General features: G+C 37.2%; 1 protein-coding gene across 4 annotated transcripts; it reads left to right on the forward strand.

Moving 5' to 3' along the window:
* The first annotated feature begins 1,020 nt into the window (after positions 1 to 1,020).
* On the forward strand, positions 1,021 to 121,189 carry LOC134794177 (leucine zipper putative tumor suppressor 2 homolog). 4 transcript variants are annotated; one of them, XM_063765900.1, is made up of 6 exons: positions 1,021 to 1,118; positions 107,180 to 107,327; positions 108,227 to 108,344; positions 118,910 to 119,020; positions 119,509 to 119,725; positions 120,235 to 121,189. In XM_063765900.1, the coding sequence occupies exons 1-6, from the start codon at positions 1,044 to 1,046 to the stop codon at positions 120,934 to 120,936; spliced, it is 1,371 nt and encodes a 456-aa protein (XP_063621970.1). In that variant the 5' UTR covers positions 1,021 to 1,043; the 3' UTR covers positions 120,937 to 121,189. The 4 variants fall into 4 exon arrangements, with proteins under 4 accessions (XP_063621970.1, XP_063621971.1, XP_063621973.1 ...); XM_063765901.1 differs by having other exon boundaries at positions 107,180 to 107,306; XM_063765903.1 differs by lacking the exon at positions 1,021 to 1,118 and adding an exon at positions 55,075 to 55,317 and having other exon boundaries at positions 107,180 to 107,306.
* The last annotated feature ends 919 nt before the right edge of the window (positions 121,190 to 122,108 follow it).

Genomic DNA, 122,108 nt, shown 5'->3' on the forward strand with positions numbered 1-122,108 from the left:
GTATTAATGTCACTTATTTTTATTTAAGTATTTTTCCATCTGACAGTTTCCATTTGACAGGAACAAAATGAACGAATGAACGAATGATTTTGGCATAAAGTAGTCGCAAACCTGAAACAATGTGTGCACACGGCGACCACACTTTATGTCACTTTGTGTCATGTGTCGACCCTTCCCCATTTCTGGTAACTGTGTCGACACGGCGACGACTCTGCGACTGGAATTGTGACCGAAACAGACGGTGTCGACACAAGATGTGTCAACACCGCGTCGTAACGGCGACTGGAAATGGTTGTATGGGTAGTTTTCAAATTATTCAAAACCAATTTGAAACGTATCGAATAGGTATGCGGTACCATTTACACTGTATTATGCTAACTAGATGCATCAACTAGTTATCTTAGTACCTACTATATGTGTTAAGGCCTTTTTATTGCATGCAAAATATTATGATATTTACTAGCACACTGTCGGCCAGATTCGAACAATACTTATAACATGTCACAGAGATACGATACCGATCTGTCAGTATCAAAAGTGACATTTCTTCAACCATAAACGTCACTTTTGACACTGACAGATTGGTTCGTATCGCTGTGACATCTTATTAAGCATTGTTGAATTGGGCCGTGTATAACTTCTTAAGATTGCTTGTAACCGCATGCGTTAACAGCAAGAATACTGACACTGAAAATAAGATTTTTTGAGGTTAATATAATATTATTCTCTTTATTTATTTTCTTCCTTAGGTTATTTACAATATGAATATAAAAGTAAAATACAAAAGCATATACATAAACAATACTAAATGCATATAAACAGTGTAAACACATTATCGAAAACCTAACCAAGGTGATAGTTAGCAGCGTGGCAGGGCCCAAGCTCAGGACCGCAGAGAGAGGACCGACGACGGACTATCCGCGCCGTGTCCAAGTCTTCCGCCTTCTGCATCTGATCCTTGAACCGGCCCCCTAGCGAGAGTCTCTATGAAATGGTCCTCCCTAATAATGCATGTTTGTTTTGTTTCAGCATGGTGTTGTGAGATGGGCCCTCAGCGGTCGGGCTCTCCTGAGCCGCCGCCGCCGGCTATCCAGCCCTGCAGCGGCTTCCTCGGAAACGTACGTATTTGCCACATATATTATAAACTTGGTAAAGATCAGTTTTCTAAGGATAGCGTTGCCGTCATATAGCGGCCGTCTCCATACTAAATAATACGGCTAAATATGGATGTCGTAGTATTTGAATGGAGACGGCCGCTATATGACGGCACCGCTATCCCCGGAAACCAGAGCATTATGGGTTATTATTTACTTTAACGTGACTTCATCGTGCAGACACCATCCACACTCACCCACAGTGAAACCAGTCATTAGTAAATGTACCTAAGCGCCTAATAATATCGCCAGTTGGAAAACCGAATATCGATAGTGTTGTATGTCGACCGAGTCACATTCCTAGTGTGACAAACGTTCAAATCGATAAAACAAGACCAAGTCCGGTTGGTTCGAAAAGCTCGCTCAGCTCAGCTAGACGAAGCTAGAAGATGTTCAGGTCAACTTTAGCCTGTCTTCTCCGAGACCACGGGGACAATGAGTCCACGAATAGTCGGAGGTAATTTTAAACTTAATTATACGGGATTAAGTCCTGTTGTGTAAATAATAATACCACTTAAGATTCTGCGCTTCCGTTCCGATAGATATTACACGGTGGCTAAAAAATAACTGCATTCCCGTTGCCAGGGAGATTTTGGGATTATACTGAGCAACGTTTACTATGGGACCAACCTCGAAATCGAGAATAAATATTACCCTCCCATAAAAAATGGACCAGCCAAAATTTATGAAACAGCCAAATTTTTTTTTCGCGATTTCGGGGTTGGCCCCATAGTAAAAGTTGCTCAGTATAATCCCAAAACCTCCAGTTATTTTATAGCCATCCTGTATGTAAGCCAAAAAAGTCGTGGGTGTAACTGCTACCTATCATTCCGTAAACAGAAGATTATAAAATCCAAAACTCTTAATCCGACGAAAGTAGCTCGCTCCTTCCATCCATTATAACCCCATAAATTATATCCACATCCAATAATGCCATATGAATATAAAGGAGGCCTTATCTCGGCATCGCCAAACCGAGCAATTATATGTTTATGTGTGTTAGTCGCATAAAACGTGAAATATGCGTGTCGCGTCCGCGACGGCCGCCACTTGTGCCGTGTTGTGGTCGAGTGTTGAATTAGACATTTGTACACTGCCTGGCTAGAGTAAAGAATGCCTTTACGAACTGGGGTGGTGAAAATGGTTTTTATTGGTCAGAAGGTTATTATAATTATTCCGTTGGCCGATGACGAGTAATGTACAAAATCTATTTGCACACATAAGCATTGCAATTCAGCGCGGTAATGCTGCCAGCGTCTACGGCACCTTGCCGAGGGGCGATTTTTTTATTGTAGTTTAGGTTTGTATTTTTATTAATTTAGTATAATTTTAGTTTATAAGTTTTTATACAACATCTATATTTATTTAGAAACAGCCGAAACAGGTGACATACTTATCTCATTTATTAGATTTACATCTGTGGAACAACTATAGGTAAAAGGCAATAATCATAACAGACTTCCCATAGTCTACACTTCGTCTAAACTAACTTTGCACAGACTTGAATTAAACAAAGTGAGAGAGTGTTATTATAAACGTCATATTTTCGTAGAAATTAGACATTAACGATGACATTTTATCATTGCAATTCCTTCCCAAAAACACTTTGCCATGCATCAGAGTTAGTTTGCTTCGACTCTATCGATGGCGACATTGGCGACGCACGACTGTGGATGACAAGATTAAATATCAGTAACTAATTAACATATCTATGTCGGCATTTCTTAGGTTGCCCAAATATTGTCGTTACAAGCAACATTGATCGGATAATATCGTGGGTGGTTTTCGCGGGCACGTTCCATTTTACCAGTTTAGCAAATATTACCATAACATTAATAGATCCGTTGTACGCAAATTTTCATTAGTATTTGGTGCGTTACGATTTATATTGATTTTCTTAATAAATTCTATAAATATTCTTATGTAGTCAATGGGCTACCTACAAACTTGAAGTTATATATTTTCCGCATTATTTAAATTATTTCCGACACGACTTTGTTGTATAATAACAATGATTTAGTAGGTAATACTTACTGATTCAGTAATATCAGTGATAAAAATAATGAAAGTCGTGTTGAATAATTTCAAGGTTTGGTCACCAAACTTCATCATTATCTAATGAAATGTCTTGAAATTTGTGTTCTGTTTTACAAATAGAGATATTCTATAGGTCTTCAAATGTATCTGCTCGTGTTCAAATGTATCTGCAGCCAACTCATAGTTTTAAAATAGAGACACACCTATCCTTTTTAATTAAGCTATTAGGGAAAGTTAGATAATTTTGACACGAAGTCTCATCCGCTACTTTTGGTTCAGACTTTAGCTAGGTACATGTCTACTGTCTACTAACTACTACGGCTAAATATTACTGTTCATATGTAATTGAAGACTTATTACACACCACACACACACCCACAGCCTCCTGAGCGTAGTAGAGAGGAGATGGGACTGTGGCCTAATCAGGCACTGGTCCTCGCTTCACTTAGGTTTAGGTACGTATATAGTTGTTTAAGTATTTTCTTGTTACTAACAATAAACTATGGACACTTATAAGTCTGAAATAAATGTTTTTTTTTTATTATGTTTAACTGTTGCCAATTAAGAAACGTTAACATTACCGTCGCGGGTGTTAAATTAAGCAGTAACGGTGCGAGAGGAAAGTGTACTATAAATCAAACGGTATCGGACGCGTTAATAAGGTGATCAATGGCTTGTTTAAGGAAATCTTTCATCTGCTCTTAATACGGAAATAAAGATTTACTGGGACATGTTGAGCAATTCTTAAGCTGCATCCACAACGCAGTTTTGTGGAGCAACACTGCAACACGGTAACAATTAGGTAACTTACCCAGATACAACTTATTATTGCACAGTGATGTTTATTTATGTGTTGCATTAAATATCAAATATATCAACACATTATAATATATTCAATATTGTATAACAAGAATATTTTAGGTTGAAGTGGTTAACGCTGTCATCACTTAAGGATGACTCACGCTAGACCGGGCCGTGTCCGAGCCGAGGCGTCCGACATGTCATTTTCTATGACGGCTGATCGGTGATCACGTGGTGCTTTTCATAGAAAACGAAGCGCCGGAAGCTCCGGCTCGGTCTAGCGTGAGTGATCCTTTATTCTCGTAAATTCTCTGTCGTCGTATATTCCGTTATAATTATGTCTTACTTAAGACCGATTCAGTTTCATCGTCATTAACTACGGTACGATAAAGTAAGATTGTTACTGAGCGATTTGCATAGATTACTGTACCGCTTAAATTAAGGACACCTTAGTTATCTGAACTTTCTTCTAACAATCATGTATTCTAGTCTTATTGTTGTTTGCACATTACACCTACCTTAATACTTTAGTATAATTTAGTATTATCGTCCATTAAATACGCTACGGTAAAGTAACATTGTTGCTGAGCGATTTGCTTAGATTACGGTGCCGCCAAAATAAGGGGTTGACAGCTCGTAAATCTATCGAGCACAATTTGCCGTAATAATGGTGCTCGGTGCTCGGGCAGCTGCGCCGTGGTTCCTGACCATAGACAATTTGGTATACGATGATGCACTTTTCTGACCAATCTCGTACAGATTAAAAAGTCCCCAAGAAAGAAAAAGTCTCAACACAAGAAAGATAGAAGAGAACCTTGTGGAACTCCAGGATTTAGTCGTACGCTAAAATCAGTTCCGTTTCCAATCTGTTTCTGAGTTTTACGGTTTAAAAAAGATTTAATGAAGTGTAGAGCTTCTGTAGACAGACTGTAGACCGTAGTGGTGCAGCTTGTGTAGTAATATATCATGCTCAACGTAATCAAATGCTTCGGAGATATCGCAGACACCTACAGCATATTACGTATTTTCCCAGGCATTACATATATAGCCTTGATGAATACACAGAGGACATCTGTCGTCGAATGACCTCTTGTTAAACCAAATTGCTAAATACTAAAGAAGTTCATTATATAGTGTCGTAATGCCGTTCCATAGAAAACATTCGTTTCGATCTCCTAAAATGTATGAAAGCAGAAAAAACATGCGGGGTTGGTTTAACAGTATTGAGTATGACTTACACATTCGTCTCACAAACTAAGCGTTAAAATTATTGTCTCTTTGATTTCATAGTACAGTCACCTGCAATAATATGTTACACAACGAAGGCTGCAAAAATATCTGACACGAACTTATTTGTAGAGCTATACGAGCGTGTCACATATTTTAGCGGCCTTAGAAGAGTAACATATTATTGCAGGTGACTGTACATATAAAAGTGCAACAGCTGTTATATTCTGCGATGGCAGGCTGGCTAGTTTGCAACGTATAATCTGATTCTATAACGATTTGCTAAAACCCGCGCGCTATCATAGTGCTGCAATTTATGCGGACGGATCGCCCTGCGGCTACGTTCGCAGGTAACCTTAAACTCTATCGGTATTGCTATACCATTTCATAGAGGTCACCAAGCATTGACGTATATCTCAGGACTGATGGCCTTGCGGGCAATTAGAATGGGGCCAGTACAGCGGTGTGACACCGCTACAACACGATTGGTTGATGAGTTCGCATCACGCGCGCGATTGGTCGCAACTACTTAGTTGCGTTCGACTGCACGATTGGCTCGAATTCGTGAGTGACACCGCTGAACTGGTACCATTTTTAGGGTTCCGTACCCAAAGGGTAAAACCGGACCCTATTACTAAGACTTCGCTGTCCGTCCGTCCGTCCGTCCGTCCGTCCGTCCGTCCGTCCGTCTGTCACCAGGCTGTATCTCACGAACCGTGATAGCTAGACAGTTGAAATTTTCACAGATGATGTATTTCTGTTGCCGCTATAACAACAAATACTAAAAACAGAATAAAATAAAGATTTAAATGGGGCTCCCATACAACAAACGTGATTTTTGACCAAAGTTAAGCAACGTCGGGAGTGGTCAGTACTTGGATGGGTGACCGTTTTTTTTTTTGCTTTTTTTTAGTTTTTTTTTTTGCATTATGGTACGGAACCCTTCGTGCGCGAGTCCGACTCGCACTTGCCCGGTTTTTTAGTGCCCGTAAGGCCCGTCCTGAGATGTACGTCAATGTCACCAAGTGATTCATACTGGGAAACCAGTGCCAGTGGAATACGTGTGGTTTTGCAGGAAAGAACCTTTGTTCAATAGGATTGAAGGTGGCATTGGTGAGGTGTCACAATATGGTATAGTTTAACTTATCACACGGACCCGCCGCCAAAAAGCCGCTTTCATACAATCGACTTTACGCTCTCATTTTAAAGCGAAATTCTTAAAATACAATATGAAACTTGGCATGAACACTTACTCAACAATTCAACGTATACATTATATTAATGTCTGGTAGCGAGTAGAAAATACAAAACTACTTACTCTGGGTTCGACTCAAACTCTTAAAGTCTAATGAAGAGATTAAAATAATAGCGACTTCGTTTACGGAACACGGCGAAGTTAGGCGCAGCGTAGTCTTAAACTCTTGCGCATAAATCCGCCGTAAGCTCCAAGGAAGCGCGCTCTGACGCGCCCTACTAACGTGACTAGAAGATGGCTATGAGCAACATAATAAATTAAAGCTAGCAATCTTTACAAATCTGAATTCGCGTATCCCTCTTACTCCAATTAAGCAATTGAAAGACGTAGATATTTGTGTTTGAGTAACTCCCGTTTCGTGCTTAGAGTAAAATATGCTTAAGCCGATTTGTACCATCGAATCGATTTTATAACTTGCAAAAAAGTGCAAACTATATAACTAGGTACCTACTCATATGTCTACGGTCTCCTACATTATTAAATCGTAAACCTCTTGCTTTTTTAGTTAAATTAGGTTTAAAAATTTCACAATGAAGTACACAAACTTTATTTGTTCGCAAGTGCAAGTACTGTACACCCAACTGCAAAAGTACATAAACATTTATAATGTGTCCATGCAATTTTGTCTTGTATTATTCGGCCTATTTAGGCAAATTATTTTCATTTTTTATGATTTTAAAAGAAACCAATCAATTTATACCAAGACGGTAACGCCCCGTCCAGCAAAGTGCTTTTAGGAAACATAAATTTGTTTTAAAACAGACAGGAAACCGCACTAACCTCGCCATAACATTTCACGTAATGTACACAACGTCCCTTTGTATTCGGGCACGGACTATTTCAAATTGTTTCAGTCAACAGGATTTCAAAGAGATCTTCTGTTCTTTTTGTACGTGTAGGTATGTACCTACAGTTCGAAGCGAGGAATTTTGAAAGTTTTTTTTACCTATAAAAGCTATTTTAAATCGCGCCAACCTATAATTTTAAGCTATAGCCTTTGCTGAGGGTACTCCATATAAACTTTGAGCACGTTTATGTTGTAAAACAATTCATTGTATCAATACAATGCACAATGCAATTTAAGGTGTCTTTCTTTACTCGCAGAGCGCGGACACGAACATTGAAACTGGCCAGTTGAAAAGAAAATTTTGAGTTCAATATCATAAGTAACTGTTTAAGAAATTCGCAAAAGGCGCCACGCAAAATATTATTCCATGTTTCGAAACTTTTTTAGTAATTCCGCGTTTAATAATAATAAGAATAATTGGTTATTAATCGTTTTTTTATGGAAGCACTCCCATCTTTACTAAGTATAAAAGTTATGTTTAAAGTTTCCAAAATTGCATATTTTTCACCTTGAAAATTTTCTTTTTTTTCTATGGGGATCGAAATGTCTCCAAAAAGTTTTCTTAATTTCCTATGAAATATTCCTAAAATTTTCGAACACTAGCACGTCTGTATTAAAGATAGTGTTCGACTCGCTGGTGCTTCACAAGCGATGGGAACAGCTCGAGGTGTCTCCCTTTTATAGCACTCTTTGTTCACGAGGGCAGTCCCGAAGACAATGCGGTTCAGGCAGCTGACCCTTAGATTATGCTTATTTGCCTTTTATTTTATAGAAAATGGCGGCGGCTCTCTATAATGATGTGCGTCGGCGGTCGGCGGTGACAGAGATTATCGAACGAGCAAGCGAAGCGAAGCGAAGTTCTTGCATTCGACTTGGATCACGCGGCTGGCCTGCGGCACGTCCCGGCATTTCGACGTTTTTAAGCTGAACTGTCAGAAGATAGTTTGATACTCAAGAACTTAAGTAAATTTGTTCTAATTTAAATGAAATTGGGTAAACGTGTAGTTGAGGGCATTATATTTTAGTCATTAAATTATGAGCAGGCTCGATTAAGGGATTATTGAGGTAGAAGAGCTTAGAAGGTCAAAAAGCTGTTTGTGAGGGGCCTAGCTATTCTGGTCATTTTATTTGCAAAAAACATGGTCGAATTTAGTATCAAATGAAAGTGCTCGGTTTGCACTTTTATAATATCGTTTTTAAATTTACCTTTTTGAAATAATTAGCAAGATAAAAATAAAATAATATAAACATAATATTGACATTTGACAGGAAATATTTCGGCTTAGCACAGATACAGTTTATTTTAATCTCTATGATTTCTATGATGACTTAAATCTAGGGGAGGGACAGTCGTAAACCGGGTGTGGCCTGTAATATGAGCAAAAAATTAAACTGTAGGCTGTACTCCTCATACTGACCAACATTTGTTCAGCGACTTTTAAAAATAACTTGTGGTTTGATTTTTATTACACTTTAAAGTTTATTCTAAGACGCAATGTATTGCGAATTTTGTTATGTTTAAGGCGTGACAAGCAACGTCAATCCATGGTATAATAATATACTCCGCCTGGTACTCTATTCCGAGATTCGCGTATGACCTAACTGACACGGGCCTACGTCATCATGCTGTTTACAGGTTCTCAAACTTTAAAATGTGGGAGAATTTTAACCAACGTTGAAAATTATTTTAACGGCATTAATTTTAAGTTATTCATGTAGAAACATAGTAAAATAAAACAAATCTAATGTATTAAATTAAACTTTATTTATCTATACAAGACAAACGTTTAAAAAACTAATTCACAGTTACACATTAATTACCAAGCTTACGACGTGAAAAGTTTGGAAAACACTGCGACTGCTGACACTGAGCGAGAAGGAAATAACAATTAACACGCGTTCGACAGGGATGACGGTCAGGGCATGAAGTTATCTAGATCCGAATTGTCAAATGTGACAGCGCTATCCTGTGTCGCCAGTAATGTAAACAGAATTACCCGAACGTCTGAAATTTCTGTCGTGAATCGGAAGATATTGCTAACGAATAATTAAAAATGACGTGTTATTGTAAAAATTAAGATAAAATACATTATAAATGAAAAGTATAAAATTATAAAGAAATATTTTAACTTATTAACCATAGCTATAATGTACCCATGTAACATGTTATGTTGAAATAAAGTGGCAATGTTATTGTGACGTAGGCCCGTGTCACTCTGGGAATAGAAGACCATGTTTTATTAGACCATACGTCAATCACAATAATATGGCGTGGCCATGGTCTAATAAAACATGGTCTTCCATTCCCAGAGTGACACGCGATTACGTCACAATAACATTGCCACTTTATTTCAACATAACATGTTACATGGGTACATTATACCTATGGTTAATAAGTTAAAATATTTCTTTATAATTTTATAATTTTCATTTATATGTATTTTAGCTTAAATTTTACAATAACACGTCTTTTTTAATTACTCGTTAGCAATATCTTCCGATTCACGAAAGAAATTGCAGACTTTCGGGTAATTCTGTTTATACTACTGGCAACACAGGATAGCTCTGTGGACATTTGACAATTCGGATCTAGATAACTTCATGCCCTGACCGTCATCCTTGTCGAACGCGTGTTAATTGTTATTTCCTTCTCGCTCAGTGTCAGCAGTCGCAGTGTTTTCCAAACTTTTCACGTCGTAAGCTTGGTAATTAATGTGTAACTGTGAATTAGTTTTTTAAACGTTTGTCTTGTATAGATAAATAAAGTTTAATTTAATACATTAGATTTGTTTTATTTTACTATGTTTCTACATGAATAACTTAAAATTAATGCCGTTAAAATAATTTTCACCGTTGGTTAAAATTTTAAAAAGTTTGAGAACCTGTAAACAGCATGATGACGTAGGCGCGTGTCAGTTAGGTCATACGCGAATCTCGGAATGGAGTACCAGGCGGAGTATATTATTATACTATGGGCGTGGCGATGGCGTCCATTGAAGATAATATTTATTTTGTATGAAAAATAGGGAGTCTAAATACTTCATAATTTTTAAAAGTTGTTGAACAAAAGTGTCACCGTTTGAGGAGTACAATCTATGTTTTAATTCTTTGCTCATGTTACAGGCCACACCGTGTATAAAGCACTTTATTCGAAAAAAATTGCGACATCTATATTACTTAACGCTAAACTTTTTTTTTTAATATGGCTTCACTTTATTTCGTCAGAAAGTCTTAAAAGTCTTGTATCTAAGGCATGGATCAAACAAAAAAACATCTATTAGAACAGATTATTTATGGCCATCGTTGCCATGGAGGCGATTGTCACAAAAAAACAACTTTGTCAAATAAAACTCAAAATATTATAGCACCCCATTTATTGTCTGTACTACGACATAATTCAGATAAATAAAAATACTTTCAGTTTTACAATGTTAAAAGAAACAAAGTTTTCATACGCCATCACAGTTGCTGAGAACTTTATTACCAAAAAATTAGAAAGATTATGGCGGGTAGATTCACAACCTGCTGCGTGTAATTGTGTTTCGTGGTCAATTGTGTGTTATTCCAGCCGTGTATGATAGGTAATTTATTTACATCAACAGTCAATTTAAAAGTATCTAATCTGTTTTCGTGTATTAATAAATATCCTGAAGCCTTTCTTCAAAGTTTTTTACGTTCGCAACATACTTAAACGCTAATTATGCCTCTCCCCCCTGATATTGACGTTGATATTTCTGGTTAAGAATTACAAATGACACTTCAAAATGGATGCAAAAAAGTTCCACGAGAGGGCTCTCTTTGTCCTATATATTATACATACTACTCTTTGCTTAAATCTATCAGTCAAGGGCTCCACAGACCTTGCAATAAATCCAGGCGATTTTTGATCCATTGCCGCCTTATTGCCGCCTATTAGTGCGACATGAAATAGTAGAAATTGAATAAAATGGAACTCAAAAATGTCCATACTAAATTGTTGCCATGTGTAATCATTTTACGTAAAAATGTGATAGTTACGTAGAAAGTGGTGCTTTCATTTATTTTCTACTATTTTATGTCGCACTATACGATACCTAAGTAGGTGCAACAAAGTCAATCGCTCTATAATAATTTTTGGTTAACTGCGAGTTCTCAGTTCGGGGCGAACTACTAGTTTAAATAAAACAGATAACACAGAGTATGCTACTCAGACGATAACTAGACTTATTGTCCTATGTCCCCTAGATGGGGCAGAGGGCGTCCACAATGCGCCGCCATCTGGATCGGTCTTAAGCTTCGTGCTTGAGTTCGCTCCAAGTCTTCTCATTAGCCTTCGCCTCTGCAATAATAGTCCGGCGCCAGTTCTGCTTTGGACGGCAACGTTTCCTCTTTGCTTTGGGATTCCAGTCTAGGGCTTGCCTCGGTATGTGGTCAGACAATAACACGTTACTGAATTTTTGTTACAAACCGTTGATGACTAAATGGGCTATTATCAGAGCTTTTTTCCCCCCTATATCTTATCTTTATTTTTGAACATAATAATATGTTTAAGCTGAAGCGTTTCGATAGGTATTTTTATGATATTTTTCTTTTCTTATAGAAACCGTAGAGGGTATTACTAAACCATCAGATCATTGAAATGGAGAGACACCTCGACAAAAATTTGACCAAATAAATAAGGTGGTTGAAAGTTGAAACGCTCGTGATAAACCCAAATTTAGTAATATCCAAAATTATCGCAAAAAGAGACGCGGTGCTACTTGTATATTCATGTTCACTGAAATACATTTAAAACATAATATACAGAAGAGGTATTCTTTTTGAATGAATATAAATAAATATAATATAATATAAACGCTTTTTACATATGCTTAGTCTTTTGTACTGCACAGAAGAAATCAATGAGCATTACATTTTGTTTTAAAGTGTCGTCTCTCATTCATCATTATTATTGTTGTTTTATTATTGTTGTCATTGTGTGTGTGTTTTTAATCTTTGTTCACAATTCACAATCACAAGCCGCCGGCGAAATAGCGAACGAGGGTAATCAGAAAGCAAAACCTGTGAAATATTAAATGTATTAAATGTTACCAACTCATCATATTTTCTTATATATTATTCCTAATTGTAGTTATTTATTAATTTATCGCTATATTTTACCTACTATTGGGGTCGTGTTTATTTCCTGTTTATAATGTAATCGGAGTAAATGAGGTTAGGTATTTATATAATATTCGTTTCCATTGTATTAGAAAGAAAGAGAGAAAAATAAAATTTAATTTTACATTTCAACCTCGACGCTTTTGATAAGCTGTGGAAGTCGGGTCAAACCCGGGAGCACGATGCAGATTTACTAACTTGTTACGGGTTTGATCTTATTTTCCTACGGCCTTGAAGATCGCTCACGCTGATTAGTGCATGCGAAACGATGTGAAAGTCGTGAGACGCACACCAATCATCAAGACGATCGACAAGGTTTATTAGTTCAGTATCAAATCAAAACCAGTTCATAAACGTAAGAAGTTGTTAAATCTAAATAGAAATATTTTTATTCGTAAACACAAACAATCAATTAACATACATATATGTATTATAAGAAAAACATAGAAAGAATAAAACGAAATGACCTCATCTCAGCATGTTGCTAGCGACTTTCAGCACTGATCTTCCGATGAGACCATTAAGGATGACTCACGCTAGCCCGGGCCGTGCCCGGGCTGAGGCGTCCGACATGTCATTTCCTATGACGGCTGGTCGGTGATCACGTGGTGCTTTCCATCCTCCGGCTCGGCCCCGGCCCGGTCTAGCGTGAGCCATCCATTAAGTGACAAAAAATACGGAAGGTAACAGACAAGACAAGAAGAAAAGAAACATAAAATAAACCGATATAAATTACATATATGTAATAGACAAATTATTAAATAAGAAAACTTATACAGAGAACAAACAGAAAAATCGGGCTCCGGGGAGGAAGGAGGGCGGCATTTGTCCAGAAGGATAGGACACTATCACACTGGGCTCGTATATAATCACATTTCTCTAAACTTAAAAGCTTCTAACATACATGGAACACAAAAATTTAACAAAGGTGAACTTCGGTTTGTGACTGCAGCAGTGTTGCTGTTGCAATGGAAGCAAGCCTTTCTTGCCATACCTACTTCATAAAAATAAGTGGTGAACGGTGTTGGTCACTCATACTGTAAATGTTGTAGTGACTGTTTGTGTACCTAAATAAATTTAAAAAAAATGGCAAGGTATACTATTTCTCTTTCTACGAGTATTTAATTACTTAATCATCTTGTTAACATAAACCGCTATAAGAGATGGTCTTCTGATGGTCATCTAATAGGGATGATGACACATGTTGAATTTTACAACAAAATCTAGTAAAATAGATGGCAAATGAGCAACTTATCACAATATTGTGGATATTAAAAAAATATATGGAAATAATACAAAAGAACAGCACCTGAAAGTTTCAAAATTTTAGTTTTTTTCAACTTCCAAAAACGACAAAAATAAGGATACCATTCGATTCCTCACATTTTATCCAAAAAAAGATTGTATGGAAACTATACAGTGTGTGTCTTTCATAACGACACTAATTTTAAGGGCTGAAAGTATAAGTCCTAATGAACTGAAATTAGCATATTTAGTTAAAAAATAAAAAATAAAAATTTTCATACAAATTAATTGGGCACGCAATGTATCAGTAATAAATTTTATTAAACTTAACAATTGACATGTGATTTCATTGAAATTTCGCTCTTAGTGACATCCTGACACCTATTACAATTACCTACATCGTACATGTCGGTGACACTTTTGATTGACAAGACCGTCAAAAATCATGACAAGTGACCTTGTTCGTAAGAAAAGGACTTAACCGCCCTGCTATCGCGAAACACTTTACGAAGTTTCTCCTCTCTTTCTCACTCACAAAAGTTGCTTGAGGAGAAACTTCGCAAGTGTTTCTTGGTCAAAGTTCGATTAACGCACGGTAAAGATGCTAGATCTTGCAAAGCTTCGCCATACATTAGAATCATATCCGCTAATTCTTGCGAGGTATGAGGCGATGGTCGTGGCATTTTGGCAAGAAAATTATGACATGACAATTTCATGAAAAAAGTCACCTAAATTTACGTCAACCTACCTGCATCCTGTCATACCAGCCAGTGATAATAAATGTATGTGCAGTGCACATACATTTATTATCACTTCTTAGAAATCACATTACCTAGTTCAAACATGCTTATTAAATTTATTAGGAATGTCTGTGTTGATCAACAAACTCGATGTTATCTTGACACTTCAACCCAATCAATGTGAAGTTGTCAATCGGTACTTAAACGAAACGATTATCTGATTCCGCCTTCTTAGTTAACACAAAGTTACCTACTTACATCAATCTTTGACTGCACTTTGTGCAGTGATTTTTGATATCAGTGTAGTTCAGTGAATTAGCGATTCATAAATGTGGTGGCTAAGACACAGAAAGATTTGTTGATGTAAATTTGTTGTGCTAGTGTGGTCAAAATCGCGTATGTTTTAAATTGCAGTGTTTTCTAGTGGATAATTCAGTAAATAAGTTAACGTCGGCAACAGTTCCGAGTTAAGTACTTTAATGTTTTGATCGAATTTAAATGGAAACGAAACTAGCTCTTCCTCTCTGAAACGTCAAATAAATGTTTGCATAACATTGCTGCTCGAGAATTAAAAAAAAATTAAATACTCTTAATAATAAAAGGTAATCGTTATATTCTTTTGATAAAACTGTTAACAGCACTATCGTTACTTAAAACCAATGTCGTTATGAAAGACACACACTGTATACATAAAGGCAATATTTCACCGACAAAATCGCAATCGTTCATACCACTTCAAGATTAGGGTTACCAGATTACAGGAATTTTCCTGACATGTCAGGAATTTCAGCCTTTTGTCAGAAATGGGGACGGAACACGAAAATGTCAGGAATTTTTTGAATTGATAGATTTTTTTATAAAGTACATTATTATTTACTGAAATTAATCCAAAAACAAGATGGACTCTCTGTGACCTTGACGTCACGGTCACATATCGTTTTGTTCGGGGCGTTTCGCTAGTGAAGTACTGTCGGACTTTGACTATCATTTCTGACTTTTGTATTGCTTTCATGCAATGGGTCCCATATAGACATTTGATCTTAAAAACAAACCTGATCGATTGATACCATAAATGAAAATTAGTCATCTAGCCTATTAATATGTAAGAAACAACAATTTCCTTTAATTTATAACTAGTCAATGTTCTAGGATATAAAAATACCGCTAAGGTTATATACTAACGAGTTATTTATATAGGGAAACCATAAAACTATTAATGGACTACTGTCCATCAGATGCCTCACTGAAACGTCAGTACCTGCACGGATTTCATGGTCGCAGTTTTATCACCTGTCATGTCATGCGTCACTTTCGCACTTTCATACTTGTTAGAATGTGACAGGCATGGTGACAGGTGATAAAAAGGCGACCATCTTAGCCCTACTGATGTTACTTAACTAGAATAACTATAGAAGTCAAGACTAGAGCTCAAAAATGACCCCATTTCTGCCTCGATTGCCGCGAGCGACTCAACTGTAACTGCGCACAACGTGACAACGTCAAAAAATGTTAAGGATAACTCACGTTAGACCGGGCCGTGTCCGGGCCGGAGCTTCAGGGGCTTACTTTTCTATGACATGACAGGCGATCACGTGATTTCATAGAAAAAGATGCGCCTGAAGCTCCGGCCCGGTCTAGAATTTTATTTTAGCTAATCCAAACTTTTAGTGACCCGTCACAACTTCTTTTAATAGCTGTACGGTTACCATCAGTTTGTCACTGACATAAACGCCGTCGAGAACGTAATTTACTTTCTATACATCTCGCTCGCACTCGCATATTAGTGCAAACGGGATGTATAGAAAGTAAATTACGTTCTCGACGGCGTTTATGTCAGTGACAAACTGATGGTAACCGTACTGGTGTAGTCTGAATCATAACGATATACAGAGAGAGAGAGAATATTTCACGCCTCATTTTTTCTTTGTCTCTATGTAAAAGTTGGTAAGTTATTCGCATTAAAATGCAGTTATAACAAAACCATTTACGAGCTATTCAGAGTCGGTTCTACCTATATATGGACTACACATGTTTAGTTCGCTAAACTTATGGTCTGAACTGAACCATACCTACCTACCTATAATATTGTCAAATATCTATGGTCTAAATCTAGATATGCGTGCTGAAAATCGGTGAAAGCCGCCAAATTGCCATTTTAAACAGCGAAAGTGGAACGTTATTGATATTTTCGGAAATTCGGTATTTTAAATGGAAGGGAAAGTGATAATTACACCTTGGAATAGTCAGAAAAAGAAAATAAAACTGCATAAAAGAGATCGCAACCTAACGTTTCTTTTTTACGCCTTTATGTGGCTTTTCTTCAGAGAAAGGTCCTTGTGCTACATGTGCATAAGGATCCTTCTCTGTGGAAAGCCGCATAGGTATATTAAAGTAAGTGCCCTAACAGCGGGCATCTCAGACTCGAGCCTCCGAATAAAGGTTCCGTCAACAATTTCATAGGTTTCATTTTTATCTAAATAGGTAACAGTAAAGAAAATAGGCGATATTGTATGATTTGTTTACCTTAGATATTTACTCCAAGAAATTTGCATAAAGTGTACCTACCATGCATTATTAAAATTGTAATTTTTTTTTCGTTCTCTGAACAGGACTCAAGTCTCTACAAAAGAAGTAAAAAGAACGACTTAATTATAAGAGTCTCAAAAACTGAGTCGAGACTCAAAACAGAGGACTCGAATCTTAATCCTAGGTACCCTATGCCAAAGTACACGGACCCGCAAATTAATTAATAATAGCATTCTAACAGTACTAGACCCCACATGGTCATCAGATACAATACGATGCTTCATTAGTTGCATCGGTAAAGCTCCTTGCCTATACGAATCCCATTCAATACGTCAATCAAAATTGAAGCTTATTTACTTGTTTTAAAGTTCATGATTCTCATGGCATGGTCGTCAGGATGCCGTTAAAACTATAGAACGCGCACTAAAGTAGTCCCTAAATGTCAAACTAAACTTTATGCTTGAAAGCTAAGGTTCAATTTTCTTTGGACTTTGACTCAGCGCGTTATAAGAATCATATGCTAAAAGCGCCAATTAGAGTCCACCTGCACCAAAGCATCTATCAATGTCGGAGGCTAGGGTTGACACCTGAAGGTTTTAATTAGTGTACTCAGTAAATATGCTGTGAAACAGTAAGTGTAACAACACAAGATCGCTTGATGACAAAGGACATAGAGTTAGGCCAAGAAAAGTCTGCAACGATTTTGATAGCACACGCAGTGCAAGTGTTATTTTAAACGCCAAAATTCTATAAAATTAGACGGTTAAAATAAATAATACTTGCACTGCGTGTGCTATTAAAATCGTTGCAGACTTGTCTTGATCTAACTCTAATGCCGGCTACACACGTAACTATAAATCGTAGCGATTAATCTATGCAGTCCGATTTGCGCAGTTTTATCTACCGTGTGTATGACAAATCGTTGTCGATTATCGTAACGATTTGTAATACACACGGTAGATAAAACTGCGCAAATCGGACTGCACAGATTAATCGCTACGACTTATACTTAACGTGTGTAGCCGGGTAACGTGGACTGCTAAGGAAGCTAGACAACTGGACAATCGGCAACTGTAAACAAGAAAGTTAAACAAAAAGTTTTGCGAACTACATCGTGGTGACATATTATTAATTTGCGATGATCTAAATTTTTAGTATTCCGTACAAAACTTTGTTTTAATATACCTACCTATAGCAAAAAGGCAAAATTTGATTTCCCGAAACTACTGGGCCTAAAATTTTGGAAAAAAACACAGAAAATAAATCTTTTCCTATAGCTTACAAGAAAACCTAAAAAAAGTCTACGGTTAAGCGTGAGTCGGACTTAAAAAAACATTGTTAAAGAATACTTGCACTTGGCCAGTTTTTTTCCAATAGATGGTCAAGCAAATCTTGTCAGTAGAAAAAGGCGCGAAATTCAAATTTTCTAGAAGACGATATCCCTTCGCGCCTACATTTTTCAATTTTGCCGCCTTTTTCTACTGACAAGATTTACTTGACCATCATATACATGTAGCCAACCCTAAAAACGTTTCATTTCACGGGGCCGTCTTATCCTTATCCCTGCTCGTCAAGCGTTGATTTCCAATACATCGGATCGGAACGTATCATTGAGGCAACGACAAACTTTTTTTACTTTTAATCCATTGTGTGAAAAGGTCACGGCTTTAATTGGCATTAAATTACTATTATTGTTGTCTCTGGTATCGTTAGTGCTTAATTGCTAATTATTTGCTGGGTTGTTGAGATATATCTATGTTGCTAAAGCTTAATATTTCAGTACTTACATTTAGCATCAGTAGTAGGGAATGTAAAGATTTATTAAAACGTGTTTAGTGTTTACTTATAACCGGATTTATCGCGAATTTGTTAGAGCTAGACCAAGATAACTCTGCAACGACTTTGACAGCACAGAATGTGCAAGTGTTATTTATTATTATAGGTACCTAGGTACGTCATAATTTCATAGAAGTTTGACGTTTAAAATAACACTTGCACAGTCTAGGCTATCAAAATCCGCGACCACGACCAGTGAAACCTGCGTCGAAACGTCGGTAAAAATTACTTAACAAAATAAATTCGCGATAGACCCGGTTACCGGACCCATGTAAACATTTTTGCGTGAAGAACAATTTGCTATATGAACATTCGTTTTCGTAAAATAAGTTACTTATTATAGGAGTCATATTTTTTTAAAAGTTTGCTTTAAAGTTTGGGTATCATATATGTTTGTGAAAAAAAAGTATTTATGTACTTTATTTAAGTATGACGATGATTTCCTTCACTGAAAAGCTACTGGTACTTACACGTAAATAATTATCAAATGTTGTTTATTCAACTCCTTGTTGAAATACAGGGTTCGAACCCGTGATTCTTGGAATGAAAGTCACACCACACGCCTTACCTCTAAGTAACTAAAGCGAGCTGCGAAATTTGCGGCTGATGGTAGGTACTTATTCGATTAAGAAGATTTATAAACAATATCTAATATCCCGCGTTTAGTTACGGCGACAGCTTAATCGCCGACATATCAGAACCTTGGGGAAGCAGCGCCGCGGGCGAGCACTAGCAAGCCGCAAGCCGCAACTGTGTCAGCAACTTCGTGCGGCCAAGTGCCCCACTTCAGTACAATATACTTGTATTAGAGACAGGTTAATAATAAGGACTGTGCGCATAGTTACCACAAGGGATTGTTATGCCATTTAGGGTTCAAACCACTGAGCACATATTGCGGCGCTATTCACTCCTATCCTGGCTCAGCTGAGGATCTGGATGCACTGACACCCGACGTAGTTACCTGGCTTAACAACCTCAAAGCTGTACTCTGATTGCGTAATCATGCATGCCATACGATTAAATAAATAATAAAAATCATTTATTTCAGACGTAAGTCCATTGGGGTTAGTATCATTATTACTAAACTTAAAATTAGGGTTAATATTATTAAAACTAAATAATGCAATATAATTAAAAAATAAAATAAAACAAAACTAACTTAACCTATGACCCGGTACATACGGAACTGGCGCATGCAGACCAAGCCAGTGCCTCATTAGGGGGCTGTCCCACGTTTCTGAAACAATGCCCAGGATTCTATTGGGGCTGTCCCGTATCCTGCTCAATAAATAGGGTTCTTGCTAAATTGGAAATTCTATAGCGTAAGTATTGAACAACCAATTTAGCTAGGACTCTAAATGGCGCAATAATCGCGGAGCACGCGCGGTACATCTGCCCACACATCACATAACCACCGCAACGCTACTAAAGAAAGGACGCTCGGCACGAGGAATTTCGTACATTGACCCGCCTGTTCCTATCTCTATCGCACGCGCGTAGTTATATTGCTGTCGCATTCATGATGGCAATGACACTGTGCGAGGGAATAATTGAGGAGTCTTTTGAAAAGGGCTTATTTTTCTATGGATATTTCTTCAACATAAAATGTCACTTTTAACACTGACAGATCGGTATCATATCGAATAACTAAGACTCGAATTGGCCTATTAGTTATTTAGCAGCTTAGCGTGGATTATTATTTAGATATCTGTTAACCCGTCGAACGCCCATCATACAACAAATTGATGCAAAGCAATTTGACCCATATTGATCTGTAGTAACACACGTCTGATACTCAGTCGCCACGACTCAAATCGAGTTAGTATCACACGTGTGATACTATGGCGCTCCACGGGTCAAGCAGGCCCTCTCTTCTATATACATAGAGTTACACCTTACTAATGTTTCACAACAACATCAAAACTCCACCAACACAATAATTATAAAGAATCACAGAGGAGATTACCAGTCTTTAAATATATTTGTCTCTCCATAAACCTACTACTGTAGTCCAGTTATGGAGCTTTACTTGAACCTTAACATTATTACAATAGAGTCTAAAATAATGGTCTTATTTATTTGTGTTCAGCCGGTTCCCACCGATACCGGATGTGGATACGAATATCTATAAATATGATGAACGGTCGGCTTTAAGTGCATGTTGCCTTATTTTTTCAATGGAATATGCAAATTCTCACGTTATGACCATTATTTATGATGAAAGTGAAATACATGTTTATGGCGGTGTAGATTAACGCCAGTGTGCATCTACCTTTAGGATTTACGAAAATTACTACTTATTAAAGGCAATAATATAATAATGAAGAAATGAATGGTTTACATAAGCAGAAATATGGTGGGAGTGTTTCTAAGGTTACCTACCTTAGAAACACTTCCACCATATTTCTGCTGCCTATAGTATTTTAATCAGAAAAATAAAAACTGAAATAGGTACGACAATAACAATGCTAATTATCGAGTGAAACACAAAAATTTTCACCACAAAAAGAGAAAAAACTGAAACATTACAAATCAAATCCAAATGAAAGCTATTAAATATTTATCACTCAAAATCATCACTTAAAAGTCAGCCGACATGAGGAAGCAATTCGAAATTGGCATATTAATCTTGTGGATAAAGGATGACTCACGTTAGACCGGGCCGTGTCCGGGCCGGAGCTTCCGGCGCTTACTTTTCTATGACATGACAGGCGATCACATGATGCTTTCCATAGAAAATGGTGCCCCGGAAGCTGCGGCCCGGACACGGCCCGGTCTAACGTGAGTCAATTGAGTCATCCTTAAATTGCAATTTTCTCGTTTTACGAATAAAGAGAGCTTTTACGAGCTGGTGTGGTGAAAAATAAATTATTGCCAAAACCTTGTACTGGCAGGTATTTATATCAGTCAGCCATTGTAGGCAGTGATTGCTTCTAACTGTTACAAAATATTCTTCAATAGGTTTTGCAACCCACGCTAAAACGCATCAATTTCGAAGGTAATCCTTAACCTGACTAATTTTTACAAGTGTTTGACAGCCATTGTGCCTGTAATTAATCATTAAAATGATCATTTAGTGTTCATCATAATGATTGACAGTTACACATACACAAGGTTTGATCTTGGTTAAAAGAGGAGAAATAACACTGACAACCATAGACTACACGTTATGTTATGTTATGTTATGTTATGTTACGTGTTGTGTTACGTTACGTCTTGGTTCGGAAGAATAGATAAATAAAAAGATGTAATAGAACAGCACTAGGTTTCTTAAAATCTCAGGTTTTATAAAGCTTCAAGTTAAAATGTATCCCACCAAAAACATTTTCATGTAAAATGTTACCAAGAGTGCCAAGACGAGACTATATGGCTCGCAATGTCAAAAAGTTATCAGTACGGATATGATGGTCGTTCTACGTGACAGTGTGATAAAACGGTGTCCGTCACTTTCAATTCCGCGGTGTTAAGAAGTGACGGATATTTTGTTACGGGGATAAAGCCATCCATAATAGGCCTGCAGATCTCATGTAGAGCTAAGCTTCTATTATAAACTTTACTCGCCCTAACTTCACAAACTCTACACCTTAGTCAAAAATGTGGCCTGGCCGTTTCGTTCAGGGCTTGGAACCGGTATTGAAATACCTGTTAATATTGTTCCAAAACCGTTATATTATTTAGTTTATTAAAAAACCGATTAATTGATGGAACGCGAACTAAAAAATTACGTTCTCTCTCCTAACCGGTAAGAAGAGGGAACTGAACTTTATGGTTCGCAGGGAACGATATAATACCGGTTACTCTTGGCTTTCGGAGACTCTCGGTTAAACTCGTTGTCATACGTGAAAGATATAGCAATACGTACTCGTTCTATCTCGCTTTGATATTTTCAATTTAACCGGTTAATTTCGTTCCACAGAAACGTAAAGCGAACGAATTACGCATAAATCAGTATCTTAATAGAACAATTCTTTAACCGGTAACCGCAAACGGAAACGAAATCCTTTTCGTTCCCGGGTGAATGACCGAAACCGGTTTGAAAAATAAAACGGTTTCCGAGCCCTGGTTTCGTTACCGTCACATGGGCGTAACGTGAAACATTTTAGCCCGTGTTTGCAATCTCACTGCAGATATACCTAGACTCTCCGAAACCTAGATCCATGCATCACAAACCAGGTTTCCTCAGTTCCGATTGCTTCGCCTAGATCACGTAGAAGGGACCCTGGGAACGCAATTTGACCCAGTGCGGAGAAAGCTCGCTGTAATGAAATTTTGAAGCACAATAAGTGGTTGTTATTGGTCATGTAGGGTTGCCTCTTGCGACAATGCGGTTTTTTCTAATCTTTGTTTACGACACAGAAAAAATACGGAACACTAATAATAATTAGCCGAACTCATTGAGTAAGTAATTATAGAAACCGGCCAAGTGCGAGTTGGACTCACGCACGAAGGGTTCCGTATCATTACGCAAAAAAACGACAAAAAAATCACTTTTGTTGTATGGGAGCCCTACTTAAATATTTGTTTTATTTTATTTTTAGTATTTGTTTTAGCAGCAACAGAAATACATTATCTGTGAAAATTTCAACTGTCTAATAACGGTTCTCGAGTTACAGCCTGGTGACAGACAGACGGACAGACAGCGGAGTCTTAGTAATAGCACAGGTAATAGGGTCTCGTTTTTACCCTTTGGGTACGGAACCCTAAAAATACTGAACTTAAGTCATCATTCGCTTGCCCTTATCCCATTCATTTGGGGTCGGCGCAGCATTCTTTTTCATCCATACCTCTCTCTCGCCTGTGCTCATTATTCACTTGTGTTTGTTTGATATAATCACTCATCCACCTTTTCCTCGTTTTTCCTCTCCCGTTACTTCCCTCCACATTCATAATTAACTGAACTTAATTAATAAAATAATTTTGTTGTTACAAACCGACTTGTTGGCTAGTGTACTTTGCAATTCCCAATTTTTGCAAATGTGCATAAAGGCGGACGACGCACGGACAAACTCCATAAGTGGTATTTCAAAGTTGCAAGCAAGCAATAGCGTGGTGTGGTTTCATGTAAACATATTCCTTGTTGACAACCCTATTATACGTACAACGTGGTTGCCCTACAACAGTGACAACCCTATGCATGAACGGACTTCAAAAGCGATTTTTCAAGTCGGACCAAACAGCGAAAGTATTGTTTGATAACATAGCATAGCGCAACCACAACTGAAAAGGTTGTCTAGAGCGATTTTTCTTTATAATAAACACCAACATAACTTTACCGTTAAAAAAACTAGATCTGCACTAGCGTCGAACCATTTTTTTGTGCACTAGCAGTAAACTTAAGTTGGTGTTACCCGTCGTATTTCATTTGTGCAGTCTTTTGTTGAATATGATTTGTTATGTAACTGTTGCATAATGCCTAATTTCACTTCTTGTTTGTCCTTTGGCATCTAAATGTTGTTCGCATTAAATATTATGCAATGGGATCTTTAATGGTTTATACCTACGTAAGGGACTGGACTTTGCACTTGGTTGGTTTTTTATCAACTGTATATCAGTGGGAGCAGCACGGTTCCATTTTTATCGTCTATCACTATGCGCGTCCCTTTCGCACTTACGTACTTGTTAGAACGTGACAGGCATGGTGACAAGGGATAAAAACGCGACCGTGCTAAGCCGCCTGGACTTTTGTGTACTACAATAAATGCCTACTTCTTTTCTTTCAGGTAAGTAATATCACATTTCAATGTTTCTACGGGACCAAAAGTGTGTGTATCAAAGTCCGCTTTAAACTTTGGGAACCCCTGGCCCAGAGCATAGAGGTAAGATACTTAATGCCTGCTGGAAAGGCGCGGAAACCCTTATCAATAAAAAACATGTTGTTTTCTTAATTTATTTATGGTAATCACAAACTTAAAAGGGCGGGCTAAATTTTTAGGGTTGACAACTTCACAAAGGTTCGGGAAAACTGATGACGTCTTTCCTGTAGATAATACGAAAGTTACAATTTGGGTACATTAATTTTACCGATGCTTTAATTATAGAGCTTGTAGAAGTTGAAGGTTGTTAACATGCCTATAAGGTTCTGGCCTTCTGGCTACAACATTAGCCTTTAAAGACCATTTATTTTATGATGTCCATCAAATGTCCACAGGAAAGATGCATAACCTCAACTCATACTAAAAAAAGTTTTTGGCCTATCTATGTTAAAGTGGTCATGGTCTTTGTAATATTGTACTATTTAGTTTGTTTTTTATTTTCATTTTATTTTGACGATCATAAATATCAAATATTGTGTCATTATCCTATTTAGCACCACTGTTGTTAGCAACATTCCGAGTTGGCAATTTCGACTACATAATTATGCCAACATAATTTCTATTACATATTCTAGTTGCCTATCAATCTTGCTTTACATTCGCTCAATCAGGTGAAAGCGATAACAAATAAGAATAACAGGCGATTGTCGAAAGTGGTCCCACAGTGGGTCAGCCGACATGTGGCCACTTGGCCAGGTACTGATGAACAGTGGATCTTATATTTTAAGAGCCAACAGGAGTGGTCATTCCTCCATACAAACGTAGTCCTCGTTTTCCTCCGTGGTTTTTGAAGCTAGAGCAATGATTTTTTCAACACAGATTAATATTGTCCATATCTGTGTCGGACCGTTTTGCTTTTTTTGATATTTTTGTTTTTTAAGGCGCTAGAGCCCTTCAAAAACGGCCAAAATGGCCTAATAGACTATGCCGCAATGAGAGGCGTGGTATTCAAAACTGATATCAATTAGCCAAAAAAGCAAAACGGTCCGACACAGATAATTTCATAATCATTTAGATTTCCAAATTTGGTTACGATTGGTTAAGTTTTGGGGGAGGAAAAAGAGGACTACGAAACCTCGATTTTTGTCATTTTTACGCAGGATTTTTCGCCTCAGCTGCAGTTGTCCCTATCGCACTAATTTTAGGGGCGGAGTCAAGTTTCTAAATACGTACACAGCCAGAAAAGTGATGGGCAATAGTCGACATTTAATGTCGATAATCTAGTGATGTAAGAAGTTATCGATAAACCGTCTTGTGTGAAAATATCTAGATCCTAAGATACAAGGGGTTTTGGGTTGAGAGTAGGGAACACATTTTTGTAGTTATGATATACAATCTATTATGAACTTTTTGATTCTAATATTTCAAATTAGAAATCAAAATCAAAAATATTTGATTGCATGGTTAAAATGGGTTAACAAAATTTTTAGGTACCTACAGGCACGCTTCGTAATTGTCGAGCAATTTAGGGTCCTAGCTGAATTGGTTGTTCCATACTTACTCGTGCTCTATGGAATGTCCAATTTAGCTAGAACCCTAAATGGCTCAACAATCACGGAGCGTGACAACTGCATAATCGACGTTTGATATGACTATTGAATCCGAGCTTTTTGATCATGAATCATGATAAAACAAAATTTTAGAAGGTCGCAGAATAGTGGATTTAAAATATTTATTTTCTGTGATCTCAAATATCAGGCACGATCATACAAATTGTACATTTGCTGATCTTGCCTTTGTCATTGAAAGACGTAAGGGTTTACACAGAGAATATATATTTAAGTGTAATATGTGCAAAAAAAAGGAAACGATACACTCTGAAGACCCAAAAAGAAAATGTTAGTAAATACTGCTCCTCCCCATGGTTACTTGGTTCCTTATTCAACCTACCTGAAATTAAACGAGTAGGTTAGTAAATTATATCATTTTACATTATAAAGTTAAATGTTTAGGTATCTCAATCACTTACTCACTGGTGGACATGGACGCAAAATTTTTGCCCATCTACTTATACTATCTTATAAAAAATGAAATTTTGAAAGTTAGCACGCTTAAAGTTCGTTTTTTTTGCATTAAGGTAACAGATTTTGACATGTCTTATTAAAAATTACCATTGAAAAATAAGTCATAGCAAATATGTTAGAATTATAAATCATATTAATCATATTAATGAGCAAGAGCACCCTAAACCGGCGAGCGTGTATGAGGAATGTTATGAATGTGAAGGAAGCGAAAGTGGTATGTCAGGATCGTAGCAAGTGGAAATCCGTGGTCTCTGCCTACCCCTCCGGGAAATAGGCGTGATTGTATGTATGTATGTATGTATGTATTAATCATATACTTTTTTATATTCTTTTGCTTTCATAAGTAATATAAACTAATTTTTGAAAGCGTTTTTCAATAATTATTAATAAAAAGACACGTCATGATTGTTTACCTTCTTTCTAATGCTAAAAAATAACGAACTATAATAACCGGGCCTTATTTGGTACAGAACATTGATTTGATAGGTACATCGGATATTCTGGGCCCCTGAGTTTGTTACGTAAAGGACAAAATGGTGACATGTGGTTAGAGCTGATACTGTTAAACTAGTGGTTCTGTGCGCTAAGTATAAAAAATAAGCTTCAGCGAACTCATTAAGCCTAGAAAAAACCCTACACCCTACTGCCACTTAAGTCAGTCTTGAGTCTTTGAATCAATTTCCGTAGTAGTACTACTACTACTAAGGTACTAGGAGGTAATAAGGCCTATAGTAGGTATAATAAGGCCTACCTGAAAAATAATGTTCTTACAACAGTGTAACCGTGTTAGTTATTTGAGTAACATATATGTAAAGTGATACAATTAAAAGCTAACAGCAAACCAGTACATAAATTATATCTTATGTACTTCTTATGAATTACACTCTTATAAAGGTTTCGTCTAATTACGCTTAATTACTTGAATAAAGGTAGATGAATTGCGTGCGGTCCAATAGGTAACCACAACTCACGGAGTCCAAAACAATAAGCTGATCAGCAAAGTCAAGTAAACAAAGCCAAGTCACAGTAGTAGAAAGATTATCGAGTTCCGTAAACGTAAGCCGGGTCAAAAAATTCAATCGCAACACAGTAAGTAATAAGTGAACGCCTCGTGGCAGTAACGCACGAAAAATAACATTGCAAATTGTCGGCAATGAGGCGCGCGCGGGTGCAAGCGTACGCATCTGTGTGCGTGCATTACACACACAAATACAGTCTCTCACGCCCCGTCAGAGCGACGGGTATATTCAGCTTGAAATCTCAAAATTGACTTTTAGCTCAGCTCCCGTTTCGTCTTAAGGGACCGTCAGCAACTTATTTATTTATTATATTTATGTTGTGAGCCATAGGTGCCTACTAAAATAAAGCTAATTTAACGGTTTAACTCACACACGTATTTGTAGTCACTCGCGACATGTTTAGGATAACCTGGCTCTCAATTTTCAAGCACTAACGGTCTGGCCACGAACTTGCGCTACTGGCTTCGGCTAAGGCGAAAACCATAGGTGGGAACGAAAGGTCCGATCGCTGTGCCTCGCTCCAACCTATGGTTGTCGTTGTCGCCAGCCGAAGCCAGTCGCGTAATGTCGTGGCCAGGCCGTAACCGTGCATGAGCACGAAGTCACGAGGTCTACAGTTCACAGAGCCACTAGTTCAGTATGGATTCAAATTGGTATTACAACCTAAAGGGGCCCACTGATTAACAGTCCGCCGGACGGTATCGGCCTGTCAGTTAGTACAAAATTTTGACAGTTCCGAACAACTGACAAGCCGATACCGTCCGGCGGACTGTTAATCAGTGGGCTTAAAACTTGAACCAGTAATCACAGTTCGACACATAGATGGCTCCCCGTCCGATAAGCTCGAGAAAGCCGCCCGCGGCTCTGGCACGAATGAAGGCCGCCTGCGCAGCGAAAGTTTATGACATTCGACACTGGGTCAAGTGCAAGTGCAAGGTGCTAGTCCCAATGGCATCCCGATAAACTCGTAAAGTCCTGTAGGGTTAATATGGTCGGCTCTTTATCAGTTGTCACCATGCCTGTTACGTTCTAACAAATACGTAAGTGCGAAAGTGACGCATGGTATGATAGATGATACAAATGCGACCATGATACCGTTTCTGAAAGCGATTCGAAAAGCTCATTAAATATTTTTTACAATGTAAGTGTAAAGGGGCCCACTGATTAACAGTCCGCCGGGCGGTATCGGCCTGTCAGTTGTTCGGAACTGTCAAAATTTTGTTGCAACTGACAGGCCGACACCGTCCGGCGGCCTGTTAATCAGTGGGCCCCTTAAAGTGTGAGCTTTTTGTGAAATTTATATTTCTGATTATCAAACAGAATTAATTTTACCATTTTTATGCAACAGTTGTGTAATCATAACATCAAGTTATAATAAAACAGTAAGTATTAACTTAGTGGAATGTCAAGCTGCTAAAGCCGATAATAATACAATCAAATTTCACTAAAAATAACACTTAATTTAAGTCTTTGTCAGACAAAAAGAATCGGTTCCAATGTGTATTGAATTTGTACCACAACTCTGTTTAAATTGGATGTAAAACTCTATTAAAAGAAAGTATGAGTGTGCTTAATAACAATTCCCCATCTCAATTGTAATGTACTTAATTGAAGGACGTTCCCATACATTACAAGACCTCCCCTCACGCATTTTGATTATTTCTATTAAATTAATCACTCAATTAGTCACTTATTTTTTCTTGTGTTATTGTGATGCACAATTTAAACTATGTCCTTATTATTTTCTTTTACGGTGCAGCTTTTTAATAAAGTACCAATTGTTGAAATACTATCGCTTGCAACATTACAGAAAAGTAAAGTATACCTATGGATAGATTTAAAAGGGGAAAAATCACTGTGTTGGTGAGACTTGAACTCACGCCTCTGTCAAATAATTTATAGAATAGAATCGTTCGCAGACGTTTCTGCTTGTTTTAAAATTAAATTACCTATAGATAAGTTAGGCTTTTAGGAGCCTGTAATTACTTATATGCATTTTTGGACAACATTTTTTTAAATTAAAATTTGTTTTGTCAATATGTTCACTATATTAAAGTGCATTGGGATAACTTCGAAGGGGGGATAATTTTGGAAATGGCAAATGTCTATAAATCCAGAAGCTCTTCATACTTTAACAACACGATACTTACGAAGGCATCTTGCGTACTGTTGCTACTGTAGAAAGACTATAATTTTCAATATTATCTCGCTTTCGAAGTTACCCCAATGCACCTTGTATACCTCCTAAGGCCCAGCCATACAAATGAAAAATCCAAAATTTGTTACTGAAATTTGAAGCTATAGTGTAGAAAATAGAGTTGATTTTGCATTGTTGGAAAATTGAACGAACCAAAGCAAAAACGTCTCTGTTCCAATTGAATAGGATTTAAATTTCATCGAACTAAGGAGGTACTATAGGTAGGATCTTGGGCCTCAGGAGGATAAATCCCCGGTAGGTATATTGCGTTGGAAGTCTACCAAAAAGTAATGTTTACTCTCGCACGCATCCGGATACATGTGAAATGTACGAAATATACGAAATTTATCGACATAATAATATTTTGCAACCGCTAAAGCAATGCCTTTTATATTTATTGTATTATAATACCCTTATCTTTATAGACGTGCGAACTTTTTATTGTTATGTAATTTTATATGTCGGTCCTCATTTTATTCGAAGTTTTCTTAAATGTAATCTTTATTTTTTTGCATTGGGTTTAAAAACGCAAAGCTTTACGAAGATAGCGCTCTCGGCGTATTATGGATGGTTTTATCCACGTGATAAAATAACGGATAGAAAGTGTCGGACTCTGTTTTATCACGCTGTCACGTAGACATAGAACGACCATCATATCTACACATCGGTAACTCGTGGCATTTAGGTAGCACTTAAAAGATTAATTAATTTTTTAGTGGTTTCTTTTTCTCGACTCGTATAGGGAGAACATTGTCACATCACTAGTCTGTTAGAAATTGTCAAGTGCTACCTAAGTGCCACGAGTTACCGATGTGTGCTCATCACTAATATTTTAAGTGCTACCTAAATGCCACGAGTTACCGATGTGTGCTCATCACTAATATTTTAAGTGCTACCTAAATGCCACGAGTTACCGATGTGTAATCATATCTATAACAGAAGCGGCATCATGGTCACATTTTTATCACCTGTCATGCCATGCGTTAGAACGTGACATGCATGGTGACAAATGATAAAGAGCCGACCATCTTAGCCCTACAGGCTACGATTTCAGTGATATATATGTATGTGTATTGTACCTACTTATATGAACTTTCGTCAGTTCCATTGCCAGGCTTAAAAATAACCTGACTGATTTCTTATGGAGTTATTCATAAAGCGTTACTGGCCTAAATTAGCTATGAATCGTTTGTCTTTATCTGTCATTTTGACTTATGTATTTGTAAGAAAGGGGTAAAACATAATTTAACTAAATCAGGCCCGTAAAGTTTTATGAATAAGGGGGTTAGTATTAGGCTTCACGAGCTTACAATTATAGTTGTTAAGATAGATCATTAACTCTGTAACGATTTTGACAGCACAGACTGTGCAAGTGTTATTTATACGTCATAAAGTTCATAGAAGTTTGGCGATTAAAATAACACTTGTACACTCCGGGCTATCAAATTCGCTGCAGACTTATCTTGGTCTAACTCTAACACTATGCTTACTTCAGAAATATTTTGAGAATTTAAAAACAGAACATGTAATTATCTAAATCACGCTTTCTTCTTCTTTCTTACAATCTTAGATTATTATTTGTTAGGTTTTATTTTGTAAAGTGACATCCACCTCATGCGTCTCTAAAACTTTTTGAAAAACATGTCTTTGTTCCCATGCCCCGACCATAGACTCCATGGTCACTTTTTAGGGTTCCGTACCCAAAGGGTAAAAACGGGACCCCATTACTAAGACTCCGCTGTCCGTCTGTCTGTCTGTCCGTCTCTCTGCTGTTTGTCTGTCACCAGGCTGTATTTCATGAACCGTGATAGCTTAAGGCAGTTTAAATTTTCACAGATGATGTATTTCTGTTGCCGCTATAACAGCAAATACTAAAAACAGAATAAAATAGATATTTAAGTGGGGCCCCATACAACAAACGTGATTTTTTGCCGTTTTTTGCTTAATGGTACGAAGCCCTTCGTGCGCGAGTCCGACTCGCTCTTGGCCGGTTTTTAATCTCTCGGGTCAATTTCTCTAATAGAGAACAAGAGCATACCGCATTATTTCCAACTTTCACAAACTCTTATTTCGCATTAACGCTCATTACAATTTGAACTTTAAATACACGAGTTAAAGCTGCTTTTGGCATATAGGTTTATGAATATGAGAGGTTATCAAAGTCATCCTTCAATTTGTATGGAGTCAAAGTTCAGTTTAAATGAATCCCTTTGTCATAAGTCGAATGGTTGGGCCGTCAATTATAAATGAATGGGTACTTACTTTCTCGTGTCTATTTGTACTTGTGTAGACGGGTTTTGGAAATTGTGAATTTGTATGATGCTTTTTAATGAGTTTTAACGTTGTAGGTAAAGAAAAAGGCCCTGTAAAAAGTGTAAAACTCCGATTTTTAGTCTTGTCTTACCTGTCTACTCATAATTAATAAATATAGGGTGTTACCACACCAATCGATCGATGGCATCGATCGACGTCGACTGTTCCATGTCAACGTCGATCGATGTCATCGATCGATTGGTGGGGCAACACCTTAAGGGTCTCCCCAGATATATCGACGCGCATTCGGCAAAAGCCGATAGGAAAAAGCTTTATGTCCACGCAATAAGAGCGAAAAAGCCGTCGACGCGTCGGCAGGCGCCGGCCGATGCGAGCCGAGCCGAACGACGACTTTTTCGCTCTTATTGCGTGGACATAAAGCTTTTTCCTATCGGCTTTTGCCGAATGCGCGTCGATATATCTGGGGAGACCCTAAGAGAGTCATAAACATTCCCCTTGTTATTGTAACTATATATCTATCTATCTAAAGCCAAGTGTATGTAGTACCTAAATATAAACTTAGAACAATCATATAATTCCTTAGCTTAACTAGTAATTACCGCGGGTCTGCTCGTATCGTATGTTGCAGTTAATTGAATAATTCTATTCAACGACATTAATTGGAGCGGCCCTTATGCTGTAATTGTCTATGGTATAGTCTATGGTAGACAATAGGGGCTATAAACTCTGTGGCCAATTAGCGTTAACTTCATTTTTAAACGTTTGAATTTAGAACAGTTTATTTTGTGGGCACTCGTTGTATTAATCAGCAAAATGTCAATTAGGTACATGGTGGTTACAAATTGATTGTTCGCTCAATACAAAACCTATTTTATTTATTATACAGTGTGGAAAGATAAGTCGGGCTTTGGAGGGAAACTACCTTAAATCCTTATGTTGGCTCATTTTACTTAAAGGAGACATTCCTTTATTTTTAAAAAGAAACAAAACTGCATTCAAATATCTTTCTTTTATTTTTAAATTTTGCTTGTATAAAAAAATGTTGAGTACTAAATATTAGATTTTATGGATATTTTGTACGACAGACGAGTGTAAGACCTAATGTTTCTTGGAGAAATGTTATCATTAACATTAACTGTATCGACTGTTTATTTTTTGGAATTTTTAGTCGGTTTGAGTCCCGGGCGAGGCAAGCGAGTTTTAGAAAATCTTTGAAAGCAGTTTTGTTTCTTTTTAAAAATAAAGGAATGTCTCCTTTAAGTAAAATGAGCCAACTTAAGAATTTAAGGTAGTTTCCCTCCAGGGCCCGACTTATCTTTCCACACTGTATAACGATATTAAAGTCACAGATTTTACAGGCATTTGTCTTATGGTATAATATACCTAATTACTTTTTATTTTTACATGGGAATATAGAACTGGCTTAATTAGAGACCAGAAATAATTTTGCTTATGTTTATTTAGGCATGTTTTTATAACTTTGTGTTGAAAATGCTTTTCTAACCTTATATTATTTATAATAAATAAAGCATTTCGCGAATTTGTAACTAATAAAAGTAATAAATAATAAATTACGACAGTTGTTAGGTAGTACATACATGTTAAGATCAAGATCACCAACTTTAATTGAAAACAATTACTACCTACCTTATTCTTATTACTTACTTATAGGTTAATTGAAAACAATTACTACCTACCTTATTCTTATTACTTACATAAAGGTTAATTGAAAACAATTACTACCTACCTTATTCTTATTACTTACTTATAGATATACGAAGTAAGGTAGTACATACATGTTAAGATCAAGATCACTAACTTTAATTGAAAACAATTACTACCTACCTTATTCTTATTACTTACTTATAGGTATACGAAGTAAGTAAATTGCCACTTAAGCGATTTTTCATTTATTAGAAGAAAATCATTCAATGAAAAAGCGCAAAGCAAAAAGCTCACGACCTTTCAATGTCATTAAATTACGTCAAATTCACTAGAAAACTAGTAAAAAGTGAATATGAACAATGCTCATTGTTATACGTAACGTGAAATTAAGACATAACTGGATGTGACTGCGACGGATCGCAGTTAGCTACGTCCCATTGTGAAATCAACCGTAAGTCGACGTGATTCTGTCTATAAGTAATAGATGGACGTTACCTGTTTTTTTTTAACTAATGGCTTGTGGACGTGAAAATTTAAATTCATATCGTCATAATTATAGCTGAATTTTCATTTTGGCCAATTTTGCATGACAATAGACGAGGTTTATGATTTTGTTTTGTTTGCGAGATTACGTATTTAACACTTCATTCGAAATTACGCACTGGAGGCCACAAAGGCTGAAAAGAGAAAGCTATAAATTATTATGCAGGTACCTACCTACTGCCAGTTTGTTATTGGTTGAAAGGTGAATGTAATTTTGATTCGTTTATTTATACCTAAATTTATAGTATAAGTGAAAAAGTAATGTTTTACTGATTTTCTATAGGTAAGGTTATTTTGAACGTGATGATATGAATAATGGAAACTTAAAACCAAAGATTATTGTCCAACCGAAACATGATTTTTATGCCCAGATATAAATTTCGGTCGGACACTAAGTGACACTAACGTAAATAAAGTAACGGCGCGCGGCCGATTGATCCGCTAGACTTTTGGTCATAAATAAACCTTCGACCGAAACATGATTTTTATGCCGAAACCTACCAAAAACGAAACCACGACGGACACTAATTATTAATACCTACCAAAGACCCCGGACCGACTGTCTTGGCACACTTGGCGACTGGCTTGGCACCGCATTTTAAAAAGCCAGAGATAACAAGAGTTGTATTTTTCTTCTCTCTTTCTTTTAGTTCTTGAAATATATCTGCTATGGAAAATTATTTGAATCAAGAAATTATACTTAAACAAAACAAATACATCACTTCCAGCAAGCCGCCGATACACGTTTCTCAAGGAAGCGAACTTGAACCTTCAGGCGGAATGCTATTGTCACAGCAGATAAGACGGCATTGACGGTGATATCCTGATATCGTACAGATCGTCATCTCCATTGTTAGGGATGCTGTGCTTTTCGATATCGCGGGAGTGTAGGGATTTCAAACACGCTGACAAATGTACAAAAGCTCTTAGTATTATTTCGTAAGTTGTTAATTGTATAGCAATTTGTTGATAATATGATGTAGTATTTCATCGCTTTTTTAAAGAACTACTACAATGATCTTTTAAAAGATCATTCATATACAGGGTGATTCATGAGACGTGAGCAGGACTAATCCTGCACACTCAGTAACTGATAATTGATCGATCACCTTCGTATTTAGGTGAAACAACCACACTTTTTCCCATTTTTTTACTTTTTGGTGAGCGCAAATTTAATTCTTTACAATCATGATCACCCTACAAGACCTAATTAATAAACATAAAACCTCTTTAACCGTAATGACAGCATTTTGATTACGAAGCAAATAGATTGTCAAACTTGAGTGAGATACGAGAGTTTTCAAAAGTAACCAGACCGTGATGACAGTGATGACATTCAATTTGACACAGAATATCGGTAGTTTAGTCTTCTAATTTTAGGGTGACCATGCATGTCGTAAATAAATTTATAACTTTTTTTTAAACACGACTAGAAAATTAACGTTAAACTCACTAACACTGATACGAAACAGTTGCTTATATACTGGGTCAAGCAGATCTTGTCAGTAGAAAAAGGCGCGAAATTCAAATTTCCTATGAGACGATATCCCTTCGCGCATACATTTTTCAAATTTGCCGCCTTTTTCTACTGACAAGATCTGCTTGACCAGCTTTAATTTACGAAATGCGCAGTGTAGTCCTGCTCACGTCTCCTGAATCTTCCTGTAGATATTTAAGACATATTGTATTAAAAATAAGGTGTTTTATTTTTAATACAATATGTCTTCAATAAGTTATTCGTTGTTAAACAATTTAATAGGTAGGTAGGTCTGTCTGTGCTATTTCCTCCTATCCTTACACATCTAATACACGTTATTTTTTTACAAGATTAAATCTCAGAGGGAAAGTGAATGAGGAAGCACTGAGATATCGAAAAAATACCTCAGATGGCGATAGAAAAAAAATAAAACAATGCCTACTTTATGGGAACTACCACAGATACAATCTGGTCGGTTATAATAACTGAAAAGCGTATGGCAATTTGTTTTTTCTATTTGTATTGTTTTAGATTCCCGGTCTTCGGCCAATTTGTCTTGCGGACGTGATGGGATCTCCAGAAATGGCCCTATTGTTAGGAACGTTCAGTTATTTTGTAACGCAATATCGTTGTGAAATGGCTACTGATGCTGCGATTCCGATTGTAAGAGAGCCGTCAGATAAATTCAATTGTTGTTTTTTTAATGTTCGTTGCGCGTTCGGGAGATCACGCTTTCTGCCAATCATCTTTTTTAAGTGTATTGATGGCATTATGCAACTTCATTTTTTTAAATCTTTATATGTAAAAATAAAAAATATTTTTAGTAGGTATAGGTATCCCGTACAAAATGTGAATAGGACGGTATGGTACGAGTACTGTTTCCAATAGTTATCTAAGAAATGACTGGCAGACCGTAAGACAGTTAAATAACTGGAGTACTTAATACTCTTAATAGATATAGTTTGGCAAGCCATTTCCGTCAGTAGAAAAAGGCGGTAAATTAAAAAAATGTAGGCGCGAAGGGTTGGTCCTACCATAGAAAATTTGATTTTGGCGCCTTTCTACTGACAAAGTGGTTTTGCCAGAGTAGGTATAAGTATATTTGATTTTTTCCACCAAAAAAAACATACATGAAAAAAAAACGTTCTCCAGTACAAACTGGATAAAATACTTTGAATTGCAAGCCTTAGAAATTTGTCTCCGCCCTCCTTTTGACTAGCTTTATATCATTCCTAATAGAATCGTCTCCGAATAACCAATAAATCTTGGGAACATTGTCACCTGTTATAGCGCTGGAGGCAATATCAATAAAGGGCTTGTACCAGTGATTCTCAAACAGTGGTACGCGAGAATCTTTCAGCGTTTTAACCGCTTCTTTTGGCGTAATTTTCAATCAAATGTTAACTCAACATCTTTACAATACATTTCCGTCCTTTCGCCCTTTAAGGGGTTGGGCTAATTTATGACCCCTCTCCCCATGGTCATATTTGGTGAGATTTTTGATTCCCCCCTCCCCCACATAACCTCAAGTGTTTTTTTTTGTTTTTTTTTTTATCCGACCAGTCAAGGCCACGCGCTCCAAAATTTCGTAAAATAGACTCGCTATTTTGATTTGAAGTGCGAAGTGAAGATGTATGTTTAACGAAACCGAGAAAACATATCTTCCTAATCGTGTGGTAGGTATTTTTTCTTAGTTTCGTTCACTGTACAAAAATACACGTGAGGTCTCCTTATACAACCCCCAACCAACGTGATTTGTCGTGATATTTTCGTGAGCCCACCCCCCCTATCGAACCTCGCGTGATTTGTGCACAAGCCCTAAAAAGCTTTAATTGGTTTGGCAGCGCGGAAAGAGGAGCTTTGACATTGCATGAAGCTAAACGTTTTGTCGTGCTCGCTGTTTCAAATAAACGAAGTCTATCGCCGTTCCAAACTGTTCACTAAACTAAACTTATAATACAGTATTTTATTGGAACAGGGTGGATTTCCACCTGTACAATTTCTTTGTCCAATGTGTATTCTGTCTCACATTTTGCTTCATGAGAGAGTGAGACGCAATCATGGGCGTACCCAGCATTTTTTAAACTTTTTAAAGAGTGGGGCAGAAGTAGGGTTACGTGCCTTAATTGTTCCTAAAAAATTTTAGCTTCTCGTCAGACCACAGACCAGGGTTGGGCAACAGCCCCACCTTGCCCCACCGTGGGTACGCCTATGGACGCAATGCACATTGGACCAAGATATTGGACAGATGGAATACCACCCTTAGATCAAGCAAAATATTTGAATATGACAATGACAATTTATGCATGACAATGACATGACATGATAGAAACCATAAAGCATACGCCACTTTATTAAGAGACAAATTAGTAGTAGTGTTTTAGTGTTTCATTCGCCAATAAACTGTTTGGCAGTTTGGCGAAGTTCTGTAGGTTTAAGTGTTTTTTCGATTCTTAGCTATATAAAAAAAGTAAGCGATCCTTGGCGGGGAAAAAGTTGGGAACCTCTGGGCTAGGTTTAGACCTAGACAGACCCTAGCGACCTACTAGCCGTGACCGTTATGCGGCGGGGATCAGGCGTTTAACGGAATGGGAAAGGTTTAGGTGGTTTAAGTTCATATATGTAGAGGTCTATGTGAAAAATAAGTATAATAAAATAATACGAGGATAGAATATTTGTAAGCTAAGCGCTAACGAAACGTTTGGTAAGGACATTGATGATTTTTTTTTTAATAAAGTAGGCAGATAAGTACAGTAAAATGGGATGCCTAAGTATAAGAAAGTATTCGGTTACTTCAATAGTTTTCATTACCTACTATCAAAAACCCCGCATAACATTGTGTAACATTAGTATATTTGTAGTTTTCGCTCTTTAATATGTCTCTCATGTTAAGCATACATACTTTGGAAAGCATTCCCAACCAAAACCTACATTTAAAACAATATTTCATTGTAATAAATGTTATTTATTTTGTGTGCCTAATAAATAAAATCTAATAACAAAATATATAATGACATATAGTTGGTCAAACCAATTTGTCAGTCAGTAAGAACCACTAAAACTATACTCATCCTTTTCTTTTGGGTGCTAGTACTAGTGTAAGACAAAGATAGTATGATTCTCTGTGTCTATGATTGAAATGAGACAGTCCTTCGACAAACTATAAAAATAAATTTTAAAGTCACCCCTGCATTACAAAGTCATCCCGTTTTACGGTACAGTTCCGTTAGCGGCACACCCACAGATATAATATATCTGTGGGCACACCAATTTCGCACAACAAAACGAAGAGATTTTAGCGTTCGCGTTCAAAGCGCTCAAACTGGCCTGTTAGCTGTTCCAATATTGACCGTTCTCTGAAACAGGACGTTTATTCTCTGCCATTTCGTACTTAAAAGGTAGGTATTCGAACTTTAAAATATTTTTATCTACTCACATATCATAAACTCTCTATGATGCATTCAAAATCCGTAAATAATGGCCCACGTTACGATAAACTGTTTTGTTACAGCAAATTTCTTATCTGTGAAAATGTGGTAATAGCTTCATTACTATATCAAAATCGATTTGGTAATGACATTCAAATTTCGAACATCTCTGAAAAAAAAAGCAATTTGATTTGACCCCTATTCTAATATCAGTCGAGATGACGTTTTATTCGAAATCAAATGACAATTGCATACAATATTGACAAATCTCGCTTGTAAGTTGGTATCGGACGATATGGTAATCGACCCCGACTCTAGTTTGTCTTTGAATTAAAAAAAACTACGGATGCGTGACATGCGTGAAAAAAGTTTTCATTTGCCGCCATTTGACGTACAATTTATCTTTTAATTAGTTTGTAAGTAAAAAATAATTTGTTTTGTTGTTTTTAAAGTAACTATAACAAAAGTTTCGTGTAAAATGTACGATAAAGATATTTCGGAGACGCCAGCTCATATCCGCGAGTTCCGCCAGAGAGGAAAGTGCCCCAATGTCGGCTGTAATATGAGGTTAGTGAATATATCATAGAAAGTTTATAATATGTGTGTAGATAAAGCAGTGTATGTAACTGTACATAATTAGGCATTAAAACACTCGTGTGATACTATTATGAAACTCATTTCATTCGTTTCATAAACCCACACTCGTATTTTAATGCCTTTCATTATGTAGCAGTCACATAAACTACTATTTTTTATTTGACATTAGTATCTCGCTCGTACCAATGGGGTTGCCAATTGTCTTTTTTTTTTATAGATGCCGATGACTTTACCTGTCTTTAGTTTTAATCTATGGGATTTGGCTTTAAAGACTAGCATCCAGGCCATAAAATCACAAAAAGAAAAGAATTTTACACTATTCGTAACTTGAATGACCGTCATGACTAATAGTTCGGGAGGCGTATTCAGATTCGTAATAACAGGTTAAGAACTTGATCTGGATTTTTATAGATATGATCTATCAGTGTCAAATGTGACGTTCCTGTAGGGCTAAGATGGTCTGCTCATTATGATTTGTCACAATGCCTGTCTCGTTCTAACAAATATGTAAGCGCGAAAGTGGCGCATGGTATGACAGAAAATAAAAATTCGACCATGATACCGCTTCTGGTTAAAAAAAATTCATTTTGACTGATAAGTCATATCTATAACAAATGCAAATCAACCTGTTATTATGTACAATCACAACACGCCTCATGGTAGGGACCTTTGCCTTGCTGCCGTTGCAAAAGTTGTTTGTAAACAACGTTTACGGTTAGTCAGCGGCATGTCAGCGGCTTGAGCGAGTTGTACCTACGTGACGGCGGCAACTTTACAGGTAAACTGTTACAGAGCAGGCAGAGTTCAAGAACTCGGATGGAGAAAACACATCTCTCTTTTTCGTCGCGTTATCCCTGCATTTTGCCACGGCTCATGGGAGCCTGGGGTCCGCTTGACAACTAACCCCAAGAATTGACGTAGGCACTAGTTTTTACGGGAGCGACTGCCATCTGACCTTCCAACCCAGAGGGGAAACTAGGCCTTATTGGGATTAGCCCGGTTTCCTCACGATGTTTTCCTTCATCGAAAAGCGACTGATAACTATCAACTGATATTTCGTACATAAGTTAAAAGTCCTGGGTAAAGCTTAAACACAACAAAGTGCGAAGTGTCATTACAAACGTCATATTTTTGTAATTCTCTCTTACTCTCTACTACTCTAGTCAATTGTCAGTAAAAAAAGATAAAAACAAAAAAATGTGTGGAGGGAACATGACACGTAAGTGTTGTATTTTACTACAAGTAGGTATTTAGGTACTAACCGAATAATCCCTAATATTGATCAATTTGGAAATTTGTATACCTGCAAGGGTAAAGATCGGAAATCAGTCTACAGCAGTCCTAGGTCTGTTTTAATTGGATTGATTTAAAGATAAACCTTCAAAACGAAATTTGACATCAACTGAATCACAATAAACAACCACAGTTTTATCACAATACACGACATAAATTACAGGGCGAAGACCGGATGGCCAGAAAAATGACCAAAATTACCTTGCTCTCTTTCAAGGCGCGTAGCATACGTCCAACATCACTGAGCGGCGGAGGAACACTGGTGGCCGAAGCGCAATGAAATAGCGTCTTGTACATTGTTGTCAAAATTAGGAAATAAAGCTTATTTAGGCGGAAATGAATTTCCTACGTTCTTCCCCCGCATCCGATATTAACCCAACATACCTTACCATTCATTTTACTATGGAAATTGACAATAACACCGACGCGTTCGTACTAGTAGTGCAGCTGCGGTCAGAAATGGAATGTTACCCTTATTCATTTTCGTAGATTCTGACAGTGGGTAGGAAAGATGAAGTCATCAAAATAAATTAATAAAGACTTATAAATATCGAAAAGTAAAGAAAGTTAATTGATGATATAAAACTGCAACTGATTATAATACTACGAATCAGCAAAACTAACAATGAACTCAGAATCCCGTTGCGAGACTTTCTAACTGTATAACCCATTTTACACTTCAACTAGGTGTAATAAAAAGTTGAATTAATCTATTAAACCCCGTACGAGTTCGAAACTAATGAATGAACAACCGGTACTAGCACAAGTTAGGTGTGGCTCGAAAATTGTGGTCTACTTGTCGGGCCTCAGGCAGAATGAGTCATGCCCAGGCCTAATGTTTAAAGAAAAAAAGTAAACGATTTGGTGCGAAAAAACGTAGTTTCAAATTAGGAACGTAGCTTTCGGAGGCGTTTTTTATTTGTTTTTTATTACTAAGTACAATATTCGCTGTTTCTAACTTTTTTAATGGGTAGATAAATCTATTATTATTCAAGAATCAATTTTTTCGAATACATACGTTTAAGTAAGATGTAAGTTAACACGCATTACTCAGAAATCATTACGCATGCAGGTGGGAAAATTACAAAAAAGTCTGTAGGTCTTTATTTATTTATTTTATCTGGTAGGTAATTACTATATTATAAGGACCAAGTCACGATCAAAAGCAATTTAATCTCAAAATAAATCTGCCTAGCATGAGGCCTATACACAAAAGGTAGCGCGCAAATGAATTTCTACTTACCTATCTATTTCCAATTTGTTTTATAAGAACTAGTTTCAGAGTGCAATCATTAAACATTGCAAGCAACGCAATTATTTGTTGTAGACCGATAAAAATAACTAATGACATCGCGGCCAAGTGCAATTTGTTTGGAAGATTACAACGAGAAATAAGCGAAGCGCAAGTGTATCTCATACCATTTATTTATATGTCATTATCTAGGATATAAATGTGCAAATTTTATCGACGTTTAGGTTCAGTGTTATGGGTTACATGTACTTTTAGGAAGAAGCAAGCATTGTAGGTAATAAGTAATAAGTATATTCTGACATTGAAAATATGTATTTTCTTTTCCCTTTTTTTCCTTCATATAGAAAATTTTATTCCTTTATTACGGGTTAGCTAATTATACACCTAAACCTTCCTCAAGAATCATTCTATTGATAGATTAAAACCGCATGAAAATCCGATCAGTAGGTAGTTTTCGAGTTTATCGCGAACGTACATACACACAAACAGACAGACGCGCCGGGGGACTTTGTTTTACAAGGTGTAGTGATAAGTATTTTTGCCAAGAGGTCGAGACAATATAGGTTACTTATGTTTTTTATAACTTGTATAGTCGTAACTCAAACTCACGATGTTTTTATAACGTGTATCAAAAACCGTTTGATCAGGGCGTCGTCAGTCATTAAAATTAATGAATGTATTATGTATTATGTCAACATATAAAAAGTTAACAAAACCGCCTTGATGGGAAAACCGAACAAGTCTCAAGTAGCTTCTTATCTTGTCATTTTTGTGATCATTAAAATCTTCAATATTATTTATAATTATTTACTATATATTGTTGCCTGAATGCTAAATTTACATTGAACTCGGTTAATACTGACGTATTTCTTCTCAATAGAATATGAAATTTAAAAAAAAGTATTCTGATCACTGGACTATCTATTTGAAATAAGTCAAATAAGTTACTGGCAGATTTATTTTTAAACAACTTTAAAAAAGATGAAAATTGTCTGCACGGAATGAACGATAAGCGGATTCTAATTCGTATAAATACTAGAATCGTGATATGTACCTACGAGTACCTACGTTAAACTAAAAACATCAGGTACTTATTATAAATTAATTCCAATTCGCCTTAAGTACTTCCGGTCCGTCAAATGCTCGAATTTAATAAACTTTTTCGGCATAGGAGTTTGTCTCTCACCAAAAAAAGCTAAGACTAACTTATTATTATAAGTAAGTGCTTACTAATATAAGTTACACTGTAACTTATTATTATAAGTTAATCGTAACCAACATCTTGAGAGACTCTCCCTAGGTGGCTGGATCAAGGGTCAGATGCAGAACTGGACACTGCGCGAATACTCCGTCGGTTCCTCTCTCTGCGGCCCTCACCACCGGCAGCTTGGGCTCTGCCTCGCTGCTAGCGGTACCCTAGGTTGGGTTTTTATAATGTGTTTACTAGGTATAATACATAAATAAAGTTAGTCGCAGTACCCATAGTGTTTCGTCCATATAACAGCCAACTCAAAACATGTCACTCGCACTCGTGACTATGGTCACGAATTTTTCTCGCCGCGTGCCGGATAGATCAGCCGAGTGGCGGGAAAATTTAGACATTACGAGTATGCTAGGGTTATCGACGATCTGCACCCGAAACCGTTATCAGGATGCCTAGCCAAGATGCTAATCGTTTACGCTATCTTTCTATCACTCTTACGTATTACTTAGTGCGATGGAGAGACAGATAGCATTTTGCTGTCGTAGTCCAAATGATTGGCATTGGCATTGGCACCCCGTTTATCATGCTGGTCTCCATTATTGTAAGTTTTTAAGGTGATCGGACTCATACTACACCAGCATTACCTACTGCTGCAGTATTGCAGCGCGACATTACTGTTGACTGCATTACTGCTGCTAATATGTAAATACGTATAATCCTAGTTTGCTCCATCCCAGGTGTGGATAAATTTTGGGAGCCTTGGGAGACACATTTTTCCTTGGATTGACAAAACCGCTCGATGTAGAAGGAACCCACCGTCAAAATCAATGTCACTACCAGCAAGATGGCTGTAAATCAGACACTGGTAAAAAAAATCGGATTTTAACACGATTTTACAAAAAAATAAAGATATTCAAAGTGGCGGCCATTTTTTACAATGTTTGACTACGACTTCATATTAAGGTATTTTTGGGATCATCAATTCATCAGATATCAATTTTTATCATGATTGGAGCAAATTTTCCGTCGGCCATACCGTACTACAAGCAAAAAACTGAAAAAGAACAATTTTTTTTCCATAAATCCTGGAATGGAGTAAACTCGGATTTCGCTTATTTAGAACCAAATTTCCAGCTTGCTGGGAATTAATTCCTGGAAAAAATCTAATTTGATTGGCCTAAACATCGATATTGACATTTGCGGCAGCAACGCAGTCAGCTTTATGGTAACATTCCATTTCTAACCACAGCTGCACTACCGAACGCGTCGCTGTCATTGTCAACATGGTCTAATAAAACATGGTCTTCTATTCCCAGAGTGACACGGGCCTACGTCACAATAACATTGCCACTTTATTTCAACATAACATGTTACATGGGTACATTATAGCTATGGTTAATAAGTTAAAATATTTCTTTATAATTTTATAATTTTCATTTATAAGTACCTGATTTAATTTATCGCCCGTATTGGATTTACACACTGTATAATTTGCACTGATCTCTCGAGCAATTTCTACGGCGAATTGATGCAAATAATATTTCGCCAACAACTGAATAATAATATAAAATTATTTATCGTGAAAACATTTATGCCCTTAAAGTATCAAATTACGCAATTTTATATTGTCGGCATTGTCAAACGACATAAACACGAATATAAAACTAAAACTAACTACAATTAAATTAATTAAAACTAAAAATTAAAAATACCTATCAAAATTTGGTGCCCTCGGGAGGGTGCCCAACACGCAGGCAGCGTTCCCGCGCTGGATTGCGATGGCAATTCTCTGCGCGAGAAAGCTGCCCGCGCGGGGGTCGCCCGTTGCCTCCCTCAGCCGTTTCCCGAGCGCCTTATGGAGCATCTGTGCACCTCTGCCCCACGAACCAAGCGTCTCGACGCCAAATGCGACGAATTCGTATTGAGCGCCGAGACAGCTGTATTTAGCTACCTTTTGACGCTCCCGAGTGTCCGCCGCCGCGCCAGCACGCCTGCTGGTCGATGGGACGTAGGACGCCGCTACCGTGTCAGCGCAAGTGGCGTCCCATACCAACGCACGACCCATCTTCCAGGGAATCAATGACATCCCGTCAGGGCGCTTACCGTCGTTCCGCACTATTTGGGGCTCCAGGGCGGCGGGAACGCCGGCACTGACGAGCGCCCTTCTCAGGATGTCATTGAGGGCGGAATGGCGAGACAGGCGGCCGGCACCCGAAGAGCAGGCGAGCCCGTGGTGACCGAGGCTATCCACTTCAGATCCACATGAAGCGCAGTTGTGGTCGGCGCAGACAGCAACACCTAGCCGGAGACCAGCGGCTATGCGTAGCGTCCCTGGGTCTATAAAGGTGCCGGTGTTAGGTGAGGGGTACGCGTGTAGCCACTGACCCGACTCTGGCCTAGATGAAGCCAGAAGCCTCGCTCGATCCCTGCCTATCGCGGTGTCCAGAAGTGAGTTTAGAGTAGAGACTGAAGCTATGTTATCCCAGGCCCTTTGTATCTTCGGTCGAGACGGAAAATTTTGACTCGGTCCAGCTAGCCAAGCATTCGACGCCTCAACTAGGCACGCGATCTCGCAGTTTGTAGCCGGAGAGGCTTTGAGAATATTACCTGCGAGATCGGAGGTGCTATGAATTGAGGCCAAGAATGCTGGCAAAGCAACACTTGAAATTTTACGGGTACCCAAGTCACCATACCTTATCGGTAAGGTGGCTTGAGTCCATGCCTGCTCGCTAAATCGGATGTTCAAAATTGATTCAATTTGGGATTTTAAAAGTAGGTCAAGAGGTCGGAGTAGATGGGGGTATTTCCAGATAGGACAACAGCGGAGCAGGTAGGTGAATTTTGGAATGAGTAAACAAAATTTTAGAATAAACAGTGCAGAATGACTGCTAATTTTGAGAAGGCGGTCCGAATAGTCACTAAATTTTGAAATAGATTTACTCAGAAGGGGAGGGATGGCTTCATTGAAGATGGGTGCTCCGAGAAGATGTAGACTGTCTTTAGATATATTTTTGATGGATGGCGCGATGTTATTAAAACTTTGAATAATTTGGGATGCCGAAGAAGAATCTACATTGTCGGAAATATATAATTCACATTTATTGAAATTTAATTCCAACCCAATATCTTTAAACTTATTTTTAATTTGTATTAAATCTGCTAAGACAGTCTGTGAATCGCCACCTAGAGTCCCATCGTCAAGGTACCACACGTTTAATTTGGAATTTAGACTGTGAATTATTGAATTAATTGTCAAACTAAATATGGCTGGACCGAGGGGATCACCCTGCTGACAACCCACTGCCGAAAGGATCTCATTGTTTTTGTGCATTAATTTGGATGGACAGTGATAACACTGTAGTAAAAAGTTATAAATTTCCGGAACCGTCATTTTAATTTCGTTCAGCAGGGTGTCTCTATTCACTGAATTAAAGGCGTTCTGTACGTCTAATTTTAAAAGTACCTCACATGCGTCGCTTTGTACGAAGGTGCGTACGGCATGGACCGCCGCCTCGCAGCCACCGCGTGTGCCGAAGCCAACCTGAATAGGTTCAAAAAGATTTTGTAGTTTTTTGCGTGTTAGCCGGACACACACTTTGGCCGCTAATCGCCGTAAAGTTAGTTAGTTACTTACATTTATAATGTATTTTATCTTAAATTTTACAATAACACGTCATTTTTAATTATTTGTTAGCAATATCTTCCGATTCACGAAAGAAATTTCAGACGTTCGGGTAATTCTGTTTACATTACTGGCAACACAGGATAGCGCTGTCACATTTGACAATTCGGATCTAGATAACTTCATGCCCTGACCGTCATCCTTGTCGAACGCGTGTTAATTGTTATTTCCTTCTCGCTCAGTGTCAGCAGTCGCAGTGTTTTCCAAACTTTTCACGTCGTAAGCTTGGTAATGAATGTGTAACTGTGAATTAGTTTTTTAAACGTTTGTCTTGTATAGATAAATAAAGTTTAATTTAATACATTAGATTTGTTTTATTTTATCGATAAGCGCTGGTGGCCTAGCGGTAAGAGCGTGCGACTTTCAATCCGGAGGTCGCGGGTTCAAACCCCGGCTCGTACCAATGAGTTTTTCGGAACTTATGTACGAAATATCATTTGATATTTGTCAGTCGCTTTTCGGTGAAGGAAAACATCGTGAGGAAACCGGACTAATCTCAATAAGGCCTAGTTTCCCCTCTGGGTTGGAAGGTCAGATGGCAGTCGCTTTCGTAAAAACTAGTGCCCACGCCAATTCCTGGGATTAGTTGTCAAGCGGACCCCAGGCTCCCATGAGCCGTGGCAAAATGCCGGGATAACGCGAGGAAGAAGAAGAGATTTGTTTTATTTTACTATGTTTCTACATGAATAACTTAAAATTAATGCCGTTAAAATAATTTTCACCGTTGGTTAAAATTCTCCCACATTTTAAAGTTTGAGAACCTGTAAACAGCATGATGACGTAGGCCCGTGTCAGTTAGGTCATACGCGAATCTCGGAATAGAGTACCAGGCGGAGTATATTATTATACCATGATTGTCAATTTCCATAGTAAAATTGACAGTAATGCAGCTGCGGTTGACTGATGCGGTGTAATGATGGACGTTTTATTCTCACCAAATAACGTAAGAATAGTCTGTCAAGCCATTTCCGCCGGTAGAAAACAGCGGCTTTTAAAAATGTATAGGCGGGAAAGAAAATAGGCTCGTCCCATAGAAAATCTGAATTCGCGCCTTTTTCTACTGACAAATTTGTTTGACCAGCTATAATTGACATGAACTGACTTTAGCAGCGTACTTATATTTTTGCATTTATTTTGTATTGGCAACCCTACGTTGTCTACACCACACACGATTAAGTTAGCTCAGATGTTTTATGGTCGCGCGCAGACAATTTGATCGTGATTTGTTTAAATTCAATATATTTTTATGACTTTTAGTTTCGTAATGAAAAATTTGTTGCAATAAGAAAATTTTCCACTACTTATTAAGGTATAAAGGTGACAGTCCATTTCCAACGACAGCAGCACTACCATTCATTTTACTATGGAAATTGACAATAACACCGACGCGTTCGTACTAATAGTAGTGCAGCTGCGGTCAGAAATGGAATGTTACCCTTAGTGGATAAAAGTGACCAGCACACTGTCAATTATTCAGCATGCTTTAATACTTTTAGGCAATTATTATTAGTAGTAACATCGTAATTATTCATTACAATCAAATTTTTCAATCATATTGTTGGTCAGTTAATAAATAAGCATTTGTCCATTTTTTTAAAACGATAATTACTTAGAGCTCCTGGGTCAAACACAAAACCCTACAGTTCCGACGAATACACAAGTTTTCTTTCCTGTGGACAATAGTTAAAGGGGCCCACTGATTAACAGTCCGCCGGACGGTATCGGCCTGTCAGTTGTTCGGAACTGTCAAAATTTTGTTCTTTCTGACAGGCCAATACCGTCCGGCGGGCTGTTAATCAGTGGGCGCCTTAACGGCTTGTGGGCATGTAGGTAATGATTTTATCATACTCATCCAAATAAATGGAGTAGCTTTGCATGTGGATAAGGGTTAAATAAGAAAATTAACCTTTATAGCCCTTAACTTTGTCTTAGGAAAGACGTGAACACAGTTTTGTATTAGACACAGATTTGTTTGTTTTGTATTCTGTTGCCGACCAGACTCTTTGCACAGTCAACTACGAACGAAAACGAAGATTACACTTTGTCTACGGTTTTAGGCAATTCTACAAGCGATAATCGGTCATTGTAGTTCATTAGCTTGGCATAAAATCAATACGATTTAATAATTCGGCTAGGTATTGACGGCCGGCGCTTATAAGGCTGCCTCTGTAGAAAGTGAGCACCAGACCCGACGAATCGGAGCCGAAACCCCGCAGTGGCTAGCACGTGTTGCTCTGTTGGTAGGTACACTCGGATGTATTTAAATAGATATTGTGTTGTAAGTTTAGAATATTTTTAACCAAATCGGAACAGTTAAGAGTCTAGGTAGCAGAGGGGCTACCGCGAAAACCGAAATTCGCAAATTGCGGGGATCTTTCTCTTTTACTCCGATGAAGGCGTAATTAGAGTGACAGAGAAAAATGTCCGCAATTTGCGAACTTCTATTTTCGCGGTTATAGCCCAGGTACTTTTGAAAAGTTTATGCTATTGCTAGGTAAAAAGTTTTACAGTTAACAAGTTTCTATGGAGGTGCGCGGTTATATATCTCTGCAGCTTACTGTACAATTTGGACCGACCTTAACCCCTTGACTGCGAAAGACGTCAACTGTCGCGCGCGGTTCCAGCCCAATATCAACCTTCATGCATTTTGACAAGGTTCACGATGACGATGACACGCCCGCACGCGATATAGGTGTTGTGTTCAGGGGTTAACCTTTTGGACGCCAATGACCGATATATCCGCAACGCAGGTTCAACGCCAAAGACTGATTAAACGGTCACAGATCACAGAGCAACATAGACCTACGTGCATATGCATAAAGTTCAATTTCAGTTTTGACACTTCGGTGACGTGGCGTCCGAGTGACTGCTTTTGTGTTTGACACGGCGTCCAAAAGGTAAAATAAGAAAGTGGTAAGAGAAGGAATTCGAATTTTGTATTTGTTGCTATATGATGTTAGGTAGGTACACCAGGATTTCGTAAACTCTCAACCGATTAAAGTTCATTGCATGTAAGTAATTTGCAACAAATAACTACTACTACTACTATTACAAATAGGTACAAGTTGTTCGAAAAATCTGTGCAAAATGTATTTAGGTACCATGTATTTAGTGTGGTTTTAGTAAATATATTCATGTGAAAGATCTTCGGTATCGATCAGAAGATTAAGAGAATTTTATTTATGCTTTTTGGCAACAATACACTCGACTGTACTTGTTTTATGAACGCATGAGGCAATTTTTGCGTACGCAAATGCCGGGATTGGTATTATGTCTGAAACCTTTGAAATATTGCACCAAGGTGTCACGTTACCACAGATTCGGCAAAAAATACAACATTCGTTTTTTTTTTCGTTGACAGCAGCGTCCGAGTCTTTTTTGCCAGATATATATATATTTTTAATTTACTTACATACCTTTGGAGAATCATCTAGCTAGACCGTTATTGTATTTGTGATTATAATTTTGGAAATCCAGTGGAATTCAACAACAATATTTTACAGAAATTTTGAATTTCGCACTATTTTCCGCTATATAAGTATCAACCGTATTCGAACAATGAGATACTTACGTCAAATACTAGATATTAAAACGATATGGATCGGATATGTCAGTGTCAAACAAGTGTTAAAATTGACGTTTCTTCAAACAAAAATGTCACTTTTGACACTTGTTTGACAGTGACATATCCAATCCATATCGTTTCAATATCTAGTATTTGATGTATCTCATTGTTAGAATACGGCCGTATGTTGTATAAATACCCAATTGCAACAGGTTTAGTGCACGGAAACTTGAACCGAGACGTAATTGAGACCACAACGTGACAGCGGTTGCAATGCAACTAAGGTTAAACTACGATTAACTTAATCCAGCGTTTACGATTGCCAATATTTTATTGAGATAACTTAACTTAGTTAACTTTTGAGCAATGAAAGTTTATTTAACGACCTTTTTGGTCTACATAGTTTCATAGTTTCAAAATTCCTTGCCCGTTTATCTGTTTTAATAAAATTAACATTTTATGCTTTGTTTCTAAATCATGCTAATTTTCTCATGTTTGTATGTAAACCTTAGTCTAGGTACATGCCAAATTTCTGTTTTCTAGGGCTTTTAGAAGTAGGTACCTTAGAAAATTTATGATAGAACGTGTGGATGACAAAAGGTATAAACATATTACTGTCTAATTATTTAAACTACATATTAGGTATATTATGTGCAGAATAAGTAGATAACAGAAGTTACCCTTTCCTAGATTCTACCTTGGTGTTCATTTAAATTCTAAATCCTTAACAAAGGAATTAAACTCTGATTAATAGATGACAGTCTTCACAGACAGAGATAGTCAATAAACAGTTAAACATACACAAAGATGTCTAAACACGACGTTCCAATGCAATTCGTCTTTGTTTTTATGGCATTCGCATCTAGTACTTACTGATAAACCCCTGTCTTGTTTAACGAAACCGCCATGTCTATTAATAATGGATTGCCATAGATAAAGCTTTGTTTTTTCTTCTAAGCTGGTGATTTAGAACCGTGGCGCCATATTGCGCTGATGCGCGAGCGCCGATAGCCGCGCCTCTTGATGCCTTTTGGGGCTATCGTCGCGATTCGAAAGCTTCAGGGTTTGAATTTATTAGGGATGAGGGTTTTCTGAATAGTTGTGTTAAATATTTTACCAATGTAATGTGGTATATCAAGGGCAATAGTTAACATCTAACCTATGAATATCTTATTTATAATGACATACCTAACCTAGGCATTTTTTATTTTTTTCTAGGTACTTTTTAAATTTATCCAGCACCTTATTATTGGATCAATTATCGATTAAGTCATCCAGAGCTCACCCTTAATAACAAAACCTTATTCGAACGTGTCTTGCTCTACGTACAATCATAATTATTACCTTAAAACATCGGCTAATAATGAAAACATTCATCACTGTTGAATTACTGCTTATAGCTTAACTAAATTTATTAAATTTAATTTAATGTGCAAAGATTCATCTACAATACGCCCAAGTCAGCGTCGGCATTTCGTAGACAATCGGCATAGCGCACCGCACTAGCGGCGCCACACTATCGCTCGATCAGTCAAGATCCCAATCACGAATTCAGTTGGCCATTTCCCCATACAATTTATATGGATATCAGGCGACATTGCCGATCGCCGGCGGCGCGGCTTTGTTCCGTGGGAACATATACGGTTGTAGGTAAATTAAGATGAACTGTCTTCCGGGTTTAGCGATAATGCCAAGATTTATTTGAATATGGAATTGTATTGTAGTGGTTTTAATTATTAGGGTTTAGACATGGTTTAGAGTGTTTAGACTATAAAGTGCGGTCGAAATTTTAGCTGAGAACATATTATTATTTCCTGTTCCGTTTCCGTTCTACCCAGAAACAATTTATATTTAAATTTGTATTTTGACTTTTCAAGTTCAAGATCCACTAAGTCCACTAACTATGTCCACTTGACGAAGCCTGCGTTGGTGATCACAAAATGTTGCCATGTACATTTTTTTTAAACAATTATGGCCTGGATGCGAGTCCTTTAAGCCAACATGTGGCCTCATAAAGTGATCTTTTAACCCTATGTTACTGTTATTCATAATCACCCTTTTTGTACAAATCGCACGCGTCAAAACAGATCGATGAGGATCGCAGAATGTGACCAAGTTACGTCAGTGGAATGGAATCTGAACCCATGGTATAATAATATACTCCGCCTGGTACTCTATTCCGAGATTCGCGTATGACCTAACTGACACGGGCCTACGTCATCATGCTGTTTACAGGTTCTCAAACTTTAAAATGTGGGAGAATTTTAACCAACGGTGAAAATTATTTTAACGGCATTAATTTTAAGTTCTCCGTGTAGAAACATAGTAAAATAAAACAAATCTAATGTATTAAATTAAACTTTATTTATCTATACAAGACAAACGGTTGAAAAACTAATTCACAGTTGACCTTGACGACCGGTCTGGTCTAGTGGATAGTGACCCTGTCTGCTAAGCCGATGGCCCTGGGTTCGAATCCCAGTAAGGGCATTTATTTGTGTGATGAACACTAATATTTGTTCCTGAGTCATGGTTGTTTTCTATGTATATAAGTATGTATTTATCTATACAAGTATGTATATCGTCGCCTAGTACCCATAGTACAAGCTTTGCTTAGTTTGGGGCTAGGTTTGATCTGTGTAAGATGTCCCCTAATATTTATTTATTTATTTATTTATTTATTTATTTATTTATTTATTTATTTATTTATTTATTTATTTATTTATTTATTTATTTATTTATTTATTTATTTATTTAGTTACACATTAATTACCAAGCTTACGACGTGAAAAGTTTGGAAAACACTGCGACTGCTGACACTGAGCGAGAAGGAAATAACAATTAACACGCGTTCGACAAGGATGACGGTCAGGGCATGAAATTATCTAGATCCGAATTGTCAAATGTGACAGCGCTATCCTGTGTTGCCAGTAATGTAAACAGAATTACCCGAACGTCTGAAATTTCTTTCGTGAATCGGAAGATATTGCTAACGAATAATTAAAAAAAAAAAGTGTTATTGTAAAATTTAACATAAAATACATTATAAATGAAAATTATAAAATTATAAAGAAATATTTTAACTTATTAACCATAGGTATAATGTACCCATGTAACATGTTATGTTGAAATAAAGTGGCAATGTTATTGTGACGTAGGCCCGTGTCACTCTGGGAATAGAAGACCATGTTTTATTAGACCATGTCTGAACCTAAACATATAAGTAATTTTGTCTGTGGGCTGTCTGTCACGGAACTCGTTATTATTATGTAGAACTTCATCCTACGGCTGTTTCTTCTTATTTATGTAATTTCAACGTTTCCTACGAGAACTGAAATCCCATCTACTAAAATTCGTCTTGTCGGACACTCAAAAGCCAGTTTTATGTTTTACCATATCCATATCGTACGCACTTTTATATGCAAATTTCCGTTCAAAGATATTAAGGTACTGAATCAGCATAATATAATAGGCATTTATTTACATAATTGATACCGTGATTTGAGGCAATAAAATGATCATTTGATGAGTTTTTCTTTATTTCTAGAAAGGTTCAATGGATGTTCACAGCAAGTCTTTGCAGTTAAGTTTATAAGAAAGAAAACAATGCAGCTGCTAGCTGGAGCGTTTCATGCGGTAACATCATTTAATAACTTAATTGCATATGTTTTTATTACATAGTAACGGTTAAATAAAAGCTAAGCCGCGAATCTGCTACTATTTACTATGCTAAAAACAGTATTTTCACGGAACAATACTAAGAATCGAGCATGATTAATGGACATTAAGAGATTCGTTAGCGCGTGTAATAAATGCAGAAATTTCATTCAATTTGTCGATTTGAAATCGATTGGGCATCAATCTCGCTAGGATCACGAGACGGTCTCGGATACCGGTTCTATGACAAATAAGCTGATCGCTGTCGACGAACTCTGGTGTCTGATATCGATAAAAACAATTTCGAGCGTCTAACAAGGTAGGATTGACCTCAGCTAAAAGCTTTTTATGTGACTATAAAAACTTTTTATATATTTTTTTTCGAAGAGCTTTCCAAATCACAAAATTTAAAGGACCTCTTACAGCCGCCTTCACTAATCACCAGCTCCCTAATATTGGTTGAGCAAAAGGGCCAGGTCAAGAAGAGTGACCTCCGCCCTGAGTGGTTCATTGAGCACAAGCAGCTGGGCGAAGCCATTCAGCCGTTCGCTCGTCGCCCGTCACTCAGACTCAGTGCGTCCTAAGCACGGACCGCGACACACGCGCTGTGGGCTGCGTAAAACATTACCTTCGTCTTTTTATTTTTTTCACACGACATTCGGCGGGAAAATTGACAGTTGATTTTTTTTCAAGTGATACTCTTTTGCCGGCCAGTTTTTTATAGACGTTTTTTAAGTGTGAAATGAGTGTTTAGTTTTCGTGAACGTTTTAGCAAAAACAAAACATTGGTGGTGTCAAGATGACGTCGTTGTACAATGAGGTGAGTGCACGACATTTTACCCTGGCATTTAGGTTTTTTGCAGAGTAATTTACTTTTATAATTGGACCTTAGCATTGTTGGCTGTTTAAATTTTTTGTTGAAAAATGTAAACAACGGAAAATTATCTCCGGTATTTTTGCGAAAAACAATAAAATTGAGGTTGAATGTTTATAAAGTAGCCCGAAATGAAATGCAAAGGCGATAAAGTCGTGTTTAATTCTTTAGTAAGCCGCTTATAACACTTTCCGGTACAGGTTTCTTAGCTCGATCGTTTCTCCTACTTTTGCGGATTAAGAAATTATTCAGTAGGCACCTAATGAACAATGTTTTACGGCGTACAATAAATTTGAAAGTTAACATTTTGATTTTGTCTTATTTTCTTGGCAATGCAAACTTCTAATGGTACAAAAAATTAAGTCATTCCATTCCTATTGGTTAAATATTTGCATTAGTCATCTCTATGGTATGTTTTGTTAGGTCGAATCTTTTATTTATCTTCCAATTTTCGCTGTTCTGATCTTTCCACAAAAACAATCCGAAACCTGGGAGATATAGGAGATATATAGGTAAGTTTAGAACTTCGCAGACTGCAACGAGTGCTGTTTTTCTTTTTATTCTATTATATTACGTTTGCAGCGTTTCTTTAAATCACTAATTCTCTAGGCTCCTTGGACCTTAGCTCTAGATAAAATAAACCCTTGTAGATATAAAGTCAGGTGCACAAAAGGTCGGAAGTTTGAAGGGCAGATACCTGCCTATAAACGTTCATAAACCTAATGCCCTATTCTTAGACCGGTCTTATAAGAATTATTCCCTATCGCTGTAAAGTCCCAGATGTGTATAATCGGAGGTCAGATAGATGCTAGTTTGTCAGTTCTTTAATTGATAACTATGCGAATTTAGATACCTGGCTTAGCGCCGGATCAAAGTTTGCCAACTCGACGACTTTGAATTAGACAGGTATTTACGAGTGAAGCCGTGCGATAAATGCGATTAACTGCCTGCTATTATACTCTTACGTGTAGTTAAAAAAAATATCCAAACAATTAAAAATATTTGAAGTCAAAATTCTCTCTCTCAGTCTTAACGGTCAAGTATTGAAACTGGTCATCTTCTTTAATTCAAAGAGGTCTAAATTAAACGTTGATCCTCTTTGCCGTCTCGATATCGCGTCCGTAGGACTTAAGGGGTTAGGTCCTTGTTTGGCCAAAGAACATGCTTTAAGAAAGTTGGAACTGTCTACTTCCATGATAAGAAAAAGAGAAGACCATTTGAGATCTTGGTGTATGAAAGTATGAACCACGGCCCGATTCGAACTTTAAGATACGTCAGTTAATATATCTAGAAACGATATGAATTATACATGTCAGTGTCAAATGTGACGTTTCTTAAAAAAAACGTTACTTTTGACACTGACACATCTAATCTCCATTCTCGATATCTCTCTAACGTATTAGCGACTAAGGATGTTGATTGTGAATCGTGATATCTCAACTTCCATAATTTCCAATAAGATTTCATAACAACGCAAAAACCACCAGACATCGGATATCGGAAACGACAGTTTTTTTGGGTCTACTTCTATTGTGTGCAGTCACATTTTTTCCTCAATTCCATAATAGTTATTTCCAAACTTGAATGATTCTGAACCTACCACTTTTACCTCACTGTGGGTTTATTTCGTTTTTTGTCAGTCATCGAAAGTTAAACGTTGACCAGTTTTAACCAGTTTTTCGGTTAACGCGTCCAGTCAGTCATTCTGATTGCAGTCGAGAATAGTCTGAGCGAAACCAATGTAAGTGACACGTGACACGTCGATATGTCAAACTGCTTTGAAAATTCAAAAACAAAACTTTGACGAAGTAATAGCCTTGGACATTAAATATGTTTCTGTGCTCTCTCTCTATCTGTTGAGAGAAAAGGAAGAAGACGCTATGACGCTTTTAAGATAATTCCCTTTAAGGGAATTTTCTTCCACCGCGGACTTTGCCCATAACGAATAAACAAAAGCCTGTGGCTTAAATCGAAAACTTAAAGTTGACATTGACTCTGCAGAGGGCCTATCGCCAACAACGAAAGATCGAAAAGAATTATCTGATTTATCTGCCTCTATGTCACTCGAATACGAGCAGATAACGATATTCTATTTTTCGATGTTGGCAGTAGGCCGTCAGGTTTAGCTGTAAGCTACATTTTGATTTGGTCGTCTGAACCCACAACTAGGTGAGAGTTGGGAACGCAGGGCCAGTTTCGGCGTTTCTGTTTACCCGATCTGTTATCACAAGCACAGCCGGGTGCGGGACCTAGCTTCAACTGTTTGTGTACATTGCTCCCGAACGGCAGTACATTGTAGTTATTTTTACTGTACTTTTATTTGAAGTATGTATAAACATCCGGAGTAGCTGTTTGTTTATTTACATTTAAGAAGTCGTTATTGTTTTTATTAAAGTAGTAAACAAGAATGAATCAATGTGTGAATAATGAATATCAACGCATTCTTCACATTTCGCATGCAAAAGAAATGGAAGAATAGAAAACAATATATTAAACATAAACAATACCTACAACTATTATGAACTTGTTATGAATGTTATGATAATGATTGTGGCTTGATTCGTAATAACACAAACCTCAAGGTCTATGATATTATGCACCAAAATATGTCAAAATCTCACCAGAACATTCAAAAATTATGTAACAGATCTTATTCTTCTACTTCCACCCACTGTTCTTTATTAGAAATTGAGCTTCCTCGCGTATTTAGTGCTCTTATATTGCCTAAAGTACCTATTTCTGTCGTGGGATAGCTCAGTATGTAATTGAGCTGGCTTGAGGTATATTTTTAGGCTGTTTTTTTACCAGAGCTGTTTAAGGATAGGTATAGTTACCATCGGTGCTTGCGTTCTTATATTGGTGTTCCACACCACTAATGCTCATACTTATTCTATGTTATTTTTCGGTAGGAACTAAGAACAGACTTTCACGTATCGTTATATTATCTAAACTATAAAGGGAGGCTTTGCCTGCCTAAAACACAGTTTCACACAGCCAACGGCCATTTTTTAAACACGACACACCTCCGTCCCTCCTCTTACATTTATCACCAGCACAATCGAACATCTGTTAACGTCGCATAACCGAAAGTATGTACACCTTACATCTGATTAACGAACTAAACTTTGTATTAGACTTTCACCGCACTAAGTTATGATTATGTGTGCGATACCTCTCATTATTCGACGGATGAAAGCTCATCGGTTACTTTCACTCGTTATTATTTTTGTATTAACAGAAAGAAATGGTTGGGAAGATGGGAGCGCCGGAGGTGTTGGAAAAAATGGCTTGCGTGTTGCAAGGAACATTCTTAGAACTTTGAACATTGTTATATCTGATTTACCACCACTTAACATTCCATTATTCGAAGCAAAGAAGTGATCTATATTGGATATAGAAGCTTTAATGTACTGAAAAGAAGATCATCCAGGCCTTTTTTTCTTCACGCTGAAAATTGTCTCCTACCTATAACAATTCAACGACCGAAACATTGACGTCAGGTACCATCCTCACTTATCAACCCAGAAATTAAGAGGACATTGTCAATGCCAGATGTCAATTTTTAATTTGGTAAATATACCTACGCCTGAGTACGTTGAAATTATATATTCCGATAAATCTTATGTTCAACATTACTAGCTCTCGTAAGTGCTAGAGGTTTGCTTTATTTCAAACATACATAACATGAGGTATCGCCATAAACATACGAAGTCGCGAACATGCTGCCTGTTTGGTTATATGTACCTATTTTGATTTCAATGTTTTCCATATGATCTATCTATCGTGAGTCATCCCAATTTTTTTCTTCTATATTTTTACTTAGTCGCACTTGGTGACATATTTGGGAACGCTCGGAGATAATTTTAATAAACTAAGCATTTGATCGCTTGTTCTGTCCAACACGTTTCTATCTGATGAATCTAGAAGAACCGTATTGTAAAACAAACATTGTTAGATCAACGATGGTTAATTTTTTACTGTTTCCTGTATTGGTTCAAAAAAGGAAAAAAGAAGAAGGTCCCATATCATTAATGGCATAAGGGTGGTCACTAACCCTTTAATCGATATCGCTACGGCAGATCGGCCATCAATACGGGCCATTTGCCTCACGGGTGGTCAAAATAACCCACATGAGTGACCCTCATACTGAACAGAACGCATAATATACATTGTTAATCCATTGGTCGCCAATGGAAGATGGACGGTCAATATGCCAAGTCCAAAAGTTGTATATCTTCTCAAAACTTATTGTAACATTGGACCTTTTTACTGAGATTGGTATAGTAGCATCGTAAACATTATCGGTGCGCGCGAGTGGCCCACTTTTCTGCAGCCTGTTTCGTGCTCTGTGGGATTTTGGGTCTTTAGATTTGTGGCCGTTTATTTTCGTCTCTTAAAATACTGATGTTTCAGTAATTTTAACTTGTTTTATTGCGATATTTAGTAGGTGGTTGGGTAAGGCCATTAACTGATAGCTTCGTATTTTAACACTATTAGTGCATACTCTAAGATAGATGGATGTGAATCGTATTGTACAGTCGACGTCAAAAATATGTTTACACTTTTGCACCTTACTCCTTTGTAATAAGGCGAAAAATGTAAACATATCTTTGACGTCGACTGTACGATGTATAAAACTAAACCGCCAAATTTAGACGAGAGATCTGATAGACATGGTTTTGTTCTAAAATGACGTCATATATCATCCGCCATCATAACATTGGCAAATTATTTAGATTTTTACTAACTATTTATTATTTGTTATGTATATGAAGTTATAAATAGAATAGCACTATCAATAACAATGTCAACGGAAGAATAATATGACAGCCGTTTTTCCACAAACTTGTTTCCCATGCAACCTTAAGTGTGTCAGCGATGCATCATTCTAGTTCCAAAATGTCTATTTGACAGTGTCAGGTAATTTATTCCACTTTCATACCACAATTAACCCATATTTACAAACTCATAATGCATTCAAACACCTCAATAGTCAGTTTCACTTATCTATCAATGATTTAAACATATGTTACGACAGTTTGGTGTTATAACTTTGAATAAGTTGGATTCTTTATTTAATGGGTCATTAGTTGTAATGGTTTCCATCATATAAAGTTCAGCTATCAGCTACTAGATATTTACAGTTAGTCGAAACATAAAGAGAAGCGCTATAGGCACTTAAGTAAGTGTGACGAATTTTTTTAAGAGCACTAGAATGATATCATTTACTGACTTACCTATGTAAATCTCAGATTATGTAATGTAATAAGTACTAAAGTAAGTACTTTAGTACTACTAATTAGTTCAATATGGTTAGGCTTTTCAAAAACGAAACTTATCGGTACCTAATTATCTCCACCGGGTTGGACGTTCGATGTATCACCTAATTTGAAGTTCAAAGCTATTTCAATCCCTAAAGCCTATCTTGGTTACATTTATCTTTTATATCATGTCATTATTACTTAAACTAACCGTAAGTAGGTACTTTGTGGAAAATAGACTGTTATTAAGTTCGAGGCTCATAAAAACGAAATTAAAAGCAAGACGTGTGATCATCGAAATATCGTTAACCCGAAATTCCTCGCAAACCTGCGCTGCACCCGCGCCCGTCTATCGAGAGTCTGCATGATGACGTCACCGCTGACTCACCAGAGCCTTCTGACTTTGTGGGCACATTCACACCATGTTTAGGAGCCTAGTGGGCCTAGAGTTGTCACTAAACATTACTTATAGGCTACATTACTTAATACTTGGACTAATAAACCCACGCAATTTGTAGTAATAAGTTTCCAACATGATACCTTAAACAATTCGTATACGTCATAATCATAAGCATTTAATTCAACTGCAAATTTATGCTCTTTTGAAAATCAGGACCAAACATAGCACCTTGAGGTACACCCAATACTAAATTATGAGATTACGATAAAGCGTATGAATGGAAGTAACGAAGTAGACTGTAATTATAAGCTACATAGAAGTATATAAAAACTACGAGGAAGCGAACCTAAGCGAGTTTTATTCTGCAAATTTAAATTATAACGTTAAACCGAGTTCTAAAGCATGACAGACTCCCATCGAAGGCCATATTACAAGGCGCTGTTCACGCTTCAAATGATTCGTTGCGCACTTCAAAATGTCTCCAGTTCCATCAGGGATACTTTAGATTTATACTTATACCTCATAATGATCTGACAGACAAGGAAAGCAGACCGTTTCATCAGATGGGAATAATAATTGCCTACGAGGGAGAGGGATAGAATGTGGTGACAGGTTAGCCAAGATTTAATTATGTATGACAAAACATATTGCAAAACGGTGACTCACCACAAAGGTCTATTCTCCATTGTTTGGGGTTTGGATGGTAAAATCGGTGGTCCATTATTAGGGGTTTTGCAATGTTATTGGCGAAGTAACAATTGGGAGGATTTCTTGAGCTTGACTGATATGTGTATAAATATAATGGATAAGTAGGTACGGTACATAATATGTAGTTCTAATCACGGTCCACTGGGCTTCTTTGACAATATAATATTACGTGAATTATGTTGGCGGGACGAAATGTTCAACTTCATAAGTTTTATTTCCTACTTTTGTATTTTTTGGTTGTTAGCAGTCCGTTGACACCATTTTATTTGTCTTCCTAAATGTTCTGACTTGTCTTAAATAAATCACTAATTCACCAACATTGTCATTTGTAAATGTGATCAATTATTTTTAATGGTTTAAACGGTTTCTAAATCGTCATGTGCGAAAGTGCAGTTATTTGCTCGTCCCCATTTTGCAAATTGTCCCCTGGCAGTTTTAAACGTAAATATTTTTCACCAATTGTATTTATTGAATAGATTTATAACTGTTCCTATCGCGACCGTGACTTGTTATAACTAATGACTCGAACGGTCCCCCTTTCTTCCTATGAATGTATTCTTTACATTGTCTTGTATTTGCTGTATTTTTTCGCCGTTGTGTCCTTTCGTCACGGCTTTAGATTCTGCGAGGTCGAGAGGCCCCGTAACTCTATCTACACAATATTCTAATGGTATAATATTATTTTTATTTCTCGGTACAATAAAGTCCCGTGATACTTTGAATCAAATACCAAAAACAATGTCGTTAAAAATTGAAATAGCTTAATTCTGACGCGTAGCTACAGCATAAAATCTAGCTGCGATTTCTATAAAGTTTAACCTGTCTGAAGTCTGAATTAGGCTCACTTACATTTGGCATGATGACTAGATATAATTACACGGAAGCGAAAAAAACAAATTCAGACAAGAACTTCCACAAAAACTTACACGAAATGAGCTCGGTTTACAATAAGAGCAGGTCGTTTTATGTGCCATTATAAACTTGGCCTTGTAATAACAATGATCATCTTAAAGTAATCTACATGAAATGTAATAATGGGTAGTACATACGCATTTTATTAAAAACAGTGGCCTACTTGCAAATACCACTGCTACCTTCAGCTTTAAAATATGTCATATAATTGGTGTATTTACCATGAAGTACCTGCGTAGTTACCTACATTATGAATCAGACTTTGAGTGGAGTTCTTTTCTACAGTGTCAGCTTTTTGTAGAGTTAATTGGAAAGGTCAATGTCTGTTAATCCTTATAAGTAATTCATATTCAGTCATATTGAACTTCTATCATTGTCGGGGCGTCAAACATCCGTTGGGCAACTCTGAATTAATTCTGCCCTTACCCCTCGCTCCCTAACTCTTACAATATCTTGGAGACCTGTAGGATAAATATACTTTGCTTAACACGCTCACAGGTACGGCCGTACATATACGGTTAATTAATGAGTTAAGCTAATTGCAGCAGCGAATATGTTAACTGTCTCAGAACAAGCTATCCGGCGGAAATCGACATATATGGACGCCCCCTAATTCCCACTTATAGGTATTAGGTAGACACTTAAAGCAATTGTACGCCAGTGGTTACTTCTTTACACTTTCCCAACGACCCCATTGTGCATCCGAAAAACAGTTTTCACATGTTGTTGGGTAATTGTAATTGTACACCATCGATCAGTTCACGCCAAGATGCGTGGGAGCTCCCGCTTGACGCTTGACTGATGTTACCGAACAAATTAATGATCCTCCGTGAAGCAAGAAAACAATGAGATATAACTACTTGAATAAACGTGGGATAATACATAAACGATTCGTAAAGGGTCACGGTCAATTAATAGACAATACGATAGACAGGTTCATTCGAAATGTCGATGCTAGTCGGACATTCCGCCCACCAAAAAGATAAGCAATCTTAATAGGCGAGAAAATTTTATGGGCATCCGATTGACCTCGAGCCCAAATTTCGAGCTCATCGCTCTTCCGCTCTTCGGACCACAAATCACTTCGATACTGATATTGGTAATAGAATAGAAGTAGCGCAGTTTTGGTATAGAAATTCCGAGTGATTAACATAAATAAGACCGGCTGGGCGAGCTAGCCAACGGTTCTCGTCCGATCGCGGTTCCATTTAAATTCAAACTGACGTCTTCATTCATTTTCGATGCGGACTTATGTGTAAATAGTGTAACTAATGAATTTTATAGCGCACTTGACCTTAGATATGTTAGAAAGAGTTTCATATTTGACGAGATTATTTAGATATTCAATTATCCAAGCTAGTAAGACAAAAAAGATAATTGTCTTCAGTTGTTACGGATCATTTTGATAAAAAAAATCGAGGTGCGGTTATTATATAGATCATAGAGCTACTGTTACTAGTATTATAAAGGCTTATAAAATCTATTGCGAAAACAATATTGAAACCTATTAAGAGCATTAAATCGATACGCTATCGTCTGATCTTCGATTAGTTTGATTACTTGAAGATTGTGATTGGTAGCATCTAAACGGTTTTGTAGAACAATAGTTTTAAAGTGGTGTTAAAAGTGACCTTTTCATAAAGAGTGGATATAGTCCAAGGCCGGCTACTGGTGGCGGATTCGGACTTTGCACAGATCATTTACGTACACACTATAGAGAGAGCTTTTAGGATTAATCGCGGTCACCGCACATAGACGTTCACTCACTTTAATTTAGTAAGAATAAGAATGCTACCGCTCATTAAATTGGCATCTAGTAATGAGTGCTCAGAAAAACTACTACTTAAAATTAAGAATTGAATGTTGTGGGAAGCAATGCAACTTAAAGGTGTGATTGTAGCTAGGTATATACTAACTATAAAAATATAAGAAGGTAAAAGGGGAAAAAAAAGGAAGTACGTATTAAAAAGAAAGGCTAATTTAAGGTGCATGAACTGTTCGAGAGACGATATGAAAATAAATGATGTGAATGATAAGCGACAGAAAGGTATGGAAGAAAAAGACACGCTGCACCCACCTCAAGTAATTAAGAGATGGGCAAGCGAATGATGACAATTAAGAACGTATGTGTTATGATCGCGAGTCTTATGCAGTTCTAGCTAGCTAGCTAGTTCTGGCTATAGTACCTACTTATTCGATGAAATTTGAATCATTTACAATTGAAACAGGGTCGCATTTATTAAACTACACAACGGGACTTAATCGCGTATTTAAGTTTTAAGATTTACCTCCGACGTTTCGAGGACGGCGTTGTCCCCGTGGTCTCGGAGAAGACTCCCGTTGTGTAGTTTGATAATGTTTAATAATCTTGAAAGTTTAAATCAGGGTCGCATTTGTTTTGTTTTGTTCAATTTCCATCAAACAAAACAAAATCTAACTGCATCGGGTTCGACTTTCACTGGCAAGTTTTAGATTTTTCATTTGTACCCTGTCATACAAAGAGAGGAGGTCAATGCGAAGTCTAAAGGATGTAGTTATTCTACATTGGGTCACGACTTGGTACCTAAATGTTTGATAATTGGCTTCTCAGCTAAGCTCGTGATAAGAAACAGGTTATCAGGGTAACTATATGTAGGTAAATGTTTCAATTTATTGCCTTACTATTCTCCTATTAGTCGATAACATCGTTATTACTATAATTAGTGTTACCGTTTGTGTTATCTTTAAAAAAAATGGCCCAAGGCTTTTACAGTTAATTTCTTACCAATAAATTGCCGATAGCTCTAGTTGCCTTAGTAAGTCTCGAAAAGAGCTGGATTTTATTCTTAATTGGTTTAGTACGCATAGATTTATAATGGAGTCTATCTACTTCAGTATTTACAAAAGAGCAACCGCTCACATCAGTTCCGTCTACATCGACGACTTGTATTGAAGTCGATTATAAAATATCAAACATAAATTGTTATTGTATTGGTACACATATTACCTACTATAGTACAATGTACAGAGTACTGCGCTCTACTGCTTCTGTGGAATGGTATTTCATTTTTATTTTACAAAAGAAAAATTGATTTTGGAATGTCCAAAATTCAAAAATTTAGAGTAAGTCTAGACTTTGAAATTTTGCGACCTTTGGGCCTCATAACGTGGCGCCTACAGGACGTAATCTTCATCCTTATGCCCTGTATTTTCTACAGACTAGTACTAATGTACTTACAGACTTTTCACTTTACATTCTTATTGTATTGTACATGTCTTCGTTGTTTCACGGGCTTATTTTAAGTACCCACACTAAGCCCGCGTGACATCCGGTTTATTGAGGATCACTGTCTGTCACTACGGCCTAGCTCTGTTGTTTAATTACGGTAAATTATGTACTTTAAGTCATGATCGGTAGACTAGTATCGGTATATTTTGATGCTGACTGTACCAGCTGTACCTACTATACACGCCTAGAATAAGCTTGGTACACGTCAAAGATATGTTTACATTTTTCGCCTTATTACAAAGGAGTAAGGTGCAAAAGTGTAAACATATCTTCGACGTCGACTACGTACCGGCAAGCCTACATGATAAAAACTGTACGCGTAAAAGCACGTGCTTTTATGCTAAATATCTATTTCATGTTTATTTTCAACATATAGTTAGAGACAAAAAATCAATTAATTAACTGTAATACGTTTCTTCACTATACATGCATGCAAGATTTTTAAATAAGCTTTTTCTTTTTCCAGGTAAGTAACACGACATCACATTTTCGAATTTCAACGGGCTCATTTTAAGCTGTATTTGTAGGTACCATTACCAAGTAGAAGTAACAAAACCATTTATAGAAAAATCCATTAAGAATTTAAACACCTCACTTTTCGGAGGCGTCTGTCATCTCGTCACTTCGCAGTTTCGCACACAGTCGCCTTCGCAGACAAGATGTTAAAAAAGAGCCCCGGCAGGCTGTCATGTGTCTAGAATCTAGATCCTCAGCATCTTAAAGGGGTACAGGTATATGCAAATATCTGAAAGCCGTGTGACCCAGTAAGGGAAGAGATCCAGAGAGCAGATAGCGAAATGTTTTATTGAGTGGCCTCATTGTCCGGCTTACCTGGCCGGCTGTGGCCAGGGTTGCTACTTTGACCAATATATAAGTTAATAAATTAACAAATAATATAGGACATTTTTACTACACGCATTATGGTATCACGCATCATAGAAAACACCCATGACTCTGGAACAAATATCCGTGCTCATCTCACAAATAAATACCCGTACTCGGACTTGAACCCAGTGCCATCGGCTTCATAGGCGAAGTCACTATCGACTATACTTGTCGCAAAACTAAGTGGCGTGTCAGGTCATAATGCCATATCTTTCACTCTTTGTTGGTCTTAACAAGGGTAAAGGAGATAGCATTATGATCTCAGTCGCCAGTTGGTATTGCGGCTAGTATAGGCCAGACAAGTTGTCATATATAAGATGTTGTAAGATATAAATTAAAACCGTTTCGGCATTCATATGCAATATGTACAATATATAATAATCTAATATTATCCTGAAGATTTTCTTATAAACCGGTCGTATCACCTGTTTTCTTCACGAAGGTGTATCTGAAGAGATTGCAGGCGCAGATATCGAAATGTTTTATTGAGTGGCTGCATTGTAATGGTACCTACTTGACTATGCATGCGCAGGGTTGGCACTTGCTAGTTTCCTATATAGGTAGCGTCAGTGTTGGGCATTCAAGAATAAAATCATTATTTGAATAAGAATTCGTAGGAATAAAATCATCTCGATTTTATTCCCGTCAAAAATATTCAAATAATTTTGGTCGGGAATAATTCGTATGAGAAAAAATTGAATGAGAATAACTTATTCTTAATCAAATAAATATAATCATGATTTTTATTCGAAATAATATTCCACGCATAAAAATGTAGTCCGGGTATGGTATAGGTACTAATTACGTATAGTTAGGTAGATGTAAAAGTAGTTAGTCTCTTGCCTAATTTATACCTATTTTATGGAATAAAATCTTACAAATTGACAGTCGCATATCGCATAGTTTCAGTAACCGTATTATTTTTAATTTACTAACCAAATCATTAGGTTCAATTTAGCTGGTCTAAGGGCCTAGCCATGATGCCAATCATTTGCGCTCCGACAACGAAGCGCTTGTCTCTATCACTCTTACATATTAGTGCGATAGAGAGACAAAGATAGCGTTTCGTTGTCGTAGCGCAAACAATTGGCATGTTGGCTATGCACCCAAGGTGGCTAGCCAAAATATCAATTTTTATTTTTAATTTAATAACGAAATCTTTGGGTACAATTTAGCTGTTCTGGGGGCCTAGCCATTATGCCAATCGTTTGCGCTCCGACAACGAAGCTCTCTCTCTGTCTCTCTATCGCACTAATATGTAAGAGTGATAGAGACAGAAAGCGCTTTGTTGTTGGAGCGCAAGCGATTGGCATGTTGGCTAGGCCCCCAGAACAGCTAAATTTACATAATGATTTGGTTATTAAAATAATAAAAAAATTGGCATCTTGGCTAGGCACCTTGGGAGCGTAGCCAACATGCCAAACGTTTGCACCACGACAACAAAACGCTATTTCTGTCTCTCTATCGCACTAATATGTAAGAGTGATAGAAACAGAAAGCACTTCGTTGGGAGCGCAAGCGATTGGCATGTTGGCTAGGCCCCCAGAACAGCTTAATTTACCTAACGATTTGGTTATTAAATTAAAAACTAAAATTGGCATATTGGCTAGGCACCTTGGGAGCGTAGCCAACATGCCAAACGTTTGCACCACGACAACAAAACGCTATTTCGGTCTCTCTATCGCACTAATATGTAAGAGTGATAGAGACAGAAAGCGCTTCGTTGTCGGAGCGCAAGCGATTGGCATGTTGGCTAGGCCCCCAGAACAGCTTAATTTACCTAATGATTTGGTTATTAAATTAAAAACTAAAATTTGCATATTGGCTAGGCACATTGGGAGTGTAGCCAACATGCCAAACGTTTGCCCCACGACAACAAAACGCTATTTCTGTCACTATCGCACTAATATGTAAGAGTGAGAGTCAGAAAGCGCTAAAAGCAGCTAAATTAAACCTAATGATTTGGTTATTAAATTAAAAACAAAAATTGGCATCTTAGCTAGGCACCCAATCGTTTGCGCTACGATACGCTATCTGTCTCTCTATCGCACTAATATGTAAGAGTGATAGAGAGAGACTATGCGCAACTCTACGGAGCATCAACGTTTGGCATATTGGCTAAGCACCCTGATCGGATGATAGAACTAGATAGTGTATAGCGGAACTCTTCAATGTGTACTATACCTAAACTAAAGTAACAAATATCAAATCAATCCGACTTTTAAATAGAAGGTTGAAAATCAACTTACAAAATATAACCAATTTGTACTACAAAAATTAACTTAATTCTAAATAACACTTTAATTGAATAAAACCTTAGTTAGAATAGTCCCACTTCTAGAATAATTATTCTGTTTTTTATTCCGCATTTAAAATAAAAGTCGCATGATTTATTCACCTTAATTTTATTCTAAAATAACTAGTGTAAGAATTATTCTAATTCAAATCAATTTGAATAAGAATAAAATTTCTGTTTTTATTCTTATTCTTATTCAAGTTAATTTTTGCCCAACTCTGGGTAGCGTGTATAGTAGTAGTAGTAGCAGTGTCCGCATATTCTTATGGCGTTATTCATAAACGCGTTACTGGCCTATGAATCGTTTGTCTTTATCTGTCTTTATTTTGTAAGAAAGGGACAAAACTTAATTTAACTAAATCAGGCAGGTAAAGTTTTATGAATGAGGGGGTTAGTGTAGGTAGTAGGCCCAAATGAATTAACTTTCATATGTTTCATATGTATAAGTTACTCGTACTTATGGTTTAAGATTGGTGCTACTAGTGATGCCCTCTGGCGGCAGAACGTTGCAGTAATACCCCATATTCTAATTAAGATTTAAAAAAGTAGTACCTAGGCAACCGTAACCATGACAACGAGTGACAAGAAAGTTGATTCACCCACTAAAAGTTTTCTCAGGTTGTAGGAAGAAGGCTAATGTAGCTAACGGACCAAGCGGTTTAGGTTTTGAGAAGCGGAGCGGAAACCGGGGACTATAACCGCGAAAATCGTAGTTCGCAAATTGCGGGCACCTTTCTCTGTCATTCTAATTACGCCTTCATTGGAGTAAAAGAGAAAGATTTTGCTAGAGAATTTGCTAATTTCTGTTTTCGCGGTAGGCCCTCTGTTCTACTGACGACCAAAGGTCCGTTCTGGAGGAAAAACGCATTCAACTATATTTTTATAGTACTTTTACCGTAGTCGGTTTAATTTAAAAGGATAATTATGGCACACGTAGGTATGTGTGTTTTTTAGTGTCGTGTGTGTTTCACCGTAAGTAAAGGGACCCACTGATTAACAGTCCGCCGGACGGTATCGGCCTGTCAGTTAGAACAAAATGTTGACAGTTCCGAACAACTGACAGGCCGATACCGTCCGGCGGACTGTTAATCAGTGGGCCCCTTAAAAGACGCTGGAAGATACGAGTGTTATATACGAGAAAAAAAACTGTACCTTGTTGAGTTACAGTAGCTTAAACACGCTATTATGTCGTTGATGTTGTTAGTATAAACTTCAAGGAAACGTTGTTTCTAGGACCTTAGGTTTATAAAACTAGTTTCACTCTTTCTAATAGCTCAATGTGTCGTTATTAAGGCTTTCAAATACGATATACGATACAGCAATATCTTATTCGCATGCATGTCAATTCGACTGTTTATACTTTCAAAACCAGCTGGCACATTCTCAGAAAAATACTTTTTTAATACAGTTGCTCACAAAGTGCTACTTTACGTAGCTGTTTAGCGTGCGGAAAGTTGGTTATGTCGAACTAGTGCTTTTTACTTTTCCAATTTTTTTAAATTTATACTTGTTCCAATTCACGACTACTTATTGATGAGTGTTAATATTAGTTTCCTTTAAACGTCGTAATCAGCATAAAAACCTACTGTTAATGTAAGAATATGAAAAATATACATATTTCATATTTTAATACTTACCTCTTCATCATTATAACACGTTTATTTTTTAATATTGAATATTGAAAATTCCGTTCTTAATAAGGTGTCTGAATGGAACGGAATAGCTGCCAAACGCCCATAGATACAATATACTTAAAGACGACGTCTAAGCGAGCTGTCACTGTTACCACTTTTGTTTAGTGTACGATTAACAATGTTTTACTTATTTTTTCGCAACTGTATTAAAAAACGTCGTTCGATACACGTGCGGAAATGTCATTCTTCACTCGTCCCGAGTCTTCCCACTCGCCTGCGGCTCGTGGCAAGATATCTCGGTACTCGTGAAGTAATGACATACCTTCCGCACTAGCATCGAAATGTACTATTACTTATCACTTAATTCACAACGAAATAGGTTCATTATTTACATAGTAATACCTGCTCGGGCTTTGCTCGGAAAACATATAAAAACTGCGCATTTCCCAGAGATAAGACCTAGCTAGATCGATTTATCGCCCCCGAAAACCCCCATATAGCAAATTTCATCGAAATAGTTGGAGCCGTTTCCGAGATCCCCGAAATATAATATATAAATAAATATACATATAAATAAATAAACAAGAATTGCTCGTTTAAAGGTATTACCTATTAGATAGATAGATTTGTTTAAAGTTCAATTTTGTTAGGTTGAAGTGACAAGTAAAGCTCAAATGTATTAAAGACATTAAGGTAACCTCCTGTCTGTCCTAGGATCCTGACCGAATAGACTTATCTGTATTTTTTTCAAGACCTTTTTTCTGCTCTATACAACACGATATTCACAACATAACAAATGAAATCACAACAACAATATAAAAATAAAATAAAAGTAAATCACGCAATTTATGTTTAAACCTCACATTAAATTGTCAAATCGTGACTCCTTGGATGCAAAGGGATAATAAAGCTATTAGTCTATATTTTTTACCTGTCTTTAGTAGGATGTTTACGTCCAACTGCCAGTGATGGTCTGTTTATCGGTACCATAATGTACCATTACCGTTTACTGAGGTTTCACCACCTCGGAATGACTTTCGTTTAACATAACTGCGTAATTTGACTAAGGACATATTTGGAGTTGAACTGTCAGGTGAAAATGGAATACGATCAGATAATTAAATGACGTTGAAATTAAATTGACGGAAATTAGTTTCGCTTCATGTATTGCGATTACTTTCATTTGTATCCTGTTCAATTAATATGAGGTGCTAACAAATTAGGAACAAATACTTTTAAGAGTAACATTATGTATGTCATTACTGTTGTTTTATTAATAAAACCAGACATGAAATAAAACCGGCCAAGTGCGAGTCGGACTCGCGCACGAAGGGTTCCGTTCCGTACCATTACGCATAGAACGACAAAAAAATCAGGGAGAAAAATATGGGAGTCCCACTTAAAATTATATTTTGTATTGTTTTTAGTAGGTACGTACTTATTTGTATTTTGTGTTATCAATGTTATCATCTGTGAAAATGTCAACTGTCTAGCTAAATATCACGGTTCTCGAGTTACAGACAGACGGACGGACGGACAGACAGACGGACAGCGGAGTCTTAGTAATAGGGTCCAGTTTTTACCCTTTGGGTACGGAACCCTAAAAACCAGTGTCGGGCCTCGCATAATGGAGGGTTTCATATCTTCACACGATATAAGAAGCCATCTTGTTGGATAATAAACATGGATTTAATACTTACGAGTAAGTCCATTACACTTTTAAGACTTATCTGTAATATTATAAATGCGAACGTAATTCTATGCCTACCCAACTAGCAAATCTATGTGCTATAAAAGTTGAGAGCACGTTTTTATTTTCGCTTTTTGGTGCTATAAACGGTGTAAAAACAGTCGAATAAAAGTCCTGTAAGCGTTTACTCAACGCGAAAAAGGCGCACTTATACAGACTAAAAGTGTTATAAAAATCGAGTAAGCGCTGTATAAGAAGCAAATCGATGCTGTAAGAGTTGAGTAAAAGTGGATAAAAGTGATTCTAGTGTTTTAATAGCAACGATAGTACTTTTATTCGACTATTCGTTCTATAAACATTAGCAATTTACTATTACTCGGTGAAAGTGTTCTATAAAAGCAACCGCACTGCTTTTTCTCAGCAAAAATGTTTCGTAAAAGTAGCCGAATTGCTTTTACTCGGCATTTTGAATGTGTAAGAGTGCAGTAAATGCTTTTATTCAACTAATATGTGCTAAAAACGATCTCAGGTAGTCGATTATATTCCAATTATTTGATTAAGTTTGAGGCCTAATCGTCTTCACGTATCTAATAAAACAAAAAGGTACTTAAGTATTTTTTTACTGCTGTCACCCATGACATTTATTTTTACCGTGATTGTGTACATAAGTTTTTACTGTCTGTAAGTACACGTAATACAGTAAAACCCAGCGCGAAAAATACTTTATTGATTAAACCAAAGGCACTGGTTCATATATATTCATGGGCCGCCTATTTTCTTAAATTTCAATAAAAAAATATTAATTAAAATAAGTAAAAATTTGCTTACACGATCTAGTTTCTGTTATATCTCATTAATTCGACTATAAGTCGAGTAACTGCGTCTACTGCTACACTTATAGCACATGATGTCGCCATGTTTATGGATTTATAGTCCGGTGGCCGACAGCATGAAACCCTACCTGATAAAAAAATAGAATAATCCTACTCTGTGGAGGTAGCTGACTTTTAGCAGCTTCAACTGCTCTTGGTCGGCCGTGGCTTAACTTGGCAAATTTTGCGCAAATGGCAAAAAAGTGGTACAAATATTCATCAAAAAAACAAAATTGGTCAGCTACATCCTGTGTTGGCAGGTTCCTGTATCCGACCGAATTTGTGCCTACCACGTGAGCTACAATTTACCTCATCGAAAAATAGAATGTCACTTGTATGGTAGGATTGCTGCCATTGACATTTTTTTTAATGCGGGCGGACTGCAAAAGCTATCAGGCTAAGGTGAAACCGACCAAGACATACGTCAACAAATTTAATGTAGGTATTACAATCAGTTTTTTCATTCTATTTTTCGATGAGGTAAATTGTAGCTGTCACGTGGTACCACAAATTCGGTCGAACACAGGAACCTGCCAACACAGGATGTAGCTGACCACTTTTGTTTTGCTGTCCTCAAAGGCAGCTATCCTACCATGCAAGTTTCATTCTATTATACGATGGGGTTTTTTTTTTGATGAATTTTTGTGCCACTATTTTGCCATTTACGCAAAATTTGCCAAATTAAGCCGCGGCCGACCAAGAGCAGTTGATGCTACTAAAAGTCAGCTACCCCTACAGAGTAGGATTTTCTATTTTTTTATCAGGTAGGGTTTCATGCAGTTGGCCACCGGACTATATTGAAACGACAACATGGCTGACTTGTGCTGTTAATGTAGTTCAAAACTCTTTAAAAGTACTCTAAGCTGAATACATTTTGAATAAAACCTGTAAATACACTTCAGCTCCTATAACAGCGGTTTGAGCCCCATTACCCGAATTATGATATAAGCGCGCTGTTACAGCAGCATTGTTGCCAAATGGTTATTGGATTGCTTTTAATAGGCTTTTATAACAACAGAGAAGAGAGTTGAGTAACGGTTGTATTAAAGCGCCTTATTCAGACAATTAGCTATTATATAGCTGTTATATGATTTTAATAGAACAATTATGCTGAATAAAGTGATTTAGTAGCGCTAACTCAGCATTTATTAAAGGGTGGAATAAAAGTGCTAAAAGATAGTGCTATAAACGTTTATACGACATGATTATAGCACTAATTAGCGAAAATTGCTAACCGCTATTATACGATATATTGGTGTTTCAACAACCGTAACTCGGCTGTTATACGATTACAGGCTGAGTAAATCAATTCTTATACGACTATTTTGCTAGTTGGGTATGTACTTAATATTTAAAGCTTGCTTAGCAATTAACATCTTAGACAAGTTCTAAGGCAAAAGCTAGTTCTAATGCAGTCTATGTAGTCTATAGACATGTAACTTTACGAGCAAGTGAACACGCAAGACCACACTAGTTGTACTCGCGAATCGTATAAAAATAACTCATGTTCTAAGTGAGTATGCCGGGACCACCCCCCAGTTTACATATATGCTTACCTACATAGTACAGTCTGTTATTGCAAACATCTCTGTCTCAAACCTACAGTATGTAATATGTATAAAGTGTCATTCTATGGAACTTGCTAACTATGTACAAACCGCCATACTGAAATCATCATTTAGTGACAGTATCAATATGGCGGTTTGTTTACATAGTTAGCAAGTTCTATAGAATGACACTTTAAGTAAGTATATTATTCTTTATTGCAACAATAACAAATACATTTTACATGTAAAACTAAAAAGAAACGAAAAACATAAGTACCTAGGTAACAACAGGCGGTCTTATAGTCAAAAAGTGATACCTTTCAGACAAACTACCACCAATGATATAAGCTAGGGCTTAAAAAGAAAAAATAATCTTTTGACTTTCGCTAAGTTGTTTGGTTTTCCTTAAAATTGGTACCTATTTCTAACAAATTACCATAAGAGTCTAGAAATAAGTACTTACTTGATTTAAATATTTTAAATGAAGCACAGCGCATGTATTATAGCCTGTCCGCTTTTCTAAGATCAAGTACGCCATAGTCAATAATAGTCATAATAAACGGTAGGTACCTAACACATTTTAATTTCGGTACTGTAAACCTTTTTAAGTAAATTAAACTACTCGCAATATTCACATGTCAATTAAGCCCGATTCCTACATCCACCCTGTATCTTATCACGGACCACCACACGTTAGATCGCAGACGTAAGGTCACTGTGGCGAAGTCCGGCATACTTTATTTTTTTTTGACTTTGGAGTGATCTAGTTCCGTTAATTATTCACCTATGTTACTGCTTGTAATCGCATACGATGAAGAATTTAATAATTAATAGTTTAGCCTTAGTGACAGATCATTACAAGCACAAATTAAGCAAAAACAATGGCATTTTTTAAAATTCGGCGAGTAGACGGACTTCCCGTGCAGTTTAAGGGAAGTCCGTCTAGTTATGATATCAGCCAATCTATGGGTGTGTATATGTTCGTAGTCAAATTCCTAAAAAGAACGGATCAAGACAATGAAAAGTGTATTTTAAACTTGTTAATATACGGTTCAGATTCGAAATAAACACCATTTTTCTAAAACAAAGGCAAGTCCGGCATATACTACCAAAATGGGGTGGTAAACCTTTTTTGGCAAATAATTAAACCTAATTATTTTTTTGATTTCCGAAATAAAAGATCAATAGTAATTTTAAAATGAATTTTAATCGTTTCTTTTAATTTACTGAGATCAAAATTTAATAAAGTAACATCATGCGCAAAGTCAGGAGGAGTTTTTGATACCTTATCAAATCGTTATAATATTAAAGTCGCAAAAACAGTTGGTAATCTCTGATTTAACGAAAGTCCGGCATATGACGGACTTGCCTTGAACATAATAGACGGACTTTCCAACTTAGTCAAATTTTAATATGATAAATTGTGGAACGTATAATTACAAAACTAAGCTAATTTCTGATATTTTAAAAATAGAATAAAGACAACTGGTTCTTATGCTACCTACGTAGTTACTTTCTGATGCACAATCTTTACAAAAACTATTTTTAACAATCTTTTTCCGAACGGCTGTCGCACTATGACTTCGAGTTCAAAACACGAAATGACTTGTTGAGGCGGATTGCTCTGAAGTTGGTTGTCACAGCGCCATCTGTTTTACAGTGACGGAACTAGCGCGAAAAACTGGTTAATCGACTGGACTCCAAAGTCGCATACGCCTTCAAATTCAAAAGTTATAACGTGTTGACGGACTTGCCTTGTAGACGGACTTGCCCACAGTGACCTTATACAAATTAAATTAATAATAGTTTCGTACCGTGGACCACCTGTGCGCATCGCATTTGCATATCGGAGTCGCACGCGCATCCACGTGTTTACGACGTTACGACGTTTCTATAGCTATAGTGCAACATACTATCACTATCATGCGTACCTATTCGACTTTTAGTTATTCGATCTGTTTCCGATATGATCTTCTTTGTCGTTATACTCTTTGCAGAGTGTCGTCGTCAACTGCTGACATAAGGCACAGATGTTGCTTGCGGTACGATTTCTCTCTATTTTCCGCGGTTAAAGGTCATTCTGGAAAGTCCTTCCATGGCAGATTTGATTTGGTCAGTCCATCGCATAGGTGGCCTTTACGTGGTCTTGTTCCGTTTGCTTTACCCTGCACCACTAGACGCTCTATGACGTCATTGTTTCGCCTCGAGACGTGACCGTAGAAACTGAGTATGCGGGTCTTTCCGATATGATACTGCAGATCTAGTCAGTGTCAAAAGTGACGTTATTGTTTGAAAAAATGTAGTAGAATATACACATATGTAATCTGTGTTTTATATAGTTACGCGGCAAATAACAAGGTAATAGCGCTGTTTGAAGATTAACAGTTTAGTTACCTACTTGTCTTTCATTTATTTCATTTCATTTATTCATTGTATAATCATGTACATAAACGCAAACAGGTGTAAATAATTAAATAAAGTCAGTCCATGACGCCCTGCTAGGGCACACAACATAGGTACTTAAAACTAATATACTTAAAACTAATTAAATTAGGTTAAAACAAATTCGATTTAGTTAAAAACAAATAATTTAAATTAAAACAATAAAACAAAATAAAATAAATTGGATTAAATTACAAATAATGCTAATTAAAAATAATAAAATCTTCTTCTTTGGTGTACATTAACAAAGGATATGCTAAGAATTATCATACTAAGCTGTACACTTGAGCGATTGACAATAGGTACTCTTATTCTATCGTCCTGTGGTCTTAGCCGCCATTGACAGTTTAAAAGCTTTTAAATCCTTATTTATCATTGTTCTTGATCCGTGAAGGGTTTTGACCTTTAGTGTAAGGCGATTTATTCTCTAAAGCGTAATCCTTTATGCGTACTTAGTGTACTTTCTAGTAATGTAAGAGTGTTGTAGACAGACTGCTTAAAACTTAAAACAGTTGGGACCAATAAAAAGATGGCAAAAATGGAGTATTAGTTGACTCTAACTGTAGGTTGTAGGTAGAGTCGACGTCAAGAATATGTTTCTTTATAATCGCCTTTTATAACTACTGATGGGCAGTTCTCGAGAAGTTTCGGAAACTAGAGAATATCGCGACAAGCTTCTCGAGAAATTTCTCTCGAAAGGAAATTTCCGAGAAAGTACTTTAAATATAATAAAAATTAGATTATTTGTTTTTTGTATGTGTTGATATTAGTAATTTATAGGTATTCGCAATACATTTTAGTTCTTCTAAAACCTTTAAAGGCAAAATTCTCTTCGTTCTCGAGAAATTACCGAGAAATTTCTTGAAAATGTTCTCCGGAGAACTTTCTCGGGTTCATTCAGTACCGTTTAAATGGTAAATAGTTAATAAATAAAACACATGTTTGTTAAACAGGTAATTCGCAACTCGTGTCGATTTAAAACATTCCCTTCGGTCGTGTTTTAATTATTTATCACCACTCGTTGGGAATTTTCTAATTTTTCACTTCGTTCTACTTTTGTATCGTAATATACTATTATGTATTAGTTACTGGAAAAACACATTAAAGGTTACCTCATTAAATGTATTCCCTGTAATATGGGCTCATCCGAAACACTCCAGATTGATTAATCACTTCAGGTTCTTTCTTTCCTAATTCGTGTTTTACTTCAACCGGACTTTTTTCGCAATTTATCATATGCCGTACCAAATATTGTGATATTTTTGCATCTATACACTGCATCACAAAATGAACACACGTCTTTGATACATCCATCGTCCGACAAAGTTCTAAAGTACCTACTCAAACAGTTTACCTTATTAATTTTAATTTATTAACACGTTTGATTTGTCATAACCGTCCACTTTCTTAGCATTGATGACACTGAGAGAAAAAAGCATTTGTACCCTTCCCTATTCAAAAATTACCTAGAGAATAAAAAAAAATCACATAACATAAAACAATGGAGTATTATTGGCGATAAGCGTTATATATAGGGTACAGGAAAGTTTGGCGGCTTTCTTTTGTTTTATAAACTAGGTACCTGAGATAGTTTATGACATGACCATGATTCTCTGCCAAATATTTCAAATCTGTTTTATTAAATATTTACCGTTCATTTAATTATTGAGTAGAAATTAGTCATTTTGTATTAACTCCATAATATTATATTTTATTACAGTTTGTCAAAACAGTTTTCAAGTTCTTTAATATGAAACATTTTTTTGTTTTATTATTGCACAACTAGCTTCTGCCCGCCACTTCGTCCGCGTGATGATGATGATGATTGATAAAAACTATCCTTTCTCGGGGCCCAATCTAGCTCCATACCAAATTTTGTCCAAATCGGTCCAGCGGTTTAAGCGTGAAGAGGTAACAGACAGACACAATTTCGCATTGATGTATAATAATATGGGTATGGATTGGCTGTTTTACATGAACGCCAAATGTAGTCGAGAACAATTTCAAGAAATTTCTCGGCAACAAAATTAAATTATCGCTTAGAACGTTCATTTCATTTGGCAGAAACCAACTTATCAAGCCAACAGCTGTATATAACATAAATCCAGACTATTTGAGCTTCTAAACAATAATACTCGAAATAACCAGTATTTTTTCTTAAATATTCAATCCGGAAATTTTCTCCTGGAAAGCTACTATGGAGAACGTTCCCGAGAAATTTCTCGGAAACTTCTCGAGAACAAAGAGAAGTTGGCCTTTAGTATCGTCTAATTGGTTCGAATGCCTTACGCATAGTTATTAATCACTAACAGTTATAAATTAAAACAAAATGAAATTTGATATTGTTTTGATTATATGTACTTTCTCAGAAATTTCCGTCCAAGAGAAATTTCTCGAGAATCGCTGAGAATTTCCAGGGGAAGGAATTCTCGAGAACGAGAAATTTCTCGCCGGCACATCACTAGTTATAACAATAAGTGTGTTATTTAAACACCAGACAAACGGATCAGTAAATAACACCGGTAATTAGGTACCTAAAAATAATTCAGCAAGTTCCGACTTCCGACACATTAGAAATTTAAAGGAAACAAATAGGTAATTTGAAAAGGAAGTAGAATTAACAAATACTCGGTTTATAGTTAAAAAAAATTGAATATCCTGACAAAAGTCCGGACATCGCCCTTAAAATCCTGGCATCACCTACATGGTAATTTCATTAAAAATCCGCCCATTAAACCCCTTATTCCAAAACCTTTCGTGGGTCACTACACCGTCTTATCTATATACACAATAATGCTAGGTTAGTTGAGGAGTTCCTAAAAAACCCTGACACTATCCACGCCCCCCCGAAGTTCCTTGAACCTTGTCCATTAAATTTTAATTTCATGGAACATTATTTAATAAACAGTTGAGGCAGCTAGACCTTTATCGTTAGTTTCAGCCCCTAAGAATTCGTAGTCTCGTCGTTTCATTCGCAAATAAACCTGCGCAGAGCTTAATACATTTACTGTGAAATTTAAATGAAGTAGCACCATTACGTCAGTCGATATCTAATAAATCATCAGCATTCTTATCACATTTTTTATCCGCCACTCACAGTCAAACCAATCCCGCATCACTCTCACTTTCGCTTCGATTATCATTCCGCTCTCGAATTTTGTGGGACATTTCTCTTCTCCCGTTTTTGTCCTTTTCTCTCTTAGGCTGACAGACTAATGAGTGATAAAGACTGGATTGTAGACTTACATTGTTGGGATGCCAATCATGCGTTAAAGCCGCTTGACAATTCAATGTCTTGTCTTTGTTATGTGACCGTGAAACTTCAGCATTATTCAATCTTGGTAGAATTAGAATGTCTCATAATACTACGAAATCTCATGTATGTATGTCGTTTTTCTTACGCGATAATGTATTAAAATATGCTTGTATTGCTACGTGTTGCTATGTTAAGAACCTCTTTATCAAGGCAAGTATGGAATACATTTGTTCGTATTGCTTCCGTCGATTTGAAATAACCGTTTTTACATCGTTTATTATGACCATGTACTTATAAGTTGTATGCAGGGCATCCCATGGTCAAGCTCGAAGTACCTACTTTAATTTTAGCATATACATACATACATAATTAATTTTATTGTCTTGAGATGCAATCTTCTTATACTGGGAATGCAATACAATCGGCGATTTTACATGACATACAACCAGATAAAATCTTGACTAATCTAGAACATTTATTAAAAATCAATACCATGAAAGTTAAGTAAAAAATAGATTAGGCAGGCTCTATCTACACTCTACAGGAGTAACTATATGTATAATAGGAAGTGCAATGAATGCAGTATAATAAATTCAATACTTTCATAGAAAACAATCAATACACTCCACACGTTTTTAATTACACACTCTATTTAAAACGATCAATTCTAAAAAACAATAGTCAAAACCAATTCCCTATTGTTTACTTCCCCACATGATTGCGCCTTAACCAACAAGATGTTAAACGTATCCGTGGTAACGTTTTATTAGTCGTTAAACGCATTGTATTCAGTTGGGGCATTGTTGCTAAATGTATTGTTTAGATGAGCCGTTATTAATGAAATGCAATTATTTATTGATTGTTCGTGTCGGCGCTGGCGCCATCGCGCCACGTGGTTGTTGTGTAATCCTTTATGTTATGACAAGCGCGCGCGCATTTTGCTTGGGAAACCATTTTTGAAGCGTACCTACTTAGGATACTGTCCGCTATTTCAAAAGAAATGTGTGCTATTTTAGTGATATAGTTGAAACAGTTGAAGTCAGATTTTTAAAGCGTTTCATTGGCTTTTTTTATCTCTTTTTTGTAACTGTTAATAAATTATTTTGTTGACACGTTGAGTCCTAAATAATACTAATATTTTCCGTAGATCAACATTCGTTTCATACATTCCGGGCATTCCGGCTGATGTGATGCCGCTGATTTCTAAAGAACAGCCAAATATTTTTTCGCGAATTCGGCATTGGTTCCATAATAATTAATAAAAGATGTTCAGCATGACCCATATAATGTCACTACCCAGAGTATGGCTGGTGGTTAAAATTTCACCCTGTATCTATCTAGTAAGAGATTGCAATATTTGCAATGACGTCATCGATTAAGCTTTGTTCGAGATAGGTACTATTAAACCTGAGTACCTAGAATACGAAGTAATCTATTTCCCAAGGCACTTACCGAAATGGGTCATCGATAAGCCATTAAGCACTATCATCGCGAACCTGACGCAAGCCATGCGCCTGCGATCATTATCAATCATCTGATGATTGTGCGCAACGAGTGAGGAAACGAAACAGAGTTACAGACAAACGTGGGGTGAGAGTGATGTCTATAAAACCGGTTTTTTTAACAAGAGTACCTAAATTTGTACCTATGTACAAATGTTTTTTGGATATTGAATGAATCTTCTTCTTCCTCGCGTTATCTCGGCATTTTGCCACGGCTCATGGGAGCCTGGGGTCCGCTTGACAACTAATCCCATGATTTGACGTAGGCACTAGTTTTTACGAAAGCGACTGCCATCTGACCGTCCAACCCAGAGGGTAAACTAGGCCTTATTGGGATTAGTCCGGTTTCCTCACGATGTTTTCTTTCACCGAAAAGCGACTGGTAAATATCAAATGATATTTCGTACATAAGTTCCGAAAAACTCATTGGTACGAGCCAGGGTTTGAACCCGCGACCTCCAGATTGCAAGTCGCACGCTCTTACCGCTAGGCCACCAGCGCATCCATGGATATTGAATGAATGAATAAAAAATATTTATTTCAGAGGTATTGTAAAAGTCCATATTTTTGTCAGTACTTCAACTACAGTCAGTACAGTACGAAATATTGGTTAGGGGCTATTCATAAATTACGTCATTTCAAATTAGGGGGGGGGGGGGGTCTGGACATCGGATGACGGTAGCATGAAGTAGGAGGAAATGGGGTCATTTGAACCATGATTTTTGGATGATTATAGGGGGGGGGGGGGTCCAAAATCGTCAAAAATCGATGACGTAATTTATGGACAGCCCCTTAGTAAACAGTTAAAATAAATTTAAATTAAAAACAAAACATGCGCCAGATAATCTATAACAATATTTTTTGGGGTGATGCAACTCGAGTTACTCGAGGTTGCATGTATTTTCACCCAGAAAAATATTAGAATTGGGATGTTATCATTGGAAGACATTCTAATAAGATTAAGTAGAACCTTGAAAGTATAGTAACTTTAACACTTGAAGACTATAAGATTAACACTATAATTCGCCTGTCTGAGAAATAATTCCAGATAAAGGACCATGGGCAACTTTGTATGGAGCCTGGACCCAACGCCAACAGAAATGAGAGTAAGCTCATTAGATAGGTATTTCTATGTATGTACTTCATTTTGTTCCATGGGCACCAAGCGGAATTCCATTGCAGAACTGAGATATAATAGGTAATAAGGGTGACGACATTTTGACTTTAATACCAATATCTCAGTTCTACAATGAAATTCCACTTGGTGCCCATAGAACGAAATGAAGTACAGAGAAATACATATCTAATGACCTAACTCGCAACTCTTTTGGTTTTGGGGCCATTTTGGCGCATCCTTTCAGTTTACTCTGGCTAATTAACAATATTGCTGTGCTAAATGCAACATCTAGGTAAACCTGAGGTGTGTGGAATACAACAGGCAAATATGTTTATACCTATCATTATCACGGTTGCATTAGGTACTCAGAAATGTGAAAAAATAATAAATCAATTGGATTTCACGGTACCTACTGTCGTATGCCAAGCAATTGTGATTTTTTCACTGTTTAGTAGTGTTCACAAACATCGTACTCTAAGACGCTGAAAATGTCGTGTTAATATATTTTGGATCGTTGGCTTGTAAAAATATTTGTGAACTCGACCATTTGCAAGCGAACAAGCGGCATGGTAGCGTAAGCGAGCATCACAGCATAGTTGTAAATACTGTTACTCTGTTTCATTTCATTACTCCTGTGGCACAACTCTTGCGCAGCATTAGTGTTTTGTAGTATTGTTCGAGTGGGCGGCAGATAGCTGTGGGAAACGATAGTCTTCGCTTCCTGCTATTGTGTTTCATAAACTTTGGATATTTTGATGTTTAGATTCTTGAAAATATGTGGATTGCTTTGATTGAACTGTTTGAGTATGAAATAAATAAATAAATCACATTATCGCAGAATTTATATACTTACCTAACAATAATACAGGCGACCGATTCGAGAGGTAATAGGAAAAAATTATGCCATAAAAATAATTAATAAAAATGTAAGTACTAAGACAAAGTAACACAACACACAACTCGCTGACTAAAATCTATTACTATTATACTATTTTTCAATTTGACATTCGACATTTGATGTTGATGTTTGACATCATGGTTTTTGTGTCAACACACAAAAACCATGATGTCCCTTGTCCCCATTTTGCTGGGTATTTATGCACTGGCACTGGCGGTTATTGTCTTTTCCTGATTAATAAATTCAATCTTCACTTGCACAAACACTTCCCGTTGGAATGCACTTATTTTTTGGCCAACCTGTATATATGTGTTTATAATGGCAACGGCCAGGGAGGTTTTGGGATTATACTGAGCAACTTTTACTATGGGAATATTTACCCTCCTATAGTAAATGGACCAGCCAAAATGTTATGAAAGAGCCAAAACTTTTTTCGCGATTTCGGGCTTTATCACATAGTAAAAGTCAAGTTTATTTCAGTTTATAGTAAAAGTTGTTCAGTACATATAATCCCAAAACCTCCCTGGCAACGGGAATGTACTTATTTTTTGAGATGTATTTGCTAGGTTTTATGTAATTTGCACCGATTTGCCATACAAGTTATTCGAGAGATAGATGCAAATATTTCGTCAATATAATCGATACGAAATTCTTACATTTACAAATGCAATAAGAACAATTTACTTCAGGTAGAATCACGCATTCGTTTATTGCTAACAATGTAGATAATGTATTGCACTCACGATAACTCGCTTCACAGTAACATTGTGAATTTAATTGCACTTGTAGATAAATAAATCAAAATCGAGATAGCCATTGTGCAAATTGTGTTTTGAAATTTTGATAATTGTTTTCTGACAGTCATTCGCGTATCTCTAACTACATACACGTAATATTTTGATAGCGAAATATTTAATTGCTTGGTTAAAACGTGATTACTTACGTTGGAACATAAGTTTCTATGTAATGGAGGATTCGACGAAATTGTCTACCTTTGTCCCATGTTATACTTCTGAAGATTTGCAGGTATAAGAGTTTTTTTGTCACAATGGTTGTGAAAAATGCTCAGTAAAATAATCATCCTGAAACGTCGAAAACATTTTGGTAATATACGAAATAAAATGCGCTTGTAGGCGACATTTCATATGATATGTAATTTTACTACAGTTTTTTGTATCCATATATCCATCCAAGGTTCCTGAACGAATGCTTTTTTGTAGCGGCAAAGTGTGCCACTATAAACGTCATATTCATGGTGACAGAGGTGACAGTCCATTTCTAACTGCAGCTGCACTACTGTCAATTTTACTATGGAAATTGACAATGACAGCGACGCGTTCAGTACCGGTAGTGCAGCTGCGGTTAGAAATGGAATGTTACCATTACTCTGTTGTTTGCGAAGTCAGTAAGAGCTGCAAAACTACATACCTGTTATGCTCCAGGCTTCAAACATTACGGTAAAAAACTTACCATCAATAAGATTATATAGCTCGCAAAGATCCATGATACAAAGATACCTTCATACCTTCAAATGTCTAGTCTTCGGAACTTCCAATTAATAAATTATACGGCCAATAATCCGATTAGACGCTCTTCGTTTACCGTTTCGTGCATCCGATGCATTTCAGAAACGGTATCGCTCCAAAACTCGTGACTCATGAAATCTAATAAATCTACTCATGGAATTTGCACGCAGAACAAAATCTTGAGGAGTCCAAATGTGACCTTAAGGTGACATTTTTTAAAGTTACTTCATAACTGCTTTTAAGGAAATGACCCTAATACTACTTAAATGACTAAGTTATAGTTAGTAGTATAGTTACTGCATTAAATAAATAGAGATATTTTATGTGTGAATAATAATCCCTCTTCAAACTTTTGATTAACGCGCAAATTCCATGACCACATAAGTCTTGGTCGTGACTCTTTCTTGGCCTATTACTCCATATTTCACGAGAACCCATTCGTGCCAAGGCCCCTCTAATGTGCCATTCATAATCATATGCAATGTCATTAGTTGCTTTTGTTACACATTCGTCAATTCTTAAAATTCTTTAGAGCAAATCTTATAAATAAGATACGTGAGAGTCGTTGGATAAGTAACATTGAGTTTTGAATGTTTTGTGACGCGCGCGGTAGGGGGTCGTCCTTAAACGTGTGAAGTCGTCTGGACCGGGCAGTATTGCTCCTTAAATATGATTTAATGTTCGTATATAATTGGCAAAGTTACTATTTGAAATGCATTGAAATACAGTTTTACATTGACTGTTAAAAATGAAAGGTGAAATTGTATTATTCACAGCTAAAGTTGTTAAAGGCGGTTCCTCTTATTAAACACAATTAAGAGGAATCGCCACATTAACAGGTTTTTAAATATTTTTTATTATAGATAGATTACGTAACTTATAGTTCAATTGTATTTATTTATTTTTACAATATAACAAATAAAGAGTACAAATGGCGGACTTAACGCCTTAAGGCATCCTCTACCAACTTCAACTTTTTTGGACCCAATTGGCATTCAGGAGAGCCGGGGTAACTATTAAGTGAATCGGAAAAAAATTGTACATAGTTAAGCACCTGTAATTAGTCTAAAGTGAATTGATTCCATTGTGTTACCACAGTTAAGCCATTTCTATTTAAGTTAGATGCATGAAAGTGTGTTAGCGTATGCTATAGACTTATAATACTTATATGTGTACGAATTAAGTAAGTACAATACAATACAATTTACATTGTTAATTTTTGTAATACAAATGAATCAATTAAGTTAAGACTAATCACAGCTTCTTAACTGCGCTTAATTACGTACAATTTTTTTGCAATTCACTTTATTACAAAAAATGCCTAAATGCCTTGTAATTCCAAATACAAAGTAGACTTTAGACACTCAAAGGGTTTCGTTTCGAGGTTAGAGTCAAATTGAAAGCAACGTTTCCGTATCGTCACAAATCTTGAACTTTTACCAAACCTATAGTACAGGTATAAACACTTTCTCCAGCCCACAAAAAGTGGAAATGCAACTGTGCCCATTCTGCTATTGATTGTTGTTATCAAAATGTAAGTAGGTGCAAGTTGTGGAGAGTGGTCAGAATGGCCGGGTGTGAAACGGTGACAGTAGCGTAGTTTTCAACCGACGAAAAAAAAAAAACGGAGGAGGTTCTCAAGTCGACGCGTATATATTTTTTTTTTTTTCAACCGACGAAAAAAAAAAACGGAGGAGGTTCTCAAGTCGACGCGTATATATATATTTTTTTTTTTATGTATGACCACGCATAACTTTTTACAGAGGTGTTCGATTTTGATAATTATTTTTTTATTGGAAAGGGTATACCCCGAAGTTGGTCCCATATAAATTTGGAAAAAAAAATCCAACCTTAAGGGTAGGAAAATAGGGGATGATTGATTTTTTCACTCACCGATTGTAACGTATGACCACGCATAACCTTTTACAGAGTAGTCGTAATAATAATAAAAATTTGGAAAAAAATCCTACCCTAAGGGTGGGAAAATAGGGGTAATTTATTTATATTACAGAACATAATAGTTAAAGTAGGATTATTAATATAACAGTTAATAGCTAAAGCAAGGTAGGTAGCTATTTTAAAAGTAATCAAAAACTAAGCATGTAATAATTTGTATAAATTATAGCCACAGAAAATTATAAAATAAAAACTTTTTAACAAAAAAAAATAACCGCCGAAAAAAAACTAAAAGGAAATAAAAAAACCGGCACTAACACGAAACGAGTCGACCAACAAAAACAATAGCACACTGAAAAGAAAAAAATAATTATTTTGTCTTCAATAACGCAAGTGAATACCTATGAACTATGTATATACATACTTCTGAAATCAATCACACAAATCTGCGTATTTATATATTTACAATCTGTTATTTTTGGAGTCGGTGCCAGCCTCAAACAAACTTGAGCACCTTAGTGAAGCACCTGCACCGACTCCAAAAATAACAGATTGTAAATATATAAATACGCAGATTTGTGTGATTGATTTCAGAAGTATGTATATACATAGTTCATAGGTATTCACTTGCGTTATTGAAGACAAAATAATTATTTTTTTCTTTTCAGTGTGCTATTGTTTTTGTTGGTCGACTCGTTTCGTGTTAGTGCCGGTTTTTTTATTTCCTTTTAGTTTTTTTTCGGCGGTTATTTTTTTTTTAAGGTTCCGTACCCAAAGGGTAAAAACGGGACTCTATTACTAAGACTCCGCTGTCCGTCTGTCTGTCACCAGGCTGTAACTCAGGAGCCGTGATAGCTAGACAGTTGAAATTTTCACAGGTGATGTATTTCTGTTGCCGCTATAACAACAAATACTAAAAACAAAATAAAATAAATATCTAAGTGGGACTCCCATACAACGAACGTAATTTTTTGCCGTTTTTTGCGTAATGGTACGGAACCCTTCGTGCGCGAGTCCGACTCGCACTTGGCTGGTTTTTAGGTGATAGGTAACTTTATATAGAGTCTTTAGACGCTGTTGCTGTTACCACACATTAAGGTTTAAAAAGCTTTTTGTCAACATTTAATTTTGGATACAAGTTTTTATCGCTAACTGGACTTTTCTTTTAACAGGCAATTAATAGCTAGTATAACTACCCCATATCACATAACAAAGTATAAAGTTACATTACAGCAAAAACATGTTGATTGAAATAATTTTTCTACCATTTTAACAAAAAGAGCTTATCGTACCTACCTTTACAAAAAAAATCTCCATTCAACTTTGTAGACCCTTTATTAATTGGGTTTCAGTTCTATGTCGAATGAATATCCAAATTTTACAAAGACGTATCATCAAAATTACTTATTTGTAAATAGCAACCTTGCGAAATGGACGCAAGGTCTATTCTTCTCTGACTTTTTTTAAAGTTTTTTTTACCGTGCACTATTTGTGCACATCTGCGTGCCGCGTGCGCAGTGACCCCTTAATTGTCATTAAGCCGTGTCGATACAAAAAATGTTTTTTGAACCGAACTGATGAAAGAGGGTGGAACTGGTTTTAACGTGCGCCAATATTATTATCTGTGGCATGCTGGGTGGTTTTGAATATCAATTACACTTTTTATTTTTGTAATAGCTAACTAGTGCAAAATTTATTTCTACATTCAACACAAAATGTCATTCAATTTTTATTCGGGGGCTGTTCAATAACGATTAACATGTTTGCAAGATGGTATTAAATTTGTTCGCTTCTGGGCCAATTTTCTGTAAATTTACATATTTCCAAAGAAGAACTTCTAACTAATGATAATAAAAGAATACACTTTATTTAATCACAATAAACTGAAATATTAAATTAATTTTACCAGTCACTTTTGTGTACCTACTTATGACCGAAGTTTAGTTAGAAGTGTACATAGTAGTAAAAAGCTGCAGAACTTTTGGCCGCGCCAAAACTGTAGGTATTTTCGGTAGTGTCAGACCGAAGTTTCGGTTTCGGCATAAAAATCATGTTTCGGCCGAAACTACACCAATACCGAACCTTCGGCTTCGATTTATGTTTCGGTAAAAAATTCGGTTTCGGTTTCGGATATTGTACTTTTCTCTTTTTTATCGGATATCACACAAATGCATGTGCGGCGTGTGCACACGCATATTTGTGTGATATCCGCGTCATAGGACGAAGCCTGCAGCGATTTGCATTTGTGAGTTACGGTTGCAAGTTTGTAACATACAGTAGGTACGTAAATATAACTTTAACCGAACCAAAGACCTCTCTAGAATAAGACTCCTTATCTCCATATTAAAATAATTACATACATGGGGCTTATAATCTCTGGCCGCCCAGAAGCCTTTTAAAAACGTCCCATGACATTGAATTCTGAATATTTACTTTGACATATCAGATTTGTATTTATCTTGGCAAGATTTGAATCTTCGGCGGTTAGAGGATAAGACAAAACACGATTCTTTTTACGGTTGTAAATTGTGATCCCAACCCAGAAACAAATATAATTTTCATAGAACTAAACGCGGTCGTGTTCACAAATTATTAAAAAAATATATATGACGGTACTATGCGTGATCGTCGTTACGTATAATAGCTTAACTCTTCTCTATTTCCCAAAATAAGTCGATAAGTTATCAGAAACTCAACTTCAAGGAAATTTCAATAAATATATATATGGGGAAAATCCGACACAGGTCCACCTAGTCCCACACAGCAAAGCTTGTATTATGGGTACTAGGCGACTATATACATATATACTAACAGGAACAGGAACAAATATTCGTGTTAATCACACAAGATGAGCACTCTGTACCCCATACTCGTCTTTGGCTCTGGCTCCACTAAGCGCACTTTCCCTACAACTGTCTCAGATGCGATGTCCTTGTAGCGAGATGTTAATCTTAATTTACGACTCTCGTTACATTGTTACACAATGAGATTGTTGGCATCCATAAGGCCGCAGACTGAACGCAAACGGCGCGCGGTGATTTTTCGTTAACCCGCTCCATGCAACGCGCCAACTCCTCCTCGCGTCGTGTTTCTCATTGCTGAGGGTCGTGAAATCCCCGTGGAATCAGCTTTTCTTTGACGGTGTCCCGCCATCTGTGCCTGTTTTAGGCATCGTGAAGCGCGACATGCAGTTAGTAAAACGGACTTGATCTGCCCACCTTGTTGGGCTTTGGGCTACGGCCTCTAGGTCGTTTGCCATCAACCTTGCCAGTAACTATGAGTTGTTCAAGATTATGACCTTCTTTCCTAGCTATGTGGCCGAAAAACTCCAGTATCCTGCGTAGACAAGGCGCCGCGTCAACTAGCGGATGCCCTAAAGTTTACATTTGTATGGCGACCGCGACATTTGCGGCTGCATTAAGTACACTTGCAAAATAATTTTAAAAGGACTTTTTTTACTTTTTATAACTTACCTACGAGTCCTACGACATTCGGATAACGGCACGGCAGAGGTCCAAACAAACGCTTGTACAGTCCAAAAAAATGTGCATATGTTGGATATGTTGGTACATTTTTATGAACTCAACTTCACACGGTGGGGTCTGGGCTTATCCTGTTGGGGTCTATATTCTGAGAATGTCGTTTTTGTGACTTGGGTGATTCAAATAGTATTGACCTTAAAGGAAGTATCTAAAAAAATCGGAATTAGCAGAAGTCTGATTTCAACAACTCGGACCTTTTTTTTGGTAGAATCTACACTAATAAAGTTAGACATTATTTATATAGTCGCATATGGTAAAAAAAACCGGAAAGTATGTACTTACAGGCCTATGAGGTCAAATGTCTCTGGATGTCTTTTGTTTTATTAACCATATTGTTTTGTCTAATGCCCATCACGCCGAGTGACCGTCTTCATTATTAAATGTTCACTAAACTAAAGTATTGTATAATGTACTCATTATAGTTGAGTCGAGAGTTTATAATACAAAAGAAATGTTAATATACGAAGTGGTTATTCGTACTTTAAAGTCGAGAGTCAATAAATAAAATGAATTTTAAACTCCAAACAAAAAGTCTAAAAAAAAATTGTTATTAAGTAAAACAAATGTTTTAAAGAACCGCAAATAATCTAAAGAAACTCGCGTGAACACCTAAACACTAATTTTGCAGTGGCATGCCGAAAATACGGTAATTAAGCAAAAAATGATTCCTCAAGTTCGGTAAAAGCCTGGGAGATGGCCGGGGGCAGTTTCCAAACGGTCCCCTAACTGCCATTTTGTGCGTGATGCTATGCTGTTTCTTCATAACTTTCATAAGGATATTGAACTTTAATGTTTACCATAATATGACGTCCAAGACATTGAAAATAAAACTTTCTATATACAGGAATGTCGCTTACGAAATGCCATTCGACTAATACTCCTGAAAATAATGAGAATGCCTATTTTCTTAAAGTCCCAGTCATTTTTGCAGTTTTGAATTTGCAACCTTCTATTATCCCATTTTAGTTCAAAATTTGATTTGATTTTGGCCTTTTTAAATTGAGAGCCGAATCTTTATTTCCGGTAGTGAATGACCAAACTTTCGGTTTCGGCTTTGGCATAAAAATCATGCTTCTGCTGAAGGTTCGGTTTCAGCAAAACCTGTTTTGGCTAAAAATCCGGTTTCGGTTGGACACTATACTCAAAATAGCTGAATAATGTCCGGATATTTGTGACTACCTTTCACGTTTAAATAATGATACCGATTGTATGTAGTTGTTAAAACATTCACCCAGTTAGCAACTAAGCATTATTCCCGATTGCCATTGAACACGTGGCCCGAGCGTGGGAGACCGCCGCAGGCGCCGTTACTATACAATTAACAACATTTTCAACCTTATTTCATGGACATAAGGCGCAATGTACAGTCAAGTTATCACAATCAACTGACCGATTCTAAACCGTATTATCAAACGTATAAAGTCTACCATTACTAATACTGACTATTATAGTGTTGTTGTTCCTTGCCAATACGCACCTATATGTCCGCACATTCACTGATCAAATATATACTTTATTGCGATGGTATAAGACCTATCAATAGTCACTGTTGTTATTTCCTGCTGATGTGCGCCTACCTGCTTCCCAACATGCAGATGGAGATTTTTGCAACGTATGACACATGCTCTGCCTACGTTACATTCCGAACTCTGTCTAAGAGCGGTTTCGCACTACGTCCGATCCGAATCCGATTCGAACGCGTGAAAATATGGTCCGTAGTTAGCCGTGGAACTATTTCTATGGTAAGTTACGCACTAGATCCGATCTCCGTCATCCGATTTCTTTCCGTCGTTCAACGTGTGCGGTGCGTAACTTACCATAGAAATAATTCTACGGCTACTACGGACCATATTTTCACGGGTTCGGATCGGATTCGGATCGTACGTAGTGCGAGACCGCTCTAAATATATATTTATGGCGATTAGAATTCATAGGCCAATTCGAGTAAAGTAAAGTAAAAGTTCTTTATTCGCATAAAATATGGTACAGTAATAGGTGATAAGTAAATAGAAAAAATCCAGTACAAAGACATATTTTGCTATGCAATAGCATGCAAAGTAATCTTAAAGCTAGACTTAGATTTAATCCTTAAACACTAGACTTACATAAAGTATACGTATATACATGTATTATGTGTTCCTGTCGAAGAGGGCTTTAGTTGAGTAAAACATATGTTCCTTAAACCATTGATAAAGCTTACTTTTGAATAAATTTAAAGGAAGAGCTTTAAAATTGTCTGGAATTGCGTTAAAAATTGTGATGCACATGTGGTAACTATTTTTCATAAAGAGGGCACTATTAGGAACTATATCTAACACAAGTCTGTCCTGATTTCTAGTTATTCGAGTTTTAGTTATTCGATCTGTTTCCGATATTCCGATCTGTCAGTGTCAAAAGTGACATTTCTTCAACCAAAAACATAACTTTGCGGCCTTCGTTTTGTAACATAATATTTTTGCAGGTGACTGTACCAGTCATGCACCTAGCGAATACCTAAGTACCTACTTACTTACTCATAAGTTAAAGTGATAAAATTAATAGAAGTGAGAAAAGGTATTACTTAACCTAGATAAAGTGGGCAGGAAAAACGGTACTTTTAATCTCGACAAGTAATCGAATGTTAAAATATGGTTAGCAATTAAAGCAGTATAAATCTTACAATTGTGAAAGCACGGTAATAATTAGAATCGGATATACCTGCGCTTTGTGTGTTTCTTGCCTAATAAAATTAATAAATAGCAATGTTTCCTATCATATCTATGATACAGTGTAAGTCTAAGTAGGCAGTATGTTGATCTCGTGTGAATGCCCTAATAGGTTATGACAAGCAATGTAAACACACACGGAACAGTTAAGTTTGTAATTTTCTGATAAAATACGAGTACTTATATATTCTTACTATTCGTATACATATATTCTATGGATAGTTGTATAAATTATTATTTAACAGCCTTTTCTTGGGATCATTACAACCACGAATACATATATTATTCCGCGTAAGTGTTAATGATCAATATATTACCGGAAAAAAATGTATGAAAATAATATATAAATATGTATGCTCACGGCTTGAAACCATTTTCACATGTATCTTTTAACTTACATAATTATTCAGTTCTGTGAGAATACATGGAACCTGAATAGCCAATAGTTAGGCTTACTTATTGTCTTTGTGCTGCATAACTGTGACGCCGACCTAGCGGCCATGGGACATATAAGTCACCAGACAGTTGACACCTCTACCACTACCATCAGTTTTTACATTGACATATTCACTTACGTCTAATTAGCTTACTTTCTATGCATCTCGCTCGTACTCGCATATTAGTGCAAGCGAGATGTATAGAAAGTAATTTACGTAGACGCGAGCTCATATGTCAATGTCAAAACTGGTGGTAACCGTACAGTAAAATAATTAAAACATTAAACATGTCACCCCAAGACAGTTCACGATTCCCACGCCTTACGTTATTGTCGCTTGCATCCAATAATCGATGATTAGCGGCTGTTAAAAGTCATAATACTGCATTTCCTACTTAAAGCGTGTAAATGTATGAAGTGGAGAAACAGGTACGGCTAATAGTATCTAATAATCCGAGTTCCGATAAATCATTGAGCCACCCAGGGCGATGTAGGTTAACCGCAAGCCGCTAGGGCCTCATTGTCATGGAAATATCTATTGGCTATGTAGGTGCGAAGTGTGTGGAACTAGCGATGGTTGCACTGGACGTGGGAAAAAATGTTAGGGCCCAAAATTTCATACTACATACCTATATGACATCTGTTAAGAGTCTCACGAACCCTCAACAAAAAGCGGCTCCCATATCTTCATTCGGAGTTACGCTCTCAATCTCTCATTTTAAAACTATGTACCTACATGCTTAAATTACATTATCTGGGAGACCGAGCTTTACTCATATAAAAACTTAAAAATGCGCGGTTTCCCAGAGATAAGACCTAGCTAAATCGATTAGCCCCCTGGCCCCCGGAAACCCCCATATAGCACATTTCATCGAAATCGTTAGAGCCGTTTCCGAGGTCCCCGAAATATATAGTTGAATTTTTTTAAGCTGATTGTTTAAGAACTTTAGGACTATGAATGAGCTGTCTTAGTCCTAAACGGTCAGCTTAAAAAATCAACTATACATATACTTATACAACAATCGTTTAAATAAAGGTATAAGATTAAAGTTGGCATGAACATTTACGTAACATATACATATCTATATTTGGCACCAGTTTTCATTTTAAAAATTGTTATTCAAAGAAAAAAGAATAACGAGTAAAAGTTTCTGTCCCATTTCGTTGTCCAATGTTAGTGCGTCCCATTCTCTCATTAAAGCAAAAGTGAGAGCAATACACATTGGACAAAAAAATTGGATAGGTGGAATAGGTACTACCCTAAAACGTACAGTTGTGTTTTCGGTCGGTAGGAAGACCTAGCCACTCCAAAATACGTCGCGCAAACCGCATAGTGATTAAAAATAATCTAAATTTAATATAATGCAGCTCTATTTAATACCTCACTATCAATTTAAACAATAACGAATTCACATTAGGTCATAAGGTCCAGCAATTGCCAAAGCTTTTCCCACGATTGACAGACTAATCCAGCAATACCATCTTTGGCGTGGGATTAAATCTGCTTTCGGATCTTGTTTAACAGGACTGATTCCAAACGCTCCATACTTAGTTTATTTAGACTCTTCTGTGAACCAGTATAATGGTGACCTTGAGGTTTATCAGAACTTTTGGATGACATCTTAATTCAAATGTCAGAATCTGCATGGTGGGGCATCCTACAGCAACTTTGAAAAATATTTGTCCGATAATTATTTTGCCGATCTGCCTCTGAGAAAGAGATGACGGGACGACTTGGATGCGTTCCAGCGGGATTGGCGGGATCTTGCTCAGCACATGGAGGATTGGAAAGGGAGATGGGGGGGCTTTGCCTAGCAGTGGGACACACATATAGGCTAAAAAAAATCTTTTGCCACCACCTTTTGAACACCATAGATGGTACAGGCCGGGGTGCAGGCAGATCGAAAAGGAGATAGCGGGACGACTTGAACGCATTCTATAATTGTGGGAACATACCCACGACAGGGTGGAGTGGAAGAAACAAGGAGAGCCCTTTGCCCAGCTGTGGGACACAGTAGGCTAATAAAAAAATCATTTGCCAAATTTTTATTTGATAATGGCATCCAGTAGAAGCCATTAAAGGTTAATGTTAGATTTGTGATCCTTTGATTTAAAAAAAACGCGTTGGATAAAATGAAAATTTGGCAAATGGAACACAGAAATTTTTCGAAATCATGAACAACGTAATCGTAGAGTTATTATACATCACACTTATTGGTTCGCCTAAAACAAGTGCTGAGTTAGCGATGGATATAACAACTTAGGCAGGATACATGCGCAAGCGCCACTCCTTTCATAGGATGACGTAAGCGCCTCTGGCTTCCTTATAAGATACGACCTTATAATAAAGGCATATCCTGTATCTAAGATTATCTAAATCAACACACAAGCCTACGCTACTCTAGTATTTATGCTTTTGGCAATTGGAAATAAAATCGCGTGTTATATGGAATGAGATTGGGTCATTCTAGTTTTGAGGTAAAGATGTGTTTTACCGACAGACCAGCCTCCTATTTTGTTTTACCGTGTGATATTTCTGTGATCAAACATCGATAAATGTAATTGCAAGTATCTATGTTAAATAAAGTTTCCACCAAGATATTAACCTATGAAAATAATGTTTCGGATTATCTTCTTGTTACAAAAAGAAGTAGAAAAATAAATGATTTATTTTATTTTATTGGGGACTGCCCAAAAATCACACATTACCTAAACTCGCTTTAAAAAAGAAATGTAGAGACTTTTACTCACTAGCTCACTAGTCTCACTACTCTTACCTTACTTACTAGAATTCCTAATTAGGAATTCTTGGTAATTACCAAGGTAGGTATGGTAATAATACTAATAATACTTAGAGAGATGACAATCCTATATCGACAAACGAAAAGTAAAAGTGTATTGGATTGACAGATGCTAAAAAAAGTCGTGTGACTATTTCCATACATTATTTAAGTTTCGACTGACGTTTTCTATCAACGATTGTCATTTTGACTATCTTAAGCCCCAGAACGGCTCCTATAATATAGTACTAGGGAATGCAATCTCGCACCAAGATTGGCGATTCGAGATCTCGCACGAAAAATCTGAATCGATATTGGGTATTTCGAGATCTCGACCGCCAGACTTTCGAGATCGAGATTAATCTCGACGAGATCGATATTTGACAAAGTAATTAAAAATGTGTTATTTTTATCAACAATCTCTAGGGATTCCGTATAAACTACTTATATAGGGTACGTCATGTTGTATTTTGAAAATAAAAACAACAAATTAAATTAACATTTAATAAAAATCATATAGGTATTATAAAAAAAAACAAGAAATATATAGCTCTAATTTGCATGTAAGTATGAAAAAGTGGTACCTAGTTATTAATTATTTTTAATTATCATTTTAAGTAGAGGCACTAACATGCTCAGTTGATATTTTTGACAAGCACTGAGCAACTTACAAAAAAATGTAGGGTCATCCGATTCATAGCGATTCATATAAATACCTAATTGTGGGTACGCTAAATTCGCCCGATTCTTTCGCACAGAGCGCGCTACAATGCGCGCACAATTACACTGCCTGAACAACATGAATCTAAGGTCAAAAATATTACTCAAAACAAAGTAATTCACACAGATCACTCTTTCAATCTCGTTCGAGATCTTGAAAATGTCAATCGAGATCTCGACCAAGATTGCAAAAATCGAGATTTCCTGTCAACGAGATTGAATCTCTAAAAACCGTGCGAGATCTCGCGAGATCTCGAAATTGCGATATCGAGATTGCATTCCCTATATAGTACCTATATAACCTGAAAACGCTAAATACATTTTTGTTCTTGGAAAAAGCTATACCAACAATGCCTTTAATCGATTAAAAACCAAAACAATATAGGTACTTATTGTTTTCATTATCTTTGATGATCAATCACGTAACAGTACGGTATCAAATCTGATAAAAAAACAACGAAGAACTGAACTCAAGGTTAATAATTTCTCATTTTAAGATGAGTATTTATCTAGGTACCTAAGATGTGTGGATTAAATTAAGACATTTTTGTTACAAATAAAACCAAAATTCAACATAGTTTTCTAGAAACAATTTGCTAACAAAATAATAGTATCCATATTATCCATAACTGGCTAAAAGAGCCTTCAATAACAAAAAAGATCTGCTTAAGGCACGCATTTCAAAAATAGCCAAAAAACGATTGATAAAGGTGTTTATCTGGAGCATTGCGTTGTATGCAAGTGAGACATGGACACTGAGACAACAAGATAGAAAGAGGTTGTAGGCTTTCGAAATGTGGTGTTGGCGGAGGATGGAGAGGATTAGCTGGACTTAAAGGAAGACGAATGAAGAGGTCCTGAGAATGATAGGAGAAAAGCGATGCTTGTTAAACGCAATAAGAAATAGGAGAGGCATGATGTTGGACACCTTATACGGCATGATAACTTATTCCTAAATATCCTGGAAGGCAGGATTGAAAAGACAAGAGAAGAAGGGAGACCTAGAATCACTTATCTCAGCCAAGTAAAAAATAATGCGTCGTATGTGGAAATTAAAAGACTGGCACAAGAAAGAAATGATTGGTGATTACTCCACCGACAAGAGCAAAGCTCTTAAGTTATGATGATGATGATGATGATGATTATCCATAACTAACAAGAACTATTGCAATATCAACGTAATAAATCACTTTGTTTACTTTTAGCGAACTTTCGTAACCCTACTTTGTACACTTAATCTTCGAACCATGAAGCAACAAAGTAAACCTTACTACGTTTAGGTACCCAATCGCATCTTCAAGTAATTTGTACAATTTATTTGAATCAGTATAAAAACACGAGTTGCAATATACTACCTACACATCCATTTAACATTATCTTGTACTATTGTCTGTGCCTACTCATGAAATCTATTGTTATGGGCAATGCAATAAAAGATGTGCATTAATTATTCTCGATTTGTTAACTGAAGTTTCTTCAATTATATCTGATCCATTGTTAATCATCTATCCATACAGGATGTGCGAAAAATGTTATTATATCGGCTTCATATTCTGCGCTTCTTTTTAGCTAAGTACAGTCAAGAAACATCATACCTTGTACCATAACCACGGAGGTTGCTGATGTCACTCATGTGCATATCTGGTGCTATAAGTATATCTGAGAATTGGTCTAATATTGCGCTATAGGTAACAATAAGGGGCTGAGGACAGAGCCTTGGTGGACTCCGACAGAGATGGGGAAGGGATTGATATCGCCAAGGAGTTCCCACTACATGATTACACAATCGGAACCGCAGTAGGTACCTACATGTCACGAGTCACGAATTATGCCAATACTTAATATACGAGTACCTATAGGTTTCTGGTACCCCTATGGATCTCAGTGCCCACCGGATCATCGTGCGGGCTACACAGCTACACGCTCATAGCCATAACTACAATATCAGACATCTGGAATTATATCTCTACAATGTCTTACTTCACTGAACCGATTACAATCTACAGATAATCCCCGATTCTAGGAAACTAGACATTGTAAACGTTCCCGTCCCGCATTTTCTCCGTTTAGCGGTTTTGTGGGACTCCCTTTACAATACAAAACGGCGTAAGTGCCTTACTATCTCTAGTAAAATACGACTTTTTATGCAGTCTTTGGTACTTCGATACACAAAATGACGTAAGCGCCGTCGTTATTTAGCAGTTTTTGTGTTGGACTGTTCGACATCGCTGCTCGTTCGGTATTTCTGATATTTGTCGTTGGATTCCGCTTGATTGATCTGTTGGCACCTTGGCAGCTAGACTGTGACTTAGAGCGGCCTTAGATGTTGCTACCTTTACAGTCTTTACACTTTTTTGCAGTATTTTTAAAGCAGCTAACTAAAAGTTTTTTCTAAATTCTTTAGGCATATCTAAAGACAAATTCTAAAGCAAATTGCCGGTTTGGCGCTAATTTAGGTACTCTTATTACGGTTAACTATGCAGTTATGAAGCTATGCCGTCGTAATGATATCAAATTAAGTGTAAGTAGGCGTGTGTTTACGAATATTACGATACAATTGCACTGCGTTACTTACAATAAAACAACTGTATCGCTTCTAACCGCATATTAAAACTGATGCGTGTATATTACTTAGGTAGGTACATCCTTGCGATTGTATTTGAAAAGCGTTTTGATTAGATAGAGCCTGCGCGGAAAGAGAAGGGTCGTGAAATGTATGGGCTCCCTTACTTTCCACGACTCTTCTCTTTCCGCACAGACTCTACACCCAAAATTCTCTCACGTTTTTGTACATTTCTCGTCTAACCTCTCGATTTACAAATGTCCGGATATACCATAATCTGTTCATTTTTCGAATACCAAGATCACTGTACTATCAATTGTAGCGACGTGACCGAGTCAAGCGCAGTTCTAGGTTACCATAGTAATTGAGCTATACCTCTCAAACGAAGAACGCAGTAAGTGCCTATAGGTTCCGTATGTAGTTGCGACGTCATTTTCTGGAGGATAGAATGCGGTTTGATATTTGCCGCTTCCCACAGAATTGAGAATCTGAGTCAGCGATATACTGAGACCACAAAACAACTACATATAAAGTTAACATATTCGGCGCGATTCGGGAAATGAATTAGAGATACACTAGATATGAAATAGTAAAGTATGTGTCGTTCCACGAAAAAAGGTACCTTATGGCCGCAATAATATTGGAGCGGCGTTAATAATAGCGTAAGCACCAACCGCCATAGGGTACCTTTTGCCGTGGAACGTCACATATCGTTACTATTTCATATCTAGTGAATGTCTAATTCATTTCCCGAATCGCGCCGATTACCTACTTCTAAATGAACTGTGAGATACAAGGCATTCCGACAGAGTTGATCGATTTCAGTCCTCAAGCAACGTCGTAAAATTACCTATATTATATAGAAATTGACAATAATTTCCGTCATTAGGTACAGATTATTGGGGGCTTAGACAAGATGACAATCGTTGCTAGAAAACGCGTAAGCACGTAGAACTAAGACTGAGTTTGTCTCTATTAGAGCGGTTTCGCACTACGTCCGATCCGAATCCGATCCGAACCCGTGAAAATATGGTCCGTAGTAGCCGTAGAACTATTTCTATGGTAAGTTACGCACTAGATCAGATCTCCGTCATCCGATTTCTTGCCGTCATTCAACGTGTGCGGTGGGTAACTTACCATAGAAATAGTTCTACGGCTACTATGGACTATATTTTCACGGGTTCGGATCGGATTTGGATCGGACGTAGTGCGAAACCGCTCTTAATCACGGATTCAAAATCTAGGTACCTATTTATTCGAAATTTAATTACCCACCTACATCAATCACGTCACATGTGAGGTTTACAGCAAACCAAATTAATCCACCAGTGTTACCAAATTAATCTCAATTAACAGTTACAAATAAGACACATTCAAGCAACCTTATTCACATTTAAAAGCATATACGGAATGCAATGAAATCCATTAGTTTCACTCAAAATTGCCACCGTGTGCAAAAAACGCAAAGTTAAGTCCAAATCGACCTCAATAATGCTACCGGCGCTTTATATGGATTACTTTATTTTCACGGCTCACGTATGCACGTGGGTGTAAATTACTTTAAATTTTAGGCACAAGAATATAAAAAGCAACTTTGGTGCGATCTGCGGGAGGTCGGGCTTCTTGGCTAATATAATACTTACCGTTGCTGTTATTTGCTTTTTATGAGACGTTGTTAGCAATCGTTGCCGTATTTATTTTAAACCGACAAGCTAAGTGCATTACCAAATTTTTTATCTAAATATTTATGTTATAAATCCTTCAAACCCTCGGAGTAATTAACAATTCAAACTAGACTCCTATGTCAAATGTAAAAATATGGGTGCACGGGTGCACACATCGTACTCAAAAATATGTCCCATAGCTCTTATGTCAGCGAATTAAAAACTGTGGGACATATTTTGGAGTTGTCTACACCCATATTTTTACACTTGACTCTACCATCACGCTGTGTGATTGTTGCACCATTTAGGCTCCTAGCTAAATTGATTGTTCAATACTTACGCTATAGAATTTCCAATTTAGCAAGAACCCTATGGCATAACAATCCCATGTGGCGACTGTACATACATCATTTTAACTCACAGACCACCCGTAGGCGGTTTTCTGTTTTAACTAGAGTCAACAATAAATTAGAATAGAGGACATTTGTGTTAATTATTATAAAACACACTGTATCTGTGTTAAAGAAGAGGAGCCTAAAGCCCCCTAATACAAAGATTACATTTTTAAAAGGAAGCGGACAACTAAATCTCCATTATGTACATAATACATACGTACACTTTATAGGATACCTCTTGAATACCTACGTGTGTTGTCTTGTAAAAGGCACCATTTGAGGACTAAAAGCTAAGCAAAAAAATCGTGAATCATTGGTTTGGTTCAAAAACTATTAGCAAATAAAACTTCCAACTGCTACACTATAAAAGTATAAAGGATATTGCCAGGCATCTATCGGTGTTAGGGCTGATTTAGACGGCGCGCAAACTCGCATGCGATTTTAGTTACATTGCGGACTGCTGGTTACGTCCAATTCAACCGACCGATCAAAACCCGCAATGTAATGAAACTCGCATGCGAGTTCTCGCATCCTCTAAATGAGTTATGGTTAACGGCGGCAAAAACCCTCGCTCCGGGTCTTGGTCGCTCGGAACTCGGCAATTTATTGCAACATCTGATCGGAGATAACAACAGGACGTCGGGGCTCCACTAGGGCATAAGTACTTTGTGCTTAGTTACAAAGTAGTACTCCGTAAAACCCGTTTAGTACCTTGACTGCCTTTTCTTCATTTCTTCATCTTAACGTTTTCCTGCATCTATCTACTGTCGGCGCAATTTAAAAACTGATATTTGACAGTTACGAATGACCCTTATATGCTATCAGTTAAACTGTAGCACAGAATAAGTAATAGTACTACCGTACAGAAAGGACACTTCCTACAAAAACGAAGTTTGACAGTGATTCAGGGTCGAATCGCGACTTCGACTATTTAGGGTTGTCAAAATTCAAGTAATTATCTTATCTGTGGTCGTGCACGCAAAGGGACCTCAAGTTGTGTCATGTCATAACATGTATTATAAAACGGGATATTACTGCAATGTTCTGCCGCCAGAGTGCAGCACTACCGACTCTAGTAAATTCATAGACTAACTTATACATACTGTGACAATAAAATATGACATTGATGCATCAAGGCGGTTTGTTAACAAGGGCCTACCGGTAAACGCGAAAATCGAAATTTAGTTATCTGCCTCTTTATCGCTCGAATATGCAAGAGTGATAGAGAGGCAGAAACCGAACTTTCGATTGTCGTGTTTCACGGTAGGCCATGTGATTGACGTAGTGACGCATGATGTGTCATTGATGTTTGTGTACTGTATTTGCTAGTTGTGCCACCTACGCAGAGCTTTGCCTAATATTCCCTATTGAATTCAAACTATTTTGGTTGTCTCCTTCATGGCACAATGCACTATTTATTACCCACGAATAAGTTTGTAAATAACCCCCATTATAATCATTCGGCTCGGTAATGTCGTAAAAACGACCTTTGTCGTGTCGTGTCGTGACATTTGTCGTCCGCTGCGTACCAAATGTCAGATCCGTGCGACGACTAACGAGATAGCTCTGCGATTTAACTGCGATGGCAGATTACACGCACTAGATGGAGTTCATAAGACGAGTAGGTAGGTATACGAGTCGCACGCATTGTCGCATTGGCGCCATTTACCCCCGGAGCGCGAGTATGGCGAATTGAAAATTTTAATTACAATACCTAGCGTTTTTTTCCATTACAACGGATATATGGATGCTGATACGCAATAATGTGTCAACCCACATTAATTTTTCAATAAGATGTCAACTCAAAATATTGACGCTTAAAGTAGACATTTTATTGCAAAATGGATGTGGGATGACTCATTTTTGCTAAACACCATCCATATTATGATTCTAGAATATACAAACTAGAATCCATAAAAACCATTTAAGTGTTTGCACAAATTACGAACGTTTTTTTTGTAGGAATTTGATGTAAATACATTTTTATATTTCGATTAACAGGCATCTAAATAAAGTAGGTTATTATTTCCTGCTATTTCTATTTGTGCCTAGCAAAATAAGACATATGACATATTATTAGAGATGCACCGGATATTCGGTTACTATCCGGTATCCGGCATATTCGGCCCTAATTTTAATATCTGGCCGGATACCGGATAGTAACTTTGCTTGATTTCGGAGTAAACAAATTGGATTTAAGAAACAGTCACGGTCATATCGTACTTGTTTATTATTTTCAAAACAATTTAAACATCCACTCACTTGCACGCGCACTCATTTCGAACCTAGAAATGAGTCCGCGCCAACGTTCACCACGAAACGGGGCAAATCCTGCACAATGTGCACCTAAAAATCGGTAATGTAAGTATAGTTCCACCGGCCGAATATTCGGCCCATGGTCAGGCCGAACATCCGGTATCCGATATCCGGCCAACCAACTATCCGTTCCATCTCTACATATTATTAGTAAACATGGGAGCTCAACAGCTTATTTCAATTGCAATGAACTTTGAATTTTAAACATTTCAATTTTATTTTATAACAATTGCCTTTACAGGAGTTAACCACTCTTGTCAAATTGTTATAAAACAATGTCTACGTATAAGAGGAACTTTATTTAGCGAGAGCTCCATTACTTTTCATAAGTTGTTAAGTCTATTGGAGTTGGTCTGCGACTGCGATTTTAATTCGGTTAAATTAGGAGAATTGGGCTTTGTTTGTAAAGGTTAGTTTGACGTTACGTTATAATATATAACTTCACGTTAAAAAATATTGAAACTGTAGATCTGCTGTATCATTATTTAAATCATTAGTATTGACTCTTTGTAAACATATAATATATCTCTAAGCGCCACTTGCACCATTCCACTGACCCGGGGTTAACCGGTTAAACCTGGAGTTACCAATTTGCCACTGGGCTAACGGTTTTACCGCTTAACCCCGGGTTAGTGGGATGGTGCAAGTGGCGCTTAGAAACATATAAATGGCTGTATTTAGATTTTTAGATATATTTTTTTAATAAAATTATGTTTACACATAAAATCTCAATCAAGAAGTTGTGCGGGATCGGGACAGGTGGCACGCTCTCGTTTCGGAGGCCAAGATTCTCTTTGGATCGCTGAGCCAAAATAGTTAGTTTTAGTTAGTTAGTTAGTTAGTCATAAAATCACGAAATTCTTTATCACGTAAATAATATAATAAGGTTACCCGCCAAGAACTGAGATATATTATCAGTTTATCAATAATATATTTAATATTAAACATACAGTTTAATAATATAGCCCATAAATTCATTTATTTATCGTCAAGCGTGAACATTAATTTCATACTTAATGTGCGTATCTTAGCTATTTCTGGCAAAACTAATCTAATGGCACTAAAACTAGAAACTATAAAGTGTATAAGCTATAAATAAATACTGATTAAGGTTGCATAAAGCGTTGCTTAATATGAATAGTGACACAAAACAAAATGAAATGCCCTTCGATTTTAAATCTTACCAGTAAAAGATAGAATATTAAATGCAATAGCATTTCATTTTGAGTTGTGCCACTGTTCAGGATAAGCGTCGAAAAAAGGATGACTCACGTTAGACCGGGCCGTGTCCGGGCCGGAGCTACCGGCGCATCGTTTTCTATGGAAAGCATCACGTGATCGCCTGTCATGTCATAGAATTTTCTTTTAAGTATTAGCGCCCGAAGCTCTGGCCCGGATACGGCCCGGTCTAACGTGAGTCATCAATGTATAGGTAATAAAACAGTGAGTTGCACAAAATGCTTTCTGATCCTTTATAGCCGTGGATAAATTAGTCGCATTTATATCTACAGACTAAAAAACAACTGCATTCCCGTTGCCAGAGAGGTTTTGGAATTATACTGAGAAACTTTTACTATGGAAATACCCCGAAATCGTGAAATGTGGAAATGCAGTTATTTTTTAGCCACCGTGTATATTGTTTAATAGGGATGTTTACTATGTTTGAAATAAATTATTTCACACCATGGATGAAATAAAGTACCAGACGGTTATTCAGAAAAACTTAGAGAGCAGTTATTTTTTGTCACAATTTCTATTTAATAAAGGAAAAAAAAGTAGGTGACTTGACCGTGACGTCAGTTGTGCAGTTTCATATTATAAATTCGATAGTGGCTACTTAACCCTTTAACCGCCAGAGTCTGATATATAAGACATTACATATCCAGCTCATTTTGCCACAGTCTGATAAATAAGACAAGGATCTGATTTGGTTTTTACAGCACATTTATAACTCCTGTAACTCTGCCAACCTTACTCTGCGTGGTACAATTACTGTCGGTGGCGACACGAGCACGCTCGTTCAAAAAATGCTGGCGGTTAAAAGGTTAATCGTATCGACAGTTCGAAAAAATAAACCTATTTGACTAGTAGGAAAATACCTAATTGTAAAAAAAAAAACCTTGCCAAATCCGGTTATTATCATTGCTTTTGCTTTTTGTCCCGCCGGTGTTCAGTCTGATACCGATTACTCTATCCGATGTCATTAGATACGCTAACACGCTAAGGTTGAATTACACTAAGATTGCGACCAAAGCGCATAGGCGGAGCGGGAAACTAAAGTCAATACAAAGTTACAGTAGTATTTACATTTCATCTTTTGTTCGTTTCTAATAAGACATTGGCAGTATTTCCTCGCTGGATTGTTAGGCTGAAGCTGCCGGCTCTTTGATCTCCTGTGGTGCCTCTGTGTCACTTCGACAGGTTTTTGAAGAGACCATAGCGCTAGCGTCAGGGATAACATTTTAGATTTCGACATTGATTTCCTACTTTTTTGTATCGTTTACTTACACTTTTATTAAGTTTGATATTTACAATTTGGTCAGTCAATATGTAACTTTCATTTTTCATTTGTTCCAGGGCAAATCAGTGATCCGTCCGATCGCGTTCAAGCCGCTGGGCGGGCGGCTGTCGGCGGGCGGGGAGCGTTACGGCTCCACCCCGGTGCTCGCGAGCCGCCCGCCCTCGCACATGACGCTCTACGGCAGTGAGTACAACACTAGACACAGTATGTATAATGTTATCTTGTTGGCATCATGGCATCGTCATCATCAACGTCATAGTCGTCATATCATCACTTTTGTTATTTTGCAATCGTAATTGACATTCGTTGTCGTTTGGATACATTAGAGCTGCAGGCCTAGTAGAGGAGCGCAGCGACAGTATCTCGCCAGGGTGATAGACTACAGGACTAATCACGTCTTTTTCTAACTGTATTAAAATGTATGTATTAAAAGGGGCGGGTAGACTTAAAAAAATCTTACTGAACTATCAAAATATCTCATATCAAAATCAAAAATCAAAATCAAAAATATACTTTATTCATGTAGGCCTAGCAACAAGCTCTTATGAATCGTAATTAATCTTAATCTAATTATCAGAGCAATTTATTGATGTTAATATTATTCCATAATAACATTGGATTATTATACATATCAAATTTAACACTAAGAATTTCACAAAAGGATCGTCAAACATTAAAAAGATTGTATAAAAAATACTAGTCTAGAATTTCTAGAATAAAATCTACGCCAATTTTCGTGACCTTAGATGAATATAATTACCCTACCCATATCAAAAATTATCATAATAGTCTTGAATCATGATCGTCATCGCCATATCACTTCACCCATTATTTTATTAGTACATAGATCAAATAATATTTAACTGTGAACGAATGCTATACCATTAATAACCATTTTAAGGGAAGCCAAATTACAATTTGAAAAACACATTAGATTAATGAAATTGATTATAAATTTTAAAATAATGTATATTTAAACCTTTTTTGAAGTTATCATAAGAGATGGAGTAGTTTTCTAATTGTTACAATTAACAGTACAAATAGATATTCTTCAAGTGATAGTCCTACAGTAAGTATATAAAGTCCCTGGTATACATTTCCAGGCTCATCAGACGTTCGCGAAGCCCGCTGGTGCGGCTCTCCGCAGCCCGCGTCGCTCTCCGCTCTGCCGCCCGCCTCGCTACCCGCTCCGCTCCACCAACGCCACCACTCCGCTATTGTGTGAGTAACCTTATCCTTTTCGTACTTATTGCAAGATTTACAAAGCATTTCACGTTAAACCTATCGATATCGTTACTTAGTTGTACATATTACTCTCAGTGACTCTCTCTTCTTTGTATTTTTCTTTACGGCAAAGCCAAAAGGAATGTTGGTAGGTTTGTTTGTGTCGTAGTTTAAACTACGGAGCCAATTTTGATAGCTCTCAAAATCTAATCGTCCGTATTATCCGGTTGGCAGACTACATTTTAACAATCTTCTATTAAAGAAACGTTTAACTTGTTCTTACTCTCTGCTCGCCCGCTTGCTCCGCTCCGCTTTACAAAACGCTAAAACTTTACAATTGTAAACGTAACCTTATTTAATCATACCTGGCGCAACATTATTTGTTACGAATACTTAAACTCGTAACATCTGTTATTAATTATTTACTGAATTACGTTACGTTCCTCAACGCTTATGTATGACTTACTAGGTAACAATTAGCTAAGCCCGTAAAGGGTCCCACAGATTACCAGTTCGCCGGACGATATCAGCCTGTCAGTTGTTCGGAGCTGTCAAATTTTGCGTTTAACTGACAGGCCGATATCGTCCGGCGAACTGGTAATCAGTGGGCCCCTTAAGAGTTACATATTACTGCATTTACCTCTAGTGTAAATTTAATTTGACATGATGACATTTGAATGACGTACGCGTTTGCGTTTTGTATGGGATTTTGAGTTTCGAAATCGTCCCGTTTGGCGCGCTGTGCAAAATCCCATACAAAAATAGACAACGCAAACGCAAACACTCGTCACGCTGTCGAATGAAACTTACACTAGGGGTTCTGGTATAGAGAAGGAAAGAGGAAGAAGGTTTGCCATTGTTAAGGAATAGGATACCAGGGTGCTTAGCCAAGGTGTTAATCGCTTACGCTATGACAACGAAACGCTTTGTGTCTCTCTATCACTATTCCATCTTACATACAGTGACAGTTTCATTTCGTTCGCTACGGAGTGTAAACGATTGGCACAGCCACCATGCCAATCGTCGCGTCTACGCGTTCGCGTCGTATGTATATATGCGTCGTATGTATGCGGCGTTGTCTTGGTCTAACTCTAGTAGCACAGGGTGCGTACCCTGCTACAAGTCTACTACAAGTCTGCAACGATTTTGATAGTACACGCAGTGCAAGTGTTATTTTAAACGACTAACATCTATGAAATTATGACACTTGCACTGCGTATGCTATCAAAATCGTTGTAGACTTTTCTTGGTCTAACTCTATTTAGTTGCCTCTCTGAGATGACAATGAGTGGAGTGTACAAAAACAATCCTAATATCTTTTCTACACCCAAATATTTTACCATAAAAACTTAATTAATCCTCTTATTCTACTTTAACGGTACGGTACAGTCGTGCAAACAAACAGACGGTCAACGGTGGACAACAATAGCGAGATAAGCGATACACCACGAGATCGTCACGCCGAGATTGTGCTAACTGTACATCTTGACTATTTGTTAATACGCGCTTACTCCTAGCTAGACGAAGCAGGGCGCGTAGCCAACGTGCCAATCGTTATTACAGTAATAGCGAAAGAGATGAAGATTGTTGTAACTCGTATTTCGCCTCGTCTACAGCTCGACGTTATGGAACTAGTTTTATAAAGGGTGTAGCAGGACAGCCTTTTAAAAATTGCCCCCAAAGCTTTGAGTTCGAAACTATTACCATTTCGACGCGATAATAGAGTTATCTAATATTTAGATATGTATATAAATACTTATAAGTTATATGTTATATACCTAGAAAACATCCATACTACATCCACGTTGCAAAGCCGCTTACGCTATGTCGGTCACACCGATTTGTCCGCTCAGCGGTATGCGGGTTCAATCCTTTAATTAACCTTTGACATGTAATCCCGGTCTGTAGGTTGCAAGTAAACCCTGTAACCATTACCTATGTGTTAGGTTAGGGCCGTTCTACATTGTAGCAGTCCTTCTCTAACTAATACAGTTAGAGTAAAAACGGGTAGTCTATAATCTATCTCCTGGGCGAGATACTGTAGACCTACTGGGATTTTTGCGATTTTAGCGCGACTTTTGTCAGAAGTTCAGAACCTAGATGCTCGTATCCTACCTATAGTCGGACGAAGCGTACCTATAGTTGTACCGAGACTGACAGAAATAGGATGGAAAATAATTATGCATTACATCTGTACCCTCCTTACAAGGACAGGAACATATGTGACGTCCCACGGGTAAAGGTACCTTATGGCGGTTGGCGCTTACTCTATTTTTAACGCCGCTCCAATATTATTGCGGCGCTATGCGACGTAAGCGCCAGCCGCCATAAGGTACCTTTTTCCGTGGAACGTCACATATGTTTTTCCGGCTTATTACATTGCAACAAAGTTAATTAACTACCGGCTTCCTTACGCTGAAACTCCTGTATCAATTCCCTGAAATTCAGTAACAGTACTAAATTTATTTCAGTGATCAAAACCCGATTTCCGTGCGCCGGTGACACAAAAACGGCGTTTTTTCACGGAAAGCTCGCTTGATTGGCCACATTTGTAAGCGTGACTGTATCTGGCCATTTCTCTGTTAACGCTTCCTCGGACATAGGGTTGCTACTGCCCAATTTGTAAACTTGTAAAAAAAGTCCCTGTATATTTTGATGTTACTCGCATCTCGCTTGTGGGACTCATTGAGAGTAATGTCAAATTGAGTACCTACTGTCAAATGTCAAAATTTAAAAGTACATATTTGTATAGCTCCTCACGGTGAAACTTTTGTAATGTCTTTAATAAGTCTTGTATGTGATAGTTACTCGAAATAAAATGATATTTATTTATTATCAACAGAGTCTAGATGAATGTACCTATTAAATTTAACTAAGTTCGTTCTAAAAAAGCAATCACATTTGAGCAGAAAAAAACAAATACTTAAAAATCTACATTTGGACGGTCCTGACAAATTTACCAAACCTTCTAAGGGCCACTATTGCACCATTCACTAACCCGGGGTTAACTGGTTAAACCTGGAGTTACCATGGTTTCCAGTACAATTTGACACTGGGTTTAACCGGTTAACCCCGGGTTAGTGGGATGGTGCAAGTGGCGCTAAGATGGCTAAGCGCCACTTGCACCATTCCACTAACCCGGGGTTAACCGATTAAACCTGGAGTTACCATGGTTACCAGTACAATTTGACACTGGGTTAACAGTTTAACCGCTCAACCCTGGGTTAGTGGGATGGTGCAAGTGGCCCTAATAAGATGTAAGATCTGCTAACCCTAAAGTCAAATGGCATAGACAATCAAGAGTTACGTGAGCTCTATGGAATGGCAGCAATTACGTTTTATAATTAGACGAGTCGCGTGAGCACTCGCCGTTACAATTCATGAATGAGTGCGTTGCTGGGGCGTTAAAATGCTGCTGGGCTTGTTATAGACGGTCAGCGGTGTTACAGCATTTTATTTACTAAACTAATTTAATCATTACCAGTACAGAGGAAAATCCACAACGCAGGCTTCGTCAATATAATTAAGTAAAAAAATCTGTCAATCGTCAAAATATATTATGCACAGACAACTCAGACAACTTTTTTTCATTTGATATTTTATATTATTTCTACTCAGAATCACAAGCTCATTTGATCCTAATAAGAGAAAAAAGGTGTTCTAATTTTTGCCAGTGGAATCCTGTTTAAAACATTGAACGTACTACAAGCTCAGAAAGGTCGAGTCAGGTTTATATCGTATCGTCATGAAATACAACGAGTACCTACCAGCAAGTCCTCAGAAAACCCATGTTGTTGTTTTGCCCATAAATGTAACCCCAAACATATAAATGACTGTTATTGTCAGTGGGTTTCTTTACTGCCCTTTTATTTATTTATCCTGAATGCGCGTCCCGTACTAATGAGTAATCAGATAATTAGGTATTACTCAGTATCTCATTAGCGCTTGCAATTCTACGAATTAGGCGCCCATTCTTATTGTCACTTGTCAAACTTTAAATGTTATTACTGTCAAACAACTTTTACGGATTAAATAACCAATAAAAAACGCTTTCAAAATACAAATTGCAGCTGTCAAAATAATCCTTATTTAAAAATAGATCAGTTAACGAGGGTGCAATCACGGCGTCATTTTATAGTCGCACACGCACATCTGCTTCATACGCCGCGACAGTTCGCGAGTGACGCACGTGTGCACACCCTTATTTAGTAGTGTTTGTAAATAACGGGGCTTATGTTCGCTGGTTTAAAAAAAAAGTGTGATTGAATAAAATGAGTGAGATTTGGTGAAAAATTAAAAAGATTTTTGTGGTGTTATGTGAGCTTGGAGATATGTATAGGTAAATGTTTTATTTTTAAGAATTGTTTTGCATGTTATATACAATAAAATTGCAAGTATTTGTCGATAATATCTAGGTATATAGTCTTGATTGCGTGAAAACAAAGAAAATTATTTTTCTTCAGAATTATAGAGAGAAACTTTTCTCACATGTAAATAGAAATAGGTAGAGATGTATTTGAACGCTATTTTCATTAAATTAAATACAAATATTGCCTTTATTAGACTTTACTTCGTTAGATAGAGACCTGCCAGCAAAAAAAGTACCTTATTTATTTTTAAGTTAGGATTGAAATTAAGTTAATTTCTGATATCGCGTCGTTAGGAAGTCAGGAATCAAAAGTTACCGTATTTTTTTTGCTAAGTATTTTTACCTATAGGTGTTTTCTATATAATAAACTTCCTGTTTCCAGCTTTCTGTAGTACAGTTAACCTTCAATAATAGAAACTGATCATCAATTGTATGTTTTCCAGTACTTAACGGTGTTGAAGTAATATTTAAATGATTCATATCCGTTAGCTCCTATTAGACCGTAAACAGGGAATATTACTTACAGACACGCAATTGTGCTCATTTATAATAATTAATTAATAGTTAGGCTAGACAAGCATCTTTAAGTATGAGTCATACGCATTTCACTACGAGTATATTGATTTGACTGTGACCAATAGCTGTCTATCAAGGAACCGGATCACTCTTACATATTAATGCGATAGAGAGATAGAGTTTCGTTGGCGTAGCGCAAACGATTGGCAGCTTGGCTAGGCCCCCTGAAGACGATAACAATACACGGCCTGATTCGGACTTTAAGAAACGTCAAAAATTTGCTAAAGATACGATATGAATCGGATATGTCAGGTCAAAAGTAACGATTCTTCAAACAAAAACGTCACTTTTGACACTGGCATATACGATCCATATCGTAACTTTAGCAAATTTTAGACGTATCTTAAAGTTCGAATCAGGGCGACAGTTTGAGCGAGTCAAAGGGATATCTACTACATAAGTACATACATTGAGAGTAAATGTGACGTTCCACGGGAAATGGTACCTTATGGCGGCTGGCTCTTACGTCGCATAGCACCGCATTAGTATTGGAGCGGCGTTAATAATAGCGTAAGCGCCAACCGCCATAAGGTACCTTTACCCGTGGGATGTCACAAATGAGATCTGGGGACCGGAGTAAAACGGTATAATACCTAGCGTAGTAAATTTTTTGTAGGTATCTTCGCAAATTATGGTTTAAAAGTTTTAGCATTCTTAGCAATCACCTTTAAAAATCCCTCATTATGATACTCGAGCCGATATGATTACCTAAGAGAAAAACATTGGTGAGATATATTTTTACGCCGAACATTTTTGGCCATTTTCATTTTAAGTACCTAAACAAATAATCAATATATGTATGTATTTTCTTTTGTACCTAATACCTACCTTACCAGACATTTACGCTAACGATTCTAACAACATATCATTCATATAAATTGGTTCAGCCGTTTTCCTATATTTAAAAGGAGGGAACACAGGGACCGACATATTTTGACGTCAAATACATAAACCTGATGTTTATATGAAGAAATGTTAACCGTTCAATATTTTCCCAGGAGTGTTATCTAACGGTCAGAAATATGTAAACATGGCTAGAGTTGCATGAACATATTTGATATGCCCAATAAATGCTTGTGACTCGATCAGTAAATATGAGATAACTCTGTACAAACAGTTTTTTCTGTATTGTGCGTATTGATATTTGTACATGTTGTGTATCAACCTAAGGTTTGAATATGCCATCTGCTCAAAAGGTCAAAAGTGATAGATAAGATGACTGTGACTGGTGAAAAACGAAACGAAAAATGACAACTTTTAAATTACCGTGCCATATGTACGAGTATGTATATTGTTTTAGTTTGTTACTTTTCATTTGGCATTTGTCGATGTACCTATTGTCACGGATAGGCCCCTGGACATTTTGAGTCTTATCTCTACGCTCAACTTCATGGAATTGAGTCTAAATAAACCTACTAAGCAATTGTTTTATTCTCTAGTCGTAAACCTTTATCCTCAAGGATACATGCAACTAAAGTGCATATGCATCCGCTGGCGCATCCGTCGATTGCATTATCACGGCCGCTGGCTGACACGCATCCTGACTCTACCTAGTTATTGTTAGATAATGTTTTATATCATTTAATATATTGTACCAGTTTTATATGATGTATTGTTTTCAAAACTACTTATTAAAAACTAAATTTTGATTTGAAACGATTAAAAAATATTATTTTTTCACTAAAAAAATATCATGAACTGGCAACCTTGAAAAGCTTTAGTTCCACGCCACGAAAACAGATGGCGTCACTAGCCTACTTAAATCAAAATACCTCCAAAAACATGAATAATATATACGTATACCAGTCGTAAAACTAATTGCCGAACTCAAAAATGCCATCCATTTGATGATAATAGCAATAATTGAAGTAATTTGTCGAGAGTAACAATGGAGCAGGAGACGCGGTCGGCTGAGCCACATTTGCATCAAATAATTAAAAGGTTGTGTAATGGTTTCGCAAAGGATTATCTACATTGTGGCTAGGTGATACATGTGTGACGAGATGCGGGGTATGGGGGCTAGATAACCATATCTATTCTGACATACGTAACTATCATCATCATTGGCCTTTACATCTTCTTCAGATGTTTATTACAGCTGCTGTGTATTCCGAGAGTCGCATCTTTTCTTGTGACTGAACAAACCGATGTGGGCTCTGTACTGCTTCCCACAACGGTCACAAGTAAATTTGGCGTTAGCTGGAGGTGCCAGTTGTTGTCTCTTTAGACGACGCTCCTTAAGTTTTTCAAACCATTGATCGTGGTCGTGATTTGTTCTACCTTTGCGTAGTAAGTGACGCCATTCCAATCTGTTTGTCTGTCTAATCAATGGTATGGAATAGAATAGAATAGAAATAATTTATTCGTGAGCACAAACACAAAATAGAAAATTATACAAAACAGAGAAACATAAAAAGGAGAAAGTGCCACGAAATGGTCTGACCTCAGCATGTTGCGACTTCCAGCGCTGATCTTCCGATGATCCGGTGAAACAATCACGACAGATAACAAGTATTAACAACAAAATTAATATATAACATACAAAAGACAAAGATAGTGTCATCATATGGGGGCCAGATAAACGAGTGTGACATGCGACATAGTGACATACGTAGGTAGACTGCCTGGAGCTTATACTTCTTAATTATCTGAAGAGATATCTTTTCAAACTTAATAGACGATAGTGATGGAACTTATTACCTTCAGCGGAACTAACAAACATATGTTTAGTTGAATGTAATTTTTATGGTTCCCAAAGGGTAAAAACGGGAGCCTATTACTAAGACTCCCACTGTCCGTCTGTCTTTCTGTCTGTTACCAGGCTGTATCTCATGAACCGTTATAGCTAGACAGTCGAAATTTTCACAGATGATGTATTTCTGTTGCCGATATAACCACAAAAAAAAAATTATGGACCCTCGGTGGGCGAGTCCGACTCGCACTTGTCCGGTTTTTCAGTATAATTGTTTGGTTAAAATCCTGATAAGCCATCATGACTTTGCAGTCTCCAAATTTTGTTACACCTATCAGATTCTTAACTCGAGTAATTTTCATTACGAAAGCGAGAACAGATTATAATAATTATTTGATGCATTAACATTTGCCCTCGTTCAGAGCTAAATTCATTGTCATGCCAAATTATTTTAATTTCCTCATTATCACGTTTGCTTAGTTCTCTAATGATCGCACTTAATTCTTAGTGGCCTAAATTTGATCCATTAATTATATGTGCCTAGTATTTTAGCTAATGAACACTTTCCTTCCGGTGGAACAAAAAGTAGTAATCTAGTAAATATATCCTATCATTAATGAGGCTTATGTATGATTGCCTTATATAAGTTGAATATTAGCATTTCCGGTTACCTACTACTTATATACTTACTATGCAAAGATTCATTATTTATTAAGGATGACTCACGTTACAAGACACGGGCTGTGTCCGGGCCGGAGTTTTCGGGGCATCATTTTCTATGGAAAGCATCACGTGATCACCTGTCATGTCAGAGAAAAGTAAGCGCCGGAACGTCTAACGTGAATCATCCTTTAAGCTACCGCGAAACAAGAAAATCGAAATTTCGCTATCTGCCTCTCTATCACCCTTAAGGTCTGCGCTAACCAGTGAAGGTATTCATCATATTGCTGCTGACTGTACCTACGGAATACGGAATCGCTGAAGGCATGACCGTGACGTGCTACTTCATATTTTACTCACAATGCTCATATTTTAAATTACGAAACTTCACATTTAGGGAAAACATTATTGAGTGTGCGTGACAATGTGTGATAAATTAACTTCTCGCTAATGTTAAAAATAAGCTAATTTAGCTAATACTAAACAAATCTAAGTAGGTACCTACCCCACCATAACGTAGGTACCTAATGTACCTAATACTGTCTACTTGCGCCCTAGCTGCTCTTGAAATACTTCCCTTACTCCGAAATCTGAATCAATACCATAGTTCTTTTAAGATGAAACTCTAGAACTGGGTGCAGAAAGCCATTCGTTCACTAGCCTCATCATCAGCATATATAACTACTGGTATGTTGGACGAACAAGGGCCTCTGATGGATGAGAGAATTTAGGCGTTGGCCCAGTGTAGTTTAGGATTACACCTGTACCATAAAATCTATTTGAAGAAGAATTTATTATTTCTCTTCGCCGTAAATGTAATAAACTTACACAGGTAACTTTGGATAAATCTCTTCCAAGTCGCGATATATTAAGGTATGAGCAACCTCATGTAGGGATGTCTGCAGGCAACATCGCAGCCATATATTCCGCTTCTGTAGGCATAAGCGCAAAGTACCATACATATACTTCCAAGTCTTCACGCATCGCCTACAGACCAAGGCGGTCTGTCGAGCGAGACGACTTACACATAGTTTTACGGTGAAACGTCATAACTGCCTTGAAAATTTCTAACTTTATTATCATTTTCAAAGAAGAACATAACACGGTACTTGCCAGAATGGAAAGCACTTACAATACAGATGAATCAAGTAATTATAACGCATTGTGTTCATAAAAGTTCGGCTTACTGGGACGGAGATAAGAGTATGGTTCTCTAATGACTGTGTATTTGGATATTCCGTTACTTTGTGTAGATAAAAGCCCCTATTACTAGACAATTAGGTATTTTCTTTACAGAAATGGAACGAAATCACAGTAACATCAACGACTTCCGTATTTTAGAGCCGGAGTTCCACCAGTTTATACAGACAACAGTAATTTGCAACGAATATAACTATCATTCTTATGCCTGCGATGTTTTATGCACGTAGTAAGAAATTTTATGATAGAAATTATGTAGATTTTACAGGGTGTCGTGTATCATTCTCACGATTTGTATATTGAACACCCATCAGCAACGTAATTAACTGACCACTAAAATGTCTAAGTGGGACAATTTTCCTGTTATTTTGTTCTTTATGTTAATGTTATTTGATTCTCCTATATACATATTTCAATAACACTAGACAATTAAACATATGCACGGTCTGAACCTTAATTCAAAATAATAAAACGGTAAAACGAAGTGAGTCGTGAGCTTTTAGAACATTATTATGTCGTCGCCATAATGTTCATATCGGCTTTTAGTCCGTATAGATAGACCGTAAAAATATGTGCTGGAAACTGCATGTTCTTAACGCACGAGAAATGATGAATGGAAATAATATTGCAAGAACCGTTATTATTAAAATTCCTGAAGAAAATAATACTGCTATTTAAAACGCGGTCACGAAAACACGGGACTCGTAATAGCTAATTACTTATGACTTTTCTGAAGTTTAGGGGGCATAGCTTTCACCCTCAGTGACTTAAAATAGAAACCCCGAAACATGTATTTCAGTCTTTAGATGGCTTCACTGCCAAAAATATCCTACATATCGGACAACAAGATGCGATAAGTTCAGATTTAGCAATGGCATTATTTTTTCTAAGTTTGTTGTTTACTTCGATTTTGAATGGAATTTTAGAACAGATGCTGACGAATTCGGAAAAGTTTTTTCCCCCAACTCCTTCGAGGACTGCAGACGAGGAGTATATCTAGGTTAAGCGTCCTACCAATCTGTGTTCTCTATTCACGCCATTAAAGATATGCTTTTCTCTTTCCAGAACGAAGTCGAGTTCGGGACTGAGCGTGTCTGAGAGCAAGGAGCCGGCACCCGCGCCCTCGCCGGCTGACTCCGGCGTCGCTGAACTAGAAAGGGACCACCATGACTATAGGTAAGCCACTATGATCGCTTCTGAATGCCAGAACAGTGACTATTTTGGTCCACAGATCCCTCTACATGTCAAATCGCCCCAATCTTTTCGAGGCACATCTGTTACACTCAACGAGTAGGTATCTACGCGGATTTTGTGGGAGATGTGAGGCCTGAACTTCGCACTCGGTGCACTACGTGGCGCACCCCATTTAGTTTCTTCGGCTTTGAAATGCACGGAGATCTTATTCAGACAGTACATAATAATATACATGCATACGATAAGATTGCATTCCGTATATGGTTGAATTAAGAGTCTGTACGGAAAGAGAAGAGTCGTAAAATGTTACATGTGGAGTGATAGGGAGCCCTCCCTTACACTCCACGACTCTTCTCTTTCCGCACAGACTCTACCTACTTAACTATTGGCATGGTGGTATAGTCTTAAGTCTTCTTTTTGCTCACCTAAGCACATGGTCTTAATTGATGTCTTCATTTTCCTCATTCCAGTACAACCGACCGTCTCCGCTCGCACGACATTCGTCTCCGCGCGCCGCGAGCCCTCACGCTGCAGGGATACTCCAGGACCAACGAGAGAGATGCAGAACTGGCACGAGTGCGACGCGATCGTGCGTTGCTGCGACAACGACTTGAAGACACGGAGTGGAGTCTCTGCCAGAGAGCGGGGGAAATCGCGCTGCTGAAGACCCAGCTTAAAGATGCTCAGGTTTGTATTATATACGGTGTGCAAAACATTCGGTTACACCCTCACCCTTAAGGTATACTCGGGAATGAACGAACGAGACGCAGAGCTAGCTAGAATGCGATGCGATCGTGCGTTATTGCGACAGCGACTTGAAGACTCGAACCTCTCTCCGTTCGGACTTGAAATTCTCTGCCAAAAACCATGGCTTTTATTCCCATGGGAAAATTGGGAAATAGCGCTTTATTATGTAGAGTCTGTGCGGAAAGAGAAGAGACGTGGAATGTAAGGGAGCCCATACATTTAATTCATGACTCTTTCTTTCCGCACAGACTCTATAACATTTATATTTACATTTATTGATTGTCCAGTGATTTAGTGCTTGTCAAAGGCCAAATCATGTTAATGCTATATCTACATAAGTTTGAAATTAGTAAAGACTAACTATTTGTCTTAAAAAAATAGTCATCTCTATATGTATAAGCATTGTTTATATTTATTTGGTTGATAACATATTTTATTTAAATTTCCAGAACGAACAAACCGCAAAAGGCCACGAGTATCTCACCCTGAAAGCCGACTGCCGCCAACTACGAGAGGCACTCGACAGGAAGGAGAAAGAGATCATGAGACTCCGAGCAGAGTCAGAAGAAAAGGAAAAGAATACCAACCGGCTGCAATCCGAAGTCGACCGACTCACCAACGACCTTATGGAGAGCGTCGCCAACCTCTCCAAGACTAAAGAAGCAAGCAAAAGCGAGATAGATAAACTAAAAACCGAATTAAAAGAACTACGGCAGGAGCTGTCTGATGTTTCTCTAAGCGGTTACGAAGGGATCGAATGCGGAAGAACTATGAGAGGGATCTATGACGTATGCAAAACAAATGAGTATCACTGGACTTCAAGCGACAGCGCACTAGAAGACGCAGAGGTTCAGAGATTGAATGGAGAACTCCCAGACTCTTGCGGAGAACCCTGCCCCGCTAGCGCCATGGTGGACAGACTCAAGTGTGAACTCGAAGCTAAAGAACAACAATTCAACAACGAGAGAAGAAAGTGGTCCGAGGAGAAAGACAAAGTCCTCAGATACCAGAAGCAACTACAACTGAACTACGTCCAGATGTTTAGGCGCTCTCGTACTCTGGAAGCTGAGGTCGATAGCTTACGACTCGAGCTCGACCTTTGCAACAAAAACATGAAGAATGTGAAACACGGAAAAGCTATAGAATTGTAACAGTACCAAAATATTTAGAGTTATTATTTATCCAGGCCATGTAAATAGTATTTTGCCTGATATCTTGCCTTTTGCGGTAGTTCTAATGTTTTAATAATACTCGATAGGCAAGGGCTTAATGTCACAATTAAGTTACTATTGTACATTGATAAGTTCAAGCGGATAGATTCATGCTATGTTATGGGAATACGCGTATTTTATGTAAGAGAGATTTTAAGTTATTTTAGATAATAATAAAAGTATTTTGAAAATATGTATTTTCCTTTCTTTTAGTAGTGTAGGTACCTTCAAGGGAAACAAAGAAAATTGCTTAGAATGAGGCTACCGTTAAAATCACCAGTCAACATGCACGAAAAAAGTATAAATTTCAAATTATCGAATCGCCTAAAATGTCAAAGCTACCTACTGCTCTAATATTCCTTCATATTTCTTGCTTTCTTGCCATGAGTTTATTGCTAAAAGTAAAAACCAGATATGTCAGAGATCCTGAAATTAGTAATTACCTATAAAATAGACAAGATAGACAACTAAGCCTTACTATACCGATGTTGCCGCTGCCGCAGACGGTATACCTACTCCGTATTACTAGAGCCAATATTATGTTAGATTCTTATTGTATTGTAAATATAGGCGAAGCTGAATCGAGCCGTAGTTTTCAGAAAGAACCATGGCATGGCATGACAGCCATTGTCAAGTTTTCTTCAATCATTAAAGCAGCCAGTATCCGTGTAAGTAGCCTTAACTGAGTCAATATCGAGTACCTATAGATTGCTATAGAGTATTGTTCATGATGGCCAATCCAAGCACGACGATGCCTGGTTTACCTCTTTAAAAGAAAAACGCTTGAGGCGCCACGAGCAGGCCTCCAACCCCCGCCCAACTGGGGGAGCATACACCTGTCGGCCTGTCGCGTGTGTGGACGAGGGATCCTCTCCCGCATAGGGCTATACCTACAGCCACGAACGCCAGTGTCGATACTGGGATGCTGCTTAAAACATCTGTCACAGATGAAAAGGCCTATTATTATAGAGTATAGGTTCAATACAAAACAAGCTACGTCTTTATTAATTTGTTCAAAAGTATCACATGTGTTAAAATTAAACGCAGCAGTAAGCGCCTGAAATTATTTTAGGTGAATAAACATACAACAGATGTTTGTGCTAAGTGTTTAT

This window comes from Cydia splendana, chromosome 10, assembly GCF_910591565.1.
Source record: "Cydia splendana chromosome 10, ilCydSple1.2, whole genome shotgun sequence".
Taxonomy (NCBI): Eukaryota; Metazoa; Arthropoda; class Insecta; order Lepidoptera; family Tortricidae; genus Cydia; species Cydia splendana.

Bases quoted from the DNA above. Each gene is read 5' to 3' on its own strand.
- LOC134794177 (XM_063765900.1), top strand. From the start codon at position 1,044: ATGGGCCCTCAGCGGTCGGGCTCTCCTGAGCCGCCGCCGCCGGCTATC. The intron at 1,119-107,179 runs GTACGTATTTGC...CATTTGTTCCAG, and splicing joins GCAGCGGCTTCCTCGGAAAC to GGCAAATCAGTGATCCGTCC. The intron at 119,021-119,508 runs GTAAGCCACTAT...TCCTCATTCCAG, and splicing joins AGGGACCACCATGACTATAG to TACAACCGACCGTCTCCGCT.